General features: G+C 32.7%; 6 protein-coding genes, 1 long non-coding RNA gene and 4 pseudogenes across 10 annotated transcripts; 8 read left to right on the top strand and 3 right to left on the bottom strand.

Moving 5' to 3' along the window:
• Window positions 1-5721: 5721 nt before the first annotated feature.
• On the top strand, window positions 5722-12713 carry LOC145963104 (uncharacterized). The gene is made up of 5 exons (XM_083084802.1): window positions 5722-5982; window positions 6070-6323; window positions 11384-11425; window positions 11517-11655; window positions 12517-12713. Exons 1-5 carry the CDS (start codon window positions 5722-5724, stop codon window positions 12688-12690), a joined length of 870 nt encoding a protein of 289 aa, XP_082940928.1. The 3' UTR covers window positions 12691-12713.
• A 2755-nt stretch (window positions 12714-15468) lies between these two features.
• Window positions 15469-23925, top strand: LOC145963181 (uncharacterized). Its single transcript, XM_083084906.1, has 8 exons — window positions 15469-15783; window positions 18423-18665; window positions 18758-19187; window positions 19301-19425; window positions 19512-19629; window positions 19831-20031; window positions 23118-23460; window positions 23572-23925. The coding sequence occupies exons 1-8, from the start codon at window positions 15626-15628 to the stop codon at window positions 23691-23693; spliced, it is 1740 nt and encodes a 579-aa protein (XP_082941032.1). The 5' UTR covers window positions 15469-15625; the 3' UTR covers window positions 23694-23925.
• Window positions 23926-30243: 6318 nt separating this feature from the next.
• On the top strand, window positions 30244-34754 carry LOC145963239 (uncharacterized; annotated as a pseudogene). The gene is made up of 4 exons (XR_014436106.1): window positions 30244-30401; window positions 34143-34385; window positions 34461-34664; window positions 34712-34754. The product of XR_014436106.1 is annotated as an uncharacterized LOC145963239 (transcript).
• Window positions 32252-33106, top strand: LOC145959897 (uncharacterized). Its single transcript, XR_014435217.1, has 2 exons — window positions 32252-32488; window positions 32867-33106. It is a non-coding gene; the product is annotated as an uncharacterized LOC145959897 (long non-coding RNA).
• On the top strand, window positions 34662-39512 carry LOC145973405 (uncharacterized; annotated as a pseudogene). Its single transcript, XR_014439431.1, has 6 exons — window positions 34662-34899; window positions 35022-35158; window positions 35286-35415; window positions 38061-38240; window positions 38569-38911; window positions 39023-39512. The product of XR_014439431.1 is annotated as an uncharacterized LOC145973405 (transcript).
• A 2694-nt stretch (window positions 39513-42206) lies between these two features.
• On the top strand, window positions 42207-47459 carry LOC145973413 (uncharacterized). The gene is made up of 6 exons (XM_083102743.1): window positions 42207-42518; window positions 45193-45435; window positions 45528-45957; window positions 46071-46192; window positions 46279-46405; window positions 46605-47459. Exons 1-6 carry the CDS (start codon window positions 42361-42363, stop codon window positions 46734-46736), a joined length of 1212 nt encoding a protein of 403 aa, XP_082958869.1. The 5' UTR covers window positions 42207-42360; the 3' UTR covers window positions 46737-47459.
• A 4759-nt stretch (window positions 47460-52218) lies between these two features.
• LOC145977389 (uncharacterized) lies at window positions 52219-53461 on the bottom strand. Its single transcript, XM_083109334.1, has 5 exons — window positions 53369-53461; window positions 53124-53289; window positions 52768-53024; window positions 52445-52629; window positions 52219-52370 (listed from the first exon to the last, which is right to left on the bottom strand). The coding sequence occupies exons 2-4, from the start codon at window positions 53153-53155 to the stop codon at window positions 52574-52576; spliced, it is 345 nt and encodes a 114-aa protein (XP_082965460.1). The 5' UTR covers window positions 53156-53289; window positions 53369-53461; the 3' UTR covers window positions 52219-52370; window positions 52445-52573.
• Window positions 53462-61810: 8349 nt separating this feature from the next.
• Window positions 61811-62354, top strand: LOC145959804 (uncharacterized; annotated as a pseudogene).
• Window positions 62355-68295: 5941 nt separating this feature from the next.
• Window positions 68296-80500, top strand: LOC145973450 (uncharacterized; annotated as a pseudogene). The gene is made up of 9 exons (XR_014439479.1): window positions 68296-68453; window positions 70369-70606; window positions 70699-71128; window positions 71242-71363; window positions 71450-71576; window positions 77610-77727; window positions 77917-78117; window positions 79901-80243; window positions 80355-80500. The product of XR_014439479.1 is annotated as an uncharacterized LOC145973450 (transcript).
• Window positions 80501-102484: 21984 nt separating this feature from the next.
• LOC145959898 (uncharacterized) lies at window positions 102485-103134 on the bottom strand. Its single transcript, XM_083079116.1, has 2 exons — window positions 102588-103134; window positions 102485-102521 (listed from the first exon to the last, which is right to left on the bottom strand). Coding segments are annotated over exons 1-2 (312 nt in total). The 5' UTR covers window positions 102898-103134; the 3' UTR covers window positions 102485-102519.
• Window positions 103135-113754: 10620 nt separating this feature from the next.
• Window positions 113755-116428, bottom strand: LOC145959899 (uncharacterized). Its single transcript, XM_083079117.1, has one exon. The coding sequence runs from the start codon at window positions 115712-115714 to the stop codon at window positions 114632-114634; it is 1083 nt and encodes a 360-aa protein (XP_082935243.1). The 5' UTR covers window positions 115715-116428; the 3' UTR covers window positions 113755-114631.
• Window positions 116429-144179: the final 27751 nt, after the last annotated feature.

The raw sequence follows: 144179 nt of genomic DNA on the forward strand, positions 1-144179 counted from the left end.
ACAAAAATTTGGAAGTCATCAGTCAGAATAATGTTGAAAACTTAAATTCTAACTGCTTATTAATAAATAATTTAAAAAAATAAGAAGAATAAAATAAAATTAAACTGTGTAAATAAGTAAAAAAAATGTGTTTACATGTAAGAAAGGTCAGATTTTTTCTTATCTTTATTAAGGGAAAGATCGATACGAAAAGATCAAAAAATAGCATTCAATTCTCGAATATATTCTTAAGTTAAAATTGAATATTTAGATCGTAAAATTTATTTGACAAGATTAAACTATATTAATATTCGGATATTAATATTCATCTATGTTGGTTTTTTCCATTCTTGCGATCGAACGTGATTTATTTAATAGTTATTTTAATTTTCATTAAATAAATAAACATAATGAAATATAAAAATATCACAGACGGCCTCCGCAAGTCTGCCAGCCGAATCGGATAACCGCAATCGGGATCAGGGCTCGCACAGTGGGCCGGGAGACCCGAAGAAATGGCCAAAAGCTGACCTCAAAAATCAGACCAAATACTTTTTTTTTCTTAATATAGACACCTTAAAATACTTATTTTGAAAGTTTTATAACAATTGAATAGATGTCGTTTATGTGCGAACGTTTTGAATTTAATAATTTGGATAAAAACAACTATTTATTTAATCAATTAATTTATTACGTTAGATAATAAATTACGGTTAGATATATATTTAACCAAATTTTAAAGATTTCTTTGTTCTATTATACTACTTAAACTTGTATTATTCATGAAAAAATGCCTGTACTTTAGAGAAAAGAGGAAATGGAATTCCAAAACACAAAAAGTTATATATTATAGGTTTTTCGAACATTTTGCGCTTTTTCTGAACCGCGACAACTTGCGGCAATTCATCTTATCAGGAAAATCTAGGAATTATTAGATTTTTTAGATTGTTCGCTTGAAGAAAAGTCGGCCCAGTTTTGCCCGAATTCATATTCTTCGAAGAAATTCGTCACTGAACGGATCGCACGGCATCAATCATCACACGCTAGCGAACGAAGCGCAGCCAATGTTTATGTATGAGATAATAATATACACTAATAGTTACCACGTGAAGGTGTTAATGCAGCTATAAGTATTGAGTAAAATCAATTTTCCTTACACAAGTTCATCGTGTTTTCTTTTGCGATTCTTCTTATGGTCTTATTCTTATTTTCTTTTCTGTTCTCTTTCAATAACAGTCTATAATTTCGAAACTATCATAGATAGCCGTTTGTAAAAATGTCGAAATTTACGAAACGAGAGATTTTAGATATAATTCAAAATAATAATAATCAAAGAGAATTTGGAGTATTATACATATTGTCGAAATTAAAATTTAATATAGGAGATGTAATGCCAGACGATCTGCAAAAGTTAAAAAAGACTGTTAGCGCTCTTCAGTCAAAGCGTAATGAAAAATTCGTAGCTGCAAAGAGAATGATAGAAAGGTTTAATCTGCTGAATGAGGATTGGTTAAATTCTGAGTTCAAGATTCCTGATTTAAATACAATTAATGTAGGAAATCGCTCTTGTGAATTTCCCTCCAGATGTTATAGAGTTCTCTTCGATTCCTGATACAGACGCAACAGACAGCATTACTTCTGAAGATGAAGTTCAGGAAAATTTATCTGGTTTTTTAGAATTTATACCACATTTAGATGAGATAAAGTTATCAGGAGAAGATAGTTCGTGATAGGAAAGGCCTAAGGAAATAAGCAGTGAAAAAGCATCAAAAATTGTGAGAGACGAGGGCTAACATTAACTCATTACCACATAAAATATAGAGTTTTTAAAATGTTGGATTCAACATGGCAGCTAAAAATAAAAAAATTAACTAAAAAAATATATTTAAAAAAAAATAAAAAATATTAAAATATATACCCAGTCAGCAAAGTCTGTTCAAACAGATTTTATCAATTTCTGCTACAAATTTTTGTCGACAGTAAGATTGCAGATTGTATACAAAATTTGTTATATCAAATAATGATAACAGAATGTCAGCAGAAATGTTACAAAACCTGCTGACATAATTTGATAGCAGAAACTAAACAGGATTTATTTAAAATTATCATAGCAGATTGGTGGCAGAAATCGAGCAAGATCTGCGCAACACAGTTTGATATCATATTGGTTGCAGAAATCGAGCAGGATCTGCGCAATAAAATTTGATATCAAATTCTCGGCAGATATCGAGTAGAGCCTGCTGATATAACTGACGGCAGATTGATAGCAGAAATTGAACAGGATCTGTGCGACGCAATTTGACAACAGATTGTGGGCAGAAACCGAGCAGGATCTGCGCAATGAAATTTGATGTCAAATTATCGACAGAAATCGAGTAAAGCCAGCAGATATAACTGACGGCAAATTGATAGCAGAAATTTAACAGGATCTGTGAGGCGCAATTTGATAGCAAATTGATAACAAAAATCGAGCAGAATCTGCGCACACAATCTTAGATAGCAAATTGACGGCAGAAACGGAACAGAGTTTGCATGATTCGATAGTTCCTTCACTTACCGCTACGTGAGCTGTACTTTCTCATAATCTAATTTCTGTCAGAAATATATATAAAGTAGCGAATATGAATAAAAGACTAAAAATATAGTAATTATCATTTTAATTTCTATCACTTTAATTTCTGATATCTGATACAAGCAGATGAGATTCAGAATATTAAACTGATTGGAATCAATATGATAAATGGAAAATTATTCATGTACTGCCTATTTGAGGCATAAAGCAAGAATTTAATTCTAAATAAATTACATCTCCAGTTTTACAAGTTACATTTACTTTTATCATTTACTTTATTATTAATTTAATTTAATTAAATTAGTCCTTCGCTATATGAGATATAACTACGATATAACATATATTACATTAACATATATTACGATATAACATATGACATATATGTCATTTTAGAAGAAAATTGTAATTAACTTGCCGATAATATTCTTATTTAGCAATAATGTAATAATCAATTTTGTTGTATTTATATAATCCCCGATAACCAAGTGTGCTAGCACGACAGTGCACGTTGTGTTTAGCACGTCATACGGACACTATGCTATCACTGTGTTATTTTATATCGAATAAAGCAAACGATGCTTGCATAATGTTATCATAATACGTTAAAGAATAAAGGTTAGTTTATACAAGCATTCTGCAAGCACACACGCACAATGAAAATACAGGCGTGCAAAATTACGTGCGAATCAAAGAGAATATAAACAACACATGCAGTTCATAGGATTCTTTCAAACATCCTTTTCTACAAGGTCTCTTTTTTACTTCAATCTGAAGGACAGTATATTTTATTTATTATACAAATAATATATACTGTGTAATTTATAAATATTTAGTAATTAATTGTATAAACTTCACACAACCTCAACATAAACTATCATTATCATTTTCAAATATTTTTTGAATTTTATAGCTTTAGTTTTTTAATTAGCTTTTAGTTCTTTAACTTTTTAACTTGCACCAATGTATAAAATACAAAAAAGACGTTCTCGTAAAATTATTCATAATGTTTCAATCAGACATAGACAAAAATTAGCTCGTACACTTCTTGTTTTACGTAAAGAAATGATAAATACTGTTCAAATGTCTTTAAAATCCAATGAAAAAGTACATGTTTTTGAAGTAAATGATTCAACCAGTTCATCTATTATGCAAAATTCTCAAAACATAAAATTTATTCCTAACTCTTATCAGAATAATGATACAATTAATAATATAGAGTATGATAATTTGAGTTCCAATATTTTTGATGTGGCAATTGAAAACAAAAATAAATCTAATAGAATTGAGTATTCTTTGATACCTATAAAAAAAAAACAATTTCGAAGAACGACTTGCTTCTGTGTTTTTAAAAACAGATATTAATCATGTCCAAGCTAAAGAAATTTTAAAACTTCTCAAAACTCATTCTTGCTTTTCACAGCTTCACAGCGATCCAAGAACAATTATGCATACTCCTCGTACGTCATGTCATATTGATAATATTGCTGGAGGGCAATATCTCCATTTAGGTTTCGAAGAAGGTGTTAAATCTATTCTTCAAATTATTCCTTCAAATATGATTCCTATTAATTTAGAAATAGATTTTCACATAGATGGTGTTTCTTTAGATAGTGCAAGCAATATTCAGTTATACCCTATACAAATCAGAATTGCTAATATTCATCAAAGCAAGCCAGAAATCGTAGGAGTTTGGAAAGGATCTTCGAAGCAACAAGTGCTACAGAATTAGTGAAACCATTTGTCGATGATGTGCTACAAGTTGAAAATAATAATGGGATTGTTTTTAATGGAAAAAAGATATCATTTAATCTCCGTTGCTTTATTGCAGATGCAGTAGCACGTGCTTTTATATTAGGACATCAAGGTCATAAATCTCGAGCTCCATGTTCTAAATGTTGGGTTATAGGAAGAAGTATTCGCCAAGGTGTCATGATATATAGTGGTGTTGATCATAGATTGCGAACAAACGAGGAATATGTTATGTGTTTAGATGGAGAACATCATATTGAGGGTGAATCCTGCATTGCACGTCTTTCTTTAGATTTAGTGAAACAATCTGTTTTCGATTACATGCATTTAGTTTGCCTTGGTGTTATGGAAAAATTATTCTTAGCTATCATTGATGGGAAATATGCTTCCTCTGCAAAACTTCCACCTATTTCGATAAAAACTCTTTCTGCTAGATTAGAAATAGCCAAGAAATTTTGTCCAAAAGAATTTGCGAGAAAGCCGATTAATGCAACAAAGCATCGTACTTTTAAAGCTACAGAGCATCGTCAGATTTTATTGTATACTGGTCCTGTTATTTTTTATGGACTCATTAATGAAGCCATGTATTTGCATTTTTTGTTATTACATTCTGCGATTCGTATTTTGGTAGATGTTGTTTCTTGTAAGAATGCAGTAGCCATTAATAAAGCAGAAATAATGTTAAAAATTTTTGTTCAAAGAGCTTCTGAGCATTATGGTATAGAATTTCTTTCATATAACGTTCATGGCCTTTTACACTTAGCTAATGATGTAAAAAATTATGGTCCTTTAGACTCATTTTCAGCTTTCCCATACGAAAATAATATGAATTATTTCAGAAGAATTTGCAGAAAGCCGAATCAACATTTGCAACAAATAGCAAATAGACGATATGAAGAAAAAAGTTTACAGAACATACTTGTTTCAACTGAAAATTTTATTCAAGTTTCAGGTTTGCATAAGCATGGGCCTGTACCTGAAATTCGTTTTCATCATTATTCTCAATATTGAAATTTACTTTGTAAACAATTTACTCTGTCATTGAATGGAAGGGATGATACAATAATTCTTAAGGATTCTAGCATTTGCATTCTTCAAAATATTATCGGTCATGATAATAAATATTATCTTGTAGTGAAATGTTTTCAAAAGATTGAAAGTTTCTTTCATACCTTAGTGCAATCTTCCAGTGTAGGAATTTTCCACTGTTCCTCGCTTTCCGATGAGTTAATAATAATTAATTTCGACCAAATTGCTGGAAAATGTTTCAAACTTCCGCTTTGTGATATAATCTGTACTGCAAGTTCTGATGATTATGTTATTGCCAAAATTTTATCTTCTTTTGATTAATATAATTTGTTTTTTTTAAGTCAATTTGTTTTTTACAATTTGTTAATTTGTTTTTTTACAGTCTTTTTAAGATGAATAAGAGAGATCATCGTCGTATAGGTGTTCTTAGTTCAGAAGAAAGTATGGAAAATTTAATTCATGATTTAGAAAATGCAAATAATATGTCGTCATCTCAGAATACAGGATTTAATACATTATCACAACCTTTTATTTATTCAAAATCTAATATAAAGAAACCTTTAGTTGAAAAAAACAAAAAATTAGAATATGGAAATAATACGCACATTACTTTCACAAATTCTGATAAATTATTTTCAAAAAATCAGTCACAGGTAAAAAGAATAATAAATATTTAAGAATAATAAAATATGTTTTTATATATTAATAATGCTTAATTAATATAATTTTCTTTGTTGCAGAAATCTGTGACAGTAATGTCTCAATGCGATCTAAGCGAACAAGAAAATAACATTTTTAAAGTAAAAGAATATACTTCAAAAAATCAGCGTTGTCTAAAACAAATCTCTGTACCGAAGAATACAGCTGGTCAAATAAAACCTTTAGAGATAAGTGACAAATCGAGAATTGAAACAACCACTAACTATTCTTTGAATAGCAAAAGCGACATGACTGAATGCACACATATTATTAATGTTTTTCAAGAATTATTTCAGTAAGTGGTATAACATATACATATATATACATATATATATATACATATATATATATGTTATACTACTGTATATGTATAATATACTACTGTATATATGTATATATAAAATATAAAATATATATGTAATGTATACAGGGCGATCTTGAAAAACGTTATGTCTTTAAAATGACGTATTCCTGACACCATTCTAAGACAATTTTTCCTTTACCAAAATTTGATTTGAAGCGTAGTTTTTGAATTATGAGCAAAAATAGTTAGTAAATCACGCGTCGGGTACAGAAGGCAGGCAGGAGCGGCGCGGCGTGCCGCGAGCGCGGGCGCAGCTGACCGCCCGACGGGTGATTATCACCGCATGAGTCGCTAACTATTTTATCTTATAACAAAATTATGTTTTAAATAAAATTTTGGTAAAGAAGAAAATGTCTTAGAATTACGTCAGAAATACATGTTCCTTAAAATAACGTTATTTTAATAATAAAAAGTTGTTCCGGATCGCCGGCCGTCCGACGTTGCAATCAGCTGATTGCTACACGCGATGTGTGTATGGCGGAGTGTGTGCGTAAGAGAGAGAGAGAGAGAGAGAGAGAGAGAGAGAGAGAGAGAGAGAGGGAGGGTAGGAGGGACAGACATTCATACACACGCACGCACTTTTTTTCTCGCTCTCTTTCTCTCTTTTACGCAACACTCATACACTCTCTCATTCAGTCTCTCACTCACACTCTCTTGGTCACTCACTCACTCACTCACCTGCTTACTCACTTGCTCACTCACCTTGTAGCAGCGTAGCGAATCTTCATGCTATGTATTGTTGTATCTGCTACACGGTTATGATTGCTAGAGATGCGCGACACATCGAAATTTTTTCGATTATTAGTCTCACACTCGATTGACACAATACAGATTACGCGATAACGAGTTTACTGTTTATTCACTCACTATTGATTTATCGATACCAAAAATTACTTTCAAAGAAACGCGAATGCAAACAGCACATGACTCGACGCGAAGCGACGGACCGCGGAGACTGCGCGACCACAAGAGTTATGTTGCCAGAAACGCGACACGCGACATCTAACAAACGACTTGCGCGTGGCGCGTGATTGACGCGAGATAAGACGAACGATCGGCTAAAACCTTCGCATTGCGAATGCGGTAGAAAACATGAAACGTATAATGACATACTTAAAAAATTAATTATTTATTATAAATAATAACTATTAATAATTTCTAATTATAATAAATAATTATTATTTTAAAAAGCATGTGTTATACGTTATTACGTTTTCGAAATTATTGCATTCACGATGCGAAGATTTAAGTCAATCGCAAGAATAATGTAATTAAAATTACATTTGGAAAAATTTATTTTTATTCTGCTCACAATGAAATGTTCCAACGTGAAAATGTATTGGTCGCTCTGAAAAGAGCGGATTGACTAAAAAAAATTTTAAAGCAGATGCTCAAAATGCCCGCCATCCATCCTAATGCAAGCTCTCATGCGTTTTAATAAGTTTCTTTCGACGTTTTCCATTATTTCTTCGTCAATATTCCAAATAGCGAATCGTAATCTTGTCTCCAGATCTTCAATATCTTCGGGAAGCGTTTTATAAATTACTTCCTTGCAGTATCCCCATAAGAAAAAATCTAGAGGAGATTGAGATCCGGAGATCTTGCGGGCCAACGTATCGGGCCGTACCGACCCATCCAGCGTCCGGGAAAATTCCAAATAGCGAATCGTAATCTTGTCTCCAGATCTTCAATATCTTCGGGAAGCGTTTTATAAATTACTTCCTTGCAGTATCCCCATAAGAAAAAATCTAGAGGAGATTGAGATCCGGAGATCTTGCGGGCCAACGTATCGGGCCGTACCGACCCATCCAGCGTCCGGGAAAATTCTCGTTTAAGTAATTCGTAACGATCCTGGCGTTGTGTGGCCCAGCACCGTCTTGTTGGAAGATAATATCGTTTCTTTCAAATAATGGCACATCTTCTAAGAAATGTGGTAGATTTTCTGTTAATAAATCGTAGATTCTTCCAGTTAAAATATCTGGAAGAATAACTGGACCAAGTATTTCAGTGCCCATTATTCCAGCCCATACATTAATCTTCCAACGAGTTTGAAAATTTCGAAATCGCGTGACTCTGGGATTTTCTTCGCTCCAAAAGTGCATATTATGCACATTAAAAATTCCTTCTTGTGTGAATAGCGATTCATCGCTGAATATCACACGAGAGGAATATCTGGGATCTCGATCGACGTTTCGCAGAAAATTTTCGCAAAACGCTCGTCTTCATAATCGCAGGCTTATTGATTGCATCATCGATCGTGCGCCTAATTTATACGATCTTCGCTAGGGGTCTATGCCCCTCCTCGCCTCCTGCGACCAATCACTAATTAGCGTCCGCTACATTCGCGATTGGTCGCGGGAGGCGAGGAGGGGCATAGACCCCCAGCGAAGATCGTATAAATTAGACGCACGATCGATGATGCAATCAATAAGCCTGCGATTATCAGCGATTATCAATAAGCGCGAAGAAGATATGGCAGCGTACACAAGTCAAGAATATTATGACATGCTGATAGCACTTGGAGAGTGTCACGGGCAGCAAAACCCTGCTGCAAGAAGATACGCCGAATTATATCCAAACCGAAGACATCCATCGGGTCGCGTCATACTTAGAGCAGCTCAAAGACTGTATGATACTGGCAGTGTCCTGCCGAACAAACACGACGCTGAGAGAAATCGCGATGTTAGAAATGTACGGAACACGGAGAGAGTCATACGTACTTTCGAGGATAATCCCGAAACAAGTATTCGGGTAGTTGCTCGAGAACACGATTTATCCTATACAACCGTACAAAGAATATTAAAAGAAGAAAAGTTGCACGCGTTTCATTATACACGCGTGCAGCATTTACGACCAGCAGATTACCCTGCAAGACGAACGTTTTGCGAAAATTTTCTGCGAAACGTCGATCGAGATCCCAGATATTCCTCTCGTGTGATATTCAGCGATGAATCGCTATTCACACAAGAAGAAATTTTTAATGTGCATAATATGCACTTTTGGAGCGAAGAAAATCCCAGAGTCACGCGATTTCGAAATTTTCAAACTCGTTGGAAGATTAATGTATGGGCTGGAATAATGGGCACTGAAATACTTGGTCCAGTTATTCTTCCAGATATTTTAACTGGAAGAATCTACGTCGATTTATTAACAGAAAATCTACCACATTTCTTAGAAGATGTGCCATTATTTGAAAGAAACGATATTATCTTCCAACAAGACGGTGCTGGGCCACACAACGCCAGGATCGTTACGAATTACTTAAACGAGAATTTTCCCGGACGTTGGATGGGTCGGTACGGCCCGATACGTTGGCCCGCAAGATCTCCGGATCTCAATCTCCTCTAGATTTTTTCTTATGGGGATACTGCAAGGAAGTAATTTATAAAACGCTTCCCGAAGATATTGAAGATCTGGAGACAAGATTACGATTCGCTATTTGGAATATTGACGAAGAAATAATGGAAAACGTCGAAAGAAACTTATTAAAACGCATGAGAGCTTGCATTAGGATGGATGGCGGGCATTTTGAGCATCTGCTTTAAAATTTTTTTTAGTCAATCCGCTCTTTTCAGAGCGACCAATACATTTTCACGTTGGAACATTTCATTGTGAGCAGAATAAAAATAAATTTTTCCAAATGTAATTTTAATTACATTATTCTTGCGATTGACTTAAATCTTCGCATCGTGAATGCAATAATTTCGTAAAAACGTAATAACGTATAACACATGCTTTTTAAAATAATAATTATTTATTATAATTAGAAATTATTAATAGTTATTATTTATAATAAATAATTAATTTTTAAGTATGTCATTATACGTTTCATGTTTTCTACCGCATTCGCAATGCGAAGGTTTTAGCCGATCGTTCGTCTTATCTCGCGTCAATCACGCGCCACGCGCAAGTCGTTTGTTAGATGTCGCGTGTCGCGTTTCTGGCAACATAACTCTTGTGGTCGCGCAGTCTCCGCGGTCCGTCGCTTCGCGTCGAGTCATGTGCTGTTTGCATTCGCGTTTCTTTGAAAGTAATTTTTGGTATCGATAAATCAATAGTGAGTGAATAAACAGTAAACTCGTTATCGCGTAATCTGTATTGTGTCAATCGAGTGTGAGACTAATAATCGAAAAAATTTCGATGTGTCGCGCATCTCTAGCAATCATAACCGTGCAGCAGATACAACAATACATAGCATGAAGATTCGCTACGCTGCTACAAGGTGAGTGAGCAAGTGAGTAAGCAGGTGAGTGAGTGAGTGAGTGACCGAGAGAGTGTGAGTGAGAGACTGAATGAGAGAGTGTATGAGTGTTGCGTAAAAGAGAGAAAGAGAGCGAGAAAAAAAGTGCGTGCGTGTGTATGAATGTCTGTCCCTCCTACCCTCCCTCTCTCTCTCTCTCTCTCTCTCTCTCTCTCTCTCTCTTACGCACACACTCCGCCATACACACATCGCGTGTAGCAATCAGCTGATTGCAACGTCGGACGGCCGGCGATCCGGAACAACTTTTTATTATTAAAATAACGTTATTTTAAGGAACACGTATTTCTGACGTAATTCTAAGACATTTTCTTCTTTACCAAAATTTTATTTAAAACATAATTTTGTTATAAGATAAAATAGTTAGCGACTCATGCGGTGGTAATCACCCGTCGGGCGGTCAGCTGCGCCCGCGCTCGCGGCACGCCGCGCCGCTCCTGCCTGCCTTCTGTACCCGACGCGTGATTTACTAACTATTTTTGCTCATAATTCAAAAACTACGCTTCAAATCAAATTTTGGTAAAGGAAAAATTGTCTTAGAATGGTGTCAGGAATACGTCATTTTATAGACGGATCGTTTTTCAGGATCGCCCTGTATAACAAATATTTTTATTTTATAATACTTTATTTTATTTTTATTATACATGTTACATATTTTATAATTAAAGTTTTGTACAAAATTAGACACAAAAGAAAAAAGGCTTTTAATTAATATATACTTAAATTTTTACAGAAAATTAAATCAACGTTTGGATATTATTGAAAAGAGAGAAAGGTATAATTTTGTGAATACAACAATTACTCTTTCTAATATGTTTCAAAATCTATTTTTTATATTACATGTATTTATTTATATATATTTATAGTGAAAACCACGCAATGTTGTTGCGATTAACTAAAACAAAAAGTAGAAGAGTTCAATTGATGCCAAAATGTCTTCCTTTTAAATCTATTGACAGTTTAATAGAGTTTGATAATATAAGTGATGATATCTATGATGAAGTTGTAAGTATTTCAATTCATAATTTCAATTTTATCTACGCTAAAAATATAAATTGTTTTCTAATTGAGAAAACAATTTCGTTACTTTATTACAATATGATTTTGTAGTTGTTTTATAGAATTTTTGTGCACAGGACTTTGTTCCAGAAAATTAAAAAATCGCAGCAGTTGTCGATATAAAGAAATTTTATTATGTTTCACATTGGTGTCATCAATTTTTACCGTAAGAACTATGTGATTAATGTGACCAATGTTTTTACCATTCAATGTCTCAATTTTGCACTATATCATCTAAATCAATTTTGTAACCAAAACTAATTACTGCATGTCTACTTTATTATAAAGTTTTTTGCTTCTAAAATAATCTAAAGCAAAGAATGGATTTTAACATTATCAAACATTAATGTTCTATTTCAATCTCTAATATTTATTTAAATCTCTAATTTTTTATTTAAATTTCATCGTTCTTCGAAACCTCTACTTCATTTTATTATTGCTTTATGACAATTAAGAAAACTACATCATTATTTATTGCAAGTATGTCCTTGAACAAACAAAATATATATGCAAATTAGAAATATTAACATGTACTTTTTAATGTTATATATCATATTCATTTTTTTACAACGAATATAAATAAATTTATGGTGATTATGATTTTTTATCAATAAAATTTATTTATTAAATTTATTAATTTTTTCAGTGTATGTCAAGAGCTTAAATATGGTTTTTTTTGTTTGCGATATTATGAAGTTTTACATATTCATGTTTGTTTATGCATGCCAATAATTAAATTTGCCATTAAACAAAAAATAGCTATAAATATATACAATATATTTTTTCTTTTCTTAATTTTTATTTTAGGTCGATTATTTTATTTATTTAGGTGGATTAAATCCTATTGATTGCGCTGCAATTTATTTTAAATATGTTTTCGAAAATGTCGAGAAAATTGCAATGGAAGTGACTTGGCATGGTACAAAACATTTAAAAGCTTTAAAAGTCACTCGTTTTGCACAAGCTTGTGAAGGCAAATAAATAATATATTGTATAATTTATTGATAATTAAAATTTATCTACAATAAACATATGATATTTTTAGATGCCATCAGCAGTAACTTAAATTTTCCTAAACCACGACGTGATGAATTTGAAGATGCGATGATAAAAGCGCTAAAAAGTACAAAAGAGCGTTTTCGTCGACAATAAAAACGTCCAAGATATGAAGAAAATAATGAGCACAGAGAGCTTTTTTTAATTAGAACAAGAATCTAAAACGAAAGGAAAAGAGATGATACAAGAAAAGGTCAGTTTATTCATTCTCATGATGCTCAGCAACCACTAGATGATGATGATCAAGATGATGATCAAGAATATTCAAATCTGTCGGATGTAATTGATCAGTCAATAGATTATAATCCAACTTATAATGACGATTCAGATTAATCAAAGTGATTTATCAAATTAAAGTTTACATTATTTTTTTATTTTTGAAACATATTTTTTATTTCTTACATATATAACTTACAAACTCATATTATAAATTTCACATTCTTGTCCATCTTATAAACTTATTATTTTTATAAACTTACCTATATTTTATAAATATTATAAATTTATTTATACTATTATATAGATAGTGTTATATAAATTTTTCTTTATTTCTTTATAATTTCTTATATATTTTATTTCGTTAATAATTATATGTAAAAATTTATAGATTACGTTTATATAGTAAAATATATATATATAATATGTAATACAATAAACAGTATATGATAAAAGTTTATATATATGAATAAAAAACATATTTTGAGAGTCTAGATGTTTTATTTACCTTATATTTCTGTAAAAAAAATTAAATATATATTAAAAGCATAAATTTTACCATTTGTAAAAATTTATGTCTGCACGATGCCGACATTTTGGCATGCAAGATGCTTGCACGCTACCTGCATTACCTGTTAAGCATCACATGTCGTCAATATACTTACCAGATGCGGCTGCATCTGGATGTCACAGTGATAGCATGCTATTGTATGTGTGCGTGCATTCTACGAGCACAATGCCAACATTTGGTTATCGGGGATATTAATAAAAGTAAGCGCAAATCTTGTGCAATTTCTGCTGTCAATTTGTCATCAGGTTGCATGCGTAGATTCTGCTCGGTTTCTGCTGGCAATCTAACATCAAATTGCATCGCGCAGATCCTGCTCGGTTTCTGCCGACAGTTTGTTGACAGGTTATGTTTTACAGACTCTGTCGCCAAAACAAAAGCTTAATGCGGACACAGATGGCTACGGTTCTGGTGTGGGATTCTGATCGAATTTGCTGCCAATCTGCTGCCAACCTGCTAACATTTTGCTTACTGGGTATATATATATATATATATATATATATATATATATAAACAAAAAAATAAAAAAACAAAAAAAATTAAAAAAAACTTTTTCGTCTACCTCCACGTGACGTGGTAAGAGTTGGGCAACATCAAACCTTGACGGCTAAGGGACGAAAATATATCGATTTTGATGCATATTTGATCTAAAGAAATAATTTGATGAAAATGATCGATAAAAAATGATTTCTGTCACTATATTATATCCGCCATTTTGAATTTACAGTTTTTGACATCAAATTCAAAATCAGCGACCGCAAAAACCATAAGGTACATGTATGAAAGAGATTGGTTAAATTTCTTAATTTTGGCCAGTCTTTTGAGTCTCCCGGTCCATTGTGGCTCGGCAGAATAACAGTGAAAAAAAATGCGATTTGTTTCGTGTCAAAATAAATTAAAATAAAATTTATATACGTCCTTTGATGTGTGTGTGTGTGTGTGTGTGTGTGTGTGTGTGTGTGCGTGTTCAAGTGTACAAGTATGAATAAGTGTGTGTGTGTGAAAGCATAATATGTGCTCGTGTATTTGAACATGATTTTATAATTGTACGCAGTGTAATTGTACAAGCGTGTGTATTAGACATGAGTGTGTATTAGAAGACGATAATGCTGTCGATTGTGCGCATCTCAAATATCAAAATGCGTGCCGGTGTGATTACAGTTGCCGGAAACAATTATAACTAAAATTTAAAAAGTAATGTCTTTCAAAATCTATAAATGAACAAAGTATTTGAATGTAAAAAGATAAAGTTGTTTTCTCTCACCTATATTGAAGAGAAAAACGATATATAGAATGATATAAGAAATGATATAAGAAGATTGAACATAGATTTCAGTTTTATTATATTTATAAATTAAAATTGAAAATTTTTATCATAGAGTTTATACTGTACAAAGCCAAGCTACGAATATTGACAATAGTTTACTTCGATAATTCTTCGCAATTCCTTGTATATTTCGCGATTGTATATGATATGTATTGTATATTCATTAATTTATTTTTCGTAAATAATTAATTTTTCGTAAATAATTAATTATAATAAATATAATATTATATTATAATAAATATAAGAATAATAAAATTAAGAAGCAAGAAATGTCAATACGATCATAACTCCAAAAGAAAAATATGATTGATATATATATATAGCGCATATATGTAAATAACGATCAAAATGGCAAAAAATTCCTTTAAAATAACATTGGAATAAGACCATAAAACTATACATCTCAAGAAGTGAAAAAGAATTGTTCAGAAATTCTCTCTAAAGAATTTGTCACGCGTATTTGCTGCTATGGTCCAACTTTTTTGACCAATCAGAACGGAGGTGTCCCTTTCGTTCTGATTGGTAAACCAAATGCTGTGAATCATTTCTAATGAAAGTGCATCTTTAGTCTAAACCACGTGCAATATCCAACGAAGTGCATGTGATAGACGCAGTGTTACAAGTAGGAGTAAAATTTGTGCGCACATATTCGTGATTAGTTATATATATAAGTATATAAACGAAATTAATGGTGCGAAAATAATTAATATCGGTTGCGAGCTATTTTATAAACCATTGAATTTTTTACGATGGCTACGGTAACACATTTGCCAGATGAAATAATTGCTACAATTTTGGAAAATAAGAACATTAGCGTGGAGGATATCGTGAATCTTAAATCCACGTGTAAGAAAATACAGCATACAACATTTAGCACCAAATTTTGGGAAAAGAAGTTTTTTCAGAGGTATGATTTTAAGTATTTTTTTATTAAATTTTTTATGTGTTTATTTCATATTTGGTCGATTTTCATCGTTCAACGAACCTTCGTAAAAATAATAGTAAAAAAGTAAAGTTAAAGTTATTACATTGTTATCTTATTAATATATATTGCGTTTGTTGCTTCGTTGTATATTGAGCTTCTGATGTTACAATTTAAGTCGATCGTAATAAAAGATCTAAATTTAGTAAAGCCAAAATTTTAATACGTCTGGAGGCTCTACAAGTCGTAATAAATTTTATTAATCATTTCCAAGCTTTGTTGATAAAGATAGTTTACTGTTATTCGAAATATATAACTCATTGTTATCGTAGATTATAATTTTATCCTTTTCTTGCATAGATTTTATTATTAAATTGTAAACATATTTTCTTTTTTTTATTATTGTCTTTAGTTATAGCACGCTAAAAATGTATTTTGACTTGGATTATTTTAAATTATTAAAAATATATGTTTAAAAATATAGTCTATTTATGTTTAGTAAGCTTTTTTAATAAACCTTTTTAACATTTTAAAATTATTTTATTAAAATTATTTTATTATGTAATTAAAAAAAAGCTCTATTTTATAGCGTAAAACACATACCAAAAAAGATTATATAAATATGATATCACGATTTTTCATATTTTAATATTAAGATTTATAATAATGTGATTACTCAATATTTATGTATATTCATAAAGATATTTCTTTTTTATATTTATTTGTTTCAAGCGTTTTTTTATATTTCAATATTTACTTATATAATATTCTAATTGGAAATCATATATATAGTATAATGGAATATCTGGAACTCATAATATTACAGGTATTTTATTCTTGAAATTTTCTGTTTAAACTTTATAGTATTTATAATGTTATAAAACCTAATCATATGCAATCAATTTTATTTGTTTGTAGATTGTAAAAATTAAATACTATTTTATTCTAAAATATTTTATCAGATTTTATTTTTATTTTTAATGGCATGCGTAGACGTAAATATTTCTATACAATTATTCTCCACTTGATTTTTAATTCAAACATGATATAATATAAAATAAAATTAAATAATGCGAGATTTTATCGCAGCAGATGCATTTCGATATTACAATCTGATAATTATGCAGATACAGACAACCATTTTCGATTTCAATAATTTTCACATATGTTGTCAAGGTCAATACTGAGTAATTTTATAAAGATTTTAGCTCGCGCTAGTTGTTTATTAAGTTATCAACAAAAAGAGTTTATTGAATAGAACATAATTTTACGTCATACAATGGTTATATAACGTAATGCAAACCGAATTTTTGCTTTAAATCAAAAATAAGTTTGAATTTTATATCTTCCTGAAGTGGAGTCTCATCGTAAAGGAGAGAGAGGGCAGAACCCACTGTGTTCATGCATGTACTTTGTAAGGCAAAACAAAATTTACTCTTATTGTTAGGGATTCAAAGTTAGATACAGAGTAAACTTCACTTCGTCTTGCAAAGTACCTGCATGGACGCAGTGATTTGCGCTCCCAAATTTTACATACACACACACTCACCCACGCACGCACGCATATACTCACAAACATACAAACATTCATATACATATATAACATACTCGTACATATGTGTGTGCGTGCGCGTGCGTGTGTGTGTACGAGTATGTTATATACATATATATGGTGTTCGAAAATTATTAAATTAAATATTATTAATAATTTAGCAAAAGTTGTAGGACAAAAGGGGACATTTGATAGTGACATTGATTTGACCTTGAGTGAACGTGCCAAGATCATATGGAGTTCAATTTTGTTTCTTGGAAATCCTGCGGAGGCCAGAAAACGCTAAATGACCTTGTACTCTCTATTTTTCATTTCATTTTCTTATAGCTCATCTCGAGAACTTTCCAAAACACTATAAAATATTTTTTGTCAAGTACTTTTCTAATTATGAGGCTTGAAATAATTTCTTAATTTTAATCATAAAATATATCTCGTAAAATATTCATTTTTCGATTATCTTATCTCAATACTTTTATGCACAAAATAATGAGAGAAATCAATTAATGCAAAGAAAACATAACTGTTTTAAAAAAAAGTCTGTAATAGTTAATTTCAAATTACATATTTTTTTAAAAACAATTATGTTTTCTTTACACCAATTGAACTCCTCACATTATTTTGTGTACCAATCCTCACATTTATATAAAATTAAGAAATTCTTTCAAGCCTCATAAAAGTACTTAACAAAAAATATTTTATTATATTGTTTTGGAAAGAGCGAAATAAGCTGCTCTCGCGAAATAAGCTGCAAGAATATGTAATAAAAAATATGGAGTTTTATTTAATAAAACAAAGTTCAATTCTATATGACTTTGGTACACGTTCACTCAAGGTCAAACCAATGTCACTATCAGATGTCTCCCTCTACGAACCCTACAACTTTTGTCTAAAATATTTTTTCATCCGACCACTTTCTGCGATATTAATCGATGCAGAATTAAAATAAGACACCCTGTATATATATAATTAAAAAATATAATATGTGTTTACTTTGAAATATAAATATTTTCTATAATTTATTCTTGATGTTTGTTGTTTAACATATTTTTGAAAAATATTCTTTTCATTTTAGATTTCCCTTGTCAAAAAGAATGTATTACAAAAAAAAACACGAGAAAATTTTTAACCATTTAGAAGCAGCTGTAAAATGTATCGAAAAGCTACGGCATTATGTGTCACTAATGTCTTATAATAACTTATCAGATATCAAAGAAATGAAATTGAATAGACTTCTGCGTTCCACAGCTGAACATTCTATAATTTATCGTTTTGTCTTAGATGATATAAATAGAATTATTTCTGCACAATTGTCATGGTAAAATTTAATAAACCAAATTGCTCCTAACATTATAAATTAATGTAAATATTACAATTAATAGGTACAATTAATATGTAAATTTTTTTCAGGCACGATTCTAATTTGACAGTTAAATACTATTTCGGCCAAATTTATCATTGGTTAAAACAGTATCGGTTAGTATACAAGCAAACCAAATTTATATACATGCCAAACGAAAAGCTGCTTTTAGAAAAGCAAATTACTATTATTGCACAATATTTTCAACCATGTGTATCTTACTCAATCATTGATAAATGGCTAGATTATATTGTACAAGAAGTACTATCTCGCCTTAAATTTAAAAATCCTACACATTCAATATTCTCGACGTCTTCTGAGCAATTTACTTTATGGAGAGATAACAATATCAACGATAACTTCTGGAATTTCGGGGAAGCCGAATCGATTATATGTGTTCTTAAAGAAATTATATTTTCTGATTTAAATGTACATCAATTATTGGTAACATTAGATGTCGAAGAAAAATTTATAAAATATGTAAGTTATTTTTATTATATTAAATTATAACTGTTATGTACTGTGCAAACTATGTGTTTTATATCTTATAAATTTTCAATATAATTTTTCTCTAATAAAATTTGATAATACAGATTTTATATTACCAAGGATGTCTATTGTCTCTTATATATCACAGCGTAGCTAGAAGACTTGGTTTACATTGTTGTCTGATTTATAAGTCTGGTTCTGTAATGGCAATCTTATCGGGACCAATATAGTTAGTAACAATTTTAGCTCCAGAACTTTTCAACCTATCTGATGTATATATACATGTACAAATAATTATTTTTTAAATATTTTCAGTTATACAGCAAATGGTCAATCGATAAAATATTTTTATAGAGAATTGAGGCTATCACATCTCTCGAATATTGCCAGAGGGATATGTCGCCTTCCACTGGATCCATTACATAACATATTGGTAAGCAATTTTTTATGTATAAGTATTTTTATACAAATTTTAGTAGGAAGTAGTTAATGAAGATAATAATCAATTATAAATCTTATAAATAATATGTTAGTCAATGAATCAATATATTCTATGAGCAATAAATAAAATTTTATTTTCTTTTATTTTCTTTTCTGTAATTGAAATACTGTTTATATATATATCATTTTTCAGCAAATACGAAATCTGGCATGTAATATCCTTAGATGTAGAAATTGTTTTAATTCTTGCAATATATTACATTCGAAACGATCTCAAGTATCTTACAAATGGAATATGATGCACATGTGGAATTTTTTATTACGCTGCTTAAGTAGTAATATTGAAGATATACATATGGATTATGAATACACATATATTACACGTTCAATAAAGGTAGTGCATAACATATTGTATATGACATACTGTAATATATAGGATCCGGCCGAATAATTTGCATTATACAAACGGGCACAGAGGGTGATTCCTTATGAAAAAAAAAAAAAAGTAGAATAAAATTCTTTCATCTGAGGCTTTTTGTTTTCGTAAAATTTGAGTTTAAATATCCGTACCGTTTAAATTCAATTTCCGGTAAGAGAGAGAGATACGATTGTCCGTGGGACGTATAACACTTGTTCTGATGGTAAACAATGCTCTGCGACTTCTACTGTATTATTTGCGTGAGCAATTAGTTTCCACTCAATTATCAAAGCGATGAGTTACACGAATAGAGAGTACGTTGACATGATCATGGGAGCTTGTAACGATAATTTTTGTGTTGCCGTTCGTTATTGTAGGTAACATTTTCCCAACCGGGGAAGTTTATTGTGAAGATACTCAAAACTTAGAATATTTAGTTCAACGCATTAACTACGCATTTGAAGAATTGAAATAGCGACCGGACCCTGTATGTATATATATATATATATATATATATATATATATATATATATATATATATATATATATATATACATACAGGGTCCGGTCGCCATCCGCGAATTTTGGTACACTCTCTCTCTCTCTCTCTCTCTCTCTCTATATATATATATATATATATATAGAGAGAGAGAGAGAGAGAGAGAGAGAGTGTACCAAAATTCGCGGATGCGGAATGCGGACAGCATGATTGTTCGTATCAAAACAAACAATTTTTTGCTCTTGCAAAATTGCGTCTGAACAATACTTTTTAAATGAGAGCAACTTTAAGTTAACTTATTCTTAAATTAATTTTAAAAATAAGCGCTTTCGATTACACTTGAAGCAGGGGCGGCGCGCGCACGGCATATGTGACTTTTGACCGTGTACGCTATTTTACTATTTTGCCACAGGTTTCACAAAAATTATGCATGATATCTAAATATCGTTATTTTCAATATGTATTTAATAAGAGAAGATTTTTTTAATTGATCGATGTCATCGAAGCAATGAATCTGAAAATAAAATAATTAGATTAGATAACACACGAATAATTTTGATCCAAAATTATTGCTTCAACTTTCTAAATATTTTTTGCCTTTGAAAAGGGCCGAATGTTTTAAAGCATATGTTAGAAATGCAAGCCTCCCATTTGTATACACATATTCGTTCTTCAAATAAAATAGGTATATGAATATGCTCTAAAGCATTTAATCGGCCTTTTCAGGGCCAACAAATTTTTAAAACATTTGAATCAAAATTATTTACAGGTAATTTAATCTTACTTTCAGTCGTTGCTTCGTGGTATCAATTAGAAAATGTTCTCTTATTAAGTAAGTTGTATTGAAAATAGCAATATTTATATATCATGCATAATTCTTGTAAAAGCTTTAGCGAAATAGTAAAATAGTCTACACGTTGAAATGCCACATATGTCGTGCGCGCGTAGCCCCTGACTCAAGTGTAACGTAAAGCGCTTATTCGTTAACTTAAAGTTGCTATCATTTAAAAAGTAATGTTCAGACGCAATTTGCCAGAGGAAAAATTATTTGTTTTGACACGAACAATCATACTGTGCATTCCGCATCCGCGAATTTTGGTACATCCTGTATATATATGTATATACATATGTATATATATATATATATATACACATATATATACATATACAGGGTGGACCAATAACTCTGTCCACGTGGAATATCTCCGTTATTTTTAGAGATACAAAAATTTTGTACTTATAAAAGTTGTACGGTACCAAGAGGGCCGTAATATGCTACTAATAATTTTTTTGTAGGTGGAGGCGCTTCAGAGATTTCAAGGTCATCTCCATTTTTTTAAATGGCATGCTATACTTTTTCATTCTTAGTGTAATAGCGGATGTTTAGAAGATTTCAACGACCTATAATAAGGTCATTCGGCATTAAATAAAAGTGTAAAACAATAATTCTTACCTTGCTTATAAGAGATGCTCGAAGTGATGTCCGTCGTGATGTGCATCGATGCAACACTGAAATCTTTGAATTGCTGAAGCACGTACATTTCTTAACGTTTCTGGACTGATTGTCGCACATGCTGCAATAATTCGTTGTTTCATATTTTCCGCTGTGGTCGGTATTTCTTGGTATACAATGTTCTTTGTACTATCAATTGGTGTAAAGAAAACACATAGTTGTTTTGAAGAAAAAATATGTAATTTGCAATTAACAATTCCATATTTTTTCTTAAAAACAACTATGTGTTTTCTTTACACCAATTGATTCCTCTCATTATTTTGTACATAAAAGTATTAAGGTAAGATAATCGAAAAATGAATATTTTACAAGATATTTTACGGTTTATGTAAAATTAAGAAATAATTTCAAGCCTCATAACTCAAAAAGTACTTAACGAAAAGGTACATAATTATAGTGTTTTGGAAAGCTCTCGAAATAAGCTACAAGAATATGTAAAAGCATATAGGCTGTCCCATTTAAAAAGTTGGAGGTAACCTTCACATAACCTTGACAACGCTATTCGAAGTCATAATAATGTTGCTGTGTAATGCGCCACATAAAACCCTATAACTTTTGTATAAAACATTCTTTTTTAAAATGCGTATTTTTCGAAATATTAAGGGGTTTCCACACTTTTGGTAAACCCTGTATATATATATGTATATCCTATATGTATATGTATATGTATATATATATATATATATATATATATATATATATATATATATGTATATATATATATATATATATATATATATATATATATATATATATATGTGTGTGTGTGTGTGTGTGTGTGTGTGTGTGTGTGTGTGTGTGTGTGTGTGTGTGTGTGTGTGTGTGTGTGTGTGTGTGTGTGTATATATATATATATATCTGTATATATATATATATATATATATATATATATATATATATATATATATATATATATGAGTTCAGATGTCAATATACACAATGATAACTGTCTATATTATTTAAGTAATTACTTTTGAAAATATTTTATAAGAGATATTGATTAAATTTTATTATTACATTACCATACACACATTTGTTATGTACATACAGGATAGATCTAACATCGTCATAAATGAACAACAAGGAATAAGAAAGAAAAAAATTAAATTTACTATTGGTATGATTGTAAGGCACTCACCAATCTTGTCTTGGGCTTCGTGTGATATAATTAATCACGATGGCGTGATAATTGGTTGGCATTACAAATGTAAAGCTGCATTTGTACATAAGAATTTGAATTCTTTAGTTCCGCATCTGAGCGAATGCTTTGAAAATCAGCACATTCAGCATTCATGTAGATATCAAACTTGCGATTCAGACAAGTCGAAATTTATTCGTCAACCGCACTATATAATTCTTACAAATAATAATAGGATATGTTATATACCACAAGGTATATATGAAATATTATTAGCATTCTCTTTTATAAATTATATATATTTTATATGATTTTTCATCTCTTTAACAAGCGCAATATAATTAAATATATTTTTTTTTATTTTAGGTAAGGTATCAAAATGTTCACCAAAGTGGATCAATAATGCAGAAATAGGACGATATTTTTCTGCATTTGAAGGCACTTATTACGTACCAAATGAAAATTTGGCAAGGAATTACTACTACTGATATCGCTGTTATGCACGAAATATTTTCTAATCAGTAGTGTGTATAATAATATCCATAATATATATATATATATATATATATATATATATATATATATCGGTGTGTGTGTTTCAAAATTATGTATAAATATTTTTAAATTTTTCTCCATGAAAGTATTATAATATTGTGGACATTATAAAATTAAAAGTGTAATGTTAATGAATGAATTATATTTTATCTTTCATGTTATGAAAAGTAAAATGTAATAAGAATATATGTAGAATTATATGGCAATAAATTTGTGTGAAACGTTTTAACTAGACAAACTTTTTTATTGATGAATTAACTTGAATTTCCACAACAGTTTCCACCACATTAATTCCCAATTTCGATTCAATGATTCTCAATTTAGCGCTCGTTATGTGCAATGTACTACAGAATTTAAGAATATAAAGAAGAAAATAAACTTTACGAATCTCATATTATGTATTAAACTTAGGCATATGCGTGTCTCCTACAAGGTATTGTGGCTGTCACAAAAAGATCGGGAAATATTTCGAAAAACATGAATGTTCTAAAAACATGTTTAATACAAAGGGAAGGTTGTAAGATTTAAAAAAATCTATTTAGCCTCAGTTTGATCTCGACGTTGCAAAGGGGAGGGTCAGGATAAAATCATCATGAACTTTTTAAATTAAATCTTTTACTTTTTATTGCATATTCTTATAATCTCTTTTGAGACTTTTACAAAATATTATCCCATTAAAAAGAAAGTCGAAAAATATAAAGATAAAATTTATCCTATGTACATAAAAACTGTGCCAATATGTAAAACAAAAAAGCTTAAAAAAGATTGTTCATCTTTAATACTTAAATAAAAAATAATAAAAACTAAAATTGATTTTCTCCTAAATAGCATCTTGTAAAAAGTGAAAAATCAAAATTAAATATGAAATTAATAATTATAACTAGTCAAATACTTAAAAGCGATTCAATTTGTGAGAGTCTGTAATTTGAAATAATATTTGCCATAAAAACCATCTTACTTTATAAAAATGTTATACATAGATTTTCCCCATGAAATTAAAATGAATTTCATTTTTATTAAAAATAACTTGTTTTCAAATTAAATTAAATTTTTGTATGATATGCATTTCAAGAAATTCGAGAAATCTACATTTTATTTAAGCAACAGAAATGATCGGACATGGCACTCGCGGTGAAAAAGGAATCATCGTATTTCCTGCGGTTGATTACATAATCTGTTACTACTGGTAATACAAAATTACTAATCATAAGTAAACGTTGTAATAACATATGATATTACACTCGCTCTTGCTGTATACAGAAAGATAGTTGTAGATTAAAGTTTGTTTACATGCTTATTACTTATAATTAGTGATATATCTTTCAGCATACATATATACATATGATAATATGATTAAAGAAACTTTTCTTTCCGTTTGTCGTGCTTATCAAATGCAACTCATTGATTTATAATAATATTTCATATTGCAGAAGCGAAAATTTTGTTACATTTGACGAACTCGGGCGCGCTAGTCGAGTTTAGCGGTTTTTATTTAAACGAGAAATCACTGTACTCCTACATAGCGCTTAAGCATTCATTTATGTCGTGCTTTTATAAATGCTCCGTAGTATTTTATTTAGTGTATTAGTCGCGAGGTTCACAACGTTATTTAATGAGTATTGGGAGCGTTACACATTAATTATTTCGTACAATATACTCGTCTGTCGAGAAGAAATGCTAAACGGTCGAGCAAAAGAATTATGACGGTAAACGGTGACAGATTCTTTCTCAGCGAAGGATAATTTAATCTTATACGGATTAAAAGCTAGAGTGAGGTGGTAAATTCGGCGATTTTTTGTGATATTTCAAAATTTTCTATCCATCTTTTGGCATACTTCTTTAAAATTGATCGATTTTACATTATGTATCCAGCCCATCTCACCCGATCTCCCTTCGATTCTTTTTTTATTTTTCCATCGCGAGTCTGTAATGTATTATCTTATGATTAACTGTCATATGTATAATAGAAATTAATGGTGAAAAGAGAAAAAAAAACAGTTCATTATTTCTGTTAAAATAAACTTTGTTAAAAAATAGCACATCTGCATTTTTGTTTTATTTTTTACTAATTAAATTTTACATTTTTATGAAAATTATTTGTAGAAGAGACACAAATACTACATACATATGCAACTTTTATTTCGAATAGCAAATGAGTCAGCCGACATGATGGATATATTATTAAATTTGATAAAGCAATAAACAGAAAATGATGGCGACGTATTTGCTAGAATTAGGCGGTATAAAATTGATTCAATAAAAATTAAATTAATCAGAATATTAATCACATGTGCCACGCTATATATATATATATATATATATATATACTCGTCAACAAAATTATCGCATAGGTAATTTCATGTTCAAATTTTCGCAAAACTTCAAATAAGTATAACTCCGTCAAAAATGGTCGTATTTGAAAAATTTGCAATTAACAATTACATATTTTTTCTTAAAAACAATTATGTGTCTTCTTTACTCAATTGATTACTCTCATTATTTTGTACATAAAAGTATTAAGGTAAGATAATCAAAAAATGAATATTTTACTAGATATTTTATGGTTTATGTAAAATTAAGATATTATTTTAAGCCTCATAACTCGAAAAGTACTAAATGAGAAAATACTTTATTATAGTGTTTTGGAAAGCTCTCAAGATGAGCTGCAAGAATATGCAATAAAAAGTAGGCGGTTTCATTTAAAAAATTGAAGGTGATCTTCACGTGACCTTCAAGTAACTATTCAAGGTCAAATTAATGACACCATCTTATGTCCCCCTTGAAATCACACAACTTTTATCTAAAACATTTTTGCTGAAAATGCTTCGTTGAAGAATTATCGAGGTGCGTTTTTTAAAATGGGACACCCTGTATATATATATATATATATATATATATATATATATATATATATATATATATATAGATTGTTGTCCGCGGAATGATATATCGAATGCGCGCGACGCAACCGATCGGCACACGCTACTCACGCGGCATTTGCGCACTCGTAAATAATAACACGAATGTTTAAGAAACACGAATACAGGAACTTTATTGAATCACAATGATAATTAACAAGGACACTGAATATTCACAAAATAGGTCACGGATATATGCGCGTTCGTACACTTTAATCGATGTTTCCAAACTCTCTAACCGTCGTTGTTTATTAAGCAACGTCTTGACGACGCACTCGGAGACAATCTTCTACCGTCGATGTACTTCCCGAACAATAAAGTAGATGTCAAATATATTCGCAAGAAAGGAACGCGAGGACGTAACAATATTACACTGATAACAAACGTACAATCTTTTAATCCTCACATAGTTGTCATGATTAATCGGAGATAATTAATTTTTTTTAATTGCAGTATATTTTATGTATGTATTAATATTATTTGTATGTATTAATGTTATTAATATATTATAGATTGGATATGTTAGATAGATAGATTGATTTATTTCTTGTCTTTCGGCATTGAAAGAAGTTTTACATAAAATGCACATTGCAGACTTTATAATATGCTTAACTTATACAATGCTGTTTCTTATTCTAAATAATTTCAATTACTTCTAGATTATCTTTAATAATTTCTTTAATTTTATTCTCTTTTCTTAATCTTAGAATTTCCTTCATTTAATTCTCTCCCCATTTTTTCCTAAAATTTAACTTATTCTTTTATTATTCCTCGTATCTTCTATACAATTCGTTGCTAAATGCTCCAATATTTCTACTTCCTTTTGATATATGTCCTTTTGATATTTTACACAGTTTCTTCTCCTGTTCACGCCATAATTTGTTCCGGTTTTCTTCGTTTTCACATCTAACTCTCGCTATGATCTTTTGAAAATCTTTCTGACCTTGTTTCCTTAAATATTTTAGTATTCCTATCGTGTATAACGCTCTATATCTTATATCATATCTAGAATTCTGAATTTTATTCTGTTGGGCCAAGTTTTTGATTCTCTACTTCTCTTTCGCTTTGCTTCTGTGCTAACTTCGAAACCTTCCTTTCTTAATCTTTTAATTTCTGTTCCGGACATTTCATCTTTTCAAAAATACATTTCTCTGTCTATTTCCCATCTATTTTGAGCTACCCTATTTTTCTCTACTTCCCTAAAACATTCTATCTCTACCTTATTGTTTGATTTCTCCCTAATATTTTCTTCAAAACTAATAGTTCTTTTACCTGTCTCTATTCTTAAAAGTTTCCTTTTTCTTTCTTTCCTAACAATATAACTTGAAGTGTTTCAATCTAATCCTAGTGTCCATTTTATATATTTATCCTGGCACGTTTCTATAGTCTCATATTTCTTCCATCCCCAAATCTTTGCTCCATACTATTAATCTTATCGATTTTAAATCGATATTCAATGAATTAAGATTCCTTTAATTCCTAAAGTACTTATATTGTGTATATAATTCAAAAAAAAATATTTACGCAAATTATAAATCTCATAAATGACTTTGAAGATATGAAAACTTGGCGTGCCCCGTTATAGTTATTCAAATTGCATAATCCAAAAAGTTTATTTGCATTTTATAATATAAAAATTGTTTCTTTACTAAATAACAAAAATATAATATTTAATGTATGACATTTTATAATGTTTTATGGGAAAAGCGTAAGTAACAAAAACAGAAATAACAATTTATAATAATTTATCAATTTAATGAAATTATAACTTACAGATTGCATACTGAGATTATTGTGTAATATTAACTTGTGAAATACCAGTTGTATTTGTTGTAAAGTATTATGTCACATCTATAGATCTAGAGAATTTTTAAATATAGTATCGGACAATTATAATTTTATAATTCTCACTAAACATTATATAAACTATATTATTATATTATTATAGCAAGGTATGATTATTAGTCTTCATAAATTGTATACCTTTTATTATCTTTCATCGTTCTTATGATATAAAATATATCACTTTATTTTAGATGCTATATTAAGATGTCCACTAAAATGATTCGATAATGTAAAGATTGAGCGATACTTTTTTTGATTCGAAGGTACTCATAATATTAAAAGACTGGCAAAAGCTTAACCAAACGATTACTATTAAAATTTTCAAAATATTTTCTAATCACTATAGTTTATAGTTTAAAAATATACAATTTGTAATATGAATATGTATTAAAGTTATACATAATAAATATCTCAACTTTTTTGAAAGATATTATGATGATTTTTAAAGACCTCGTACAAAACATATGGAAAATGGGTCCGGGTAGATTTCGTTGAAACTTTGAAAAATTGTAGTTTACGTAATCCTGATGAAAAGTTCTCATTATCCCAACTTAATTCATTGAATCGTATGAGCTCTAGGAATCATCTAAAGTAGAAAATAGACTACTGCCGCCGCCAATATGTAGGCAACCATGTGTTAATTCCTTTCTCCAAACTCTCTCTCCGCTTTCTCTCTTTCCTTCTTTCTTTCGCTTTCTATTACTCCTTCTCTTCTTTTTCCCTCTTTCCTCTTCTTCCATTCTTTCCGTTATTTTATTTTACTTTATGTTTTTTTACCTGATTATATTTTGAACATCTTTTCTTCGAGGAGGTGAATGTTGACTGTAAAACCCTTTAAAGAAGAAGAGGAGAGAGGGACGTTGTGAATTATTATTTTATTATAATTAATAAAATAATAGAATTTAAACAAAAATAGAATAAATTAAAAAAATAAAATCTTTTAAAATTTATAAATAAACAAAGTATTTGTATGTAAAAAAGACAATATTGTTTTCTCTTATCTGTATAGAAGAGAGAAACGATGAAGATCGAAAATAATAAGATCGAAAATAGGTTTCAATGTTGAATATATTCGTAAATTAAAATTGAAAACTTTTACCATAGAATTTACTTTGCTAAGAGCTGTCAGACTTACATTTGTTTACTGCGACGATTCCTTGCAATTCCTCGCATATTTCGCGATCGTATGATACATTTATCAGTTAGTTTTTAATTTTCCTTAAATATATAATTATAAGAAAATATAAGAATAATAAAATTAAGAATCAAGATATTATAAGATCATAATAATACTAATAAAAGAAATATAGTAGCGCATATATGTATAAATAACGGTCAAATACAAAATAATTCCATTAAAACATAACATTGAAATAAGACCATAAAACCATAAGTTCCGAGAACTGAAAAAAAGTTATCTTTTCAAAGAATTTGTTACATCTACCTGTTCCTATTGTCTGATTTTTTGACCGATCAGAACCAAAGGTCCTTTTTGTTCTGGTTGGCAAACCGAAATCTTTGAATCATTTCTAAAGAAAATACATCTTAAGTCTCCACATCGAAAGAAGTGTACGATACAGACATATTGAGACAGTGCTAGAAGCTATACAGTAAATTTTGTACGTTCACATTTATAATTGGTTATACTTAAAGTACGCAACGAATAGTGTAGAAATAAGTATCAGTTGCGAGTTTTTGGTGAATCGTTGAATTTTTTGTAATGACTACGATAATACATTTGCCCGATGAAATAATAGCTATAATTTTGGAAGACGAGAACATCAGCATAGAAGATATCCTGAGTCTTAAATCCACGTGTAATAGATTACATTAGATAACATTCAATAACAAATTTTGGGAAAAGAAATTCTATCAGAGGTTATTACATTATTAACTTATTAATTTATATTGCGCCTGTTGTTTCATTGTATACTGTTTCATTGTATATTGTTTCTGATGTTATAGTTTACGATCATAAAAGAGGATCAAAATTTAGTAATGCCGAATTTTAATGCGTCTAGAGATTCGACATATCATAATAAGTTTTATCAATCATTCCCATTCATTACGCTATAGATAAAGATAATTTTCTATTATTTCAGACGCGTGACTCATTATCATATATTATAATTTTATTCTTTCCTTGCATAGATTTAATTATTAAATTATAAGCGTAAATATTAGCTCGTTTTTTATCTTTGGTTATAGTATGCTAAAAAAATGTATTTTGACATGGATTATTTTTAAATTATTAAAAATATAAAAATTAATAAATATAAGACTCGAAATATAAAATTCAACAAAACAGTTATAATGGCAATACGAGTCGAGTGTCGATGTTATAACACATTTATTTATAATACAATCAAATAAATATTGATATTAAAGCATACAAAGAGAGGATAGCGAACGTTTCGACCCTATTTTTGAGTCATCTTCAGCGCGAAAGTATATAATAAAAGATAATATAATGAAAAAATATAATAACAAAGTGTTTTATATCGGAGTCTGTTACAAAGGGTGCTGTCTAAAGCGATAATAAATGTCTCGGTATCTCATTATCTTGACGATGCCTACGTAAAAACAAAGGACAAAAGTAAAATAAGTTAAATAAATAATGTAATTAATATGAACAAAGAAAGAAAAAGTACTAAATTAAACATGAAATTACGAGATTGAAATGTTAATTTATTAAAAATGATCTAAATATAAACTGAACATAAAGTCAAAGAAATAAAATAAATAAGTTATAAATAAGTTGAATAAATAATATGACTAATATGAACATAGAAAGAAAAAAGTACTAAGAATTAAACATGAAAATTACGAGATTGAAATTATTTTAATGTCAATTTATTAAAAATGATCTAAATAAACTGAACATATAGTCAAGAAATAAAAATTAAAAGGTTAAAAAGATAAGAAGTTAAAACTACGGAAATAAGACTTACTTCCAGGCATCGAAGATAATGACGCGCCGAGGAGATGAATAGAGACAACTTAACATCTCCGAAGACAAAGATCGACTCGTCTTTAACGGATAAATGTGACTTATATATAAACGGTAAAGAGAGTCAAATAATGTATAAATGTACACACACGCAAAGTCGCAGACCTATTTGTTATGATAGAAACTGTGTTAAATTTTTGGCAAGTTGTTGACAATATTTAAATAAATTTCTGGTAAACGTTCAGTATCCGTTTGCAAATTGAGACCATTTTTTTGCCTCTTGATATATTCCAAATTCCTTAGTGAATAATACCCAGGTCATAAACACAAATGATCACATTACTTATTTCACGATACCATACGTTCCTTCAATCTCCGGGCGTTTTAAACATATCGTTAAGGATTTGGATGTTCGACTCTCATATTACAGTATCAATAAAATGAAAAACTTCATCAGGGCTCATAAGGATCCTCTTCCTACCTCCAATTCTTTGAACGTCATATACAAATTGAACTGCATGGATTGCGATGCGTCCTACGTTGGACAAACTTGCAGACAACTGCATACCAGAATCAACGAACATCGCAGCCACATTAGACATAACACTAATTCTCAATCAGTCATCACGAATCACAAAGTTGGTTTTGATCATACTTTTGATTGGGATGGCGTTCAGGTTTTGGATCGAGAACCATATTTGAGTAAAAGATTGATCTCCGAAATGCTATATATCAAGAGGCAAAAAAATAGTCTCAATTTGCAAACGGATACTGAACGTTTACCAGAAATTTATTTAAATATTGTCAACAACTTGCCAAAAATTTAACACAGTTTCTATCATAACAAATAGGTCTGCGACTTTGCGTATGTGTACATTTATACATTATTTGACTCTCTTTACCGTTTATATATAAGTCACATTTATCCGTTAAAGACGAGTCGATCTTTGTCTTCGGAGATGTTAAGTTGTCTCTATTCATCTCCTCGGCGCGTCATTATCTTCGATGCCTGGAAGTAAGTCTTATTTCCGTAGTTTTAACTTCTTATCTTTTTAACCTTTTAATTTTTATTTCTTGACTATATGTTCAGTTTATTTAGATCATTTTTAATAAATTGACATTAAAATAATTTCAATCTCGTAATTTTCATGTTTAATTCTTAGTACTTTTTTCTTTCTATGTTCATATTAGTCATATTATTTATTCAACTTATTTATAACTTATTTATTTTATTTCTTTGACTTTATGTTCAGTTTATATTTAGATCATTTTTAATAAATTAACATTTCAATCTCGTAATTTCATGTTTAATTTAGTACTTTTTCTTTCTTTGTTCATATTAATTACATTATTTATTTAACTTATTTTACTTTTGTCCTTTGTTTTTACGTAGGCATCGTCAAGATAATGAGATACCGAGACATTTATTATCGCTTTAGACAGCACCCTTTGTAACAGACTCCGATATAAAACACTTTGTTATTATATTTTTTCATTATATTATCTTTTATTATATACTTTCGCGCTGAAGATGACCCAAAAATAGGGTCGAAACGTTCGCTATCCTCTCTTTGTATGCTTTAATATCAATATTTATTTGATTGTATTATAAATAAATGTGTTATAACATCGACACTCGACTCGTATTGCCATTATAACTGTTTTGTTTAAAAATATAAATTTAAAAATAAATTTTATTTATATTTTAATAGATTCTTTAATATTTTAAAACTATTTCAATTATGTAATTAAAAAGAACTCTATTTTATAGTGTAAAACATAAAACAAAGCTAAATAAAATTCTATCTGCTCTTATGCTCTTTTTCATATTAAACTTGTAATAATGCGACTACTCATAAATATTTATCTATAATAATACACATAAAAATATTACTTTTACATTTATTTGTTTCAAGAGTTTTTTTTGCACTTTAAGATTTACTTTTATAATTTTCTAATTAACTTTCATAAATTAATATTTTGGAAATAATATGATCGTATTTTGTTCTTGAAATTTTCTGCTGAAACTATTTTTTCACACATATGGTAATAAAATTTAAAAATATTTCTTCAACAAAATTGCGTTTCGTTCATTTTGTTCGGTCTACTTATTATGAAATAATAACCATTTATTTTCAACACATTCCCAATGATCACCCTATATATATATTGTATATATACAGGGTGTCCCGAAACTAACGCTTGATATTTTAAAGGCAGATTCTCTGGCCAATTTAAAAACGATTTTTCCTCAGCGAAAATGTCGCGGCACTAATAGTTTTCGAGTTATAAGCGATTGAAGATAAAGGGTTTTCCGCAAACTAAGGCTTATGGGAATAAAATATTAATAAAGTCACATTCTTTAGTTAATTTTAGGTAGAGTTTACTTTAATAGAATTTTAATTTAAGGCTTAGTTAGAAAGATACATGATGACAAAAATTGGAAATATGCAAAAAATAATAATCTCCCTTGACATTTTCGCTGAGGAAAAATCGTTTTTAAATTGGCCAGAGAATCTGCCTTTAAAGTATCAAGCGTTAGTTTCGGGACACCCTGTATATATATATTTGTATAATTAAAAAATATACATGTACTTTGAAAAGTATATTATCTATAATTTATTGTTGATATTTAATATATTTTTGAAGAACTTTTTTCTCAATTTTAGATTTCCTCTTTCAAAAAAAAGACATAACAAGGAGAAATTAGAGAAAAATTTTAATCATTTAGAAGCAAATGTAAAATATATCGAAAAACTACAGCGCTATGTCTCACTGATGTTCTACAATAACTTACGGAGTATCGAAGAAATGAAATTGAATAGTCTTCTGCGTTCCATAGCTGAACATTCTATAATTTATCGTTTTGTTTTGGATGATATAAATAGAATTATTTCTGCCCAATTATCATGGTAAAATTTAATAAACCAAATTGCCATTATAAATTAATGTGAATATTGTAGAATTAATATGTAAATTATTTTCAGGCACAATTCCAATTTGACAATTAAATATAATTTCGGTCTAATTTATCATTGGTTAAGACATTATCGGTTACTGTACAAACAGACCAAATTTATATGCATGCCAAAGAAGAAGCTACTTTTAGAAAGACAAGTTACTATTATCGCACAATATTTTCAACCATATGTATCTTACTCAATCATCGATACATGGCTAGACAATATTGTGCAAGAAGTATTATCTCGCCTTAAAAATAAATATCCTACTCATTCAGTATTCTCGACGTCTTCTGCGCAATTTACTTTATGGAGAGATAACAATATCAACGATAACTTTTGGAATCCAACAGAAGCAAAACAAATTATGTGTATTCTTGAAGAAATTATATCTTCTGAATTAGGTGGTTATCAATTATATCAATTATTGGTAACATCAAATTTCGAAACCAACTATATAAATTATGTAAGTAATTTTATGTTATATTAAATTGTAATGTTATTTTGTTATTTAATGCTCAAATATATAACTATGTGTTTTATCTTATAAACGTTCAATATAATTTTTTAAATAATTTGATGATATAGATTCTAGAACATTATCAAGGATATATACTGTCTGTTACATATCATAGTGTAGCTAGAAGACTTGGTATACGCTGCTTTCTATACGCTAGATATGACGGACATGGTTTTGTAACAGCAATCATATGGAAACCAAAATAGTACACAATTTTAAACTTGGGAGCTTTTCAATTCATCCAATATATAAATATAAATATAAATATAAATATAAATATATATATATATATATATATATATATATATATAATTATGTTTCTCTATTTTCAGTAATACAGATGGTTTTCAATTGGTAGAGTATTTTTATATGAAGAAGACATTCCTATGGACCTATCCCTGGAACATTGTCAGAGGTAGATGTTGCGTTGCCCATCCATTAAACTCATTATATGATATATCGGTAAAAATTTTTTTATAGTTTATTCATAATTTATTTATTGATTTTAATAGAGAAAGTAATTTTATTAAAAATAATAGTCAATTATAAGTCTTATAATACGTTTTTCAATGAGTCAATATATTCTATGAACAACAAATAAAAAGACCCCGTACCAATTTCATGGAAAATGGCTTTCTATCGAATTGGCTGAATTTTTGATATGTTTTTGTTTATTGTAAGACTGTCGTTTACTCTGATTAAAAGACTCAACTCTCGAAAATCGATAGTTTAGACTCTATTGACTTTAGAAGGTTATCTTCATACGAACGCAATTAATGATACAGAAATGGTTTCTTTACACTTACAAGGTATATTACATGTTTATATATGTGTAATATATGTAGATTCTTAACACACATGTTTGTGCATTCATGTAAAGGAGTATATAAAATGTGTATACGTATGAGATGTTAAATGTTTGAATTGCTTGCGTATTTTTAAGAGTTGATTATGAGTATAGAGATAAAAACTTCGCACTTCACTTCCGCATTTAACAACCCTACAAACTATTTCTTTCTCATATAAAAAAATTTGTTACTCCTTACATTTACAATAATGCTTTTGGACTTTCTACATTCAGTTTTTATAATGAATGATATCTGTAGGCTGCATCTGAAGTTAATAAATGATCTTTGGAATATTGGGGTTATGTGAGAGTGTGTGTATGCGTGTGTGTGTGTGTGTATGTGTGTGTGTTAAGAATCTACATATATACATATACATATTTATAAACATTTAATATACTTTGTAAGTGTAAGGAAACCCTCTCTGTATCATTAGTCGCATACGTACGAAGATAATGTTTTAAGCTCAATAAGGCCGATACTGTCTATTTTTGAGAGTTGTGCCATTGAGACTTTTAATTCTCCTCCTAAAGGGTCTCCTTAGCGTGGTGAAAAGACTTACGGTCGCATCCAAGGCCACTCGCTTAAGGGTAGTATCAGGTACGACTAACGAAGAGAGACCCCCTCCAAGCTAAAATATTTGTAACCGTGCCGACGGCTGTGTGACGCAGAGGAAATTGTATCGCGAACGGTCTCCCCGGATACCGGGCATTCTCCGGGTGTATTAATCCTTCATATTAAGGGTGTGCTAAGCCTCAGTTATTCGCGACTCTAGTTGGGTAAGATCGCACATTCGCTGTACTCGTAGGACCAGAATGGATACGATTTCAAAGATTAAAAATAAAGACACTGATCTAAGCAAAGTCCTCCAGGACGTGCCTTCCTTAAGAAATGAACGGTCGGAGGAATCCAACTCAGGAATGGGCTTGATCGAAGACCGTCCAAAAATCCAAGTAAGATATAGCGGAGCAGCCAGACGCCGCTATAAAAAACAGCTTCAAAGAGAGGAGGAGGCTGTAAAAGTCCAAACTTCTTCACTGTGCCAAATTCTAGGCCTGGAGGAGATGAGGCTCTGGTTGCAGCACCTATACGTGCTTGACCAGAGCTCAGCATCCCCATTCCCACTGATATTCACCAAACGACCCAAGATCTCAGATCAAGGGTCCTGTGCTCAGACGATTATGGGCTTTATTAGGCTAGCCCTCACTTTAGAGGGCTATCCTGACAAAAAATTAGGAATCGAAGAATGTAGCATGATCAGGAAACTAATTAGGGGGCATAACCTCGAACTTTCCGAGGGCAAAGCTCCCTTCTCCGGTTCTTGGGAGAGGGATGACGCTTTAGTCTTTGCTTGCGCCGATGAGCAGTCGGGCGACTTGCTCAAAAGCTTTTCCTCTTAAAGTTGGGAGAAAACTCCCTATGTGTGCTGTCATTTGATGAGTTGCCTAATCGTCATTGAGTGGTAGAGCACGTGGAAAAATCAGACGAGGAGGCCTTGAAGTTCCTGGTAGACAAAATACGGGCCTGACGTGCAGTGATTGGATCGTCACCAGAAAAAGCGAAAGCAGGGATGCTACGAGCATCCACTTCGCTTGCTTGATTGGAGATCCATCACTGGAAACCCTGAAGGCCTGCAACTTCAGGCTCTTCTGTCTTGGACGGGCAACCGTAAGCTCGAAAAAGAGCACAAAAGGGATCCTGAAGGGATCCGTTGAGGGGACAGTTGAGGAGGTTGTCTAAATATGGCAGTTTCCGTAGTTTCTTTTACTCAAATTAACTTGCATCACATCAAAGGCGCCTCGGTTACTTTTACCAGAAGAATTAGGATAGCTACATGTTGGACTTGAAGGCCAGATTGGCCGTTGTCCCGACTAGATTCCATACCAGATAATTTCAAAACAGCTGCAGTTTAAGCAATGCCATTTCTGATGCCTTTAAAGCAAACTACCCTTTGCACGATATCCTGTTGAAAATTGAACAGATAACTTCAACCTTGAGATAATCTCAACTCAATACGGGAAGTAACAGAGGATCTTTTTGATCTAGATGATATAAGGGATCGACCTAGTCCCACTCGTTTATTCTATTAATACTACTGCTGAAACTGTTGATTAAAATGTCTTAAAATAAAACATATCAAAAATTCAGGCAATTCGGCAGAAAGCCATTTTCCATTAAATTAATGCGGAGTCCTTTAATTTCATTTCATTTTCTATTCTGTAATTGAAATATTATTTATATATATCTATCACTTTTTTTAAGCAAATACAACTGTTAATGTCTAACGTTCCGCACGATTTTTGTGAATTGATAAATCATTGCAATATACTTTACAATTGGAAAATCAAGAATTTAATAGATATCTTATCACGATGCTTACGCAATAATATTGAAGATATACAAACAGATTATGAATACAAAAATATTACAAGTTCCATACAGGTAGTGTATAACACGTTGTATATGATATACTGAAATATATATGTACAAGCATGCATATCTCTATATGTATATGTATATGCATATGTATATGTATGTGTATATGCATATGTATATGTATGTGTATATGTATATGTATATGAATATGCATATGTATACATATATGAGTTCAGATGTTCAATATACACACAATGACAACTGTCTGTATCATTTAAGTAATTACAATAATTACTTTTGAAAACACTTTATAAAAAATATTGATTAAATTTTATTACATTACTATATACACAATTATTACATTGCTATATACACATTTGTTATGTACATATAGGATATATCTAACATCGTCATAAATGAACAACCGGAAATAAGAAAAAAAGAAATTAAATATGCTATTGGTATGATCGTAACGCACGCACCGAACCCGTATTTGTCTTCGTGTGAAATAAATAATCTTCATGATGGTATGATAATTGGTTGGCATTACAAATGTAAAGCTACGCTCGTACAGAAAAAATTGAATTCTTTAATTCCGCATCTGAGCGAATGCTGTAAAAATCAGCACACGTGTTTATGTAGATGTCAAGCTTGCAAATCAGATAATTACAGATTTATCTGTTAACCGCACTATATAATTCTTGCAGAAAATAATATAATGTGTTATGTACCACAAGGTATGTATGAAATATTAGTAGCGTTCTGTCTTATAGATTATATATGTTTTATATGATTATTTATTTCTCTAAACACGCGCAATATATAAAACATATTTATTTTTATTTTAGATATTGTGTCAATATGTCCACCAAAATGGATCAATAATGTAGAGATAGGGCGATATTTTTCTAAATTTGAAGGCACTTATTACATACCAAGTGTAAACTTGGTAAGGAATTATCCAATTGACATCGCTGTTATGCACGAAATATTTTCTAATCAGTAGTGTATGTAATAATATCCATAATTTATTATATACAGGGAGTATCGCTATAATCGCCCCACACATTTTGTAGAAGTAGAATGGATTAAACCGAGGAAGAAATTATAAAGTCATTTTGTTATATTCTCAATAATTAACGAGAAATTAATTTAAGAAGATCGGCGAATCCACGCGAGTAGAAGCGCGCGGCGAGAAGAGACCTCCCTGCTGTAACATGATACGGACCGCGCGACGAAGCGATGGGAGGAGCGTCGCGGCGAACGTCGGAGCCTCTTCTTAAATTAATTTCTCGTTAATTATTGAGAATATAACAAAATGACTTTATAATTTCTTCCTCGGTTTAATCCATTCTACCTCTACAAAATGTGTGGGGCGATTATAGCGATACTCCCTGTATATATATATATATATATATATATATATATATATATATATATATATATGTATATTTTAAATTTATGTATTTTTTAGAAGATACTTTTTTGGAGAAAATTGTTTTTAGTTTGTAATATTTTCTGAGTTTTAGGAATAAATATTTTTTAAGCTCTTTGTTCTATACAAGTTGGCATATTTTTATGTGGCGTATTTTTTACCATTGTCAGGTATTTTTAATGGGGTCAATAAATATATTAGAAAAAATTACTTCTCTTTTTTGCACCATTCTGGGATACTTTAATCACTGTAGTATTTTTCTCTCGTTTGCTGCACCATTCCGCGTAACTCTTCTAATCTCACATATGCATAATCATCCATATGATGATATGTGATTTTATCTCTTAAAGCGTTTTCCACATTGTAGCAAATAATCGAACATGCGCGACGTGAACGCCAGTTGAGAGACAAAATCGCTTTCTGTTTATGAGTACGAGCATACGTACGTGAGTCTGAACCTGGAAATTATAGAGAAGAATGAAAAATGCCACAATTCTATTATGTAATTCAATATGCATCATTTCTCAAGATTGACTGCACCAATCTTATTCAAACTGAAATCGCAATCGAAAGGTTGTATTCACATTATGTCATAAAAGTGTTGTTAGGTTTTTGATTACGGCTTTTGCTTTTGAAATATCTTTTCGAAAGTTTACTTGATATAAAATTCCGGGTATGTTACTTGATAGTGCCGTGATTGCAGATAGGAAAAATCGTTAATAAGCCAAAAAGAATATTTATGCACTTTTGCTTCCTCATTGCTTGACTACATTGGCTAAGGATCTTCAGTAATCTTTCAGAAACATAAAAAAACGAGGCTAATTAATTATTAATGTTTATTAAATGGCTATAAATTTTTAATTGATTAAATAAATTATTAATTATTAATTATATTGAATGCTATTATTTCTTATAAGATTTAAAGCAAAGTAAGAAAAATATTTTTATTAAATTATCGATTATACAGTGAGATCTTTATGATAAATAATTATTATATTCGAAAGTATGCGGAAAAGAGCCACGTATTACATTACCATGGGTGTGTACATCTATATTAATGTATCATTCTTGTGGGTGTTACAAAAATTTGGAAGCCATCAGTCAGAATAATGTTAAAAACTTAAATTCTGACTGCTTATTAATAAGTAATTACAAAAAATAAGAAGAATAAAATAAAATCAAACTGTGTAAATAAGTAAAAAAATGTGTTTATATGTAAGGAAGATCAGATTTTTTCTTATCTTTATTAAGGGGAAGATTGATATGAAAAGATCAAAAAATAGCATTCAATTCTCGAATATATTCTTAAGTTAAAATTGAATATTTAAATCGTAAAATTTATTTGACAAGATTAAACTATATTAATATTCGAATATTAATATTCATCTATGTCGGTTTTTTCCATTCTTGCAATCGAACGTGATTTATTTAATAGTTATTTTAATTCTCATTAAATAAATAAACATAATGAAATATAAAAATGTCACGGACGGCCTCCGCAAGTCTGCCAGCTGAATCGGATAACCGCAATCAGGATCAGGGCTCGGGAGAATAACAGTGAAAAAAAATGCGATTTGTTTCGTGTCAAAATAAATTAAAATAAAATTTATATACGTTCTTTGATGTGTGTGTGTGTGTGTGTGTGTGTGCGCGTGTACAAGTATACAAGTATGAATAAGTGTGTGTGTGTGAATGCATAATATGTGCTTGTGTATTTGAACATGATTTTATAATTGTACGCAGTGTAATTGTACAAGCGTGTTTATTACACATGAGTGTGTATTAGAAGGCGATAATGCTGTCGATTGTGCGCATCACAAATATTAAAATGCGTGCCGGTGTGATTACAGTCGCCGGAAACAATTATAACTAAAATTTAAAAAAATAATATCTTTCAAAATCAATAAATGAACAAAGTATTTGAATGTAAAAATGATAAAGTTGTTTTCTCTCACCTATATTGAAGAGAAAAACGATATATAGAATGATATAAGAAACGATATAAGAAAAATGAACATAGATTTCAAAGTTTTATTATATTCATAAATTAAAATTGGAAATTTTTATCGTAGAGTTTATACTGTACAAAGCCGAGCTGCGAATATTGACATTAGTTTACTTCGATAATTCTTCGCAATTTCTTGTATATTTCGATTGTATATGTATTGTATATTCATTAATTTATTTAATTTTTCGTATATATAAATAATTAATTATAATAAATATAATATTATATTACAATAAATATAAGAATAATAAAATTAAGAAGCAAGAAATGTCGATACGATCATAACTCCAATAAGAAAAATATGATCTCTCTCTCTCCCTCTCAGCGCATATATATAAATAACGATCAAAAAGGCAAAAAATTCCATTAAAATAGCATTGGAATAAGACCATAAAACTATACATCTCAAGAAGGGAAAGAAGATTGTCCAGAAATTCTTTCGAAAGAATTTGTCATACGTACCTGCTGCTATGGCCTAACTTTTTTGACCAATCAGGACGGAGATGTCCCTTTTGTTCTGATTGGTAAAGCAAATGCTGTGAATCATTTCTAAAGAAAGTGCATCTCTAGTCTAAGCCACGTGCAACATCCAACGAAGTGCATGCGATAGACGCAGTGTTACAAGTAGGAGTAAAATTTGTGCGCACATATTCGTGATTAGTTATATATATAAACGAAATTAATGGTGCGAAAATAAATAATATCGGTTGCGAGCTATTTTGTGAACCATTGAATTTTTTACGATGGCTACAGTAACACATTTGCCAGATGAAATAATTGCTACAATATTGAAAAATAAGAACATTAGCGTGGAGGATATCGTGAATCTTAAATCCACGTGTAAGAGATTGCAGCATATAACATTTAGCACCAAATTTTGGGAAAAGAAATTTTTTCAGAGGTATGATTTTTAGTATTTTTTAATTAAATTTTTTATACTTATTTCATATTTGGTCGATTTTCATCGTTCAACGAACTTTCATGAAAATAATAGTGAAAAAATAAAGTTAAAGTTATTACATTGTTATCTTATTAATTTATGTTGCGTTTGTTGCTTCATTGTATATTGAGCTTTTGATATTACAATTTAATAACGATCGTAGTAAAGGATCAAAATTTAGTAAAGCCAAAATTTTAATACGTCTAGTGGCTCGACGAGTCATAATAAATTTTATTAATCATTTCCAAGTTGTTCTATTGATAACGATAGTTTACTACCGTTCGAAATATATGACTCATTGTTATCGTAAATTATAATTTTATCCTTTTCTTGCATAGATTTTATTATTAAATTGTAAACATATTTTTTTTTATTATTGTCTTCAGTTATAGCACGCTAAAAATGTATTTTGACTTGGATTATTTTAAATTATTAAAAATATATATTTAAAAATATAGTCTATTTATGTTTAGTAAACTTCTGTAATAAACTTTTTTAACATTTTAAAATTATTTTATTAAAATTATTTTATTATGTAATTAAGAAAAGCTCTATTTTATAACGTAAAACACATAGGAAACGAGATTAAATAAAAGTGCTGTCACGATTTTTCATATTTTAATATTAAAATTTGTAATAATGTGATTACTCAATATTTATCTATATTAATATGCATAAAGATATTTCTTTTTTACATTCATTTGTTTCAAGCGTTTTCTTTATATTTCAATATTTACTTATATAATATTCTAATTAATTTTCATAAATTGAATATTTTGGAGTGGAAATCATATATATATAATAGAATATCTGGAACTCATAAAATTACAGGTATTTTATTCTTGAAATTTTCTGTTCAAACTTTATGGTATTTACAATGTTGTAAAACCTAATTATATGCAATCAATTTTATCTATTTGTAGATTGTAAAAATTAAATACTATTTTATTCTAAAATATTTAAACAAATTTTATTTTTATTTTTAATGGCATGCGTAAACCTAAATATCTCTATACAATTATTTTCCACTTAATTTCTCATTCAAACATAATATTAAATTAAATTAAATTAAATTAAATTAAATAATGCGAGATTTTATCGCATATTTTACAGCGTAAAACACATACGAAACGAGATTAAATAAAAGTGCTATCACGATTTTTCATATTTTAATATTAAGATTTGTAATAATGTGATTACTCAATATTTATCTATATTAATATTCATAAAGATGTTCCTTTTTTACATTCATTTGTTTCAAGCGTTTTTTTATATTTCAATATTTAATTATACAGGGTGTGTCATTTTAAGTGATGCAGCTGAATATCTCTTAAAGTAAAAGAGATTGGGAAAAATGTTTCAGACAATAGTTTTATGGTTCCGAGGGGAGCAGAAGTTGATCATATCAATTTAATTGTAGGTGCCGCCACTTTCGAGATTTCTGCATGGCGGCCATTTTTTTAAATCGATTTTTTTGTTCGAGTGAATGTTGTAGCTGGCATTGTGACGAATACAACGGTATTTTAGTTTTTGAAATTGGATCATTTTTCACTGAGTTACAGTGTTTCAAAGTTAATAATTAAAGTAAAAAGCTTCCACCCCCATACAGTGTGCGTATTTCGTGACTCTAAATTGCCCTTCACCTCTCTCTCTCTCTCTCTCTCTCTCTTTCTCTCTCTGTGTGCGTGTGTGTAAATCAAGCATCCCGAATCGTGAGAGGCAAGGGGACATAAGCTAAGCACTCCAAAGGGATGAAAACCCGCCACGTCCACGTCGTTCATCCTGGGTAATACTAAGCACGGGAAAATGCGTGTCAAGTAGTCTGGAGCTGGTTGACCACCAAACAAAATCAGTCCAAATAACGGAGAAACAACACACGCGCAAAATATTTTTTGTCAAGTACTTTTCGAGTTATGAGGCTTGAAATAATTTCTTAATTTTATATATATAAAATATATCTCATAAAATATTCATTTCTCGATTATCTTATCTCAATACTTCTATGCACAAAATAATGGGAGGAATCAATTAATGCAAAGAAAACTGTTTTAAAAAAAAGTCTGTAATAGTTAATAATTTCAAATTACATATTTTTTCTTAAAAACAATTATGTTTTCTTTACATCAATTGATTCCTCACATTATTTTGTGTATAGAAGTATTGAAGTGAGATAATCGAAAAATAAATATTTTACGAGATATTTTATGGTTTATATAAAATTAAGTAATTCTTTCAAGCCTCACAAAAGTAATTAACAAAAAACATTTTATAATATTGCTTTAAAAAGAGCGAAATAAGCTGCTTTCGCGAAATGAGCTGCAAGAATATGTAATAAAAAATATGGAGTTTCATTTAATAAAGCAAAGTTCAATTCTATATGACTTTGGTACGTTCACTCGAGGTCAAACCAATGTCACCATCAGATCTCTCTCTCTCCGAACCCTACAACTTTTGTCTAAAATATTTTTTCATCCGACCACTTTCTGCGATATTAATCGAGATGCACAATTAAAATAAGACACCCTGTATATATATAATTAAAAAATATAATACTTTGAAAATTAAATATTGTCTATAATTTATTACTGATGTTTGTTGTTTAACATATTTTTGAAAAATATTCTTTTCATTTTAGATTTCCCTTGTCGAAAAGAATATATAACAAAAAAAAACGGGAGAAAATTTTTAACCATTTAGAAGCAGCTGTAAAATGTATCGAAAAACTACGGCATTATGTGTCACTAATGTCTTATAATAACTTATCGGATATCAAAGAAATGGAATTGAATAGACTTCTGCGTTCCACAGCTGAACACTCTATAATTTATCGTTTTGTCTTAGATGATATAAATAGAATTATTTCTGCACAATTGTCATGGTAAAATTTAATAAACCAAATTGCTCCTAACATTATAAATTAATGTAAATATTACAATTAATAGGTACAATTAATATGTAAATTTTTTTCAGGCACGATTCTAATTTGACAGTTAAATACTATTTCGGCCAAATTTATCATTGGTTAAAACAGTATCGGTTAGTATACAAGCAAACCAAATTTATATACATGCCAAAGGAAAAGCTGCTTTTAGAAAAGCAAATTACTATTATCGCACAATATTTTCAACCGAATATATCTTACTCAATCATTGATACATGGTTAAATGATATTGCGCAAAAGGTATTATTCTTCCTTAAATTTAAAAATCCTACACATTCAATATTCTCGACGTCTTCTGAGCAATTTACTTTATGGAGAGATAACAATATCAACGATAACTTCTGGAATTTCGGGGAAGCCGAATCGATTATATGTGTTCTTAAAGAAATTATATTTTCTGATTTAAATGTACATCAATTATTGGTAACATTAGATGTCGAAGAAAAATTTATAAAATATGTAAGTTATTTTTATTATATTAAATTATAACTGTTATGTACTGTGCAAACTATGTGTTTTATATCTTATAAATTTTCAATATAATTTTTCTCTAATAAAATTTGATAATATAGATTTTAGCATATTACCAAGGATGTCTATTGTCTCTTATATATCACAGCGTAGCTAGAAGACTTGGTGTACTTTGTTATCTGACTTATATACCTGTAATGGCAATCCTATCGGGATCAATATAGTTAGTAACAATTTTAGTACCAGAACTTTTCAACCTATCTGATGTATACATACATATACAAATAATTATTTTTTTAATATTTTCAGTTATATAGCAAATGGTCAATCGATAAAATATTTTTATATGAGGAATTCGGGGCTACCACATCTCTCGAATATTGACAGAGGGATATGTCGCCTTACGCATCCACTGGATCCAATACATAACATATCGGTAAGCAATTTTTTATGTATAAGTATTTTTATACTAATTTTAGTAGGAAGTAGTTAATGAAGATAATAATCAATTATAAATCTTATAAATAATATGTTAGTCAATGAATCAATATATTCTATGAGCAATAAATAAAATTATATTTTCTTTTATTTCCTTTTCTGTAATTGAAATATTGTTTATATATATCATTTTTCAGCAAACACGACGTCTGGCATGTAATTTCCTTGGATGGAAAAATTGTCTTAATCTTTGCACTACTTTATTAGTAATCTTTTCACTATTAGTATTCTACTGTATTATATTTGAAAAGTGTAATGTTAATGAATGAATTATACTTTACCTTTCGTGTTATGAAAGGTAAAATATAATAAGAATATATGTAGAATTATATGGCAATTTTGTGTGAAACATTTTAACTAATCAAACTTTTTTATTGATGAATTAACTTGAATTTCCACAACAGTTTCCACCACATTAATTCTCAATTTCGATTCAATGATTCTCAATTTAGCGCTCGTTATGTGCAATGTACTACAGAATTTAAGAATATAAAGAAGAAAATAAACTTTACGAATCTCATATTATGTATTAAACTTAGGCATATGCGTGTCTCTTACAAGGTATTGTGTACAGGCTTTCTCAAAAAGATCGAGAAATATTTCGAAAAACATGAATGTTCTAAATAAATGTTTAATACAAAGGGAAGGTTGTAAGGTTTAAAAAATCTATTTAGCCTCAGTTTGATCTTGACGGTGCAAAGGTCAGGATAAAATCATCATGAATTTTTTTAATTTTAATCCTTTATTTTTTATTGCATATTCTTATAATCTCTTTTAAGACTTTTAGAAAATATTATCCCATTAAAAAGAAAGTAAAAAAATATGAAGATAAAATTTATCCTATGTACATAAAAACTGTGCCAATATGTAAAACAAAAAAACTTATAAAAATTGTTTACCCTTAATACTTAAATAAAAAATAACAGAATCTAAAAATAATTTTCTCCTAAATAGCATCTTGTAAAAAGTAAGAAATCAAAATTAAATATGAAATTAGTAATTATAACTAGCCAAGTACTTAGAAGCAATTTGTGAAGATCTGTAATTTGAAATAATATTTGCCATTTTACATTTATAAAAATATTATACATAGATTTTCCTCATGAAAATAAAACGCATTTTATTTTTACTAAGAAAAACTTGTTTTTCAAAATAAATTTACTTTTTGTATGATCAATATTTTGTATGATATATAAAATAGCATTATTATCATTATAGCATTATTGTCATAGATATTATTGCAAATAAAGATTATTTAACTGTTACTCCATTTCAAAATCGACCACGTAGATTTCCAATTTAAAAGTCCTGTGCCAAATTGATCGAAATATTTGAAATTGTTATTAAAATAATTATAAGCTTTGTCAAATAAGCTTGGAACTAAAGTGGTTAAGACCAAATAATTCGTGAATCATGATTTTAAATATTTATAATATTTACTAATTATAAAAATTTATGAGTTATAATGCGATCCGCACTGAAAAAACAATTTTGTTGACATAATCAAAATTTGGTAAACCGTTCCAAATAATTTGGTTAATATATGATCAACCAAATATTTTATTGTTCCAACTAAAAATTTGGTTCCTCGTATTTAGTTCTTACAACTAAAATATTTTTCTTATCTTAAATAAAAATATAAAATAACAAGCATTTTTGGTAGAATTTTATTCTTGCATTATTACAAAATAATCGGCATCAGCCGATTTTACTAAAGAAGTAACATCATTATAGTTAATAATTGACTTAATATTATTACATTCAAAAATTTTCCATTTTGTTGAAAATGAAACGCGATAGGCATATAAATGTCTCGAAAAACTGTTTCTAAAATTTGTAAAATAAAAAAAACGGTTTTTTTACATTATTTAAACAAATAAAATGTATCATCCCAAAAACAGGTAATAAATCTTTTACACTTAAGGTTAACACAAATTTTGGCTTAAATAAAATGCTTTGAATTTTAATCCATTACACAATTGTGTAAGTTTCTGGTAAATATTCTTTAAATAAATTAAAATGAGGATAAAAATATATAGCATCTGTAGAAATACTTGGTTCGAGTAACATTTCATCAGATAATGAATTTTCATTAAGTAATCTATCATTCAGTTTTAATAAATGTTTCAAAGCAAGAGTAAGTGGTAAGTTTTTTCTACTAGTAATTATATGTGATTCTATCTTAGACTCTTTGTGTTTTGCTTCGAAACGCATACACCAAAGATTCACTAGAGGTCCTACACGAAGCATAAGTCGTGTATAATGCAACATATTATGATGTTTTGTTTTCAAAGTGTTTCCAAATAATCTAACATAAATTTCATGATGTTCCGTTACCAAACATTGCAAATATTCAACTTCTTGCAATAAAAATGATCCAGCGTTTAAAATATCAATTATCGCTCTAAGAGTAAAATACAGTTCCCAATGAGAATCATCTGGAGGCATAAGATCGCCAATAATAAGGCCAAAATATTTCATAAAACGTATTACCTGAGATACAGAAAAACCCAAACGATAATTATTTAATTTTTCTCTCTTCAAAAAAAGAATTCGATTGCTCAATTCACTTACGCCAAAGTCAAAAGCTCCGATACGATCATTTAGATCTTGAAGTGTAAAATACTTTAAATTTACAATGTAGTGTAATAAAATTTGAGACAAATCGTATTCGCAAACTCCTTCTTAAATATCATGCATGATATCAAGGGCACTGTTCTCCAAAATATGAAAATCTTCTATTTCGTTAAATACACATTCTTCGTGTATTCCAGATGTACTAACATCATTTTTTTCAACATCAAGTTTGTAATTTTCCATATTACGTAAAAGTTCGGGTTTTTCATAAGTTGCACTCAGTAATTCGTTACGAGATATTTTACACACTAAACATGGATTATTGGCTGAAAAAGACTGAACAAAACCACCTATTTCGTGACGACCAAGATTATCTGCTACAAATAAGAGACAATTTACATAAATATCGATATTGTCATTCTTCGTGTAAACTGGATGCGTATGTAGAAATTTTAATTCTTTAATGAGTGGTAAAAAGACGTTTCTATCGCCAAAATCTTTTCGATGATTACTATTAAATAATAATGCAACCTGTATATTAACAAGATATATGAGATTGAGCATTTGGAGGTATACATGGTAAAGAATAATATACAGCACCAATTTTTTGAGTGCCAGTTTTTGAGCCAAGTGGGTCATTCACTTCAAATTCATCATAATAAAATATAAGAGGAATAATTATTCTGTTTGGATACTTTTGTAGTAATTTTTTGAATAATTCAGCTTGAATATATTTGAAATTCCATTCGATTCTAATGATAAACTTTGCATATAGGTTAAAATTTGTTGTAAGAAATCAGGTAGAGCAAATAATTTTTGTATAACTGATTGTATAGATACATATTGACCGGTCACATTAGTGGGTACAATTACATAATTTGATTCAATTTTTTTACCAATAGTTTGTTGTCTAATTACGATTCTGGTTCTATTAAAGTATTTTCGTTCTTTAAAGTATTTAAACCGTTTGAATTCTGAATCAAGTGAATCGAATGGATTTTCAAATAAGTTGAAGACTTGCTCAATATTATACTGGATTGCATCGACATTTTTGGTAAAATTTAGAACATTTGGCTTCAGATATGAAAATATTATTTTGTTGACAAATATACGTGTAGAATCAACAATCGTTTGCACATGCGTTCTATTCATTGACAATTCATTATAAAAACTAGATACAAACTTTGCAACTTCATGTTGTAATTGTTTTTTTAAGTCAATAAGATTCTGTTCAGTATTGTCAAAATCATTAATAAATTCTTCACTTTCAAATGAGTCGGAAGTAAGATTAAAATCCCTGTTACTATTATCACTTGGGGCTGGTATATCAACAGCAGAAATTCTTAATACATTTAAAGATCTTTGATTATCTTCTGAATGATCTATAATCAAATGATTTTTAAAAACATTAATATTTTGAAAAATGCGGAAACAGTCATTTTGCATAAATGTGAAACGATTGATACATGTTTCAAATTTGTGAATTACAGAAAAATGACAAATAAACAGATCAATATTTTTGAATCCTCTCTCACATAAGTGGCAACGGAACATCATGAATGATAGAATCACAAACGCAAGATTTATTTATTTACTTCTAAAAAAAAAACTTATTAAAATAGAAAATAAGATTTTAAATAGCGTGAAAGCAATTCACACATATACATATCAATATTACTTTTAAACTTTTATAACTACATTTAACGCTTAACGACATTTCAAACTATATATTTTTGGAAACAGTCAAACTACTATACATAATATAATATATAGAATTATAACGTAATAAAATATATAGAATAGGGATGTTAAATATCGAAACAATTTGCTTGTTGATACTATCGATAGTTTTCAAAATCCTTGTCGATACTATCGACAAATATCGATAATTTTATTAATTGTTTGTTTATTTTTTTTAATTTTAGGTTCTCTAGATTGCAGGTGGTTTATATATATTATATATTTATATTATATGTTTAGTATATATTCGTTGTCTTTATAATAAATGTCTAATTATAATAAATAGTAAGACGATAAGAGCAAAAGACGACAGTAGCGAAAGACAACAAAAGCGAAAGACAATAATATTTGAAACGCATTACTACATATCGATATACAATGGCATCGAGTCGTGGTTTTTTACACAATGTTACCGTCAAAGGCCGTGTTCAGAAATCCTACATGAAAACTATCGATAGTTATGGATAAATTATTTTCCTTATCGACAACTATCGACTGTTAGTGCTTGTCGATAGTATCGATAAATATCGATAAACTTCCCTAATATAGAATTTAACACAAGCATCCCTAATATAGAATTTAACACAATGACAATTATCTTAAAATTGTGTTAAACTAAATTACAAATTGAACATAATCAATTATTAAATCAATTAATGAATGCATAAATATCAAAATTTTATATTAACGAAAATTTCTTTCTTTTATTGTAATAAATGATAAATCAAATTCTCAATCTAAATTGATATCATATGTTATATTTTGTCTTTAAAGTCTGTTCAAAAGATTGATTAAATTCATGACAGATTTGTCATACTTATCCCATTCTGTTGTTCGCCCATAAATATATTTTTGTATAAAAAGCCAAACTTGTTCACAGGCGGATGGATATTTGACATTAAGAACTTGAAAAATCTTGTACAGGATATCAATAGCTTTTAACACATTTTTCATTTTATACATTATATCATCAATGATGATATAAAATGTCTCAATTGCAGTTAATTGTGAGCCTATTGCAATTATATATGGCTGTAGAGTTTCTTTTTGTTTAATGGCTCTCTCTTGTCTTCGACGTTTTATTCTTTCCAATTCCCCTGGAACCTATAAATTTAAATTATTATTATTATTAATTTTTAATTAGTGTTTACATTATCTTATATAAAGATGAAATTTAATCGATTTCATTAGAATCTGATAACAAAATGTCAATTAAACCTCACTTTAATATGACAAATAAAAGCATCCATTGATTCTGCTATAGTAGGTCGCCATATCTTTCCTCCTGGTATCTTTAATCGCATTGGAAGGACATAATACCGGTATTAAAGAAATCAATGCAGCATCTCTGCATTCTGTTCAACATAATTAAATAATAATGAAATTAATTTTTTTTTTAATTATATACTAAATATTTTATTACCATCTCCTTTTTCATATAATTGGATCTCTTCAAGTTGCTTCGCAAAAGTTTTATCTTTTACGATTCGATTTTCTAATAATGTTTCTAATTTTTTAGATAGTTCGGGCCATTCGTTGTAAATATTAGATTTTTCATTAATTAAAGCATTATAATCAGCATCCAACTGAAAAAAGAAACTACATATATAATACAAATTTTTAAAAAGAAATATGTAAAAATAAATTTTTCATTACATACAAGCATGTAACTGAATTCTTGTTTGAGCACTGGGTATTCATTAAAAATGTCATAAACATTTCCTTTTTGTTTTATAAAACTTTGATGTCTCAGTTCACGAGATCCATTCCAATGTTTTTTTACAGACGATCAAGGTGCTGTATTATATCGCAACCATTGCAGATGTATTTCGCAAACACGTTTAGCTATATTTATATTTTAATTTAATAATTTAGTTTTAAACTTAAAAATCTTTTACAAGATATATCGTAATATTAATTAAATTTGTAACGTATCTAAAAAAATATTACTTACAGAACTAACTACATATATTCTATTATTACCTTCAGAATTAATGCTTAGTTCAATATCTGAATTATTAATGTTTTCAGTAGTTCTCTTTCGTTTTCTTTCTATAAGTCCAATTTGTCGACATTCATCAAGTTTATTTCGGTAAAAATCCGGTAATTTTCCTTTCGATATTTTTTGGAAAGGTCCTTCAGATTTTGGTGGAACATAATAAAATGCCTGTTGCTCATTTGGAAACAAATTCTGGATCTTTTTCAATAAAATGTCAAAATCAGCATTCAACAAACGAACTCTACGAACATTAGAATACATTTATATGATATATATATTAATAATATAAATATAGAATAAATATTTTATATATACATATGTATGTATATTTAGCAATTACATTTCTGTCCCGTCCACAGATTTTGCAAACATAAATTGAGTAACAAAAAGTTCGGTCAACTTCCTACGTTTGGTTTCATCGAGTATGTTATGCTTTTCATAAAATTTTATAATAATTTGTCCATCTATAAAACTTAGTAACAGTTTTCTCAAATCCTATTAAAATGCTAAAAAGAAATATTTGTAAAATATTTATAAAATTAATAAAATATTTATATAAAATTGTATTTTGCATGAAAACATTACCGCATTTTGAATTGATGTAGAATGATTTAAGGTGTATGAAATGTTAGATTTGTTCTGATTGTTATTACTTTTTTCTAACCCACTTTCCTTAATATTATCACATTCCTTTAATGCTGAATTTTTATTATCTTCTTCGGTACTCGTACATTCATCTGATGAATCGTTTAATATATTCCCAGTATTATAATGTTTACTATGAAAGTCATCAATTGAAGTTGTGTTTAATATTTGTGTTGTTTTATCTTTCAAGGGATTTCTTTGTGGACACGATGTCTAAAAAAACAAAACAAAAGCATTAATAAATATATTTCTTTCAATTAAGTAATTATATTTTATATTTATTGTTTACAACTCGATTTTATATTTATATACATAAATTTTTTATATATTTTTATACATAACTATTTATATTTTTATATATAACTATTTTAAATATTTTATATATATATTTTATAATTTTATATACTTTTTATATATTTTATATATTTTATTGTTTTATAATATTTATTGCTTTATTTTTATTAGTTATTCAAATTTTGAAGAAAAGAAATATTTTATTAAACATACCGAAGGTTGTGCATCAGGTTAATAACTATATAAACTAATAAACTAATAAACTACAGGATAATTTAGAAAATCTTGCTTCTTTTTGCTTATTTGATTCTTGAGGCTCTTTTTCATTATTTTGACATTGTAATTGATTTTGACACTGTATCAATTGATTATCATCATTGTCGTCATTTGATACTATTAGTAATTTTTCCTATAAAGGTAGCAGAGATATTAATTTTTCCAAACATTTACAATTTAATTCATTCTTTATTGTTTCTTAATATTTCAAAAAGCATAAAAATTTTTATCTTACCAATTTTATACTGTCTATCAATAATCTTCTTTTCTCAAGAAAACAGCGAATCTCTCCAATCGTAGTTATTATTCGTGCTATTTCAATTTCACTTATATTCAGAAAAGCTTCTTTATCAATGTCTTCCTCTAAAACATGAGATGTAAAGAATAAAAGAATTAAAGAAAATTAATATTGTTTAACGATTAAACTTAAATCTGGCCTTGTTTTCATTTACAATTATTTAAACCGTATCGGTCAATACAGTCTCGGACAAAATGATAGCACACGTGTGCTATCTTTCATTGCTCGGAAACTACGTAGAATTCTCCAAATGTAAAAAATAGTACATAATGATTACGACAAGAAAAAGAAACTTGTTATTAAAGAAGAACGTCCTTTCTAATATTCGCAGTTCGCAGGAGAAACACGTAAATACAGAGGGCGAAATGATAGCACATTTCCAAAATGTATAGAGAAATTTATTATTAAAGCACAATTAATATGAAAATTAATAATGAGTATAACCTCCCTGATTCTCAACGACTTCAATAGTTGTTTTTAAAAAAAAATATTTAATTGTTAATTGCAAATTACATATTTTTTCTTAAAAACAACTATGTTTTTTCTTTACACCAATTGATTCCTCTCAATATTTTGTACATAAAAGTATTAAGGTAAGATAATCGAAAAATGAATATTTTACTAGATATTTTATGGTTTATGTAAAATTAAGAAATGATTTCAAGCCTCATAACTCGGAAAGTACTTAATGAAAACTAACTTAATTATAGTGTTTTGGAAAGCTCTCGAGATAAGCTACAAGAATATGTAAAAGCATATAGGGTGTCCTATTTAAAAAGTTGGAGGTGACCTTCACATAACCTTGACAACGCTATTCGAGGTCATAATAATGTTACTGTGTAATGCGCCACATAAAACCCTATAACTTTTGTATATAAAACATTTTTTTTAAAAATGCGTATTTTTCGAAATATTAAGGGGTTTCCACACTTTTGGTAAACCCTGTATATATACAGGGCGATCCTGAAAAACGATCCGTCTATAAAATGACGTATTCCTGACACCATTCTAAGACAATTTTTCCTTTACCAAAATTTGATTTGAAGCGTAGTTTTTGAAATATGAGCAAAAATAGTTAGTAAATCACGCGTCGGATACAGAAGGCAGGCAGGAGCGGCGCGGCGTGCCGCGAGCGCGGGCGCAGCTGACCGCCCGACGGGTGATTACCACCGCATGAGTCGCTAACTATTTTATCTTATAACAAAATTATGCTTTAAATAAAATTTTAGTAAAGAAGAAAATGTCTTAGAATTACGTCAGATATACGTGTTCCTTAAAATAACGTTATTTTAATAATGAAAAGTTGTTCCGGATCGCCGGCCGTCCGACGTTGCAATCAGCTGATTGCTACACGCGATGTGTGTATGGCGGAGTGTGTGCGTAAGAGAGAGAGAGAGAGAGAGAGAGGGAGGGTAGGAGGGACAGACATTCATACACACGCACGCACTTTTTTTCTCGCTCTCTTTCTCTCTTTTACGCAACACTCATACACTCTCTCATTCAGTCTCTCACTCACTCACTCACTCACCTGCTTACTCACTTGCTCACTCACCTTGTAGCAGCGTAGCGTATCTTCATGCTATGTATTGTTGTATCTGCTGCACGGTTATGATTGCTAGAGATGCGCGACACATCGAAATTTTTTCGATTATTAGTCTCACACTCGATTGACACAATACAGATTATGCGATAACGAGTTTACTGTTTATTCACTCACTATTGATTTATCGATACCAAAAATTACTTTCAAAGAAACGCGAATGCAAACAGCACATGACTCGACGCGAAGCGACGGACCGCGGAGACTGCGCGACCACAAGAGTTATGTTGCCAGAAACGCGACACGCGACATCTAACAAACGACTTGCGCGTGGCGCGTGATTGACGCGAGATAAGACGAACGATCGGCTAAAACCTTCGCATTGCGAATGCGGTAGAAAACATGAAACGTATAATGACATACTTAAAAAATTAATTATTTATTATAAATAATAACTATTAATAATTTCTAATTATAATAAATAATTATTATTTTAAAAAGCATGTGTTATACGTTATTACGTTTTCGAAATTATTGCATTCACGATGCGAAGATTTAAGTCAATCGCAAGAATAATGTAATTAAAATTACATTTGGAAAAATTTATTTTTATTCTGCTCACAATGAAATGTTCCAACGTGAAAATGTATTGGTCGCTCTGAAAAGAGCGGATTGACTAAAAAAAATTTTAAAGCAGATGCTCAAAATGCCCGCCATCCATCCTAATGCAAGCTCTCATGCGTTTTAATAAGTTTCTTTCGACGTTTTCCATTATTTCTTCGTCAATATTCCAAATAGCGAATCGTAATCTTGTCTCCAGATCTTCAATATCTTCGGGAAGCGTTTTATAAATTACTTCCTTGCAGTATCCCCATAAGAAAAAATCTAGAGGATTGAGATCCGGAGATCTTGCGGGCCAACGTATCGGGCCGTACCGACCCATCCAGCGTCCGGGAAAATTCTCGTTTAAGTAATTCGTCCTGGCGTTGTGTGGCCCAACACCGTCTTGTTGGAAGATAATATCGTTTCTTTCAAATAATGGCACATCTTCTAAGAAATGTGGTAGATTTTCTGTTAATAAATCGACGTAGATTCTTCCAGTTAAAATATCTGGAAGAATAACTGGACCAAGTATTTCAGTGCCCATTATTCCAGCCCATACATTAATCTTCCAACGAGTTTGAAAATTTCGAAATCGCGTGACTCTGGGATTTTCTTCGCTCCAAAAGTGCATATTATGCACATTAAAAATTCCTTCTTGTGTGAATAGCGATTCATCACTGAATATCACACGAGAGGAATATCTGGGATCTCGATCGACGTTTCGCAGAAAATTTTCGCAAAACGTTCGTCTTGATAATCGCAGGCTTATTGATTGCATCATCGATCGTGCGTCTAATTTATACGATCTTCGCTGGGGGTCTATGCCCCTCCTCGCCTCCCGCGACCAATCGCGAATGTAGCGGACGCTAATTAGAAAATCTACCACATTTCTTAGAAGATGTGCCATTATTTGAAAGAAACGATATTATCTTCCAACAAGACGGTGCTGGGCCACACAACGCCAGGATCGTTACGAATTACTTAAACGAGAATTTTCCCGGACGCTGGATGGGTCGGTACGGCCCGATACGTTGGCCCGCAAGATCTCCGGATCTCAATCCTCTAGATTTTTTCTTATGGGGATACTGCAAGGAAGTAATTTATAAAACGCTTCCCGAAGATATTGAAGATCTGGAGACAAGATTACGATTCGCTATTTGGAATATTGACGAAGAAATAATGGAAAACGTCGAAAGAAACTTATTAAAACGCATGAGAGCTTGCATTAGGATGGATGGCGGGCATTTTGAGCATCTGCTTTAAAATTTTTTTTAGTCAATCCGCTCTTTTCAGAGCGACCAATACATTTTCACGTTGGAACATTTCATTGTGAGCAGAATAAAAATAAATTTTTCCAAATGTAATTTTAATTACATTATTCTTGCGATTGACTTAAATCTTCGCATCGTGAATGCAATAATTTCGAAAACGTAATAACGTATAACACATGCTTTTTAAAATAATAATTATTTATTATAATTAGAAATTATTAATAGTTATTATTTATAATAAATAATTAATTTTTTAAGTATGTCATTATACGTTTCATGTTTTCTACCGCATTCGCAATGCGAAGGTTTTAGCCGATCGTTCGTCTTATCTCGCGTCAATCACGCGCCACGCGCAAGTCGTTTGTTAGATGTCGCGTGTCGCGTTTCTGGCAACATAACTCTTGTGGTCGCGCAGTCTCCGCGGTCCGTCGCTTCGCGTCGAGTCATGTGCTGTTTGCATTCGCGTTTCTTTGAAAGTAATTTTTGGTATCGATAAATCAATAGTGAGTGAATAAACAGTAAACTCGTTATCGCGTAATCTGTATTGTATCAATCGAGTGTGAGACTAATAATCGAAAAAATTTCGATGTGTCGCGCATCTCTAGCAATCATAACCGTGCAGCAGATACAACAATACATAGCATGAAGATACGCTACGCTGCTACAAGGTGAGTGAGCAAGTGAGTAAGCAGGTGAGTGAGTGAGTGAGTGAGAGACTGAATGAGAGAGTGTATGAGTGTTGCGTAAAAGAGAGAAAGAGAGCGAGAAAAAAAGTGCGTGCGTGTGTATGAATGTCTGTCCCTCCTACCCTCCCTCTCTCTCTCTTTCTCTCTCTCTCTCTCTCTCTCTCTCTCTCTCTCTCTCTCTTACGCACACACTCCGCCATACACACATCGCGTGTAGCAATCAGCTGATTGCAACGTCGGACGGCCGGCGATCCGGAACAACTTTTCATTATTAAAATAACGTTATTTTAAGGAACACGTATTTCTGACGTAATTCTAAGACATTTTCTTCTTTACTAAAATTTTATTTAAAGCATAATTTTGTTATAAGATAAAATAGTTAGCGACTCATGCGGTGGTAATCACCCGTCGGGCGGTCGGCTGCGCCCGCGCTCGCGGCACGCCGCGCCGCTCCTGCCTGCCTTCTGTACCCGACGCGTGATTTACTAACTATTTTTGCTCATAATTCAAAAACTACGCTTCAAATCAAATTTTGGTAAAGGAAAAATTGTCTTAGAATGTTGTCAGGAATACGTCATTTTATAGACGGATCGTTTTTCAGGATCGCTCTGTATATATATATCACTATATAGTCATAAGTAGATGTTAGTTGTTTCTTTTATGCTCGAGATGGAGCCACTGTTGTTCTAAGGTGGCGCGGCTTACTTTTCTAGAGATATATGTGTATCGGGTCTTGAGAGAGCGAAAGTGTTCGGCAAGAGACAAGAGCGTTTTCTTTGATTTTCCATTTTGATAATAAATACGCAATAATCTGTGTAATGCTCACTAATTAACTGACAACAAAAACATTCATACGCAACATTAATAAATGATCTTTGGAATATTGGGGTTATGTGAGAGTGTGTGTATGCGTGTGTGTGTGTGTGTATGTGTGTGTGTTAAGAATCTACATATATACATATACATATTTATAAACATTTAATACACTTTGTAAGTGTAAGGAAACCCTCTCTGTATCATTAGTCGCATACGTACGAAGGTAATGTTTTAAGCTCAATAAGGTCGAAACTGTCTATTTTTGAGAGTTGTGCCATTGAGACTTTTAATAATCCTCTTAAAGGTTCTCCACCGTGGCGTGGTGGAGGGGCTTACGGTCGCATCCAAGGTCACTCTCTTAAGAATGGTATCAGGTACGACTAACGAAGAGAGACCCTCCCCCAAGCTAAAGTATTTGTAACCATGCCGACGGCTGTGTGGCGCAGAGGAAACTGTATCGCGAACGGTCCCGCCGAATACCGGGCATTCTCCGGGTGTATTAATCCTTCATATTAAGGACGTGCTAAGCCCCAGTTATTCGCGACTATGGTTGGGTGAGATCGCACATTCGCAGTACTCGTGGGACCAGAATGAATATGATTTTAAAGATTAAAAATAAAGACACTGATCTAAGCAAAGTCTTCCAGGACGTGGCTTCCTTAAGAAATGAACGGTCGGAGGAATCCAACTCAGGAATGGGCTTGATCGAAGACCGTCCAAAAATCCAAGTAAGATATAGCGGAGCAACCAGACGCCGCTATAAAAAACAGCTTTAGAGGGAGGAGGAAGCTGTAAAAGTCCAAACTTCTTCCACTGTGCCAAATTCTAGGCCTGGAGGAGATGAGGCTCTGGTTGCAGCACCTATACGTGCTCGACCAGAGCTCAGCATCCTCATTCCCACTAATATTCACCAACAGATCCAAGATCTCAGATCAAGGGTCCTGTGCTCAGACGACTATGGGCTTTATTAGGCTAGCCCTCACTTTAGAGGGCTATCCTGACAAAAAATTACGAATCGAAGAATGTAGCATGATCAGGAAACTGATTAGGGGGCATATCCTCGAACTTTCCGAAAGTAAAGCTCCCATGTTCTCCGGTTCTTGGGAGAGGGACGCTTTAGTCTTTGCTTGCGCCGATGAGCAGTCGGGGGACTTGCTCAAAAGCTTTTCCTCTTAAAGTTGGGAGAAAACTCCCTATGTGTGCTGTCATTTGATGAGTTGCCTAATCGTCATTGAGTGGTAGAGCACGTGGAAGAACCAGACAAGGAGGCCTTGAAGTTCCTGGTAGACAAAATACGGGCCTGACGTGCAGTGATTGGATCGTCACCAGAAAAAGCGAAAGCAGGGATGCTACGAGCATCCACTTCGCCTGCTTGATTGGGGATCCATCACTGGAGGCCTGCAACTTCAGACTCTTCTGTCGTCTTGGACGGGCAACCGTAAGCTCGAAAAAAAGCACAAAAGGGATTCTGAATCCGTTGAGGGAACAGTTGAAGAGGTTGTCTAATTATGGCAGTTTCCGTAGTTTCTTTTACTCAAATTAACTTGCATCACATCAAAGGCGCCTCGGTTATTTTTACCAGAAGAATTAGGATAGCAACATGTTGGACTTGAAGGCCAGATTGGCCGTCGTTCCGACTAGATTCCATACCAGATAATCTCAAAACAGCTGCAGTTTAAGCAACGCCATTTCTGATGCCTTTAAAGCAAACTACCCTTTGCACGATATTCTGTTGAAAATTGAACAGATAACTTCAACCTTGAGATAATCTCAACTCAATACGGGAAGTAACAGAGGATCTTTTTGATCTAGATGATATAAGGGATCGACCTAGTCCTACTCGTTTATTCTATTAATACTACTGCTGAAACTGTTGATTAAAATGTCTTAAACTAAAACATATCAAAAATTCAGGCAATTCGGCAGAAAGCCATTTTCCATTAAATTAATGCGGAGTCCTTTAATTTCATTTCATTTTCTATTCTGTAATTGAAATATTATTTATATATATCTATCACTTTTTTTAAGCAAATACAACTTTTAATATCTAACGTTCCGCATGATTTTTGTGAATTAATAAATCATTGCAATATACTTTACAATTGGAAAATCAAGAATTTGATAGATATCTTATCACGATGCTTACGCAATAATATTGAAGATATACAAACAGATTATAAATACAGAAATATTACAAGTTCCATACAGGTAGTGTATAATACGTTGTATATGATATACTGAAATATATATGTACAAGTATGCATATCTCTATATGTATATGTATATGCATATGTATATGTATGTGTATATGCATATGTATATGTATATGTATATGTATATGAATATGCATATGTATACATATATGAGTTCAGATGTCAATATACACACAATGAGAACTGTCTGTATCATTTAAGTAATTACAATAATTACTTTTGAAAACACTTTATAAAAAATATTGATTAAATTTTATTACATTACTATATACACAATTATTACATTGCTATATACACATTTGTTATGTACATATAGGATATATCAAACATCGTCATAAATGAACAACCGGAAATAAGAAAAAAAGAAATTACATATACTATTGGTATGATCGTAACGCACGCACCGAACCCGTATTTGTCTTCGTGTGAAATAAATAATCTTCATGATGGTGTGATAATTGGTTGGCATTACAAATGTATAGCTACGCTCGTACAGAAAAAATTGAATTCTTTAATTCCGCATCTGAGCGAATGCTGTGAAAAATCAGCACACGTGTTTATGTAGATGTCAAGCTTGCAAATCAGATAATTACAGATTTATCTGTCAACCGCACTATATAATTCTTGCAGAAAATATTATAATGTGTTATGTACCACAAGGTATGTATAAAATATTAGTAGCGTTCTCTCTTATAGATTATATATGTTTTATATGATTATTTATTTCTCTAAAAACGCGCAATATATAAAACATATTTATTTTTATTTTAGATATTGTGTCAATATGTTCACCAAAATGGATCAATAATGTAGAGATAGGACGATATTTTTCTAAATTTGAAGGCACTTATTACACACCAAATGAAAACTTGGCAAGGAATTATCCAATTGACATCGCTGTTATGCACGAAATATTTTCTAATCAGTAGTGTATGTAATAATATCCAAAATTTATTATATATATATATACAGGGTGCGCCAAAAGTCTGGATACACCTAAATATCTCACAAACGGTGCATTTTAGAAAAAAATGTTTCAGGCAAAAGTTGTTTGGTTTCGAGGGGGCCATAAGACTGTACCATTGGTTTGACCTTGAAGAGTCATTTGAAGGTCACGTGAAGGTCACTTCAATTTTTTTAAATGGAACACCCTATATATTTTTGCACACTCTTGTAGCTTATCTCGAGAGCTTTCCAAAACACTATAATTAAGTACCTTTTCGTTAAGTACTTCTTGAGTTATGAGGCTTGAAATAATTTCTTAATTTTACATAAACCGTAAAATATCTTGTAAAATATTTATTTTTCGATTATTTTACCTTAATACTTTTACGTACAAAATAATGAGAGAAATCAATTGGTGCAAAGAAAACACATAGTTGTTTTGAAGAAAAAATATGTAATTTGCAATTAACAATTCCATATTTTTTCTTAAAAACAACTATGTGTTTTCTTTACACCAATTGATTCCTCTCATTATTTTCTACATAAAAGTATTAAGGTAAGATAATCGAAAAATGAATATTTTACAAGATATTTTACGGTTTATGTAAAATTAAGAAATTATTTCAAGCCTCATAACTCAAAAAGTACTTAACGAAAAGGTACTTAATTATAGTGTTTTGGAAAACTCTCGAGATAAGCTACAAGAATGTGCAAAAATATATAGGGTATTCCATTTAAAAAAATTGAAGTAACCTTCACGTGACCTTCAAATGACTCTTCAAGGTCAAACCAATGGTACCACCTTATGTCCCCCTTGAAACCATACAACTTTTGCCTGAAACAATTTTTACTAAAATGCACCGTTTGTGAGATATTTAGGTGTATCCAGACTTTTGGCGCACCCTGTATATATATATGTATATTTTAAAATTATCATTAAATTTCTTTGATGTCGGCTCTCGAATATAAAATATGTGATATTAATATTCGGGTAATAAGAGCCTATCGCGGATGTAATTGCGTAATGATCAAAACTTTACTTGGAATAATCTCTTGGAATAATCTCTATTAAATCTCAAACCAAGAGATTATTCCAAGTAAAGTTTTGATCATTACGCAATTACATCCGCGATAGGCTCTTATTACCCGAATATTAATATCACATATTTTAAAATTATGTATAAATATTTTTTAACATTTTTCCATGAAGATATTATGATATTGTAGACATAAAATTAAAAGTAATGTTAATGAGTGAATTATATTTTATCTTTCAATGTATGAAAGTTAAAATATAAGAATATATGTAGAATACGTGTAGAATTATATGGCAAGAAATTTTTGTGAGACATTTTAACTAGTCAAACTTTTTTATTGATGAATTCTCTTGAATTTCCACAAAAGTTTCCACAACACCGATTTCCCCATTTCGATTCTCAATTTATCGCTCGTTATGTACAATGTATTACATAATTCTATAAACCTTATGAATCTCATATTATGTATTAAAATTAGACATATGCGTGTCTTTTACAAAGTATTCTATACAGGCTGTCACAAAAAGATCGGAAAGTATCTCGGAAAACATAAATATTGTAAAAAAATGTTTAATACAAAAGGAAAGTTCTAAAAAAAGGTTGCAACGTTTAAAAAAGTTTTTTTAGCCTTCTCAGTTTGAATGGCGCTGCCAAGGTCAGGACAAAATGATCATGAATTTTTTAACCTTTTCGCTGCGGCGAAGTCTAATGCGGAGCGCGTGTGACAAACGACACATATTTAGCCGTGACTGATACAAGACAAAGTTTATAAAATTTTATAAAGTTTTATACTCTTCGCTGTTGTGCAAAGCATGTCAGTTACTAGTATGAAAATATTTCAACAATAATGATAAAAAAAAGGTGCCAACAGCATCATCTTGGTGATAACTATTGGACGCCTTAAGGCGCCAACAGCATACAATCACCAAAATTTCAAAACGTCTACAGGCGCCTATAACAAGGGAAGGGTTTGAAGCTAAAATCCTGATTTTTTAATGCAAATTCTTATAGTCATTTTCAAGACATTTACAAAATACTATCCCATTAAAAAAAAGGTAAAAAAATATGAAGATAAAAAATATCCCATGTACATATAAAATGTGCCAATAAGTAAAACAAAAAACTTAAAGAATTGTCTACCCTTAATACTTAAATAAAAAATAACAGAATCTAAAAATAATTTTCTCCTAAATAGCATCTTGTAAAAAGTAAGAAATCAAAATTAAATATGAAATTAGTAATTATAACTAGCCAAGTACTTAGAAGCAATTTGTGAAGATCTGTAATTTGAAATAATATTTGCCATTTTACATTTATAAAAATATTATACATAGATTTTCCTCATGAAAATAAAACGCATTTTATTTTTACTAAGAAAAACTTCTTTTTCAAAATAAATTTATTTTTTATATAATAATAAATATTTTGTATGATATATAAAATAGCATTATTATGTCATAGACATTATTGTAAATATAGATTATTTAACTGTTAACTCCATTTCAAAATCGACCACGTAGATTTCGAATTTAGAAATGTCCTGTGCCAAATTTATCGAAATTTTGAAATTGATATTAAAATAATTATAAGCTTTATCAAATAAGCCTGGAACTAAAATGGTTAAAACCAAATAATTCGTCAATCTTGATTTTAAATATTTATAATATTTACTAATTATAAAAATTTATGAGTTACAATATGATCCAGGTAAGTTTTTGATTGTCATTTTAGCCTTAATTCGTTTAGTCCACGACCTAATTTCAAAACAACAATTTCAATTTAGCACAGAACACTCTTAAATTCGAAATTAGCAACGATGTAGTCGACGTTATGGCGCATTAAAGGTTAAATAAAACTATATAAATTTACTATTTGCAAGAAAATTTATTACATAATAATGATATTTTATATATTATACAAAATATTTATCATACAAAAATTAAATTTAATTTAAAAACAAATCTCTCCTAATAAAAATAAGATGCATTTTAATATTATGGGAAAGAAATCGGTGTATAATATTTTTATGACAAATATTATTTCAAATTACACACTCTTACAAATTGAATTGCTTCTAAGTACTCGATTAATTATAATTATTGATTTCATATTTGGTTTTGACTTTTTATTTTTTAGTAGAAACTTTTGGAGAAAATTGTTTTTAGTTTGTATTATTTTCCGAGTTTTAGGAATAAATATTTTTTAAGCTCTTTGTTCCATACAAGTTGGCATATTTTTTATGTGGAGTATTTTTTACCTTTGTCCAGGTATTTTTAATGAGGTGAATAAATATATTGAAAAAAATTACTTCTCTTTTTTGCACCATTCTGGGATACTTTTAGAACCTTTAATCACTGTAGTATTTTTCTCTCGTTTGCTGCACTATTTCGCGTAACTCTTCTAATCTCACATATGCATAATCATCCATATGATGATATGTGATTTTATCTCTTAAAGCGTTTTTCACATTGTAGCGAATAATCGAACATGCTCGACGTGAATGCCAGTTGAGAGACAAAATCGCTTTTCGTTTATGCGTACGAGCATACGTACGTGAGTCTGAACCTGGAAATTATAGAGAAGAATGAAAAATGCCACAATTCTATTATGTAATTCAATATGCATCATTTCTCAAGATTGACTGCACCAATCTTACTCAAACTGAAATCGCAATCGAAAGTTTGTATTCACATTATGTCATAAAAGTGTCGTTTTTGATTACGGCTTTTGTTTTTGAAATATCTTTTCGAAAGTTTACTTGATATAAAATTCCGGGTTAGTTACTTGAAAGCGCCGTGATTGCAGATAGGAAAAATCGTTAATAAGCCAAAAAGAATATTTATGCACTTTTGCTTCCTCATTGCTTGACTACATGGGCTAAGGATCTTATGTAATCTTTTAGAAAGAAACATAAAAAAACGAGGCTAATTAATTATTAATGTTTATTAACTGGCTATTAATTTTTAATTGATTAAATAAATTATTAATTATTAATTATATTGAATGCTATTATTTGTTATAAGATTTAAAGCAAAGTAAGAAAAATACTATTATTAAATTATCGATTATACAGTGAGATCTATATGATAAATAATTATTATATTCGAAAGTATGCGGAAAAGAGCCACGTATTACATTACCATGGGTGTGTACATCTATATTATAATGTATCATTCTTGTGGGTGTTACAAAAATTTGGAAGCCATCAGTCAGAATAATGTTAAAAACTTAAATTCTGACTGCTTATTAATAAGTAATTACAAAAAATAAGAAGAATAAAATAAAATCAAACTGTGTAAATAAGTAAAAAAATGTGTTTATATGTAAGGAAGATCAGATTTTTTTTTATCTTTATTAAGGGGAAGATTGATATGAAAAGATCAAAAAATAGCATTCAATTCTCGAATATATTCTTAAGTTAAAATTGAATATTTAAATCGTAAAATTTATTTGACAAGATTAAACTATATTAATATTCGAATATTAATATTCATCTATGTCGGTTTTTTCCATTCTTGCAATCGAACGTGATTTATTTAATAGTTATTTTAATTTTCATTAAATAAATAAACATAATGAAATATAAAAATGTCACGGACGGCCTCCGCAAGTCTGCCAGCCGAATCGGATAACCGCAATCAGGATCAGGGCTCGGGAGAATAACAGTGAAAAAAAATGCGATTTGTTTCGTGTCAAAATAAATTAAAATAAAATTTATATACGTTCTTTGATGTGTGTGTGTGTGTGTGTGTGTGTGTGCGCGTGTACAAGTATACAAGTATGAATAAGTGTGTGTGTGTGAATGCATAATATGTGCTTGTGTATTTGAACATGATTTTATAATTGTACGCAGTGTAATTGTACAAGCGTGTTTATTACACATGAGTGTGTATTAGAAGGCGATAATGCTGTCGATTGTGCGCATCACAAATATTAAAATGCGTGCCGGTGTGATTACAGTCGCCGGAAACAATTATAACTAAAATTTAAAAAAATAATATCTTTCAAAATCAATAAATGAACAAAGTATTTGAATGTAAAAATGATAAAGTTGTTTTCTCTCACCTATATTGAAGAGAAAAACGATATAGAATGATATAAGAAACGATATAAGAAGATTGAACATAGATTTCAGTTTTATTATATTCATAAATTAAAATTGAAAATTTTTATCATAGAGTTTATACTGTACAAAGCCGAGCTACGAATATTGACAATAGTTTACTTCGATAATTCTTCGCAATTCCTTGTATATTTCGCGATTGTATATGATATGTATTGTATATTCATTAATTTATTTAATTTTTCGTATATATATAAATAATTAATTATAATAAATATAATATTACATTATAATAAATATAAGAATAATAAAATTAAGGAGCAAGAAATGTCGATACGATCATAACTCCAATAAGAAAAATATGATCTCTCTCTCTCTCTCTCTCTCTCTCTCTCTCAGCGCATATATATAAATAACGATCAAAAAGGCAAAAAATTCCATTAAAATATTATTGGAATAAGACCATAAAACTACCTGTATACATCTCAAGAAGCGAAAAAAAATTGTTCAGAAATTCTCTCCAAAGAATTTGTCACACGTATTTACTGCTATGGTCCAACTTTTTTGACCAATCAGAACAGAGGTGTCCCTTTTGTTCTGATTGGTAAACCAAATGCTGTGAATCATTTCTAAAGACAGTGCATCTTTAGTCTAAACCACGTGCAACATCCAACGAAGTGCATGTGATAGACGCAGTGTTACAAGTAGCAGATTTGTGCGCCCATATTCGTGATTAATTATATATATAAGTATACAAACGAAATTAGTGGTGCGAAAATAAATAATATCGATTGCGAGCTGTTGTAAATCGTCGAATTTTTTACGATGACTACAGTAACACATTTGCCAGATGAAATAATTGCTACAATATTGGAATATAAGAACATTAGCGTGGAGGATATTGTGAATTTTAAATCCATGTGTAAGAGATTACAGCGTACAACATTTAGCACCAAATTTTGGGAAAAGAAATTTTTTCAGAGGTATGATTTTAAGTATTTTTTTATAAAATTTTTGATATTTATTTCATATTTGGTCGATTTTCATCGTTCAACGAACTTTCATGAAAATAATAGTGAAAAAATAAAGTTAAAGTTATTACATTGTTATCTTATTAATTTATGTTGCGTTTGTTGCTTCATTGTATATATTGAGCTTTTGATATTACAATTTAATAACGATCGTAAAGAACCAAAATTTAGTAAAGCTAAAATTTTAATACGTCTAGTGGCTCGACAAGTCATAATAAATTTTATTAATCATTTCCAAGTTTTTCTATTGATAACGATAGTTTACTACCGTTCGAAATATATGACTTATTGTTATCGTAAATTATAATTTCATCCTTTTCTTGCATAGATTTTATTATTAAATTGTAAACATATTTTGTTTTATTATTGTCTTCAGTTATAGCACGCTAAAAATGTATTTTGACTTGGATTATTTTAAATTATTAAAAATATATGTTTAAAAATATAGTCTATTTATGTTTAGTAAACTTCTTTAATAAACTTTTTTAACATTTTAAAATTATTTTATTAAAATTATTTTATTATGTAATTAAGAAAAGCTCTATTTTACAGCGTGAAACACATACGAAACGAGATTAAATAAAAGTGCTATCACGATTTTTCATATTTTAATATTAAGATTTGTAATAATGTGATTACTCAATATTTATCTATATTAATATTCATAAAGATGTTTCTTTTTTACATTCATTTGTTTCAAGCGGTTTTTTTATATTTCAATATTTACTTATACAAGATGTGTCATTTTAAGTGGTGCAGCTGAATATCTCTTAAAGTAAAAGAGATTGGGAAAAATGTTTCAGACAATAGTTTTATGGTTCCGAAAGGAGCAGAAGTTGGTCATATCAATTTAATTGTAGGTGGCGACACTTTCGAGATTTCTGCATGGCGGCCATTTTTTTAAATGGCAATCGATTTTTTTGTTCTAGTGAACGTTGTAGCTGGCATTGAGACGAATACAACGGTATTTTATTTTTTGAAATTGGATTATTTTTCACTGAGTTACAATGTTCCAAATTTAATAATTAAAATAAAAAGCTTCCATCCCCATACAGTCTACGTATTTCGTGACTCCAAACCGCTCTTCACGCTTATCTCTCTTTCTCTCTCTCTCTCTCTCTCTCTCTCTCTCTGTGTGTGTGTGCGTGTGTGTAAATCAAGCACCCCGAATCGTGAGAGGCAAGGGGACGTAAGTCAAGCACTCCAAAGGGAGTCAATATGTCATTATTACTATTTCTTTCTAGAACTTGTTATTTCTTTCCCTTTATATTCTTTTCTATTATATTTCTTTTATTTAAATAAATTTGTTACATTCTCTTTTATATTAAATTCGCGTAATTTATTTGAGTGTTCGTTTCTCGTGTGTGTTAAATTCCGTTGTGTTCGTCAATTTTCGTAATCACCGACAGCTTCGCATAAAATAATTCTAGATCCTTTTCAACGGACCCTGCCCCTCTACCGTTAGGAGAGCTGGTCGGCCCGTGGCGAAACAGGCTAACGTTCTTCGCGTTATTCTGACGATTTTGCGAACTGATACGTGGAAGACCGTATCTGGCGCCCAACTTCGAGATCTCGAGATGGCCTTCGCTTCGCCGCGGCTCGCGCTAGAACACCCTCCATCTGAGTTCCTCCGAGCGCGAGTATCTCTATCCACCTTGTGTCTTTTTTTTTAACGGCGTTTTCGCTCCCCTTTAACATCCTCCTCTCCAACACCCGAGGAGGATTGAAAAATTAAAAAATAAAAAAGACGTCGCAATATATAATTAAAAAATATAATGTGTTTACTTTGAAAAATAAATATTGTCTATAATTTATTGCTGATGTTTGTTGTTTAACATATTTTTGAAGAATATTCTTTTCATTTCAGATTTCCCTTGTCGAAAAGAATATATAACAAAAAAAAACGGGAAAAAATTTTTAACCATTTAGAAGCAGGTGTAAAATGTAAAACTACGGCATTATGTGTCACTAATGTCTTATAATAACTTATCGGATATCAAAGAAATGGAATTGAATAGACTTCTGCGTTCCACAGCTAAATATTCTATAATTTATCGTTTTGTCTTAGATGATATAAATAGAATTATTTCTGCACAATTGTCATGGTAAAATTTAATAAACCAAATTGCTGCTAACATTATAAATTAATGTAAATATTACAATTAATAGGTACAATTAATATGTAAATTTTTTTCAGGCACGATTCTAATTTGACAGTTAAATACTATTTCGGCCAAATTTATCATTGGTTAAAACAGTATCGGTTAATATACAAGCAAACGAAATTTATATACATGCCAAAGGAAAAGCTGCTTTTAGAAAAGCAAATTACTATTATCGCACAATATTTTCAACCAAATATATCTTACTCAATCATTGATACATGGTTAAATGATATTGCGCAAGAAGTATTATTCTACCTTAAATTTAAAAATCCTACACATTCAATATTCTCGACGTCTTCTGAGCAGTTTACTTTATGGAGAGATAACAATATCAACGATAACTTCTGGAATTTCTGGGAAGCCGAATCGATTATACGTGTTCTTAAAGAAATTAAATTTTCTGATTTAAGTGTACATCAATTATTGGTAACATTAGATGTCGAAGAAAAATTTATAAAATATGTAAGTTATTTTTATTATATTAAATTATAACTGTTATGTACTGTGCAAACTATGTGTTTTATATCTTATAAATTTTTAATATAATTTTTCTCTAATAAAATTTGATAATATAGATTTTAGCATATTACCAAGGATGTCTATTGTCTCTTATATATCACAGCGTAGCTAGAAGACTTGGTGTACTTTGTTGTCTGACTTATATACCTGTAATGGCAATCCTATCGGGACCAATATAGTTAGTAACAATTTTAGTACCAGAACTTTTCAACCTATCTGATGTATACATACATATACAAATAATTATTTTTTTAATATTTTCAGTTATATAGCAAATGGTCAATCGATAAAATATTTTTATATGAGGAATTCGGGGCTACCACATCTCTCGAATATTGACAGAGGGATATGTCGCCTTACGCATCCACTGGATCCAATACATAACATATTGGTAAGCAATTTTTTATGTATAAGTATTTTTATACTAATTTTAGTAGGAAGTAGTTAATGAAGATAATAATCAATTATAAATCTTATAAATAATATGTTAGTCAATGAATCAATATATTCTATGAGCAATAAATAAAATTTTATTTTCTTTTATTTTCTTTTCTGTAATTGAAATATTGTTTATATATATCATTTTTCAGCAAATACGATGTATGGCACGTCGTATCTTTGGATGGAAAAATTGTCTTTGCCTTTGCACTAAATTACATTTGATACGACGTCAAGTATCTTACAAATGGAATATGATGTACATGTTGAATTTTTTATCACGTTGCATAAGCGGTAATATATTGAAGATATACATATGGATTATGAATACACATATATTACACATTCAGTAAAGGTAGTGTATAACATATTGTACATGACATATTGTAATATACAGGATCCGGCCGAATAATTTGCATTATACAAACGGGTACAAAGGGTGATTTCTTATGAAAAAATAAAAAAAAGTAGAATAAAATTCTTTCATCTGAGGCTTTTTGTTTTCGTGAAATTTGAGTTCAAATATCCGTCCAGTTTAAATTCAATTTCCGGTAAGATACGATTGTCCGTGGGACGTATAACACTTGTTCTGATTGTAAACAATGCTCTGCGACTTCTACTGTATTATTTACGTGAGCAATTAGTTTCCACTCAATTATCAAAGCGATGAGTTACACCAATAGAGAGTACATTGACATGATCAAGGGAGCTTGTAACGATAATTTTTGTGTTGCCGTTCGTTATTGTAGGAAACATTTTCTCAATCGGGGAAGTTTATTGTGAAGATATTCAAAACTTAGATAATTTAGTTCAACGCATTAACTACGCATTTGAAAAATTAAAATAGCGGTCGGACCCTGTTTATATACATACAAAGTGTACCAAAATTTGCGGATGCGGAATATACAGTATGATTGTTCGTATCAAAACAAACAATTTTTTGCTCTGGCAAAATTGCGTCTGAATTACTTTTTAAATGAGAGCAACTTTAAGTTAACTTATTCTTAAATTAACTTTAAAAATAATCGCTTTCGATTACACTTGAAACAGGGTCGGCGCGCGCACGGCATATGTGACATTTGAGCGTGTACGCTATTTTACTATTTTGCCACAGATTTCACAAAAATTATGCATGATATCTAAATATCGTTATTTTCAATACGTATTTAATAAGAGAAGACTTTTTTAATTGATCGATATCATCGAAGCAATGAATCTGAAAATAAAATAAGTAGATTAGGTAACGCGCAAATAATTTTGATCCAAAATTATTGCTTCAACTTTTTAAATATTTTTTGGCTCTGAAAAGGGCCGAATGTTTTAAAGCATATGTTAGAAATGCAAACCTCCCATTTGTATACACATATTCGTTCTACAAATAAAATAGATATATAAATATGCTCTAAATCATTTAATCGGCCTTTTCAGGGCCAACAAATTTTTAAAACGTTTGAATCAAAATTATTTACAAGTAATTTAATGTTACTTTCAGTCGTTGCTTCGTGGTATCAATTAGAAAATTTTCTCTTATTAAGTAAGTTGTATTGAAAATAGCAATATTTAGATATAATGCATAATTCTTGTAAAGGCTTGAACGAAATAGTAAAATAGTGTACACGTTGAAATGCCACATATGTCGTGCGCGCGGCGCCCCTGACTCAAGTGTAACATAAAGTGCTTATTCGTTAATTTAAAGTTGCTCTCATTACAAAAGTTTTCATTTAATGTTCAGACATAATTTTGCCAGAGGAAAAATTGTTTGTTTTGACACGAACAATCATACTGCGCATTCCGCATCCGCGAATTTTGGTACATTTTGTATATATAATATATATATATACACTCGCGTCCAAAAAATAGGGAACGCTTTTCAGAGGCCGAAAAAATGGTCATTTTCAACTGACTGTAACTCGGCGAAAAATAATCACAGAAAAAAAACTAAACAAGCATTTTGAAGCTTAAACCTTCGTCTTTAAGATGCTTTAGGCGATTTTTCAGAAGATAAATTTTTTTAAATTCTGTACTTCAAAGTACGAGACAAAAAATTTTATCAAAAAATTATACAAGTTTGACGCTTTCCAGCTCGATAAGAAAATATTTTTCTAAAACGTTATTCAAATAGTAATAAACTACAACATATTCTCTATAGTTTGCTTTTTTAAAAATTACCGTATGATTTTTTTTCACCGAGTTATCAGACTTTGAAAAAAAAACGTGTTTTTCAGGAGAGTTATCGTAGCTCGCTGAAAAATGCCGTTACGGAATAGTTTAGAAAAGCATTTTGTAGAAAAAAGTGCATACCTTAACGTCTTGTAGATTATTTTTTGCAATTTTCTTCATTCACTGTTCTGCAGCTGTGTGAAAAAACCATTGTTTTGTTCCTGAAGCGCTGTTTTTTGACACTCTGCAGTTCCGTGGAAAATTTTTTTTCGAAACTTTTCGCTCCAGAACTACAAACTGCGTTATTACCCCTGCAAAATGCTTTTTTTAAAATTGTTCTACGATTTTTTGTGACCAAGTCTTATTACTTTGAAATAATCTATTGACACGATACATTTTTCAGACAAATAATGTTTACCGTCGACATTAGCATTACCCAATGTGCACCACGTGGAGGTTGCCGATCGGATTTTGCACATCGTGTGTGTGTGTGTGTGTGTGGGTGTGTGTACGCGCGCGCGCGTATGGGCCCGTGTGCATTCAAAATCGCGTATTGCCTCCTCTCTGCTCTATCACGGCTTGTAATCGCTTTCGCATGTTTATGCATCTCTCGATGAAGTGCTGGGGAATTTCGCGCCAAATTTGCTGCAAATTTTCTTCCAACTCTTCCAAATTACGCGGCGGTACATCGCGACCTCTCAATCGACGCCCCATTTCATCCCACACGTGCTCGATAGGATTTAAATCCGGGCTGCAGGCGGGATGATGCAGTAGCGTGATGTTATGCCGCTCAAAGAACCGCTGAGCCAGGTTCGAGACATGTGGACGGGCATTGTCTTGCATGAAAATAAAGTTTCTTCGTCTCTGACTCAGTGGCAAAACCTGTCGTTGGAGGATCGCGCTTATGTATCGCGCACTTGTCATAGCTGGGGGTGGTACGATCACTAAATCACTACGATCTCTCGCGAAAATACAGCCCCAAACCATTACAGAACCACCGTTGTAGGCCTGCATTGGCATAACGCAACGACGATCGAATCGTTCGTTCCGTCTTCTCCACGTGCGTATGCGAGCATCGTTGCTGAATAAACAGAAACGAGATTCATCCGAAAAATAGACTGAACTCCACTGTCTTGCAGTCCAATTCACGTGTTCTCGTGCATATTCCAAGCGCCGTAAACGATGTCCGAATGTGAGCCGTGGTACTCGAGCGCGCGCATGAGATCGTAGCCCAGTTTCCCTCAAACGTCTACGAATTGTTTGCTGGCTAACGTTGTTCAGATTTTGATTTTCACTTATAATCTGTCTCGCCGTTACTGTGCGCCTCTGCAAAGTGTATCGAACAATTGCTGTATCATCCCGAGATGTTGTCAATCGATGACGGCCACTGCCCTCACGTCTCTCAAAATTTCCGCTTTCGAGATATCGGCTCCAAGCTCTGCTTACTACGGAAATCGAAACACCGAATCTTTGTGCTACAAATCGTGTACTTATACCCGTTTCTAAAAGTGCAATTATTTGCGCGACTTGCGTTATTTCTAAATGTCTTCGCAACATTTCGAAAAATTTTCACTCAATTACGCGAGAAAGATCGTCGAAATACTGAATGTTTGACCTTGTTGCTCAAAACGCGTACTTCAGAGGAGTTGGAAGAAAATTTGCAGCAGATTTGGCGCGAAATTCCCCAGCACTTCATCGAGAGATGCATAAACATGCGAGAGCGATTACAAGCCGTGATAGAGCAGAGAGGAAGCAATACGCGATTTTAAATGCACACGGGAACATACGCGCGCGCGCACACACACACACACACACACGATGTGCAAAATCCGATCGGCAACCTCCACGTAGTGCACATTGGGTAATGCTAATGCCGACGGTAAACATTATTTGTCTGAAAAATGTATCGTGTCAATAGATTATTTCAAAGTAATGTGACTTGATCAAAAAAAATCGTAGAACAATTTTAAAAAAAGCATTTTGCAGGGGAAATAACGCAGTTTGTAGTTCTGGAACGAAAAGTTCCGAAAAAAAATTTTCCACGGAACTGCAGAGTGTCAAAAAACAGCGCTTCAGGAACAAAACAATGGTTTTTTCACACAACTGCAGAACAGCGAATGAAGAAAATTGCAAAAAATAATCTACAAGACGTTAAAGTATGCACTTTTTTCTACAAAATGCTTTTTTAAACTATTCTGTAACGGCATTTTTCAGCGAGCTACGATAATTCTCCTGAAAAACACGTTTTTTCTTCAAAGTCCGATAACTCGGTGAAAAAAAATCATACGGTATTTTTTAAAAAAGCAAACTGTAGAGAATATGTTGTAGTTTATTACTATTTGAATAACGTTTTAGAAAAAAATTTTCTTATCGAGCTGGAAAGCGTCAAACTTGTATAATTTTTTGATAAAATTTTTTGCCTCGTACTTTGAAGTACAGAATTTAAAAAAATTTATCTTCTGAAAAATCGCCTAAAGCATCTTAAAGACGAAGGTTTAAGCTTCAAAATGCTTGTTTAGTTTTTTTCTGTGATTATTTTTCGCCGAGTTACAGTCAGTTGAAAATGACCATTTTTTCGGCCTCTGAAAAGCGTTCCCTATTTTTTGGACGCGAGTGTATATAATTAAAAAATATAATATGTGTTTACTTTGAAAAAATAAATATTGTCTATAATTTATTGCTGATGTTTGTTGTTTAACATATTTTTGAAAAATATTCTTTTCATTTTAGATTTTCCTTGTCGAAAACAATATATAACAAAAAAAAAACGGAGAAAATTTTTGACCATTTAGAAGCAGGTGTAAAATGTATCGAAGAACTACAGCATTATGTGTCACTAATGTCTTATAATAACTTATCGGATATCAAAGAAATGGAATTGAATAGACTTCTGCGTTCCACAGTTGAACATTCTATAATTTATCGTTTTGTCTTAGATGATATAAATAGAATTATTTCTGCACAATTATCATGGTAAAATTTAATATACTAAATTGCCGCTAACATTATAAAATAATGTAAATATTACAATTAATAGGTACAATTAATATGTAAATTTTTTTTTAGGCACGATTCTAATTTGACAGTTAAATACTATTTCGGCCAAATTTATCATTGATTAAAACAGTATCGGTTAGTATACAAGCAAACCAAATTTATATACATGCCAAAAGAAAAGCTGCTTTTAGAAAAGCAAATTACTATTATCGCACAATATTTTCAACCACATATATCTTACTCAATCATTGATACATGGTTAGATGATATTGTACAAGAAGTACTATCTCGCCTTAAATTTAAAAGTCCTACACATGCAATATTCTCGACGTCTTCTGAGCAATTTACTTTATGGAGAGATAACAATATCAACGATAACTTCTGGAATTTCTTGGAAGCTAAATCGATTATACGTGTTCTTAAAAGAATTATATTTTCTGATTTAAGTGTACATCAATTATTGGTAACATTAGATGTCGAAGAAAAATTTATAAATATGTAAGTTATTTTTTATTATATTAAATTATAACTGTTACGTACTGTGCAAACTATGTGTTTTATATCTCATAAATTTTCAATACAATTTTTCTCTAATAAAATTTGATAATATAGATTTTAGCATATTACGAAGGATGTCTATTGTCTCTTATATATCACAGCGTAGCTAGAAGACTTGGTGTACATTGTTGTCTGAGTTATAAGTCTGGTTCTGTAATGGCAATCGGGATATCGGGACAAATATAGTTAGTAACAATTTTAGCTCCAGAACTTTTCAACCTATCTGATGTATATATAAATGTACAAATAATTATTTTTTTAATATTTTCAGTTATACAGCAAATGGTCAATCGATAAAATACTTTTATAGAAAATTGGGGCTATCATATCTCCCGAATATTGCCAGAGGGATATGTTGCCTTCCAGTGGATCCATTACATAACATATTGGTAAGCAATTTTTTATGTATAAGTATTTTTATACTAATTTTAGTAGGAAGTAGTTAATGAAGATAATAATCAATTATAAATCTTATAAATAATATGTTAGTTAATGAATCAATATATTCTATGAGCAATAAATAAAATTTTATTTTCTTTTCTGTAATTGAAATATTGTTTATATATATCATTTTTCAGCAAATACGAAATTTGGCATGTAATTTCCTTAGATAGAGAAATTGTTTTAATTTTTGCACTAGATTACATTTGAAACGACATCAAGTATCTTACAAATGGAATATCATGTACATGTTGAATTTTTTATCACGCTGCTTAAGCAGTAATATTGAAGATATACATATGGATTATGAATACACATATATTACACGTTCAATAAAGGTAGTGTATAACATATTGTATATGACATACCGTAATATATAGGATCCGGCCGAATAATTTGTATTATACAAACGGGCACAGAGGGTGATTCCTTATAAAAAGAAATAAAAAAAAGTAAAATAAAATTCATTCATCTGAGGTTCTTTGTTTTCGTAAAATTTGAGTTTAAATATCCGTCCCGTTTAAATTCAATTTCCGGTAAGATACAATTGTCCGTGGGACGTATAACACTTGTTCTGCTCGAAAACAATGCTCTGCGACTTCTACTATATTATTTGCGTGAGCAATTAGTTTCCTGAGTTATCAAAGCGATGAGTTACATGAATAGAGAGTACGTTGACATGATCAAGGGAGCTTGTAACGATAATTTTTGTGTTGCCGTTCGTTATTGTAGGGAAACATTTTCCCAACCGGGGAAGTTTATAGTGAAATTATTCAAAACTTAGATAATTTAATCCTACGCATTAACTACGCATTTGAAGAATTGAAATAACGGCCGGACTCTGTATATATATATATATATATATATATATATATATATATATATATATATATAGAGTGTACCAAAATTCGCGGATGCGGAATGCGGACAGAATGTTTGTTCGTATCAAAACAAACAATTTTTTGCTCTGGCAAAATTGCGTCTAAACATTACTTTTTAAATGAGAGCAACTATAAGTTAACTTATTCTTAAATTAACTTTAAAAATAAGCGCTTTCGATTACACTTGAAGCAGGGGTGGCGCGCGCACGGCATATGTGACATTTGAGCGTGTACGCTATTTTACTATTTTGCCACAGGTTTCACAAAAATTATGCATAATATCTAAATATCGTTATTTTCAATACGTTTTTAATAAGAGAAGACTTTTTTAATTGATCGATATCATCGAAGCAATGAATCTGAAAATAAAATAAGTAGATTAGATAACACGCGAATAATTTTGACCCAAAATTATTGCTTCAATTTTCTAAATATTTTTTGGCTCTGAAAAGGGCCGAATATTTTAAAGCATATGTTAGAAATGCAAACATCCCATTTGTATACACATATTCGTTCTACAAATGAAATAGGTATATGAATACGCTCTAAAGCATTTAATCTGCCCTTTTCAGGGCCAACAAATTTTTAAAACGTTTGAATCAAAATTATTTACAGGTAATTTAATCTTACTTTCAGTCGTTGCTTCGTGGTATCAATTAGAAAATTTTCTCTTATTAAGTAAGTTGTATTGAAAATAGCAATAGTTAGATATCATGCATACTACTTGTAAAAGCTTTAGCGAAATAGTAAAATAGTGTACACGTTGAAATGCTACATATGTCGTGCGCGCGTCGCCCCTGACTCTAGTGTAACATTAAGCGCTTATTCGTTTACTTAAAGTTGCTCTCATTTAAAAAGTAATGTTCAGGCGTAATTTTGCCAGAGAAAAAATTCTTTGTTTTGACACGAACAATCATACTGTGCATTCCGCATCCGCGAATTTTGGTACATCCTGTACACACACACACACACACACACGCGCGCGCGCGCGTGTGTCTATATATATATATATATATATATATATATATATATATATACATATGCATATGTATATGTATATGTATATGTATATCCTATATGTATATGTACATATATATGAGTTCGGATTTCAATATACACAATGACAATTGTCTATATTATTTAAGTAATTACAATAATTACTTTTGAAAACATTTCATAAAGGATATTGATTAAATTTTGTTATTACATTACTATACACACATTTGTTATGTACATACAGGATAGATCTAACTTCGTCATAAATGAACAACTAGGAATAAGAAAGAAAAAAATTAAATTTACTATTGGTATGATCGTAAGGCACTCACCAACCTTGTCTTGGGCTTCGTGTGATATGATTAATCACGATGGCGTGATAATTGGTTGGCATTACAAATGTAAAGCTGCATTTGTTTATGAGAATTTGAATTCTTTAGTTCCGCATCTGAGCGAATGCTATGAAAATTAGCACATTCAGCATTCATGTAGATATCAAACCTGCGTATCAGACAAGTCAAAATTTATCCGTCAACCGCACTATTTGATTCTTACAAATAGTAATAAAATATGTTATGTACCACAAGGTATGTATGAAATATTAGTAGCATTCTCTTTTATAAATTATATATATTTTATATGATTTTTCATCTCTCTAACGTGCGCAATATAATTAAATATATTTCTTTTTATTTTAGATAGTGTATCAAAATGTCCACCAAAGTGGATCGATAATGCAGAGATAGGATGATATTTTTCTGCATTTGAAGGCACTTATTACGTACCAAATGAAAATTTGGCAAGGAATTATCCTACTGATTATATCGCTGTTATGCACGAAATATTGTCTAATCAGTAGTGTGTATAATAATATCCATAATATATATATATATATATATATATATATATATATATATCTGTGTGTTTCAAAATTATGTATAAATATTTTTAAATTTTTCTCCATGAAAGTATTATAATATTGTGGACATTATAAAATTAAAAGTATAATGTTAATGAATGAATTATATTTTATCTTTCATGTTATGAAAAGTAAAATATAATAAGAATATATGTAGAATTATATGGCAATAAATTTGTGTGAAACATTTTAACTAGTCAAACTTTTTTATTGATGAATTGATTAACTTGAATTTCCACAACAGTTTCCACCACATTAATTCCCAATTTCGATTCAATGATTCTCAATTTAGCGCTCGTTATGTGCAATGTACTACAGAATTCAAGAATATAAACAAGAAAATAAACTTTACGAATCTCATATTATGTATTAAACTTAGGCATATGCGTGTCTCCTACAAGGTATTGTGTACAGGCTGTCACAAAAAGATCAGGAAATATTTCGAAAATCGTGAATGTTCTAAAGAATTGTTTAATACAAAAGGAAGGTTGTAAGATTTAAAAAAATCTATTTAGCCTCAGTTTGATCTCGACGCAAAGGTCAAGATAAAATCATCATGAATTTTTTAAATTAAATCCTTTATTTTTTATTGCATATTCTTATAATCTCTTTTGAGACTTTTACAAAATATTATCCTATTAAATAGAAAGTAGAAAAATATAAAGATAAAATTTATCCTATGTACATAAAAACTGTGCCAATATGTAAAACAAAAAAGCTTAAAAGATTGTTTATTCTTAATTCTTAAATAAAAAATGACATAAAAAACTTTTATGAAAAAAAAATACTCCCGACTGCTACCAACAAAAGTACAACGTTTAAATCATTATAAAAAAGTTTAATAAATAAAAAAAGTAAAAATAAGAAAAAGCCCAATGATAAATAATAAATTAAAAAGTAGATATAAAATAGTGAAAAAGAACATAATAAGTAATAAAATAGAAGGTAAAAAGAAAATAGTTTAATAAAAGACAACAAATAAATATCTAAAATAAAAAATAATTAAATGAATAAAAAATAAAAAAAAAAACAAAAATTAAATAAAATAAAACAAAAATATTAAGTAATAAAAAAAATATTTTACAAATATTTAATATTTAATAATAAAAATATAAGCTTAGAAAAGTTTGAAATAATATCTATTTTTAAATATTAGTACAATTAACTTCAAACTATTATTAAATACTACATTTAAATAGTTATACATATATATGAGAAATAATTATTATTTCAATTTATTCTTATTTGAATTGACTCTTTTCACATATTTAGTGTAATATAATTTACAAAGGCTTAAGATTTTAGAATTAAATAATCCCCTAAAAAAAAACCTTATAAATGTAAAAAAATACGCCAAGTACATAAAAAAAATCAAAAAATCTAAAAGAGTGATAAAAATAAAATATTTAAAAACCGATATAATATCCATACTATTAGCCAGGTACAATAAATTATGTGATATTAATTCGTAATCGATACTAAATGAGTTAAGATTACTTTAATTTCTAAATCATTTTTTAAATAATGTATATAATTTAAAAAAGTTTTACATAAATTCTAAATCGCAAATTCTAAATGACCTTCAGGTCGAAGTAAGATATGAAAATTTGGCGTGCCCCGTATTTAAATCATATAGTTTAAAACAGGAAAAAGCTAGATTTTTGATGGGCCTAATGTAAAATTTAAAATTACACTACGGACCGCCCACGCGCGTAGCTTAATTTCGAAATTATATATCTTGTCTCCTCTGTATTATCTGGAAATCATCACATAGAGATTAGGCAAAGTGGAATCTCTTTTTTTATGAGTTTTTTATTTTCTCTGCAAGTAAAGTTTAATTGTTGTAAGTCGGATTGAAAAGTTTCGCAGGTCGTTTCTGACCCACAGGCTGCCTGTTGCACATTCGTAGTCTAAAGCTTATTTTATAAAAATGTAAATTGTACTTACTAAATGAAAGGATTAACAAATATATATTGTATATATGTATATTGTATAATCAAATATTTTATTTTATTCATGATATGTAAACGACGGAGCGGGAGGGGGGGCACGCCAAGTTTTCATATCTTACTTCGACCTGAAGGTCATTTATGCGATTTAGAATTTGTGTAAAATTTTTTTAAATTATACACATCATATAAAAAATACTTTAGAAATTAAAGTAATCTTAACTCATTTAGTATCGATTACTAGAATTAATGTCACATAATTTATTGTACCTGGCTAATAGTATCAATCTCATATCGATTTTTAAATATTTTATTTTTATCACTCTTTTAGATTTTTTGATTTTTTTATGTACTTGGCGTATTTTTTTACCTTTATAAGGTTTTTTTAGGGGATCTCACTGCTTTTTGTAAAAAATATTTCTTCAGAAAATATATGTTAGATTTTTTAAAGATAATTTTTTATATACTTGACGTATTTTATTTTACCGTTATAAGGTTGTTTCTAGAGGGATATCACCACCTTTTTGTAAAAATTTATATTATTTCTGCAAAAAATATATACGCATTTTTAAAAATCTACTAAGGGTAAGTCGCGTATTTTTACAAAATTTCATTTTCTAGATATTAGAGTTCACTCCCAAGGAGTGGTTTTTGAATATTGTTATAATACGATAAATTAGTCTCCTTAGAAATCTTATCTAACGGCACAGTTTTTATATTTTTGTGATACCGTTTTCGAGATAGATTAGATTTTGCCTCCAAGAGATTTTTGAAAATTGTTATGCGATAAATTAATCTCTCACACGTATACACACACATATACACATATCACACGTATGCACACACATGTACATAAATGGTTTTGTTTCTTAAAGCATTTTTGCACACTAAAGCGAATAATCATATATGCGCGGAATCATATATGAACGCAGCTTGAGGGACAAAATCGCTTTGAATGTATGCGTGCGAAGATACGTTCATGAGTCTGAACCTTATGAATGAAAATGAAAAATGTCACAATTCTGACATGCGATTATCATTTCTCGGGATGGACTGCACGGATTTTATTCAAACTGGTCACAATCGAAAGCTTGTATTCACATTATATTAGAAAAATGCCGTTAGATTTTTAATTACGACTTTAGTTTCTGAAATAGTTCAATCGAAAGTTTATGTGACGTCATTTAACGTAAAATTCCGGATAAGCTACTTGGTAGCGCCGCGTCGAGAACAGTGTCTCTCAATGCTCGGATCCAATTTTTTATCAGTTTTTTATGTACTTGGCGTCGCGACGCTACCGCGTCGCTTGATACTAACAAATTACTTTGTTACATTGTAATTATTATTAATTTATATTTTACAAGAGCAGTCGGAAGACGCCGCGATAAATTTAAAAATATACGCGCATACATACACACATTCATGTATACACGCCGAACACACCTAGCGCGGCGTCTCCCGATTGCTCTTGTAAAATATAAATTAATAATAATTACAATGTAACAAAGTAATTTGTTAGTATTATTTAATTTTAAAATCTTAAGCCTTTGTAAATTATATTACGCTAAATGTGAAAAGAGTCAATTCAAATAAGAATAAATTGAAATGATAATAATTACTTCTCATATATATGTATAATTTTTTAAATGTAGTATTTAATAATAGTTTGAAGTTAATTGTATTAATATTTAAAAATAGATATTATTTCAAACTTTTCTGAGCTTATATTTTTATTATTAAATATTAAATATTAGTGAAATATTTTTTTTATTACTTATATTTTTGTTTTATTTTATTTACTTTTCGTTTTTTTATTTTTTTTATTCATTTATTATTTTTTATTTTAGATTTTAATTTGGTTTTTTATTAAACTTTTTTCTTTGTACTTTTTACTTTATTACTTATTATGTTCTTTTTTATTATTTTATATCTACTTTTTAATTTATTATTTATCATTAGGCTTTTTTTATTTTTACCTTTTTATTTATTAAACTTTTTTTATAATGATTGAAACGTTGTACTTTTGTTGGTAGCAGTCGGGAGTATTTCTTTTTTTAAAAAAGTTTTTTAATTATTTCATTCTTTTAAAAGCTCTGTGTATATGTGTGTGTGTGTGAAGCTAAACATATTGCTCAAAACCCAATAAAATTCTATTCAACTAAATTTGTATAGACGCATAAGCATGAATAATTAATTAAGGATAATTATTTTCTGTTTTCTTAAAATTCTTTTTCTCTCCTTTATTCTGGGTTGTTATTATAATTTGGATATAGTCTATTGATGACCTTTTTTTACTTGAGTCCTCTTCGCAGATAGTAAGACGCAATATTGCTGCAAGTATGCACATGAGTGCGGCGCAATCATGCAGCCAGTATACATAGTGCAACCATGCTGTTTATTATTACAAATATTTATCTTCTTTCTTTTTTACATTCTTCTCTCTTTTATTTTTCATTGAAACTATAATTTGGATATATAGTTTATCGATTTTTACATAATTCCTCTTCCTGCAGATAGTAAGGCGCAATATTGCTGCCAGTATACACATTATGAGTGCGGCGCAATTATGCAGCCAATATATATCATCATGCGCTGCTATTCTTCTTTCTTCATATTTCCTCATCCTATACATATGTACAGTTTTAATTATTATTACCATCTAACATGTAACATAAAATATAATAAGAATAAACAATGAAAATTACATTATAAACAATAATAATTACATTATTTACCACGCGACTTCAATATGCTTTTCATTTTTCCAAGTATTTCTGTAATCTTCCAAATATTCTGTAATCTTTTTAATTAATAAATGTATCACAAAAGAGAGAAAAAGAGAAAGAAAGAAACAGAGAGAGATCATAATAATAATATTTACATTTAAATATATAATAATTATGGTTATGCAGCAAATATATAAACTTCTGTATAACTATAATTATAATTATGTAGACAAATATATAAATTTATGTGTAATAAATATAGTTATTTAGAAAATTATCCATATTTATAAATATAATACATATCAATTGTATACAATTATCTTATATAAGTATATTACTTAAATAGTAGTATATATTTGTAATTTATATATTTGTGTAGTCATAATAATAAATAATACAACATAATGAGAGAAAGAATCTTCTGCGTAGCCACATAATTATGATTATATAGTATTTCTGCAATCATAGAAGTTTATATATTTGTTGCATAGCCAAGAATGATTGTAGAAATATCATATAATCATAATTATACGTGGAAGATTATTTACTCTCACATTATGTTATATTATTTATGTAAAAGAATTTATTTATTTACAGCGTAGTCATAATTATTTACTCTCACATTATGTTATATTATTTATGTAAAAAAATTTATTTATTTGCAGCATAGTCATAATAATAAATAATACAACAATAATATAGCATAATGAGAGAAAGAATCTTCTGCGTAACCACATAATTATGATTATATAGTATTTCTGCAATCATAGAAGTTTAAATATTTGCTGCGTAGCCGAAAATGATTGTAGAAATATCATATAATCATAATTATATGGCCATATGATATTTTTATTACAATCATTCTTGGCTACGCAGCAAATATATAAACTTCTATGACTGCAGAAATACTATATAATCATAATTATGTGGCTACGCAGAAGATTATTTACTCTCACATTATGTATATTATTTATGTAAAATAAAATTTATTTATTTGCAGCATAGTCATAATAATAAATAATACAACAATAATATAACATCATGAGAGAAAGAATCTTCTGCGTAGCCAAGAATGATTGTAGAAATATCATATAATCATAATTATATGGCTACGCAGATTATTTTCTCTCATTATGTTATATTATATTATTTATTATTATGACTTTGCTATGAATATTATTATTATGACTTTGCTGTAAATAAAAGTAATTATTATTAATAATAGAAAGAGAGAAAAGCTTACCTGTTTAGGAACACTTGCTTCAGATATATTCATATCATCCATGCTGATTTAAACTTTTTTATTTAATAATTTAATAACTTTACAATTTTTCACAACAATTTATTACCATTAATCAACAATAATAATTTGACATGTAGGATTATGTCAATTATTATTGCCGCCACTACTTCGAGATGTCTCCAACTATATTTCCCTATACGGATGCTTAGAACGAATCTTATTGGTGAATAATTTTTGCTTCTTAGTTTCGCTCGCAACCAATGAGAGAACGAATAGACGAAATAATATTGTCTTTCCGTTTTTTATTAATAGAATAAAGAATGATAATTATATGTTCTAAACCATCCTTGGTTAATAAAAAGGTAAATCTTTACTTTAACTTACTCACCTCCAATGACTTTGACCTTGACATATGTTGTCAAGGTCACTACCTTGAGTGACCTCCAAAAAGTTTTAGCCGTCGGTCATTGTTTATTACAAAGTTATAAACAAATAAAGTTTGACGAATTATATGGATACAATGGATACATCGCTTAGCATAGAAAATTACAAACCCATGAGAGGTCCATCAGAAACGTATGTGTACACATACACACACGCACGCACACACACACACACACACACGCGGGGGGTGCAAGGGGGCCTTCGGCCCCCCTCCCGCACCACCCCGCCGGTAGGCTAGGTGGACGTTGCTTTGCTACAATGGACAGATGTTGTAAGTTGTAAAACGAGGTCCACCTTGTCTACCGGGGTGATGCGGGAGGGGGGGGCCGAAGGCCCCCTTGCACCCCCGCGCGCGCGTGTGTGTGTGTGTGTGTGTGCGTCTTGTGTGTGTACACATACGTTTCTGATGGACCTCTCATGGGTTTGTAATTTTTTCATAAGCAATATGTCCACTATTTGACAACTTTGAATATACTGAATGTTTGATATACTGCGAAGCACTGTGTAATAACACGTTTATATATTTCTGATTTAGCTCACTTATTTCACTTGTGATAGAGATACTGTTGTTTTAATTTTTTTTTTTATTTTGCCTAAATAATTTATTAAATATTTGTTATTAAAAATAAAAAATAATTAAATAAACGTATATTTCTTATAAATACATTTTATTAAGTACGTAATATGTTCGAAAATTACGTGAAATTCATGAAACTTTATTTGTTTATAACTTTTTAATAAACAATGACCGACGGCTAAAACTTTTTGGAGGTCACTCAGAGTAGTGACCTTGACAACATAGGTCAAGGTCAAAGTCATTAGAGGTGAATAAGTTAAAGTAAAGATTTACCAATAAAAAACTGATGTGCATAAGATGACACCGAACTATATTTTTGTTATCGAGAAAAGCTGTGAGAACCGATCCGAGCTCGGTGAAACGCATACTCTTTCCGTCTTTTGCCAACCGTAGGTTGGCAGCAGTCGGGAGTAAAAAACTAAAAATAATTTTCTCCTAAATAGCATTTTGTAAAAAATAAAAATTCAAAATTAAATATGAAATTGATAATTATAACTAGCCAAATACTTAAAAGCAATTCAATTTGTGAGAGTCTGTAATTTGAAATAATATTTGCCGTAAAAACCATCTTACTTTATAAAAATGTTATACATAGATTTTCCCCATGAAATTAAAACGAATTTCATTTTTATTAAAAATAACTTGTTTTCAAATTAAATTAAATTTTTGTATGATATGCATTTCAAGTAATTCGAGGAATCTACATTTTATTTAAGCAACGAAAATGATCGGACGTGGCACCGGTGAGAGAAGATTTCATCGTATTTCCTGCGGTTGATTACATAATCTGTTACTACTGCTAATACTATGATGATTGGTAAAATTACCAATCATAAGTAGACGTTGTAATAACATATGATATTACACTCGCTCTTGCTATATACAGGAAAATAATTATAGATTAAAGTTTGTTTACATGCTTATTATTTATAATTAGTGATTTATCTTTTAGCATACATATATACATATACATATGATAATGTGATTAAAGAAACTTTTCTTCCCGTTTGTCGTGCTTAATAAATGCGACATTCATTAATTTATAGCAATATATCCCATACTGAAGGAGCGAAATTTTTGTTACATTTGATGAACTCGGGCGCGCTAGTCGAGATTAGCGGTTTTTATTTAAACGAGAAATCACTGTACATAGCGCTTAAGCATTTCATTTATGTCGTGCTTTTATAAATGCTCCGTAGTATTTTATTTAGTGTATTATTCGCGAGGTTCACAACGTTATTTAATGCGTATTACGAGCGTTACGCTTTAATTATTTCATACAATATACTCGTCTGTCGAGAGAAAATACTAACTAAACGATCGAGCAAAATGAATTATGGTGGTAAACGGTGACAGATTCTTTCTCAGCGAAGAATAATTTAATCTTATACGGATTGAAAGCTAGAGTGAGATGTAATATCGGCGATAAGACGATTCTTTTTGTGATATTTTAAATTATCTAAATTTTCTATCCTTTGGCATACTTCCTTAAAATCAATCGATTTTACGTTATGTATCCAGCCCATTTCACCCAATCTCCCTTCGATTCTTTTTTTATTTTTCCATCGCGAGTCTGTCATGTATTATCTTATGACTAACTGTCATATGTATAATAGAAATTAATAGTGAATAATCCTATTAATAAAATGTACAAAACAACTTTCAACGATTTTCCGCACACGTCGAAATAAGCCATAAATCAAATTCGCGACGATATATTAAAGGTGTGAAAACGATTACTGTTAGATGAAAGGGAATCGATTCTGGATAAAATTGCTGAGAAATTGATTTGCCACTTTTTTGTGTGTTACGTATTTACCGAGAGAATAAATTTAATTTATCGCGAAAAATCGATAGAATAAGAATTTATTTTGAATGAAATTATGGGAGATTGATCGGCACTTAACACTATACGTTGGAATAGTATAATTCTTAAGCGACGAATTATGCCGGGATTACGATGAACTTAACGTAACCGGACGCGACGGGACGTGAAGTAACGTAAAACCTAAAATACATTGTTTTATATGAAGCTGATTACGATCGTCTTTACGTAACGTAACGTGAAATATCAAAACTTAACGCGACGTCAAAGCTTGCCAATGTCTAGCTTTGACGTCGCATTCCGTGACAACTTGACACTTTCGACTCTTGCGCGCGCTGCACTCGAGAAATATTTTACATTGAAAATTTTGTATTGTTTATTCAAATTGTTTAAAAAAAGAAATATAATTGTTAATTTCAGTCTATCATATACTTGAAAAGGACCACAACCATCCAAAATTTTGTTTGAAATTAAAAAAATTATTGAAAATGGTATTTAATTAGATAATTAATTAATAATTACTATTATTTAATTAGTATTATCTAAATAATTATTATTTAATTAGTATTATTTAATAATAAATATTTAATTAATTGATTAATACTAATTATTTAATTAATTGATTTAATTAATTAATTAATTAATTATATTTTATTTTACATTGAAAATATTTCAATGTAACTTTTTATTATCTAAATAATTATTATTTAATTAGTATTATTTAATAATAATTATTTAATTAATTAATTGATTTAATTATTTAATTAATTTTTTTTATTTAACATTGAAAATATTTCAGTGTAACTTTCCGCTGTTTTTTCTTGCGCGCGCTGCACTCGCGAGTTTCAAAGAGATTTGACATTTTGTTGGCTTTCGGAGCACATTGTAGAAGATGTCGATCAATGACATTTTATTGATAGAGTGTGTGCGAGCGCATCCCGAAATATATGATAAGGGACATGCAGGATTTAAGAACGCCGGAATAAAAGACTCCGCATGGAAAAGTATAGCCGAAACAATAAATGGTAGATTATATTGCGGATACTTTTTTTTATTATTCGTATACATTTTCTACATTCTATATTTTTTATATTCTTTTGTGTCATGATTTTAGCATCAGCAACAGATTGTATGGCCAGGTGGCATACCCTTCGCGAGAGATTTGCGAAAGAAAAGCGAATTTTGGAGCAAGAGGGAAGGTCTGGAGCAGCGGCTTCAACCCGTCCAGAATGGCCCCTATATTGTGTCATGTCATTTCTGATACCTCACATTAGGAAAAGAAAGTAAATTTAATATATGATGGTTTGTGTTCTATGTATTTTCGAATGATTGCGGTACAATTCTTTCAATTATTTCTAATTGCAGACTGTGGACAATTTTTCATCAAAGGCGTTGGTGTCCGCATCCACACCTACACCAACAGATGAAGAAAATAATAGCAGCATAGAAATATTAGATGAGCAGGCTATGGATGATGTTAGCGCTCCATTTAAAGTTATTGCCACCTGTCCTCCCATCTCGTCGCCTTCACCCGAGTGCAGCTTATCATCAGCAGCTGCAAATATGCCCTATTTAGGGCCTACAAGTCGATGCAAGAAGCCAAAGTTGGACGAAACATCTGAGATGTTTAAAGAAACCCTTACCATTTTAAATAAATCCATATCTGCATCCAATGCTTCTGTTCCACCCTTACCACCACCCCACCACCAATTGATATTAATGATCCAGATGTCTTAATTGGTAAAAATGTGGAATCTTGCCTCAAGAGTGTAACAAATATGGCATTGAAGTTGAAGTACAGGAGGAAATTTAGATCAATTATTCAAGATTGTGAGGAGGAGACTGAAGGTTTGAAAGTTTCGGATTAATTATGTTAAAATAATATTTTGTTGTTATATTAGTTATTTCGTTGTTTCGGATTAATTACGTGTTAAAATAATATTTCATTGTTACATATCTGTGTCGATTTGAAAATAAAAACATTTTATTCATGTTTTATACTTTGATTTATGTTATTTCAAAACTATCTATAGTAACAAACCAAACTAACAAATTAAACAAACAAAAAAAAACATTTTAAACATTACACAAAAATAAAAAAACATTTAAAACTAAACATTTTTTTTTTATATATACACACACAAAAATTAAAGAAAGAAGAAAATAACTATGAGTTATCGTAAATCTTGAGGGGGGATAATTCCTTGCCGGATTCTCACAATAGTATCTTGATGGCGTATAGCCCCAGGCCCATTTACGAATTCTTTCAGTGCATTTCTTTGCTGCAAGACTCCAAGAGCAGCATTTCTTGCACCCATCCGTGGACCATTAATGATGGCTCCATTCTCTCCAGCGACTATGTCATGCCATTCTCCTTCTATTAATTCGCCAGTTGGCAATTCAAAATCCACAAAAGAAGGGGGACAATACTCTAGGTTGAGTTTTCTGTCGCCTGTCTTGCGGATAAAATTGTGGAGGCAAACAGCACATTCAATTATACTTTCCACATTAGTTTCTGAAGCAATAATAGGGTGACGGAAAATTCTCCAACGAGCTGCTAAAATTCCAAACGCGTTCTCTATAACTCTTCTTGCTCTGCTCAACCTGAAGTTATAAACAGACTTGTCATGGGGTATGTTGCGTTCGCCATAGGGTTTCATTAAGAAAGGCTTGAGAGGGAAAGCTGCATCTCCGACAAGGAAGTAGGGCATGTCAATGTTAGTTCCTGGTAAATTATGTGATTTTGGGAAATTAATGGAGCCATCGTTCAATCGTCGACCCATTTCAGACGATTGAAAATCCACCATCACTTTGTGAGCCTTCTGCTCCTATATCTATCATAATAAAATTGTAATATGCATCACAAACTGCCAGTAAAATCATACTGAATGTCTTCTTGTAATTAAAAAAGACACTTTGTGACGTTTGTGGGGCCTGTATTTGAATGTGCTTCCCATCGATGGCGCCCACACAATGGGGAAACTGCCATTCTTCCCAAAATCCAGCAGCCACCTGACGCCATTCCACTTCATTTGCTGGAGGCTTTACAAATACATTTTTTAAAACACTCACTAGTGCTCGAGTGGTTTCAGAATCTTAGAAACAGTGCTCTGGCCACATCGATACGCAAAACTCAGAGTACCCTGACTATCTCCTGCTGCTAAAAACCTGCAAATCAAATTTACAAATTGAATCGGCTCTGAGAAATTGATAAAAATTTAAATAAAGTAAACATTGGTCTTACCTTAATGTCATAGCAAGCCTCTGAGCGGGTAAAAGAGCAGTATACATATTCCGCTTTTTCAACAGAGGACCAACTAAGCTCAAGAGGTATTCGAATCTAAGAAAGCAAACATATAATTTGTAAAAATAAAGGTAGGAAAGACATTAATTTATTAATTTGTAAAAATGATTATATTTTGTGCCAGATAATCATAAATCTTACCTTTCGATATTCATCCTTGTGTAAATAAAAAAAAAGAGGGGATCACTGAAACGGAGTTCTTCTAATAAATTATGTCCGTCACCAAACTGGATTCTTCTTCGAAAAATTTCTCTTACACCAACGGTTCATATTCGTTTTCTCTTCCGCAATTGCAAATACAAGTATCCAGCCAAAATAATATTAAAAAATTGAGAACGCCTCACAATAGAATTCATTTTGAATTATTAAACAAAAACTATCAACGAAAATGACAATATAATATTTAATAGAATATAATAGAATATTTTGACACGTCTTTGACAAATTAAAAACCAATTTTTCAAATCACTTTTCATTTTTTTTTATACGGCACGTTACGGCGATCGTAATTTCACAGATAATTTCAACCAATAAGTTAACGTCACGTCACTTTAACGTCCCGTCACGTCTGGTTACGTTAAGTTCATCGTAATCCCGGCATTAGTCTCGTAGCGACGTAAAACGACAGCGGAACAATCCTCTCCATGGAGAGTTTAATTCGAGATCTCGATGTATAACGATTACAAACATCTCTCGCTGATTTATTAAATAGCTCCGTTGTTTGTTTTACGCTCGCCTTCGTGCTAACGATAAATCCGATACGAGTTAGTTTCTTAATTCTCTACTATATTATAATTACTGTACTTATATCTATAGTTAGTTTCTTATTTCTCTCCTATATTATATAATTACTATACTTATATCTTATATTATAAATACTCAACTTTTAATGTTAAACATTCTGAAATTAGAGCTCGATTTTAATCTTGATAATGAGAAAACCGGAATCTATTAAAGATTTAATAATGAATATATTTTTTAATTATATATTTATATTATATTATTTTTACATTTATATTTTATATTTAATTATATTATATATTATAAACTATATATTTAATTATATCATAACTTCTGGGATATTTAGTATGTATTTCTATCGATAAAGTTGATATAATATTATATTATTTAATTTTCAATGCTAAATATTCTTACAATTAAAGCATCTTTTATTTTTACAATTAGTTTTAATTTTAATACTGAGGAAATCGAAATATTAAAAATTTAATAATGAATATATTTTATTATATATTGATTATATATTTCTTTATTATATTATTTTTATATCGAATAACTTCTGGACAGTTGATGTATATTTCTCTCTATAAAGTGGAATAATATAGAGTCCACTAGTAACAAAAATACTAAAGAAATAGGCCGATGTAAAAATATTGATTTCACATATTTCCACAAATAATGCTAATGAAAATTCAGAACAATTGAAATAAATTCTATTCGTTGTCCATTCGTCTGTACTCTAATCTAAAGTATCTACAGCTAAAGCAATTATCTTCTCTTTTTAATTGGCATAAAGTCACCATCTTCATCGCTCGAAATATTTGGAAGTACTACTTGAATGAAAAAGAAAAAAACCGCATAAAATGAGAATGGAAGCTGAGTATAAAAAGTCTGAGTAAACAAGGGGAGCTTACTATGCATAAAAACAACTCGCATAAAAAAAATACTGTGTAAATTGAGGGATGAGTGTATGCGTGCTGTGTAAATATATGTATATATGTATATATATACAGGGCGATCCTGAAAAACGTTATGTCTGTAAAATAACGTATTCTTGACACCATTCTAAGACAATTTTTCCTTTACCAAAATTTGATTTGAAGCGTAGTTTTTGAATTATTAAAGGAAGTAGTTAACGTATGACGGGTCGAATACAAGAGGCAGGCAAGGGTGGCGCGATTCACCGTCAGACGCGGATGCTTACGCGGGGCGCCTGCTGCGATCAGCTGGTCGCTATACACATACAGACACACATGCGAACACATACATTCTCTCTCTGTCTGTCTCTTTCTCTCTCTCATTCGCTCACTCACCTGTATTTTTTTTTTTTTTTTTTTACGAGAGAGGGGAAAATGCATTTTATGCATACCCACCGATCGATCCAGTGAGTTATGTGGGACTCGAGTACCAAGTCGAATTACCAACTCGGTACTCCCTACCCACTAAAAACCCCTCTCTTTTCATGAATTTCCTTTGACACACTGTCCCTCTGACTTCCCGAGATCTGTTTTCACATAACGTCAAAAAATAGTTATCATTACCTTGTTCGATGACTTTTGATGTATTGCTGTAATTGCTTGAAGGAGAAATGAATTTTCCGATAGATCGTACGTTCTCAAATTTAACGTAGATATCACGTTGCAAAAGACAAGAAATCCACACTAAATTATTAACTGAAAGTTTTTCTTCTTTCATGAACTGTATTCTTTTATAAACTTTAACGTAATCACATTTATTTACTCACTCGATGAGACGAGAAATTTACTAATGACTCTATCACTAATCACTATTAATCACTGTCGAATAATAACTGTTGGCGATTAAAAATCACTCGATGAAAGAAACACGCGCGGACACGTTACTACACGACGCGACGACGCGACAATGCGACGATAATTACTCGGCGACTGCAAGCAGTTTTTTGTCATGGTAGGTTGCGGTAGGTTAAGGTACTACTGGCGCTATCGAACGCGATCATGTGTTCGATTGAAGAATGCGGTAAACATAATAAACATTTAACATATTAATATTATTACTATCATGAATGTGTGTGATATCCATACATCGTATGATATCTATTTAAAAATTAATTAGATTAAATAAGTGTTTTTAAAATATTTATTACTTTTACTATTATCATATAAAATATTAATATTAAATATTTATTTAACTATTTTATCTATTTATTTATTTATTTATCTATTTCACCTATTTATTTTTAACTATTTATTATCAATGACCGATTTTCGATCATTGATAATAAATAGTTAAAAATAAATAGGTGAAATAGATAAATAAATAAATAAATAGATAAAATAGTTAAATAAATATTTAATATTAATATTTTATATGATAATAGTAAAAGTAATAAATATTTTAAAAACACTTATTTAATCTAATTAATTTTTAAATAGATATCATACGATGTATGGATATCACACACATTCATGATAGTAATAATATTAATATGTTAAATGTTTATTATGTTTACCGCATTCTTCAATCGAACACATGATCGCGTTCGATAGCGCCAGTAGTACCTTAACCTACCGCAACCTACCATGACAAAAAACTGCTTGCAGTCGCCGAGTAATTATCGTCGCATTGTCGCGTCGTCGCGTCGTGTAGTAACGTGTCCGCGCGTGTTTCTTTCATCGAGTGATTTTTAATCGCCAACAGTTATTATTCGACAGTGATTAATAGTGATTAGTGATAGAGTCATTAGTAAATTTCTCGTCTCATCGAGTGAGTAAATAAATGTGATTACGTTAAAGTTTATAAAAGAATACAGTTCATGAAAGAAGAAAAACTTTCAGTTAATAATTTAGTGTGGATTTCTTGTCTTTTGCAACGTGATATCTACGTTAAATTTTAGAACGTACGATCTATCGGAAAATTCATTTCTCCTTCAAGCAATTACAGCAATACATCAAAAGTCATCGAACAAGGTAATGATAACTATTTTTTGACGTTATGTGAAAACAGATCTCGGGAAGTCAGAGGGACAGTGTGTCAAAGGAAATTCATGAAAAGAGAGGGGTTTTTAGTGGGTAGGGAGTACCGAGTTGGTAATTCGACTTGGTACTCGAGTCCCACATAACTCACTGGATCGATCGGTGGGTATGCATAAAATGCATTTTCCCCTCTCTCGTAAAAAAAAAAAAAAAAAATTACAGGTGAGTGAGCGAATGAGAGAGAGAAAGAGACAGACAGAGAGAGAATGTATGTGTTCGCATGTGTGTCTGTATGTGTATAGCGACCAGCTGATCGCAGCAGGCGCCCCGCGTAAGCATCCGCGTCTGACGGTGAATCGCGCCACTCTTGCCTGCCTCTTGTATTCGACCCGTCATACGTTAACTACTTCCTTTAATAATTCAAAAACTACGCTTCAAATCAAATTTTGGTAAAGGAAAAATTGTCTTAGAATGGTGTCAGGAATACGTCATTTTACAGACATAACGTTTTTCAGGATCGCCCTGTATATATAATTGTGCGATATTTATGTTTGTCTTAAGTAAATGGAATCGTACATATATACAAACACATAGATATATAGATACATACTTAATATATATATATATATTATATTATATAATATATATACATATATATCATGTATGTACATATATATATATATGCGTACATATATGTACGATAAATTATAACGCTGCCAAGCAGCTTGCGGGTCCTGTGTGCTGTGCGGTACGGCCTTATATACTGTATCTGTTGGATTTCACTCTCGCGTTAAGTGCTCCCATGTTCGCCGCCTAGTGGCGAGGTGCGAAACTCATGGATGTGTGTAAATGCTACTGAATGTCTTCTTTGGTAACTATTTGGTAGATATACATTCACACTTAAAAAAACGGGCCATTAAATTTTAGCCCAATTTTTTAACATCTTTCAAGCAATAAATCAGCGAAAAAAAAGTTTTTTCAAAAAAAAATACTCCCGACTGCTGCCAACAATAATTACAAAATGAAAAAGTAATTAATAAGTTAAATAATAAAAAATATAAAATAAAATTAAAAAAAGAAGTTTAATAAATACACTCACACTCAAAAAAACAGGCCATTAGATTTTAGCACAATTTTTTAACATCTTTCAAGCAATAAATCAGCGAAAAAAGTTTTTTCAAAAAGAAAAATACTACCGACTGCTGCCAACAATAATTACAAAATAAAAAAGTAATTAATAAATTAAATAATAAAAAATATAATATAAAATAAAAAGAAAAAAGTTTAATAAAAAACAACAAATAAACATATAAAATAAAAAAATTAATTAAATAAATTTTTAAAAAATAAAAAAACAAAAAGTAAATAAGACAAAAATATATATATATGTGTATATATATATATATATATATGTATAATTAAAAAATATATAAATAATATATAATAATATATAAATTAAAAAATATATATATATATGTATATAATTACATTTATTTAATATTATATACAATAATATGTACATTATCTATGTACAAGTTTATATTTGCAGCATAGTTATAATAAATAATACAACGATAACATAATGTGAGTAAAAATAACTTTCTGCACAGCTATATAATTATGATTATATGATAATTTTGCATATAAATAATTAATAAGAGTGAATATTAGGGTTGCGCAACAACATAACATAATGTAAGAATGAATATTAGAGCTGCGCAGCAACATAACATAATGTAAGAGTGAATATTAGGGCTGCGCAGCAACATAACATAATGAATGAATAATCTTCTGTGTCACATAATTATAATTATATAGTATTTCTGCAATCATAAAAGTTTATACATTTGCTGCATAGCCAAGAATGATTGTAGAAATATCTAAGGGGTGTCTCACTGTCGCAATACATGTACATTTTTCCTGGAATTACTTATGCATTACTTCGAATTACTTCGAATTACTTCGCATTACTTCGAATTACTTCGAATTACTTTGCATTACTTCGAATTACTTCGCATTACGTTGTATTATTTCGCATTTTACCGCGCTTACGTCTGAAGCATCGATAGCATAGGAATGGGGATGAGTGCGGGTCATTTTGGACGGTACACAGTGTCTGTATGCATGTGCGGCCGTTCAGAACCATTCCCACTCCCATATTGTCAATGTTAAACTTATAGAAAAGTTCAATCTACAAGATATTGTATCTCCTGATTATTTGAAGCAACTTCTCCTTTTTACTGAATATGACAATATCACATCAATAAGCAAAATAAACGAAGAAAGACTTTTGCCAAAGAAAAGTTAACTTTATTGTTAACTCCTGAAGTAAAAATAGATTTGTTTGGTATATACACGACAAAAGAACAATATTTTGAAATTTTATTTAGGCGTAAAGAATTATTAAATATATTAATTAAAAGTAGTAAAAAGTTTCTTGAATCTACAGTAGTAAGACTAGGAGAGTTCTAACGCATGGGCTCCGAGGGGGGGTGAGGGGCAGGGGGAACCGGTGGGGTACGTCACGCGGGGGGTGACGTCACGCGGGAGGGGAGGGGGCGTCACTCGCGGGGGATGATGACGTCACGTGCGGGGGTGACATCGCGTGCGGGGGATGATGACGTCACGTGCGGGGGTGACGTCACGTGCGGGGGATGATGACGTCACGTGCGGGGGTGACGTCACGTGCGGGGAAGGGAGGATCCGCGGCGCGAGCGATGGACGAGGGGGTCCGCGAGGAGAAGGGGGATCCGCGGAAAGAAGACGGTGCGAAGGTGTGAGAAGGATAGCGCTACATGTGGGAAAAGGATAGCGCTAAGTGTGTGAAGAGGACAGTGCGACAAGGATGGCATCAACGTGTGACAAGGATGACATCAACGTGTGACAAGGATGGCGTCAACGTGGGACAAGGACAACGCATTGTAAGATGGCGTGAGAAGGACGATGCAAAGGTAAGTGAGCAACGAGCATATGAAAGAGAGAGAATGATAATATCGCGATCAACGCGTACGAAAGAGAACGATATTGCAAGAGCAACGCGTGCGAGAGAGAACGCATACGAAAGAGGACTATAATATCGCGAGACTTAGGGTGTCAAGAGTAACGTTGTCGCGAGAACGATAACGTTTAATGATTACACGCGGTGTTTAAACGAAGAAATTGAAATGACGCGTCAGCAGTCGTGTATACGATCGAAATTATTTTCTACTTCGTCCTGGAACTATAAAATAATCTATTTTTTTAAAAATACACAATTTTTTACAAAATATTCGCAAAAACGATACTTACATTCCATAGGAAGGTTAGTTTTAAGAACACAACACATAATATATCGAATAATGTTTTTTTCCATAGAGGGTATATATTTACGCGATCCATTTTTCCTTTTTTTTCTTTTAATTTGGCTGCTCGCGCACACGATTCAGAACTTTCTGACGAGAGAACGAGGTCTCGGCACGAGATTTTATAGTAGAGATGTGGCATTATCACCATATCAAAAACGCGTCATAAGACAAAAGTATGCGCGGTCCCATGAAACTCAGCATGGTATATGATATAATATTAATATTATTATATCGCTACTTTGTGAGGAGACAGTCGTCTCGGCAACTTTAGAATAGGGACATATCATTATTGCTTTACCAAAAACGTAAGACAAAAGTATGCATATTCCCATGCAACTTAGCATGATATAATATAACATTATAATATAATGCGTCAACCCTGCTCGAACGGTCATCGAACGGAAACGAACGACTGTCGAACGGCTATCGAACGGTAATTGAACGCCCGTCGAACGGAAACGAACGCCCGTCGAACGGAAACGAACGATCATCGAACGGAAACGAACGACCGTCAAACGGTCATCGAACGGTAATTGAACGGTCATCGAACGGAATTGAACGGTAATCGAACGGAATTGAACGGTAATTGAACGCCCGTCGAGCGGAAACGAACGCCCGTCGAACGGAAATGAACGGAAACGAACGACTGTCGAACGCAAACGAACGCTCGTCGAACGGAAATGAACGGTCATCGAACGGCTATCGAACGGTAATTGAACGGTCATCGAACGGAAATGAACGACCGTCGAACGGTCATCGAACCGAAACGAACGCTCGTCGAACGGGAATGAACGGTCATCGAACGGCAATTGAACGGCAATTGAACGGTCATCGAACGACAATTGAACGCTCGTCGAACGGAAATGAACGGCTGTCGAACGGAAACGAACGCTCGTCGAACGGTCATCGAATGTAAAACTATATTCAATTATCAAATATTTAAATGTTTTATCATGTACCACAATGTAGTATCAAAATACAATATCTGCGACAGCTGTGTCACGTACGGAAACACGATACTGCACACGTACATAGATAGAGATGAGGAAAGAAAGGAGAGAATAAGAAAGACGATAAAAGTATATTGCATCATCAATTTATTATAAATATGGATTCGATGAATCATTATCATGATTTCAACCACCAATTATAAATCTTAAATACATTTTGTAAAGCACAATTTTTTACATGATTTTCACAACGTACAGTATTCTTAATATCTAACTTATTTAAAGAAGCTACATCATCATAGTCTGCATCCAAAGTTTCGATAATCACATCGTTTCTCGCATCATTGTCCAGTATATCGGTTAACCATTGCCGTTTTTCGTGTCCTTTAATGTACACGAGAGGTGACGCATCATCATCCTCCCCCGTTGCACCCATCACCGCCGTCGTAATTAAACAGTAGTAAGTCTAGGCCGGTTCTAACCCAGGGGCTCCGAGGGGGGGTGAGGGGCGAGGGGGAACCGGCGGGGTGGGTGACGTCACGGGGGGGGGGGGTGATGACGTCACGCGGGGGGGGTGACGTCACGCGGGATGACGTCGCGCGGGGGGGGGGGTGACGTCACGCGGGGGGGTGACGTCACGCGGGGGGGGGTGACGTCACGCGGGGGATGATGACGTCACGTGCGGGGGATGATGACAACGTCACATGCGGGGGATGATGACGTCACGTGCGGGGGATGATGACGTCACGTGCGGAGGATGATGACGTCACGCGCGGGTAGGGGAGGTCCGCGGCGCGACCGGTGGACGAGGGGGTCCGCGCGGGGAAGGGGGGATCCGCGGCGCGAGCGATGGACGAGGGTGTCCGCGCGGGTAGGGGGGATCCGCGGCGCGACCGGTGGACGAGGGGGTCCGCGCGGGGAAGGGGGGATCCGCGGCGCGAGCGATGGACGAGGGGGTCCGCGCGGGTAGGGGGGATCCGCGGCGCGACCGATGGACGAGGGGGTCCGCGCGGGTAGGGGGATCCGCGGCGCGAGCGATGGACGAGGGGGTCCGCGCGGGTAGGGGGGATCCGCGGCGCGACCGATGGACGAGGGGGTCCGCGAGGAGAAGGGGGATCCGCGGCGGGCCCGCGATGTGTCCACGTGTGAGAAGGACGGTGCACTGGTTTGAAAAGGATAGCGTAAAGTGTGTGAAGAGGACAGTGCGACAAGGATGGCATCAACGTGTGACAAGGACGACATCAACATACGACAAGGATGACGTCAACGTGGAACAAGGACGACGCATTGTAAGATGCTGCATAGGTGGGAGAAGGACGACGCAAAGGTAAGTGAGTGATAGCGACGAGCTTGTGAATGAGAGAGAACGATAATAGCGCGAAGAGAACGCATACGAAAGAGAACTATAATATCGCGAGAACAACGTATGCGAGAGAGAACGATAATAGCTAAGATAACGCGTGCGAGCGAGAACGAAGATATCGCGAGACTTACAACTAACGCGAGACTTATTGTTAGAACGATAGCGCGTACGAAAGAGAGAGAGAGAGAACGATAAATTCTTACAACTAGCGCAAGAGAGACGCAAAGGATGGGAACGCAAGGAGAGGCGCGTAAATAAATACATTTCTTTTTTTTTAAATTAAAATATAAAATTTATTTAAATGTGTGCGTGTATTATACAATTTTGTGTGTGTGTGTGTGTGTGTGTGTGTGTGTGTGTGTGTCTAATAAAATAATAATATAATATAAAATATAAAATATAAAATTTAAATATATAATAAAAATATATAATATAAAATAAAAAAAATATATATATATATATATATATATATATATATATATATATAAGGGGGAGGGGGCGATGCGCCGGGCTAAGGGGGAGGCCGCTTCTGGAACAGAAATAGATGCAGCGTTAATAGAAATATATTACGATAAGATTTATAAAAAACACTTACATCTGTCAATCCATTCCTCTTGTTTTTCCTCATTCTCCTCATGTTCCTCTTCTTCCTGTTCCTCTTCTTCCTGCTCCTCATTCTCCCCTTCTCTTTCCCCATCCTCCTCTTCCTCCTCTTCTCTTTCCCCATCCTCCTCTTCCTCCTCTTCTCTTTCCTCTTCCTCATCCTCTTCTCTTTCCTCTTCCTCCTCCTGCTCCTCTTCTTCTATGACCCATTCCTCTATTTCTTCGTGGGGCTCTTCCCCGAAGAGCCGCCGCAGGTCGAAAATATCTTCGACCTGGCGACTCTCCGGGGTGTCGCCCCACATATATAAAAAGTGGCTTCTCCTAGCCCGACGCACCGTCCTCACCCATTGCCTCCTTTCAATATTGATGAAGCCCGGTATCCGGACTTCATCCTGAAACTATATCAAAAATATTTATTTAAAAATACACAATTTTTACAATTTTTATAAAATAATCATAATACATTCAATACTTACATTCCATAGGAACATCAGCTTTAAGAACACAACACATAATATATCGAATAATGTTTTTTTCCATACAGGGTATATATTTACGCGATCCATTATTTTTTTTTTTTTTTTTTTTTAACTTTTACACGTACACGATTCAGAACTTCTAAACTCTTTCTGACGAGGCAACGAGGTCCCGGCACGAGGTTTTATAGTAGAGATGCGACATTATCACCATATCAAAAACGCGTCGTAAGACAAAAGTACGGTCCCATGCAACTCAGCGTGGTATATAATATAATATAATATTAATATTATCATATCGCGACTTTGTGAGGAGACAAACGTCTCGGTATGAAACTTTAGAATAAGGACGTATCATTATCGCTTTACCAAAAACGCCTCGTAAGACAAAAGTATGCATGATATAATATAACATTATAATATAATGTGTCAACCCTGCTCGAACGGTCATCGAACGGAAATAAGCGACTATCGAACGCAAACGAACGGTCATCGAACGGAAATGAACGACCGTTGAACGGCTATCGAACGGTCATCGAACGAAAACGAACGACTGTCGAACGCAAACGAACGCTCGTCGAACAGCAATTGAACGGCTATCGAACGGTCATCGAACGGAAACGAACGACTGTCGAACGCAAACGAACGCTCGTCGAACGGAAATGAACGACCGTCGAACGGTAATCGAACGGAAACGAACGCTCGTTGAACGGTAATTGAACGGTCATCGAACGGAAACGAACGACTGTCGAACGCAAACGAACGGTCATCGAACGGAAATGAACGACCGTTGAACGGCTATCGAACGGTCATCGAACGAAAACGAACGACTGTCGAACGCAAACGAACGCTCGTCGAACAGCAATTGAACGGCTATCGAACGGTCATCGAACGGAAACGAACGACTGTCGAACGCAAACGAACGCTCGTCGAACGGAAATGAACGACCGTCGAACGGTAATCGAACGGAAACGAACGCTCGTTGAACGGTAATTGAACGGTCATCGAACGCTCGTCGAACGGAAATGAACGACCGTCGAACGGTAATCGAACGGAAACGAACGCTCGTTGAACGGTTGTCGAACGGTAATTGAACGGTCATCGAACGGAAATGAACGCCCGTCGAACGGTAATTGAACGGTAATCGAACGGAAACGAACGCTCGTCGAACGGAAATGAACGCCCGTCGAACGGAAACGAACGGTAATCGAACGGAAACGAACGCCCGTCGAACGGAATCAAACGGAAATGAACGGTTGTCGAACGGAAATGAACAACTGTTGAAAGGAAATCAACGACTATCGAACGCAAAACTATATTCAATTATCAAATATTTAAATATTTTATCATATACCACAATATAGTATCGAAATACAATATCTGTGGCAGCTGTGTCGCGTACGGAAACACGATACTGCACACGTACATAGATAGAGATGAGGAAAGAAAGGAGAGAATAAGAAAGACGATAAAAATATATTGCATCATCAATTTATTATAAATATGGATTCGACGAATCATTATCATGATGTTTCAACCACCAATTATAAATCTTAAATACATTTTCTAAGGCACAATTTTTTACATGATTTTCACAACGTACAGTATTCTTAACATCTAACTTATTTAAAGAAGCTACATCCTCATAATCTGCATCCAAAGTTTCGATAATCACATCGTTTCTCGCATCATTGTCCAGTATATCGGCTAGCCATTGCCGTTTTTCATGCCCTTTAACGTACACGAGAGATGACGCATCATCATCCTCCCCCGTTGCACCCATCACCGCCGTCGTAATTAAACGTTTCGATTTCCAATATGAAACGTGTCCATCATTCCACGATAATCCATGGTGATTTTTCATCAACCATAAAACCTGACATCTCTCAGATTTTGTGAGCATGTGCCATGGTTCGGGACATGTAAAAATGTAATGAGAAAGTATGGATCCCTTTCTCAGAACAGCAGCTTCCTTCACGACAAAATTTTTGTCAACGATAAATCCTTGTAGATCCACAAACGTTGGCACAGCCATGATGACAAGATCCGATCGCAGACTGATGTCGATCGTCAAACATCTCAATCTTTTATATTTTTTCATATGCAATGGAGGGGATATTTGCTGACTTATGTAATTTTGCGGACTACATTGGTCAATGGATTATATTCGACAACCCGATCGTGCAAGATGAGACAATAGGCGGTAGTATTCGCCGATATATTTTCCCTGCATTCAAACTCTATTCTCACGTCCACGGTAGCAGTTTTGACAGACTCGTTTTGTCGCGAGCAATCAATGACCGCGAGAGGACCGCAATGTAGAAACTTTGAAATGGTTAATAGCGTGGTGCTGTTATCGCATCCATAATAAGATTTGCGAAAACGAGAGTACATGTTGAATAGAACGGCGAATCTATTTTTTTCAAAATCTAAATTTAAATCATCGTAGGGATAAAATTCCGAGTTTAAATAGAGTTTAACGTTGGCCAATTTGCAGTCATCGAACAATGTAACATCTTGTGACACTGAATTCTTTTTACCAGTTTGCAGTGCAAAGATCACGTATCGTGGTTTCTCTAGCTGGGAGGCAGCTTTCACGGTCCATGAATGCTTAGTCGTGCTATGCAGCAGAGGAAATTCGTATAGATCCCAAGATCTGAAACTCATGTTCAAGTATCGTCCGCTTTCCAACATTCGCAACATCGACAATTTATTAATCTCATTCAATATTACATGAGGCATACGCCACTGTATCTTGAGTAATTCAATCTCTGCTTCCGACGATGGGTGTCCGAATAGACAATTATTATCGTTGCGCGAACGTATCAAAATCAATTCATGACGAGCGTTAATCACAACGCGTTTATAATCTTCACAAAATCCCAGCAGCATGTTGAGCGGTACGCAATAGTTGAAATAATTTTTGTCACCATTGTACGTCAAATCCCACGCAGCGTTCTTCAAGTTTATACTTTTCTGATGCGTTAGAGAGACATAATTTTTGAGCGTCGAAGTTATTCCAACATTTCTGTTGTGATCAATCTCTACTCCGTCGAGTTCGTATCGAAGCTCATCAAACATGAATGCGACACAATTGTTTCCCAATACAACCTTCATTTCATCATTCGCTTTACGCACATTAAACCTTCCCTCGATGTAAAGAAAGCTTTCACACGGTAACGTGTACAAATCCTGATGTTGTATAGGTATTCGTATCTCGTCGCTGTATCCAAGCGTCGTATTGGCGTACGGATTGTATGTATGAGTCTCAATCTTGACGATGCGATCGTCAAAGACTGGCTCACCTCCGATATTCAAAATATCAATCATTCTTTTCGTACGATGAATCCCAATGATTTTAAAAATTCACGATTCAACGCGCTCAACTTCTTCTTAATGGCTATCTTATTATTGTCACCCGATACCGCAATAGTATTGTCCCTCGTAAAAGTATTGTCTCTCGCGTGCTCCGTTTCGTTCAGCACGAGCATACTATGTTTGTCGCCGCCGTATATGCAATCTTACGGTAATTTCTTCTCCTCGAAAATCGAGCAATCGACCTCTTTGATCCACAATACGTATCGTTAAATCCGTAATGCTCCGTACGATGATCGGCAGGTAAATGATCTGTGCTGGCGTTTCCGATATCTTATATCCTGGTGGTACGCTCGGTGAAAATTCATGTATTGTGTGTACGCGCATGCCATTGCTGTACGCACCAGTAGTCACGTTACATTCTATACGAATAATATTTACGTTTATAATATTAACCGGTTCGTCCGATTCGTACCACTCGCGAGGTTGCAATATACGATTCGATGAGAATCCAAGCAAGGATCCTACATTGTCGGGTTTGGTAAAGTTTATTCTGTAGGCACATTTGATTTCGCTCTTTAGCGTGCTATGATTGGCGCGAAGCGCTATTGGATATTCCTCATCATAATCGTTTTCAACATCTCTGGAAAGGTGTTCATCTTGCAAAATTGCACGTTTGAGATAGTCATTTATAGCGTGCAATTCGTACGATCCTTCGGGAATCGTAATTTCTTTGTCGTCGTTGCCAAAGTAAAATTTATTATTCGAAAAATTTACGTTTGGTATCATATGATAAGTTTCAAAATCCGTTAATCCAAGCTCGTAATCGGCATCAGTCAAATCTATAGCGGGAAAATAGCTTACAGCGAGAACGCTGCTTCTGCCAGTCAACGTAAGTGTCAGTGACATGTCGAACGAATACTGAGTCGTGACGATGGATTGTCAGGCTTTAAATTGATCGTCGACTGTTTGAAGAAATTTTAAACACAACTGTCCACAGATGCTCTGATTGTAACTTTGATAAGATGCATAATTGTATTCAATTTTCACTCGTCCGAAATATCGCACAAGTTCCTTAGGTGGTCGAAGGTTTCCAAAACTGTCGAAATATACGACACGATCTCCCCTCTTTGCGTACGCTACCCAATGAGTACCGGGACCATCAACGTCATCCAAATTGACGATACCGCTCTCGTTTCGTCGTACACCGCTTATTGGTAAATTATTGCGCATGAAAACACCTCTAAAGAACGGTATGTGCATACGTTTCACCAATTGTTCCAATTGCACGTTAGTTGTCGCACCCGTAGGCATTTTTAATGTTTTTTCGACGTTTTTTTTTTTCTCTTAGACTTTGTTGAGAATCCCTGTCCACGCTTGTACGGAGCGAGATAAAGTCCGCGACCTTCCATAGCGCGATTGTGACGCTGCAACTCTTCCAGCTGACGTTGCGCCGCCTTGCTATCGTTTACCGCCTTTGCGATTCCCGCCGCACCGCCGGCCAAAGAACCGACAACTCCCAACAACGGTAAAAGTGGTAAAATACCACCACGTTTCGCTACTGGAAGTATTCGTTTTTTCCTCCTCTTTGTCGTCGATGGCTTTTTCATCCCCATGCCGAGTTTTGTCTTTGCCTTCATTGCCGCCCAAACAGTCGTAGCGGCTGCTCTTTCGCCAAGAGTCGAATCCCTCGCGATAATGCGTTCTCGCGCTCTTGCAGCTAGTATGCGATCCGCGACGTGTCGTTGACCGAGGTCGTTGCTTCGCGAGTAAGCAATGTCGTGCTCGCGACAAGCGGCGTCCAATGGATTGACGCCTCGATCGCCTCTAGCCAATCGTTTCTCTAATCGTGTTCCCGGGCCGCAAAACTGATAACCGGGAATATGTAATTCGATGGGAAGCGCGTTTATCGCACGATTTAAGAGACCGCTACCTCTTACGATTCTCGCTGACATTCGTAGCAATCTTTTATTAACGGTGGCGGACCGTCGATGTGCGTTCGCTGCCACGGCTGATTGTAATGTCGCATGCACGAACGATATTGTCGAACCTCCGAATCAGCTTTTATATATTCTGGAAGCTTGTCCCACAATCGTTCCACGTAATCACCAAAATTTTGTAGTAAAACAATCTTTGGGATATACTGCAGTTGTTCAGCGGTAAGCCGGAAAATGTCTCTTTCATCCGACAGAAGGAGAAACATTTTGATACTGAACGGTTTCGAGTTGAGACACCTCTATAAATAGGTCTCCCCCTCGTGATCATTTGCAAAATTGATTCGAAAGAGAAAACATGCGGTTCGTGCGACAAGCGCGGATAATCAAAGTATCAAATTTCGATGATAGACTAATATCGGAGAAAAAAGTATGCAAGCATGGAAACATGCTACCGACTACTATACGCGGTATCGTTTGCGGCCCTTCAAACTGTGGTAAGACAAACGTGTTGATTAGTTTGATAGAAAGTCCATATGGTGTACGTTTCGAGAACATGTACGTATACTCGAAATCGCTTCAACAACCGAAATATAGATATTTGGAAAATTTACTAGCACCTATAGACGAAATTGGTTATTTTACATTCTCTAATAACAGCGATGTCATTCCACCGAGCGAGGCGCTTCCGAATTCCATCTTTATCTTTGATGACGTGGCATGTGACAAGCAAGATACGATAAGAGAATACTTTGCAATGGGTCGACACTCGAGCGTCGACTGTTTCTATCTTTGTCAAACGTATGCCAAGATACCTAAGCATCTTATACGCGACAATGCGAATCTTTTGATTTTATTTAAACAAGACGGCACAAACTTGAAACATGTATACAACGATCATGTAAATACCGACATGTCTTACGACGATTTCCGCGCATTGTGTCAGAAATGTTGGCAACGCAAATATGGCTTCGTAGTCATTGATAAAGACAGCACGTTGATCAATGGACGATATAGAAGAGGATTTAATGATTTCGCGATACCGTAAAGCGATCAGTCGTCATCGACACATTGATCAAGCATCATGAACGACGATCGTGAAAAGATTGCGATAGAGATTGCAAAAATGAGCGAATCAATTCGCAAAAAATATCGCGCTTTGAAAACTGGTAAAATGGAGGAAGACGTTGCATTGGAAAGACAATTTAAGCCAATTACCGAACCTTTAAAACAGCTTATCGAAAATACTGTGGAATCTGATGCGCCGAAAATTGAACCATTGAGTTTAACGTTTGGAGAGAAGCACGAGGAAAAAATAAAAGAGTCGAAGCAAGGAATAAAGCGAGCACGGATAAATATGCCGATAAACGATTCGCCGATATATTCGACACCGAATCGATCGAAACGAAGGAAACAATTTTCTAATATGGCTACTGTTTCTACTCCGATAAAAGTACAACCGCGTCAAACAATACCATCCCCGTCCGTCGAAGAAATTTATGAGACCACGCCCGATTCGTTTGTAACATCGGTCCGACATGAATTAGAAACGTCCGAAGGTCAGAAAACGTTCCGAGATCATTTTGGTCCACTAGCGCAAAAATATATAGGAGCTATCATGAGTGTTGATAAAAATAAGAGTATGGATTACGTCTACGGTGTTAAATTTACCAGCGAAGGAATGATGCTCGGTGATAAACGTTTCGATGTGGACATGGAAGATAATATAATTATCGATGGAATAAAATATACGGGATCCGAAGGTATCTACGATTTGATTTTTAGAAAATTTCCCAATCATAAAAAATACACTCAAGACGATTTGTATAAATATCAAAGTATATTAAAAGCAACAAATGCGCATAAACGTGACAACAAAGTTAATAATCCTATTAAAAGTAACAAAGGATACAAGTACAAATATATAATTGCACCATTATTCCCCGATAGAAAGGTGGGAAGAGGTATAGACGCGCCGCACACCATGACGCTAAGCGACAACATGATCGATTACGTGCATTGGAACGATCCCAACGAATTGGTAAATCGTTTGCGATTGCTGGACGCCTCGCGTCGAGCCGGCAACAATGCTCACGACAATGAAATCTTGTCAATTATCGAAGAACTTCGCGAGGCTGGCATTATTATAAATTAAACTATGCGTCAACGATACATGTCATTCGGTCAAAGTTCTCGGTACTGAAATGTCGATTAATAAATTTGGATTATCGCTCGGAACGTCGAATAATTTGTACTATCAATGGAATGGATTATTGAGAAATTACGTTCGCGATAACGCTCTCTGCCAGACTACTACCGGCTTTGACGCAAGGTCGCGCAAGATTCAACGTGTAGCGCAACCGGAAACTGATACTGACGCCGTCAACAAACGATACGTGGATAAACTTTTGAGAGATCGACAGGGAGAAATTGAACAAAAAATTATCACGCTTGAAACACACGTGCAGGCGCTACGAATAATGATGGACGAGATAAAGAATGTGCTGAGATATGCAACATCTGACTCGACATAGTAAACGAGAGATACTAATATCGCAATATTAATTATGCCTCGATCAAACGTGCGAAAGAAGATAAACACCTCCGAAAAGCGACAACTTGTCGAGGAACTACATGCTCCGGCGAGAAGAAATTTTCCACGAAGACGCGTCATTGTACGCGGATACGACGATCTGTGGCAGGCGGACGTGGTTGACATGCGTTCGTATTCTCGACTCAACAAGGGTCATAAATACATACTCACAGTTATCGATGTGTTGAGCAAGTATGCGTGGGCCGTACCGCTCAAGAGTAAGAGCGGAAACGAAATGTCCGAAACGATCGCAAAGATTATTGGAGACGATAAAAGGTGTCCGAAAAATTTTCAAACCGACAGAGGAAAAGAATTTTACAACGCGAGTGTGCAGAAACTCATGAAGAAACACAACATTAATCATTACTCGACGTATTCCATTATGAAAGCCTCGGTCGCGGAACGATTCAACCGTACTTTGAAAAACAATATGTGGAAAATGTTTACGCTCAACGGAAATTACAAATGGATCGACAAGCTATCTCGACTTGTTGCAGAGTACAATACGCGAAAACATCGCACTATCGGTATGAGACCTGCCGATGTCACTCCAGCGATCGCTGAAAAACTTTTAAATACGGTGTATAGCAACGTAAAAATTGCGGCTCCGACAAAATTTAAAGTAGGCGATTCTGTACGCGTGAGCAAATACAAGACCATCTTTGAAAAAGGTTTCACACCTAATTGGACGACCGAAGTTTTTAAGATTGTCGAGGTGCAGAAAACTAATCCCACGACATTCATACTCGAAGATTCGCGTGGAGATCCCGTCGCTGGAGGATTCTACGAATACGAATTACAACGCGTCGCTAATCCCGACGTATATCTCGTGGAAAAAATTTTGCGGGAAAAGGGTGATGATGTATACGTGAAATGGTTGGGAATGAATAAATCATACAACTCTTGGATACATAAAAATAGTGTATTATAAATATTTATTAAAATAATATACATATAAACTATATAAATAATTTAATATATAAATATTTAATAATATAAAAATACATAAAATGTATTAAATATAAGAATATATACATGGTTATGTACAAAATATACAATTAATAATAAATAAAATATACATTTATTTACAATGGTATTCTATAATGTCCCCACGGTAACGTATCGGTGGTTTCGGGTACGATATACCGCTTATCGTCGTACGGACTCAGAGCAATTTTCGTCTCGCAGATCGTGTATACTTGGTGCAGTTTAGATCGTATACACGACTGCTGACGCGTCATTTCAATTTCTTCTTTCAAACACCGCGTGTAATCGTCAAACGTTATCGTTCTCGCAACAACGTTACTCTTGACACCTTTAACTTTCTTCGTATCCTTTTTTCCATTCACTCGTAACGCGTACATCTTTGCTCTGAGCCCAACGAATTCGGTCATTATGGTACCGTTGTTTTCGTCCTTCATCAGGCCCGGTACCTTTTTATTTACAAGCGGTATACCGTACGCATTATCCACTGCATAATCGCTCGTGTCGAATCTGATGATATCGCGCTTCATATTCTCATACACATCCGCACACTCAATGTGATATATGAGACTATCCGTATCGGTGTACATTACCTGGCATTTGTCGCGATACATTGGCGTCATATACTCGTGATGAAACTCATACAAACATGTCTTGGATATGTCGAGTATGCACATACCCACGTAAATCGGTTTGTAGAATTTCACCTCGAGTTTACGCAATTCCACAGCGATTAAGTTTTCTGAAAAAACGCTTCTGCTGTGGAAATTTGGTTTCGCAATCATTACCTCTGCGCCGTACCGACCATCCCACTTTGTTAATAATTTAACATCGACACGATTGCGCACATTTTCCATCGTTTTACCAAACACTGCATTGTTCATTAATTTATATAAATTTTTTTCGAAATCATTTTTAGCCAATGTTCTAAAATGTGTATTTAATTCTATGTAATTTCGAAGCCACGGAGATTGTGAAAACTGTAAAATTCGATGTATTTTTGTAACGCGAAGACCGTGACGCGTACACTGCTGCAGGTTGCAGTAGTGTATCACGTAACGTTTCTTATCGTATAGCATTGCAAGCAGTTTGAATTCCCGCTTGCCAGGTGGTTTGTCGCGTGTCGGGCAAAACGGTAGGTCAGTGTGTGCATCGTGAAGATGTTGCGGGTACTCGAGGTCCACTTCGAGGACATAGCCTGTAGGCGAATCTAGCGCGATGGATGATACGTCAAAATTGGTCACGTCGTCGACCCATCGAAAATCGGCGTAAGGTAACGGTTGACACATTGCCCATCCGTACAAATTATTTACATCAAAGTACATCAAGTACGATGCTGGTTTCGATGGATCGTACGACTCCATGTACTTGTTATTAGCGCGAGCATATCTACCCGAACATTGACTCAGACCACCGCGTATACCACGTTCGATGAACATAACCATGTCGATGTCAGTAAGCAACTCGAACGTAATTTTCGTATGCTTCAACATGGCGTCCCACGTGTATCCGGGGAGAGTATAGTAATACGCGGGGTCGAGTCCGTAACTTTCGATACATTTATCTCGAAAGTTTTCGAAAATGTCGGCTAATAACAAGACATCAATTTTAAGATATAAATCGCTATATTCGCCTAGCGTCCGAATGGAGAATCGCGTCCAGATGTTCTCGGCGTGCGCGTAATCGCTCTCGGATACAGTGTCACCGGTCAAGGAACTGTAAAATGATTCGCGCGGTGGTAAACACGTATCTTGCAACCTATCTACCGAGTCGATGTATTCATACGGAAATACACCTTTTCGCGTTAACAAATTGAAATTATCTGTTGATAAATTTTGATATTCTGATTTTAAAATTTTGAGTTTGTCTTTATCCAAAAACGATGCCAATTTGTCGAGACTCGATGCGAGAAATTTGAATGAATCGATGAAACGTAATTTTACATGATTTTTTGATTCTTCATCCATACAAACATCTTTTGTGAATGAAATATATTTCTCTTTTGTTATCGGAAGTAACTCGATTTTCCCTTCGAACGATGTGGCTATTTCCTCGATAATAAAGTGTGAATCATAACCTGATAAATTATGAAAAACTATGGGAATACAAAAAGATTCTTTATAATTTAAATTGCAATTTGAGTGTGCTGGACCTCTGTATCGCCCGGTTAGATGGCAATGATCGCGAACGCGTGTATCGTCTTCCACGAACGGTTTTTCGCATATATGACATTGAGTGGCGCTATGGAATTTTTCCCACTCTTCGGACGTCAAATTTACCATGGGGACATTTGTTTTTAAAATATTTTTTACACGTAACGCTAAATTTTTGAGGTCTTCGGCGAACCAAGCTATACAATCGGCGCTACGACGCGAATGATATGCCGATAAAGATTCATCATACGAACAATGTACATAGTAAGCTATACTAAATACTTGGTGATGTTGATATGCGTTTTTCTCTTCATCCATCTTGGCCAGAACGCATTCCAGGTCGGCGTAGACCACAAATGGAAGCCGCTCCTTCCGATTAAAGTTATTGAACTCGAGCCACTTGTCCTTATCGCTCGGCAATCGGACAGCGCAATCGTTCATCTTTCCACAGTCGACCGTATGCAACTGCAACTTGGCGTCCGAATCAAAGTAATGTAAGCATCTGTAAAAGAAAAATTTTTTAAAGATTTATATACAATTTGCTACATAACTTATAATTATTCAAATAATATAAATTAAACTTACCGGTCGCAGATATATTTCTTGTGCTCCTTTTTGCTCAATTGTGAGCTCACGAGCCGGGATAAATTCTTAATCCAAGTGAAATGTCCGACGCTGTTGTCGTCTTCAATGTACAGCAAGTTGATATGCTTGTCCTGCTTCTGCTGCGAAAGACGCATCGGGACAATGCTGTTCTTGTCTTCGATGCTGTACACATTTATAGAAATGTCATTGGCAAGTTCAAAATTTTTTATTTGGTTCACAGTCACTGGAAACTCAATGTCCCGGAGATTCAGCACTGTCGTGTAATGTGGGTACGATGATTCCCGTTCCGCCTTTCTTTCGGCGGGGTATAGTGCGGCGACCACTGCCCACGCGAAACATGCATTGTCCTTTGATTGTACATTAATCACCGCTCTTTTCAACATAATCTCCCGCGGTAACTTAATGTGACATCCCGCACGCATAGGATTATACTTATTTATATTTACAGTTAAATTTAATATTCGCGACAAAGCCCACCCGCTGTCGCGTTCCTGAAACTCTTCCAGAGACGCTAGGGTGGGTTCGATAACGCGCCGTTCGTACCACTCGCGTAAATCGGATGTGCGAAAGAGTTCATAGTTTCGCGTATTGATACTTTTGTTGGCGCGTTTATCCCCAGCCACAAATTCACCGTTAAATATTGTGTTCACTTTCACATTATAATGTTTTTTCATAACATCCTTCACATGTTCCAACACAATGTCTTTGGCATCATCGAGAAACTGGCGCGGTTCGATGTGATTATAATTTATCACTGCACCAGTCAATATACGACTCTCGAACGCCGTATCAATCTCGCGCCACGCAAGTCCATTTTGACGCGTGCTACATCCGGCACCCGTGTGTACGAAACGTCCACGTACCGAATTTTTCAACCCTTCGAGGCGCGCGATCCGAGCAATCAGCGATTGTCGATATCCGATCGATAATCGCGGTCGCTTGATGCAACTTTGCTCTTCCAACGACTCGATATACGTATCACATCGTTGCTCCCACACAATGTAATCTTCCAATGAATTCACCAAAGTGGATTGCTCTCGCAAACTTTGTTCCTCCATATTGTATCAGACTTGCGAAATGCGCTTCCCAATGATAGTTCCGGATGTACTTTAACAAAAATACTGGTGGGGTGTGCCTCTTGATCATGATTTATATACTGTCTCGTGCATATCATCGAACATTCTAGAATGATTTCATCTTAAAAATTCCCTGGAGTAGCGTCTGCAATTTAACCTTGATAATTTCGCGTTTTGTCACGTACATTTGAAAAATCTAACGTGGTTGCATCGGGAGCAGTCGTAAATCGGCGCTTGATTTTAGCACATTCAGCTAAATCTTTGTCTAGGGGTGATGTGCGTTTTAACCTTGACGGTTAATCTTTGTTCTGATGTGTAATTTAACCTTGATAATTTCGCGTTTTGTCACGTACATTTGAAAAATCTGACGTGTTTGCATCAGGAGTAGCCGTACATCGGCGCTCGATTTTAGCGCATTCAGCTAAATCTTTGTTCCGATGTGCATCTTAACCTTGAAAATTTCGCGTTTTGTCACGTACATTTGAAAAATCTGACGTGATTGCATCAGGAGCAGCCGTACATCAGCGCTCGATTTTAGCGAATTCAGCTAAATCTTTGTTCTGGGGATGATGATGTCATCGCAGCCGTACATCGGCGCGACAAAATTTTAGAGGAAATTAAAATGTCGTGTTAGCAATAATCCCCTCTACATTGCAATTTGCGATACTATTTGAATTGATATTAATTCTAATACGATCAGTATTGCATCAATCGCGCGTGTGAAAGGTTCACTGAAGAAATCGACATGAATTTTTACGTTCCGATTCGAAACGGTGAAACTCCACCGTGTAAGAAGCAAAAATGCGACACGTAAGTTTCAATCGTTTAAAAATTTTATTTATTAATTTTTTTAAATATTGATCTAATTATTTATATTTTTATAGCATTCAACCTAGTCGTGCGACTCACATACTTGGAAGAAGATATGCTTTAACCCCAACGTCGTACAAGTATTTGGACATTGGAATAAGCGTTGGAGCTGTGTCGTACGTGGAACTGATTCTCGGCGATAATCGAGGCAATCAAATAGTGTTGCCTTTCTCAACGTGGAATTTGTTGATGCAGAAGCAAGCAGACGTTGAACAATTTCTACAATCGACTGCTCTCCCATTAAGGATTGGAGATCTAATGCTTGAAATGTATCAATCGAAAATTGTAAAACTCGCATTATGCGAAAATTCTTTGTATATGAAACCACAAACATTATTACATTTATTTAATTTTGAAAATTGTATCGATCATATGCATAATTGGTTATGCGAGAATACGTATCTCGTGAATGAAAAATTTAAACAATTTGAAACTGTTTTACAACGTAACAATATTACTACTGTATGCGATGCTGTAAAAACGATACGCGATAGTGATGTCTTTAACAGCGAATCATTAATCGATTGTGAATTACTAACATGTGCTGTAAATGATATTTTTTACGATGCTTGCAATAAATAATTATTTTTATTTCATCTATGATTTTAATTCTTTCCTTCCATACGAATAAGAATAGTTATACTTTTCTCAACACGCTCCGCTAAAGATGTAGAGAAATGCTGAGGTAGATGAGACGTGATGTCCTAGTTGGAATGAGACAAAAGATATTAAAAGATATATAATGAAGAGGAGTCTGCGACATTAGAATATTATTTCTTTCGTTGTTCTGTGTTTCGTTAGTCTTGTGTTACGTTAGTGCAATGGCTGAAGACGATGTTATTATCATCGATGACGATACGGATGATGATGATTATTGGATGGAAAGAGAGAGAGAAATGGATGAGATGGAGAGAGAGAGAGAGGAGAGAGAAATGGAGGAGGGATCATCCGATGGGAAACCTGATTTCCGTTTTCGGACTAGTGATGATGAAGAATTACTTCAATACGAGCGGGAACAACTTTCAAAGAAGAATCTAGAAACTTCAATCGTTCAGTTTATAAGACATCAAGAGCTCGGCTTGGAAAAACCTCGCACAAATTCTTTGAGGACATTTCTTCTAGCTCGAGAAATATGTGCGCGAGATTTTGCAAAATATCATGGATGTAAATGTTTCAATATAGAACCTAATCATTCTAAAGTAAATTGTATTGGAAACAAACTGCGTGAAAATCTCGAATTAATAGAAGATTTTGAAAAATTGAAAGAAGATGATCATGAGAATATACTACGGCGGAAATTGGAAACGTTGAAGGTAAAATATTTTTTGTCGATGTGTAATAAATTTAAAACATAAAATTAATATGTTTGATTTTAGAGTTTACGCGATGATATGAATGGTTGACGAGAGGATAAACAGATATGTGAATCCAAACCTGCATCAAAATATAAATTGTGTGTATTGTATAACGGTGAATGGAAAATGCCATGGAAAGTATTGTAAGTAACTTTCAATTTATAATATATCAAAAGTTCTAAAATAAATTATTAAAAACTATTCAAATGTCTTTTTCTGTTCCAGGAGCGGCTCCACTCAGCCCGACACATCGACCCCTTAGCATTCTAGGAGCGGCCTCCTCCTTAGCCCGGCGCACTCCCCCAAATATATTATTCTTATTATTTTATATTATATATTTTTATTATATATTTAAATTTTATATTTTATATTATTATATTATTATATATTAAGCGCACACACACACACACACACACACACACACACACACACACACAAAATTGTATAATACACGCACACATTTAAATAAATTTTATATTTTAATTTAAAAAAAAAGAAATGTATTTATTTACGCGCCTCTCCTTGCGTTCCCATCCTTTGCGTCTCTCTTGCGCTAGTTGTAAGAATTTATCGTTCTCTCTCTCTCTCTTTCGTACGCGCTATCGTTCTAACAATAAGTCTCGCGTTAGTTGTAAGTCTCGCGATATCTTCGTTCTCGCTCGCACGCGTTATCTTAGCTATTATCGTTCTCTCTCGCATACGTTGTTCTCGCGATATTATAGTTCTCTTTCGTATGCGTTCTCTTCGCGCTATTATCGTTCTCTCTCATTCACAAGCTCGTCGCTATCACTCACTTACCTTTGCGTCGTCCTTCTCCCACCTATGCAGCATCTTACAATGCGTCGTCCTTGTTCCACGTTGACGTCATCCTTGTCGTATGTTGATGTCGTCCTTGTCACACGTTGATGCCATCCTTGTCGCACTGTCCTCTTCACACACTTTACGCTATCCTTTTCAAACCAGTGCACCGTCCTTCTCACACGTGGACACATCGCGGGCCCGCCGCGGATCCCCCTTCTCCTCGCGGACCCCCTCGTCCATCGGTCGCGCCGCGGATCCCCCCTACCCGCGCGGACCCCCTCGTCCATCGCTCGCGCCGCGGATCCCCCTACCCGCGCGGACCCCCTCGTCCATCGGTCGCGCCGCGGATCCCCCCTACCCGCGCGGACCCCCTCGTCCATCGCTCGCGCCGCGGATCCCCCCTTCCCCGCGCGGACCCCCTCGTCCACCGGTCGCGCCGCGGATCCCCCCTACCCGCGCGGACACCCTCGTCCATCGCTCGCGCCGCGGATCCCCCCTTCCCCGCGCGGACCCCCTCGTCCACCGGTCGCGCCGCGGACCTCCCCTACCCGCGCGTGACGTCATCATCCCCCGCACGTGACGTCATCATCCCCCGCACGTGACGTCATCATCCCCCGCATGTGACGTTGTCATCATCCCCCGCACGTGACGTCATCATCCCCCGCGTGACGTCACCCCCCCCCGCGTGACGTCACCCCCCCGCGTGACGTCACCCCCCCCGCGCGACGTCATCCCGCGTGACGTCACCCCCCCCCGCGTGACGTCATCACCCCCCCCCCCCGTGACGTCACCCCCCCCGCCGGTTCCCCCTCGCCCCTCACCCCCCCTCGGAGCCCCTGGGTTAGAACCGGCCTAGACTTACTACTTTAAACGTTTCTATTTCCAATATGAAACGTGTCCATCATTCCACGATAATCCATGGTGATTTTTCATCAGCCATAAAACCTGACATCTCTCAGATTTTGTGAGCATGTGCCATGGTTCGGGACATGTAAAAATGTAATGAGAAAGTATGGATCCCTTTCTCAGAACCGCAGCTTCCTTCACGACAAAATTTTTGCCAACGATAAATCCTTGTAGATCCACAAACGTTGGCGGAGCCATGATGACAAGATCCGATTGCAGACTGATGTCGATCGTCAAACATCTCAATCTTTTATATTTTTCTTCATATGCAATGGAGGGGATATTTGCTGACTTATGTAATTTTGCGGACTACATTGGTCAATGGATTATATTCGACAACCCGATCGTGCAAGATGAGACAATAGGCGGTAGTACTCGCCGGTATATTTTCCCTGCATTCAAACTCTATTCTCACGTCCACGGTAGCAGTTTTGACAGACTCGTTTTGTCGCGAGCAATCAATGACCGCGAAAGGACCGCAATGTAGAAACTTTGAAATAGTTAATAGCGTGGTGCTGTTATCGCATCCGTAATAAGATTTGCGAAAACGAGAGTACATGTCGAATAGGACGGCGAATCTATTTTTTTCAAAATCTAAATTTAAATCATCGTAGGGATAAAATTCCGAGTTTAAATAGAGTTTAACGTTGGTCAATTTGCAGTTATCGAATAATGTAACATCTTGTGACACTGAATTCTTTTTACCAGTTTGCAGTGCAAAGATCACGTATCGTGGTTTCTCTAGCTGGGAGGCGGCTTTCACGATCCACGAATGCTTAGTCGTGCTATGCAGCAGAGGAAATTCGTATAGATCCCAAGATCGGAAACTCATGTTGAAGTATCGTCCGCTTTCCAACGTTCGCAACATCGACAATTTATTGATCTCGTTCAATATTACATGAGGCATACGCCACTGCATCTTGAGTAATTCAATCTCAGCTTCTGACGATGAATGTCCGAATAGACAATTATTATCGTTGCGCGAACGTATCAAAATCAATTCGTGACGAGCGTTAATCACAACGCGTTTATAATCTTCGCAAAATCCCAGCAACATGTTGAGCGGTACGCAATAGTTGAAATAATTTTTGTCATCGTTGTATGTCAAATCCCACGCAGCGTTCTTCAAGTTTATACTTTTCTGGTGCATTAGAGAGACATAATTTTTGAACGTCGAAGTTATTCCAACATTTCTGTTGCGATCAATCTCTACTCCGTCGAGTTCGTATCGAAGCTCATCAAACATGAATGCGACGCAATTGTTTCCCAATACAACCTTCATTTCGTCATTCGCTTTACGCACATTAAACCTTCCCTCGATGTAAAGAAAGCTTTCGCACGGTAACGTGTACAAATCCTGATGTTGTATAGGTATTCGTATCTCGTCGCTGTATCCAAGCGTCGTATTGGCGTATGGATTGTACGTATGAGTCTCAATCTTGACGATGCGATCGTCAAAGACTGGTTCACCTCCGATATTCAAAATATCAATCATTCTTTTCGTACGATGAATCCCAATGATTTTAAAAATTCACGATTCAACGCGCTCAGCTTTTTCTTAACGGCTATCTTATTATTGTCACCCGATACCGTAATAGTGTTGTCCCTCGTAAAAGTATTGTCTCTCGCGTGCTCCATTTCGTTCAGCACGAGCATACTATGTTTGTCGCCGCCGTATATGCAATCTTACGGTAATTTCTTCTCCTCGAAAATCGAGCAATCGACCTCTTTGATCCACAATACGTATCACAATATATATCGTTAAATCCGTAATGCTCCGTACGATGATCGGCAGATAAACGATCTGTGCCGGCGTTTCCGATATCTTATATCCTGGCGGTACGCTCGGTGAAAATTCATGTATCGTGTGTACGCGCATGCCATTGCTGTACGCACCAGTAGTCACGTTACATTCTATACGAATAATATTTACGTTTATAATATTAACCGGTTCGTCCGATTCGTACCACTTGCGAGGTTGCAATATACGATTCGATGAGAATCCAAGCAAGGATCCTACATTGTTGGGTTTGGTAAAGTTTATTCTGTAGGCGCATTTGATTTCGCTCTTTAGCGTGCTATGATTGGCGCGGAGCGCTATTGGATATTCCTCATCATAATCGTTTTCAACATCTCTGGAAAGGTGTTCATCTTGCAAAATTGCGCGTTTGAGATAGTCATTTATAGCGTGCAATTCGTACGATCCTTCGGGAATCGTAATTTCCTTGTCGTCGTTGCCAAAGTAAAATTTATTATTCAAAAAATTTAAGTTCGGAATCGTATGATAAGTTTCAAAATCAGTTAATCCAAGCTCATAATCGGCATCGGTCAAATCTATAGCGGGAAAATAGCTTACAGCGAGAACGCTGCTTCTGCCAGTCAACGTAAGTGTCAGTGACATGTCGAACGAATACTGAGTCGTGACGATGGATTGTTAGGCTTTAAATTGATCGTCGACTGTTTGAAGAAATTTTAAACACAACTGTCCACAGATGCTCTGATTGTAACTTTGATAAGATGTATAATTGTATTCAATTTTCACTCGTCCGAAATATCGCACAAGTTCCTTGGGTGGTCGAAGATTTCCAAAACTGTCGAAATATACGACACGATCTCCTCTCTTTGCGTACGCTACCCAATGAGTACCGGGACCATCAACGTCATCCAAATTGACGATACCGCTCTCGTTTCGTCGTACACCGTTTATCGGTAAATTATTGCGCATGAAAACACCTCTAAAGAAAGATATGTGCATACGTTTCACCAATTGTTCCAATTGCACGTTAGTTGTCACGCCCGTAGGCATTTTTAATGTTTTTTCGACGTTTCTTTTTTTTTCTTAGACTTTGTTGAGAATCCCTGTCCACGCTTGTACGGAGCGAGATAAAGTCCGCGACCTTCCATAGCGCGATTGTGACGCTGCAACTCTTCCAGCTGACGTTGCGCCGCCTTGCTATCGTTTACCGCCTTTGCGATTCCCGCCGCACCGCCGGCCAAAGAACCGACAACTCCCAACAACGGTAAAAGTGATAAAAAACCACCGCGTTTCGCTACTGGAAGTATTCGTTTTTTCCTCCTCTTTGTCGTCGATGGCTTTTTCATCCCCATGCCGAGTTTTGTCTGCCTTCATTGCCGCCCAAACAGTCGTAGCGGCTGCTCTTTCGCCAAGAGTCGAATCCCTCGCGGTAATGCGTTCTTGCGCTCTTGCAGTTAGTATGCGATCCGCGACGTGTCGTTGACCGAGGTCGTTGCTTCGCGAGTAAGCAATGTCGTGCTCGCGACAAGAGGCGATGGAGGCCAATGGATTGATGCTTCGATCGCCTCTAGCCAATCGTTTCTCTAATCGAGTTCCCGGGCCGCAAAACTGATAACCGGGAATATGTAATTCGATGGGAAGCGCGTTTATCGCACGATTTAAGAGACCGCTACCTCTTACGATTCTCGCTGACATTCGTAGCAATCTTTTATTAACGGTGGCGGACCGTCCATGTGTGTTCGCTGCCACGGTTGATTGTAATGTCGCATGCACGAACGATATTGTTGAACCTCCGAATCAGCCTTTATATATTCTGGAAGCTTGTCCCACAATCGTTCCACGTAATCACCAAAATTTTGCAGTAAAACAATCTTTGGGATATACTGCAGTTGTTCGGCGGTAAGCCGGAAAATGTCTCTGTTATCCGACAGAAGGAGAAACATTTTGATACTGAGCGGTTTCGAGTTGAGACACCTCTATAAATAGGTCTCCCCCCTCGTGATCATTCGCAAAATTGATTCGAAAGAGAAAACATACGGTTCGTGCGACAAGCGCGGATAATCAAAGTATCAAATTTCGACGATAGACTAATATCGGAGAAAAAAGTACGCAAGCATGGAAATATGCTACCGACTACTATACGCGGTATCGTTTGCGGCCCTTCAAACTGCGGTAAGACAAACGTGTTGATTAGTTTGATAGAAAGTCCGTACGGTGTACGTTTCGAGAACGTGTACGTATACTCTAAATCGCTTCAACAACCGAAATATAGATACTTGGAAAATTTACTAGCACCTATAGATGAAATTGGTTATTTTACATTCTCTAATAACAGCGATGTCATTCCACCGAGCGAGGCGCTTCCGAATTCCATCTTTATCTTTGATGACGTGGCATGTGACAAGCAAGATACGATAAGAGAATACTTTGCAATGGGTCGACACTCGAGCGTCGACTGTTTCTATCTTTGTCAAACGTACGCCAAGATACCTAAGCATCTTATAAGCGACAATGCGAATCTTTTGATTTTATTTAAACAAGACGGCACAAACTTGAAACATGTGTACAACGATCATGTAAATACCGACATGTCTTAAGACGATTTCCGCGCATTGTGTCAGAAATGTTGGCAACGCAAATATGGCTTCGTAGTCATTGACAAAGATAGCACGTTGATCAATAGACGATATAGAAGAGGATTTAATGATTTCGCGATACCGTAAAGCGATCAGTCGTCATCGACACATCGATCGAGCATCATGAACGGTGATCGTGAAAAGATTGCGAGAGAGATTGCAAAAACGAGCGAATCAATTCGCAAAAAATATCGCGCTTTGAAAACTGGTAAAATGGAGGAAGACGTTGCATTGGAAAGACAATTTAAGCCAATTACCGAACCTTTAAAACAGCTTATCGAAAATACTGTGGAATCTGATGCGCCGAAAATCGAACCATTGAGTTTGACGTTTGGAGAGAAGCACGAGGAAAAAATAAAAAAGTCAAAGCAAGGAATAAAGCGAGCACGGATAAATATGCCGATAAACGATTCACCGATATATTCGACACCGAATCGATCAAAACGAAGGAAACAATTTTCTAATATGGCTACTGTTTCTACTCCGATAAAAGTACAACCGCGTCAAACAATACCATCACCGTCCGTCGAAGAAATTTACGAGACCACGCCCGATTCGTTTGTAACATCGGTCCGACATGAATTAGAAACGTCCGAAGGTCAGAAAACGTTCCCAGATCATTTTGGTCCACTAGCGCAAAAATATATAGGAGCTATCATGAGTGTTGATAAAAATAAGAGTATGGATTACGTCTACGGTGTTAAATTTACCAGCGAAAGAATGATGCTCGGTGATAAACGTTTCGATGTGGACATGGAAGATAATATAATTATCGATGGAATAAAATATACGGGAACCGAAGGTATCTACGATTTGATTTTTAGAAATATTCCCAATCATAAAAAATACACTCAAGAGATTTGTATAAATATCAAAGTATATTAAAAGCAACAAATGCGCATAAACGTTAAACAAAGTTAATAATCCTATTAAAAGTAATAAAGGATACAAGTACAAATATATAATTGCACCATTATTCCCCGATAGAAAGGTGGGAAGAGGTATAGACGCGCCGCGCACCATGACGCTAAGCGACAACATGATCGATTACGTGCATTGGAACGATCCCAACGAATTGGTAGATCGTTTGCGATTGCTGGACGCCTCTCGTCGAGCCGGCAACAATGCTCACGACAATGAAATCTTGTCAATTATCGAAGAACTTCGCGAGGCTGGCATTATTATAAATTAAACTATACGTCGACGATACGTGTCATTCGGTCAAAGTTCTCGGTACCGAAATGTCGATTAATAAATTTGGATTATCGCTCGGAATAATTTGTACTATCAGTGGAATGGATTATTGAGAAATTACGTTCGCGATAACGCTCTCTGCCAGACTACTACCGGCTTTGATGCAAGATCGCGCAAGATTCAACGCGTAGCGCAACCGGAAACTGATACTGACGCCGTCAACAAACGATACGTGGATAAACTTTTGAGAGATCGACAGGGAGAAATTGAGCAAAAAATTATCGCGCTCGAAACAAACGTGCAGGCGCTACGAATAATGATGGACGAGATAAAGAATGTGCTGAGATATGCAACATCTGACTCGACACAGTAAACGAGACATACTAATATCGCAATATTAATTATGCCTCGATCAAACGTGCGAAAGAAGAAAAACACCTCCGAAAAGCGACAACTAGTCGAGGAACTACATGCTCCGGCGAGAAGAAATTTTCCACGAAGACGCGTCATTGCAGTACTGGACTTAATATTTAAGAAAACAAGGTCAGAAAGATTTTTAAAAGATCATCGCGAGATTTAGATGTGGAAACGAAGAACTCCGAATAAATAAATTTTGGAGTGAACAGGAGAAGAAACTGTGTAGAATATATCAGAAGGAAGTAGAAACATTAGAGCATTTAGCAACAAATTGTACAGAAGATACGAGGAATAATAAAAGACTGAGTCAAATTTTAGGAGAAAAGGGAGAGGGAATTAGTTGGATGAAGAAAATTCTAGGTTAAGGAAAGAGAATAAAAGCAAAGAAATTATTAAAGACAATCTAGAAGTAATTGAAATTATTTAGGATAAGAAATAACATTGTATAATTTAAGCATATTATAAAGTCTGCAATGTACATTTTATGTAAAACCCCTTTCAATGCCGAAAGGCAAGAAATAAATCAATCTTTCTACAATACTGGACTTGCAATCTTAACGAAGATATGAGTTAAAATCAAAATGGTCCGTATTTATTTCATAATTTAGAGGAAACGAGATTTTACGACGACACTGATATTTAATGTTGCGACAACACGAAGAGACATTTGTCTTCTCGTATAATTAATCTTAATTAATGTATCGTATAATTTGCTTATACATCTATTTTTCCGCACATAATGCTTTTTTTGCATCGAAATTCATTTGTTTTGCAATAATTGGCATATTTTCTTTTTCTCCATCGGTGATCAAATTATTTTAGCACGCGTTATTAGTTCGAATTGGTTCGTGTATGCGAAAATTGCGCGGTTCGATAAATTTAATTGTTCCTTATGTGCAATGTTTTATTAGAAAAAATTTTTTAACTTCTACATTTACTTCTATATGTATATACATATTCATATATGTGTGTGTAAATTATATAAAATAATAATATGAAGGGGAATATATTTTATAAACACCTTACATCGCATGTCCACTACTACACACGACGACTTCCAAATGCCACGCACAAAATGGGATCGGTATCGGCCCAATACATCCTGAGGAAAACATTCTTATTATCGAAAAATCACCCTTTAAACCATTAAAAAGATTCCAGCTTAGTCAAAAATAATTCCTCCCGTTTGTTATGTAACAGTTATATAACAGTTATATTGTTGAGTGGGAAATTATAACTAACAGTTACATGTAATATAACAGTTATATAACTGTTACATGTTATGTAACAGTTATATAACAGTTATATTGTCGAGTGGGAAATTATAACTAACAGTCATTTGATGTTTGCTGGGAGTTGTTGATTGGAGTTGGCAACTAATAAATGTAATAATGAATGAATGAATGGGACATCAGCATCAAAATATTTAAAAGAAGCTTATATTATTCTTATTAAAAAATAAGAAAAGATACTTTCTAATTTAATTATCGGACAAGTATATCGGGCACATTTTCAGAAACGCATTTCGTCTACTAAAAAAATTACGCAAAAAATTGTCCAACTACTCGAAAAGCAAAAATCCTATTTTAGAATGCATGGGTATACTAGAGAGATAGATGGATTTATTTATTTCGTGCCTCTCGACGTTGAAAGGGGTTTCGCATAAAATGTACATTGCAGATTTTATAACATGTTTAACTTATACAACGTTGTTTCTTATCCTAAGTAATTTTAATTATTTTTAGATTGTCTTTAATAATTTCTTTGGTTTTGTTCTCTTTTCTTAATCTAGAATTTTCTTCATCCAATTAATTTCCTCTCCCTTTTCTCTAAAATTTGACTCATTCTTTTATTATTCCTCGTATCCTCTGTACAATTTGTCGCTAAATGCTTTAATATTTCCACTTCCTTTTGACATATTTTATGCAGTTTCTTCTCCCGTTCTCGCCAAAATTTATTCCGGAGTTTTTCCACATCTAAATCTCGCTAGGATCTTTCGAAAATCTTTCCGACCTTGTTTTCTTAAATATTCTGGTATTCCTATCGTGGATAACTCTCTACATCTTATATCGTATCTAGAATTCTGAATTTTATTCTGTTCTATTCGGGCCTGTTTTTAATTCTCTACATCTCTCTCGCTTGGCTTCTGTGCTACTTCGAAACCTTCCTCTCTCAATCTTTCAATTTCCATCCCGGACATTCCATTTCTTCGAAAATACATTCCTCTGTCTATTTCTCATCTGTTTTGAGCTTCCCTGTTTTTCTCTACTTCTCTAAAATATTCTATCGATATCTTATCGTTCGATTTCTCCCTGATTTTTTCTTCAAAACTGACGGCTCCTTTACCTGTCCCTATTCTTGAAAGTTGTCTTTTTGTTTCTTCCCTAACAATAAAACTTGGAGTGTTCCAGTCTAATCCTAGCGTCCATTTGATACATTTATCCTGACACCTTTCCGTTCTAGTCTCATATTTCTTCCATCCCCAAATCTCTGCTCCATACATTAAAATTATTATATTAAATTAATATATTTAATATATAAAATTATTATATTAAATTAATATATTTATTATATTAATTTGATTAATCGCCTTATTTTAAAACATTGAAAGGCTAATATAATAGAATATTTTAAGACGATAACCGTTGAAAGCGCGTGTCAGTCCTTTTCTAAAATAGGCACGTTGTGTTGATATTCGAAACTCTCGAAGTATATTGTTGCCTTTTTTCCGCGATGCTGATTGATTTGTGCGCTGCAATTTGTCTCACTCGTGTTGTTCGCGACTGTCAAATTAGCTGTCAATTTTGACAGTTTGTGTGAAATAAAAAAAAGTTATTAAAAATAAAAATAAAGTTATTAAATAAAATAAAGTTATTAAAAATGTATAATGAAAAAGAGTAAGTGCGGGACGCACACGCGAAACGCGCGCTTTGTGTTGTTCTAATATATTATAAAAATATATTTTATCATAAATATATAAGTGTAAAAATTTAAATGAAGCGTCGAGATATTTGTAGAGGTAAACCGTTAGATTTAAAAAATGTACATAATTACAGTCTAATAAATCACAGACATTAAAAAAATTGATCGCGTGGAAGAAACAAATTAAAATATAAAATAATAAAATATAAAATTTTTTCGCATACTTTTCTTTCGAGATAAATTACTTTAAATCTGTGATGTAAATCTATTTGATTTACCGACATTTAATTATATTGAATAACTAAGATAATCTGTTAATATATGATATTAATAATATTCAAAGTTCTCAAAATGTAACGCGTTACCTATAATTCATTACCCTTACCGTTATTTTTTTCCGACGACGATCGGTATTTTTTTCCGCTTGTAATGGTAACATCGTTATATTTTTACAGTAACGGTAACGAATTTAACCGTTACTTTTATTATTACTTTAGTTATCATTTTATTGTTACTTACTCGCTATAAATAAAATATTTATGATATATAACATTAATCAACTTAATTGTAATTTTTGATAACTTGGTGATTGAAAAATTTATTCCCATTGCAAAATTTCTTGTAAAACATTTTGGAAAATTATATATATGCGTTTTTCTGTATCGATAAATCTATAATTTTTAAATTGCAAGTGGAAAATTTAATATAGAGAATATTTTAATGTTGGAATAATTTAATTATCGAATATAATAAAAATAATAATTATATTTTAAAATCAATGACTTATTTAATTTCATTCTTACGTATTTATTTCTATTTATTAGAGATATATATTTTTACAAAAAACAGTGACGTTCCACTAAAAATTTCACAAAGATAAAAACATATATGAAAAGTACATGAGAAATGTCTTTAAAAAATGTAAAAATCCAAAAAAATGATAAAAATGAAAAATTTTAAAAACTAATATAAGATCAATATAATTAGCCAAGTACAATAAATTATGTGCTATTAATGTTGTCGATAATAAATCGATATTCATCGAGTTAAGATTCTTTTAATTCCTAAAGTATTTATATGATGTATATAGTTAAAAAAAAACATTTACGCAAGTTATAAACCTCATAAATGATATTCAAGTGAGATATGAAAACTTGGCGTGCCCCGTTATAGTTATTCAAATTGCATAGTCTGAAGCTTATATGCATTTTATGATATAAAAATTGTTTCTTTACTAAATAACAAAAATATAAATATAATAATAATAATAATAATAATAATAATATTTAATGTATAACATTTTAGAATGATTTATAAGAAAAATGTAAGTAACAAAAATAAAAATAACAATTTATGATGGCTTATCAGTTTAATGAAATTATAACTTACAGATTGCATTCTAAGATTATTGTGTAATATTAACTTGTGAGATGCTAGCTGTACTTGTTGTAAGACACGATATCACATCCATAGATGTAGAGAATTTTTAAATAATGTCGGGCGATTATAATTTTATAATTCTCATTAAACATCATAAACTATATACAGAGTTGGGAAGTAACGCGTTACTTGTAACGTCGTTACCGTTACCGTTACTTTTTTTCGCTAACGATCGTTACTTTTTTCTGTCTGTAACGGTAACGGTAACGTCGTTACATTTTTACAGTAACGAATTTAACCATTACTTTTATCGTTACTTTAATTTTGTAATCCTGGATAGTATCCCCTTAGTAATTGAAAAATCTATTCTTATTACAAAACAGTTTGCAAATATTTTGGAAAATTATATACATGCATGATGTTTTTCTCTGTATTCATAAATCTAAAATTTCTAAATTACAATAAATGAAAAATTGAATATGAAGAACATCAATGATGGAATAATTTATAATTATCGAATATATAAAAGTAATAATTATATTTTAAAATCAACTATAATAAATACTATAAAATAATAATTATATTTTAAAATAAATTAATTTAATTTTTGTATTATAAAAAGTAACGAAAAAGTAACGAATCGTTACTTTCTTAGTAACGGTAACGGTAACGAGTTACTTTTCAAAATTAGTAACGAGTTACTTTTCACGAAAGGTAACGGTAACGGTAACGCGTTACTATTTTGAAGTAACGTTCCCAACTCTGACTATATTATGTGCAACAAGGTATGGTTATTAGTCTTCCTAAATTATTATCTCATCATTCTTACGATATAAAACATATCACTTTGTTTTAGATGTTATATTAATATGTCCACCAAAATGACTCGATAATGCAAAGATTGAGCGATACTTTTTTCGATTCGAAGGTACTCATAATATTAAAGGACTGGAAAAAGTTTAACCAAACGATTACTATTGAAATTCTCAAAATATTTTCCAATCACTATAGTTTATAGTTTTAAAATATACAATTTGTAATTTTATAAATATGTATTAAAATTATACATGATAAAAATTTCAACTTTTTTGAAAGCTATCATGATAATTTGAAAAAGATCCCGCACAAAACATGTGAAAAATGGGTCCGGGTAGATTTGATTGAAATTTTGAGAAATTGTAGTTTACGTATTCCTGATGAAAAGTTCTCGTTGTCCCAACTTGATTAATCGAATCGTATGAGCTTTAGGGATCATCAAAAGTAGAAAATAGACGACCTCCGCCGCCAATATGTAGGCAACTACGTGTTAATTCCTTCCTCCCAACTCTCTCTCCACTTCACTTTCTCACTTCCCTAAAAAATAATATAAATAATATAAAAATTGATGAGTTATAATGCGATCCAGGCACGCCAAGTTTTTGTTTGTCACTTTAGTCTTAACTCAGTATAGTCCAGGGCCTAATTTCAAAACAACAATTTCAAATGTTTCGGTCAATTTAGCACAGAACACTCTAAAATGCAAAATTAGCAATCGATGGCGCATTAAAGGTTAAATAAAGTTATAATTTACTATTTGCAAGAGAATCTATAACATAATAATGATATTTTATATATTATATAAAATATTTATCATACAAGAATTTAATTTATTTTATAAACAAATCTATCTGGATAAAAATAAAATGCATTTTAATTTTATGAAAAAAAATCAGTGTATAATATTTCTGTAAATATAAAATTAATTTTATGGCAAATATTACTTCAAATTACTATTAAGGAAGGTCAGATTTTTTCTTATCTTAATTAAGGAGAAGATCGATAAGATCAAAAAGTAGAATTCAATTCTCGAATGTATTCTTAAGTTAAAATTGAATATATAGATCGTAAAACTTATTTGGCAAGATTAAACTATATTAATATTCGGATGTAAATATTTATTTATGTCAGTTTTTTCCATTTTTGCGATCGAACGTGATTCATTTATTAGTCATTTTAATTTTTGTCAAATAAATAAACGAAATGAAGTATAAAAATGTCACGGATGGCCTCCGCGAGTCTGCCAGCCCAATCGGATAACCGCAATCGGGATGAGGTCTCAGGAAAACAGCAGTGAAAGAAAACGCGATTTGTTTGGTGTCAAAATAAAATAAAATTATATACATCCTTTGATGTGTGTGTTTGTGTGTGTTTAAGTGTACAAGTGCGTGTAAGTGTGTGTGCGAATGAGTAATATGTGCTTGTGTATTTGAGCATGATTTTATAAGTGTACACAGTGTAATTGTACAAGCGTGAATGCGTGTGTTAGAAGGCGATAATGCTTGTCGATCGTGCGCATCGCAAATATTAAAATGCGTGCCGGTGTGATTACAGTCGTCGGAAACAATTATGATTAAAATTAAAAAAATAATATCTCTCAAAATCTATAAATAAACAAAGTATTTGTATATAAAAAAGATAAAGTTGTTTTCACTCTTCATATTGAAGAGAAAAACGATATATAAAGAATGATATAAGAACCGATATAACAAGATTGAATATAGATTTCAAGAAAAGATTTATTATATTCATAAATTAAAATTGAAAATTTTTATCGTATATTTTATACTGTGCAAAGCCGAGCTGCGAATACTGACATTAGTTTACTTCGACGGTTCTTCGCAGTTCCTTGTATATTTCGCGGTCGTATATGATTTATTAGTTTATTTCATTTTCCTTAAATAATAATTATAATAAATTTATTATATGTAATATTATAATAAATATAAGAATAATAAAATTAAGAGACAAGAAATGTCGATACGATCATGACTCCAATAACAAAAATATGATCCCCCTTCTCTCTCACTCTCTCACTCTCTCTCTCTCTCTCTCTCTCTCTTTCTCCCTCTCTCTCTCTCAGCGCATATATGTATATGTATATATATATATATGTATATATGGACAATTTCTCCTTTCTTTATTTGAGATGTATATATATATACATCTATACATCTCAAATAAAGAAAGGAGAAATTGTCCAGAAATTCTTTCCAAAAAATTTGTCATAAGTACCTGCTGCTATGGTCTGACTTTTTTAACCAATCAGAACGGAGGTGACCCTTTTGTTCTCGTTGGTAAACCCAATGTTGTAAATAATTTCTAAAGGAAGTGCATCTTTAGTCCGAACCACGTGCAACGTCGAACGAAGTGCATGTGATAGATGCAGTGTTATAAGGAGTAAAATTTGTGCGCTCACATTGATGAGCTAGTGTTAGTTATATACATATAAGTATAAATAACATCGGTTGCGAGCTGTGAATCGTTGAATTTTTCACGATGACAACGATAACACATTTGTCAGATGAAATAATTGCTACAATTTTGGAAAATAAGAACATTAGCGTGGAGGATATCGTGAATCTTAAATCCACGTGTAAGAGATTACAGCATGTAACATTTAGCACCAAATTTTGGGAAAAGAAATGTTTTCAGAGGTATGATTTTAAGTAATTTTTTATTAAATTTTTTATATTTATTTCATATTTGATCGATTTCCATCGTTCAACGAACCTTCGTGAAAATAATAGTGAAAAGATAAAGTTAAAGTTATTACATTGTTATCTTGTTAATTTATATTGCGTTTGTTGCTTCATTGTATATTGAGCTTCTGATGTTACAATTCAATACGATTGTAGTAATGGATCAAAATTTACTAAAGTCAAAATTTTAAAACGTCTAGACGAGTTATAATAAATTTTATTAATCATTTCCAAGTTGCTTTATTGACATAGATAGTTTACTATTATTCCAAATATATGACTCATTGCTTTCGTAGATTATAATTTCATCCTTTTCTTACATAGATTTTATTATTAAATTATAAACATATCTCTTTTTTTATTATTGTTTTCAGTTATAGCACGTAAACATAGCACAAAAATATATTTTGACTTGGATTATTTTAAATTATTAAAAATATATGTTTAAAAATATAGTCTACTTATGTGTTTAGTAATTTTTTTAAATATTTTTTAATTATCTTATTATGCAATTAAGAAGAACTCTATTTTATAACTTAAACCACATATGGAACGAAATTAAATAAAAGTACTGTTACAATTTTTCATATTTTAATATTAAAATTTGTAATAACGCGATTACTCAATGTTTATCTATATTAATGTTCGTAAAGATTAATGTTCGTAAAATATTTCTTTTACATTCATTTGTTTCAAGTGTTTTTTTTTACATTTCAATATTTACTTATATAATATTCTAATTAATTTTCATAAATTGAATATTTTGGAGTGGAACTCATAATGGAATATCTGCAACTCATAATATCACAAGTATTTTATTCTTGAAATTTTCTGTTCAAATTTTATAGTTTTTACAATGTTATATAATCTAACCATATGCAATCAATTTTATCTATTTGTAGATTGTAAAAATCAAATACTATTTTAATCTAAAATATTTTACCAGTTTTTATTTTTACTTTAATGGCTTGCGTAGATTTAAATATCTCTATACAATTATTTTCCACTTTATTTCTCATTCAAACATGATATAAAATTAAATTAAATTAAATAATGCGAGATTTTATCGCAGCAGGTGCATCTTAATATTACAATATGATAATTATGCAGATATAGAGAGCCATTTCCGATTTCAATAATTTTCACATATGTTGTCAAGATCAAAACTCGCGCTAGTTGTTTATTAAGTTATCATTAAAAAGAATTTAATGATTAAAACATAGTTTTACGTCATACAACGGTTATGTAACGTAATTCAAATCGAATTGTAACTTTAAAATCAGAAATAAGTTTGAGTCGGTTTTATATCTTCCTGAAATAGAGTCTCACCGTAAACGAGGGAGAGGGCAGAACGCACTGTGTTGACGCATGTACTTTGCAAGACAAAACAAAATTTACTCTTATTGTTAGCGAGGATCAAGATTTTATATATATATATATATATATATATATATATATATATTAGATTTTATATATATATATATTAGGTGCATAACTAAGTTCCCGACGTTTTTTTTACTTGAAAAATGTATTTATTTCAATAAGAAAATGAATTAATATATTAATCAAAATATAATCTATTGTTTTCTACGACTTTTTCCCATCTTTTTTGCACAAATTGGATTCCGCGATGATAGAACGACTTGTTTTTTGAAACAATCCATTGATCGATGCATTTTTGGTCTTCTTCGTAATTGGAGAAGTGTGTATTGGCGAGCGCGTGTTGCATTGATCGGAAAAGATAATAATCCAATGGAGCCAAGTCTGGAGATTAGAGGCTGGTGCGGGAGAACTTCGCATTCGAGCTCCAATAGTTCTTTTACAATTCTTGCAACATGAGGTCACGCGTTGTCACGCAAAAGAATCACTTTACGTCGATCACTGGCCTTTTTCGTATCAATTCATCATTCAATCGGTATAATTGTTGTTGGTTGTAGTGGTCAGCCGTGATTGTTTCAGAAATCAATCGATGAGCTTCAGCTGCAGTTTTATTTAAATCAAAGTAGTGAAGAAGTACACGTCGAAAAAACAACTTATCACATTTTAAATCGATTCAAAAAATATCTCCTTCACAAAAAATGAATCTTTGCGCAGTCAATTTTATTGACAAATGCCTAACTTCACTATATTTGCAGCTGGAGCCATTTAATTATGAGCGGTGGGAACTCAGTTATACTCCTAATATATGGTGCTCAAAAATCATTAAATTAAATATTATTAATATTTTACATAAAACTTGTAGGATTCAGAAGGGGACATTTGATAGTAACATTGATTTGACCTTGAGTGAACGTGCCAAGATCATATTGAGATCAATTTTGTTTCTTGAAAATCCTACGGCGGCCAGAAAACTCCTAAAAACTCCTAAAAACGACCTTGTTCTCTATTTTTCATTTCATATTCTTGTAGTTCATCTCGAGAGCTTTCCAAAACATTATAATAAAATATTTTTTATTAAGTATTCCTCGAGTTATGAGGCTTGAAATAATTTCTTAATTTTACATAAACCATAAAATATCTCGTGAAATATTCATTTTTCGATTATCTTATCTCAATCACTTATGCACAAAATAATGAGAGGAATTAATTAATTAGTGCAAGGAAAACATAATTGTTTTTTTTTTAAATCTGTAATTGTTAATTTCAAATTATATATTTTTTCTTAAAAACAATTATATCTTTATTCTTTACATCAATTGATTCCTCACATTATTTTATGCATAAAAGTATTGAGGTGAGATAATCGAAAAATTAATATTTTCCGAGATATTTTATGCTTTATAAAATTAAGAAATTATTTTAAGCCTTATAACTCTAAAAGTACTTAACGAAAAATATTTTATTATAGTGTTTTGGAGAGAACTCTCGATATAAGTGCAAGAATATGTAATAAAAAATATGGAGTTCCATTTAATAAAACAAAATTCAATTCCATATGACCTTGGCACATTCACTCAAGGTTAAACCAATGTCACCATCAGATGTCCCCCTCCGAACGCTACAACTTTTGTCTAAAATAAACTTATGTCTAAAATATTTTTTCATCACTTTCTCCGATGTTAGGGATGCACAATTAAAATACATCCTGTATATATATAATTAAAAAATATAATATAATATGTGTTTACTTTAAAAAATAAATATTGTCTATTATTTATTGCTGATGTTTGTTGTTTAACATATTTTTTAAGAACATTCTTTTCAATTTTAGATTTCCCTTATCGAAAAGAATACATAACAAAAATAAATTGAAGAAAATTGTTAACCATTTAAAAGTAGGTGTAAAATGTATCCAAGAACTACGGCATTATGTGTCACTAATGTGTCTTATAATAACTTACAGGATGTTAAAGAAATGGAATTGAATAAACTTCTGCGTTTCATAGCTGGACATTCTACAATTTATCATTTTGTTTTGGATGATATGAATAGAATTATTTCTGCACAATTATCACGGTAAAATTTAATAAACCAAATTGCCACTAACATTATTAAACACATGTCGCGCAAGCGACGCGCTGGTGTGGTTCTTCGATTCGAGAGCTTTGTACTCCCGACAGCGGAGAAGAGAACGTCAACGAATTTATTAATCGATTAGTAATATCGCGTAGTGGTTTAAAATGGATTGTATTATTAAATATTATTCGCTATGGAAGAGGAGATTTATGGACCTTTTGTTTATAATAATATTAAAAGTGGCGTTCGTATGGAAGGTAGGTAGTGTTTTTGTGAAAAATTATTCGTATGTGTATGTGTATTTTTTAATACATTATTTTATAGTTCCAGGACGAAGTCCAAATTCTTGGATTTGTAAATATAGAACACCGCCAGTGGGTGCGCATGGTGCGGCGGCAAGCGCGGGAGGACTTTTTAGATATGTGGGGCGACCCCGGAGAGTCGTCAAGATAACGAGGTAAACGGATGGAGATATCTTGATATTTTTGACTTGCGGCTGCTCTTCGGGATGGAGCCCCTATATGATGAAATATGCGATATATCGATTGCTCAATATGAAGAGAGAAGAATACTGGAAGAGGAAATAATATAACAATTGCAAAGAAGACTGGAAGAAGATAGAGGACGGTTAGAGGTCTGGCAGAACTTAGTAGTCAGGGGGCTAAGGTACATATCTCTTTTTTATTATTAACTAGAATAATACAGGCGCGCGCGAAGCGCGCGCCATTTATATTCTTTTTCATTGTACATATTAATGACCTTTGTGACGTGACGCCTTTTGCGCTCCGTCACAGTGACCCCGCCGGCGGGAGGTAGCGTACGGAAAGTCGTTCTTCGCACCTGAGGGGGGCCCCTTATCCGATCTCGCGATATATCTTTGTATAGATTTCTGTGTTTGAGATTTAATTTGAAGCGAGCAGAGCGCGGCAATCTGAGCGAGCGGATAATAAGTGATGTACAGCAAGATCCCGGAGGGTGCAGTTACCGAAGAAAGGAAGAGGAGAGACTCGGACCGATGCCTCCACTCCAAAGAAAGGTCACGTATCGAGATCCCGCTCCGCCGCTATCCATAGGTAATCGTTGTATTAATATCCGCTACTTTTAGAGAAACAACGACGGGGAAACCCGGACGAGGAGATACATCCGGAGACGGACGAGGATACGGCCTGGCCAGCCCAAGACGTCCGATCTACCGAGAAAATACAACCGTCCAGGATACCGTCGACAGTGGATTTTGGCTCCTATCGAAGGGCAACCCGCATTACAGCAGGACGAAATTTAAGAGGGCGGAGAATATCGACCCCTTCTTATCGAAAAGGATGCGCGGAAAATCGGCGCGGGACTCGAGGGCCTTGCGGAGCATTTATCACAAGTCACTGTTCGACGAGCTACTAGAGCAAAAGGACGATTCTCCTGCGATCCCGGAAGAACGACGACAGCCTAAGCAGCGAGGACCCGGATACCGGAGATAAACTGTAAGCCGTCGCTCAGGTAGCCGTAGAGATATTCCCGGATACAGCTGGCGTCATACCGTTTCTTGATACCGTCGCGAGGCGACGGTGAACGCGTTACCGAATTGTTGCAGAAAGCCTGCGTGCTTTTCTCGCGTTTCGTTGCCGGACGCCAGCTGGGCCCCGGGTATCGCGGATTTGTCCCTCTCAGGGGGTTCGTCGCCGACAGTCATTATACCGTATCGTTAGTGCCATACCGTATCGTTTCGTTCCGTATCTCGTTATATCATTGCGTGGAGCGTCGAATTGTGAATATTAATAGAGTCACGAGATTCCGACACTATCGTATTGCGTAAAGAAGAGCGGGGTTTGCGTGAGATCGTTCTTCGCGAGTGCGAGTGCCGTATATCCAAAATCCACTCTGCAAGAATTGAATAATTCGCGAAATTTCTGTTTAAAATTTACGTCCGTTACCGTCCGTGTTGTTTGAAATTGCGTGAGGGTCGAATTTGTTTTCGCCGAGAGCGAAAGGTCGGGAAGATACCGGATAATATTGCGAGATAATATTTGTGCCCGCTGACGTGGAATTATATTCGATCTCGGAATTATCTGTTAGTCGCGCGTATCATATGTCTTCGTTCCCGTATAGATAATAATCGACTTTCGTATCTTTCTTATAACTCTGATGTTTCTTTCTTTCGAAATTTATATTTCCGATTTCGTTACTTGCGTATCTTCTACATGTAATCTTTGCTATTTTCCCCGTATCGTTAACCCTTTCTATTGTATTTATATCGTCTTTGTCGTATACTTTGTTATAAACTTTGTCCATATACTATAATTGTTAAATATATTAATAATAATAATCGAAGGAGTGTCGATCATTTCTCTCTCTCGGAAGTTATTTAGTGCTCTCTCTCTAACCTACAAAGAATCCTGCCCCTCTGTCATTTACTGAGCTCTGGGTTACCGAACCCTTCCGTTACCGTAACGATATCGTGGCGCGGGAGACCGCGCCTGGCGCCCAATACCGCTTTCCTTGTGAGAGCTGCGAGATACCATACGCTACCGTATTCTGAGATACCGTTTTTTTTGTAAATCAACTAATTTCCCTACCGGCCAAATTTGCACGCCGTCTCCTCCGGATCGGCGTTCCCGAGGCGGACAAAGGCGTTGCATCTTAAAGAATATTGTTAAGGTCACATGAAAATTACTTTCAATTTCAAGCACTTTAATTATATTTTATTAAATATACTTTTTTAGTTATGAGGCTTGAAATTTACAGTAGTTTGACATAAAAAATAAAACATCTTTTCAAATATTTAGTTTTTGGTAATCTTACTTTAAAACTTTTATGTACAAAATAATGAGACCAATCAATTGGTATAAAGAAAACATAATTGTTTTTAAAAAAGTATGTAATTTGCAACCTATTTTTTAAAAATCAATTATATTTTTTCTTTTCACATCAATTGATTGGTCTCACTGTTCTGTACATAAAAATATTAAGATGAGATTATCGAAAACTAAATATTTTACAAAATTTTATTCATTATATTTTTTAAATCAACTACTGTAAACTTCAAGCTTTATAACTCTGAGAGTATTTAATAAAAAAATAATTTAATTATAGTGTTTTGAAAAACTTTCCAGATAAGTTACAAAAGTATGTAATAAAAAATTGAGAGTTAAAATAGATATGAATGTATTTATACATATATATTGTTACGTCCCTGGTTCGGGTCGCGGTCGAGTCCGTCGTGGAAAGAGGAGAAGTCCGTTGTCAAGAGGTTGTTGACAGCGGCGGCTGTCATTTGAGTCTGGAGCCAGCTGTCAGGCTGTGTGGACGCGTTTCTCTTACGAGTCGATCCGTGTTATTAATATTGTGTATTTACGTTCTGAGTTACCGTTTGTGTTGTAATTGTGCAGTGCATTAAAGTTCATTAGTTTCTTTAAGTGCTTGTTTATTTAGCGCGTCCCGCGAGCGGCCGATCTCTTTACCGCGCGACTTCGATATTTATCGTACTTCGATATTTGACATAAACTTACTTATAATAACATGTAATAACTGTATTTTGCACAAGTCATATTATTTATAAAATAATGACGTGATTTTTTATTTATCGTACTGTTTACAAGTATAGGCTTACTTGACTTTAATAAATAAAAACTCAATGTACATATATTATATATTCATTATTAATTTATTATTATTTAATTTTTATTAATTTTTTTAACGTATTGTTACGTCCGGCGGACTCCACGATTCTTTTCTTTCCTCAAAATTATACGATAAACATTGGTAAAGCCAATTCTTACTCGTAGATATCTGAGACAGAGAATAATAAATGGAATCTGACATTAAGCGGATGACCAGTCGCTGTCAACTCAAAGTTTTTACTATAAAATCAAATAGTCGTATATGTTTATAATTGGTACGTCCGTTGAAATGTAAAACCAACTTGCGCTCAAACGATCCTTATCAAGTACCACGTCAACAATAGGCATATGATACTCTGTCTCTTAGAGTAAGAAACAATAAATAAAAGTAATACTAAGGGTGACCAGTAGTTATAACTTAAGATTTCTAAAACAAAAATTGTAATTACAGCTGTCACATAAAAATCCAAGTGCTTCGCATGTTTATAATGCTCCATATGAAATCCTTCTACTTGACAATCCAAACGAAAGCATACTGCATCTCGGAAGAATTATCAAAAAGAAAATTAAACAATCTTTGAGACGATACATACGTTTGACAGGTCACCTGACTCATGAGCAAATTCTCATGAACAGTAAATTAGTCATCCTACTCCCATTCTACTAGATAAAGCTAAATCTCGAGCCAAAGGGCTCAACCAATTAAAAATCTCAAGAAACCCCTCTCCTTCCAAAAATCTCCTTGTCTCTAAGAAGGGAGTAATTGAAATTGTCTCATTCGTTCAAAAAGATCCCTACTATCCAGGAGGAGGAGGAGGAGCAATGATTTTAAAATACGCGAGCACAAGTTGCAGTGGGGGGATTCATTCATTCATTCATTAGCACTCTTTTTTTTAGTCACAGTTGAGATTCAGTTATAGTTAAATACAGAATTTTGAGAATTCAATCTTAATCTGATTCAAATGATATAGCCTCGGGGATCCTTTCTTGTGTCACGCAATTGAATTATTAATCCGCTTTATGTCTTAGCGAAAATGTCTTATTAAGATTTAATTGTGTATTATGTGTAAGTGGATATTTATTAAAAATCTTCTGGTGGACATCTCCATTAGCCAGCTCTTCATGCTATAATGGCGAAGATCCGACTTCAGCCATTGCAATTTTATCAAAGCATTCATTCTTGTGATGTCAACGAGTAGTGAGTAAAAATTGGGTAATTTTTATTTTCTCTCTTTCACATATCTTATTATCTCACCATTTAAATTGAAACATTTCATCTTTTATTTATTAACTCCTTGCTTTTCTCTCTGAAAGATGGTTCTCGATTAACTCCTTGATTCTTATTTCTCTTTAATTGTTCTTTCTGATTTATTCAGCGCGAATTTGTATAGTTTTCTAACTTTATACCTCGTTTCAGCCTTTCCTTATATATATTTAACTCTCCATTTCTATTTTTCCCATTCACTTTTCTTTAATTTCTCATCTCCTTTATATTATTATTATTATTATTATTATTATTATTATTATTTTCTTTACATTATTTTTCTTTATATTATCATTACTTTTTGAAGAAACCGTTAAAGTAGATGAATGATTTTCGAGCTCAGACTTGGCGAATCTCTTATCTTAATTTTATTATTGTATTTTAATTTAGACCTGTGTTTCAGCGAATTTAGAAAATTTTAATTCTAATTATAACACATATGCGCAAGCGACGAATTCTATACTTCCTTTAAGAGGATGTCGCGGCGGCCGAACTCCGACGGGTAGGCGCCCTCATTTTAACATAAATAAAAGTGTCGGTACATTACCAACACTTATAATTATGTTACCGACAGTATTGTCTAGAATAAAAAGACATGCATATTTTATTTAGGAAGAGCAATGTGAAAGCTTTCCTTTGTATTGTATTTAATTGATTATTTAAGCAAAAGATATATTGCATTTTTACTGCTCTATCGTCTCGTACAAGCAACGATTTTAGAGCATAGATCTTTATTGCGTATATATATAATCAATTCTATTATTGCTCTCATTAGCTATGTTTTTCTTTTTATATACAGGGTGAGCCATTTTAATTAACGCACGCAATTATTTGGGAAACAAAGCATTTTAGAAAAAAATGTTTCAGACAAAAGTTTTATGGTTTCGAGGGGGCCATAAGATGGTATCATTGGTTTGACCTTGAAGAGTTATTTGAAGGTCACATGAAGGTGACCTTCAATTTCTTAAATGGAACCTACTATTTGTCATTGCATATTCTTGTAGCTTATCTCGAGAGCTTTCCAAAACACTATAATTAAGTACCTTTTCGTTAAGTACTTTTTGAGTTATGAGGCTTGAAATAATTTCTTAATTTTACATAAACCGTAAAATATCTTGTAAAATATTCATTTTTCGATTATCTTATCTTAATACTTTTATGTACAAAATAATGAGAGGAATCAATTGGTGTAAAGAAAACACATAGTTGTTTTTAAGAAAAAATATGGAATTGTTAATTGCAAATTATATATTTTTTCTTCAAAACAACTATGTGTTTTCTTTACACCAGTTGATTCCTCTCATTATTTTGTACGTAAAAGTATTAAGGTAAGATAATCGAAAAATGAATATTTTACAAGATATTTTACGGTTTATGTAAAATTAAGAAATTATTTCAAGCCTCATAACTCAAAAAGTACTTAACGAAAAGGTACTTAATTATAGTGTTTTGGAAAGCTCTCGAGATAAGCTACAAGAGTGTGCAAAAATATATAGGGTGTTCCATTTAAAAAAATTGAAGTGACCTTCACGTGACCTTTAAATGACTCTTCAAGGTCAAACCAATGGTACCACCTTATGTCCCCCTTGAAACCATACAACTTTTGCCTGAAACATTTTTTTCTAAAATGCACCGTTTGTGAGATATTTAGGGGTTTCCACACTTTTGACAAACCCTGTATAATAAAAATAAATGAAAAAATAATAAATGTTCCTTATAAATTTTATGAAAATATAATAAATATTACTTATAAGTTTTATAAATATACAATATTACATCTCAAACAATTAGTATAATTTTATATTGTTAGCTTTTGATTATATCGATTTAACAAACGTCGTGCATTGTAATTTATAGAAAGTTATATGCAAATATCCTTTTTATTGTACATACAGAGTATCGCAAAGTACTATATATGTATAAGCGCTTGTGAAGAAAGCGCAGTAAATTGAAAAAGATCCCATAGCATTTTACGATTTTCGCAATAATAGAAATATTAAATAAAATCGGACGAATGTGTATCTCTGCGTGTGTGTCTAAAAAAGGGAGAGAGAGAGAGAGAGAGAGAGAGAAACGCTCGGCCAATCGAGCTATCGCACGGTCTAGCATGATAGACATTTTGTCGGCGCGCGGCAAGGGGAAGGACAGCGCGGCGCAACCGTTGCGCCGCAACGATGACGGTGTAACCGATAGTAGCGGCGTGCCCTGCTGTCCCTCCCCTTGCCGCGCGCCGACAAAATGCCAAACACACTGGATCATGCGATAGCTCGAACGGCCGAGCGCTTCTCTCTCTCTCTCACACAAACACACAAACACACACGTAGATACACATTCGTTCGATTTTATTTAATATTATTATAT

The sequence above is a fragment of the Camponotus vicinus genome, unplaced genomic scaffold (genome assembly GCF_025532165.1).
Source record: "Camponotus vicinus isolate PSW18456_S1 unplaced genomic scaffold, iyCamVici1.0 SCAF_1, whole genome shotgun sequence".
Lineage (NCBI taxonomy): Eukaryota > Metazoa > Arthropoda > Insecta > Hymenoptera > Formicidae > Camponotus > Camponotus vicinus.

Coding starts and splice junctions, on each gene's coding strand:
- LOC145963104 (XM_083084802.1), top strand. CDS start 5,722: ATGAATAAGAGAGATCATCGTCGTATAGGTGTTCTTAGTTCAGAAGAA. Junction 5,983..6,069: donor TTTCAAAAAATCAGTCACAG/GTAAAAAGAATA, acceptor TCTTTGTTGCAG/AAATCTGTGACAGTAATGTC. Junction 11,656..12,516: donor ATGATATCTATGATGAAGTT/GTAAGTATTTCA, acceptor TTTTTATTTTAG/GTCGATTATTTTATTTATTT.
- LOC145959899 (XM_083079117.1), bottom strand. CDS start 115,714: ATGGAGGAACAAAGTTTGCGAGAGCAATCCACTTTGGTGAATTCATTG.
- LOC145959898 (XM_083079116.1), bottom strand. CDS start 102,897: ATGTGGGGCGACACCCCGGAGAGTCGCCAGGTCGAAGATATTTTCGAC.
- LOC145963181 (XM_083084906.1), top strand. CDS start 15,626: ATGGCTACGGTAACACATTTGCCAGATGAAATAATTGCTACAATTTTG. Junction 15,784..18,422: donor GAAAAGAAGTTTTTTCAGAG/GTATGATTTTAA, acceptor TTTTCATTTTAG/ATTTCCCTTGTCAAAAAGAA. Junction 23,461..23,571: donor GATATGTTATATACCACAAG/GTATATATGAAA, acceptor TTTTTATTTTAG/GTAAGGTATCAAAATGTTCA.
- LOC145977389 (XM_083109334.1), bottom strand. CDS start 53,155: ATGTTTGCAAAATCTGTGGACGGGACAGAAAT. Junction 53,025..53,123: donor TCTGTGGACGGGACAGAAAT/GTAATTGCTAAA, acceptor TAATGTTCGTAG/AGTTCGTTTGTTGAATGCTG. Junction 52,630..52,767: donor ACTAAGCATTAATTCTGAAG/GTAATAATAGAA, acceptor ATATAAATATAG/CTAAACGTGTTTGCGAAATA.
- LOC145973413 (XM_083102743.1), top strand. CDS start 42,361: ATGGCTACAGTAACACATTTGCCAGATGAAATAATTGCTACAATATTG. Junction 42,519..45,192: donor GAAAAGAAATTTTTTCAGAG/GTATGATTTTTA, acceptor TTTTCATTTTAG/ATTTCCCTTGTCGAAAAGAA. Junction 45,436..45,527: donor ATTTCTGCACAATTGTCATG/GTAAAATTTAAT, acceptor AATTTTTTTCAG/GCACGATTCTAATTTGACAG.